Here is a 111,276-nt window from a genome sequence, read left to right on the forward strand (position 1 = left end):
AACAGGAAGTATTTAATTTGGGGCTCACAGTTCCAGAGGGGTGAGTCCATGCCCATCACAGCAGGGAGCATGGCAACAGGCAGGCAGGCATGGTGCTGGAGCAATAACTAAGAGCTTTTGTGGATCATCCTGATCCACAGCATGAGGCAGAGAGCTAACTAGAAATGGCACAGGCTTTTGAAAGCTCCACCCTTCCCCTAATCCTTCCCAAAACAGTTCCACCTACTGGGGATCCAAGCATTCAAATATATGAGCTTATGGGGGAACATTCTTCTACAAACCCCCACAGGGATATCAGTGCATCTTAAAATATTTTCACCCTCAGTGGCTTATCTGGTCTCAATGCTGTCATTCATTGCGGGCAGCAATGTCAGGCCATAGGTGCTGTGAGAGAAATGTGAGTGGGCGAGGACTGTAGATGTGACTTGGCTGCAAAGATGGCTGCAGAGATGGAACAGTCAGTAAAGTGCAGGGATGTGAATTCAGTCCCCAGCACCCATGTAAAAAGCCAGGCACTGGAGCACATGCTTGTAATCCTAGTGTTGGGGAGGCAGAGACAGGGGATCCCTGAAGCTTGCTGGCAAGATAGTCTAGCTGAATCAACAAATTCCCGCTTCAGTGACAGACCATGTCTCAATAAGTAGGACTGGAAAGCAGGTAAGGAAGTCAGAAAAGCGACCTGTAGCTACCACATGCACACATATGAACATTTGTACACAATACATGAATATGCATAGACACAGACACAGACACAGACACAGACACACACACACACACACACACACACACACACACACACACACACACACACACGGTGGCAGCAGTGATGTCGAGTCCTCTCTGGATTCTCCTGCTTGCCCTTGCACTCTTGGGAGTTTGTTTTTACGTCACTTTGTTTTGGAACCAGATGCTAGGAGAAACTGAAGCTACATGGAGTATCGCTGTGTAGGCGCTGTAGCATGAGTGTCAGCCTTGTGAAGGAGATGTCTGAGCATCCTGCAGCACAGAGAGCCTCCAAGCGACAGACGCTCTGCAATGCCTGCGATCTAGATGGAACGTCTTTGAGCCCAGGCTTTGGAGGAGGAAAAGACTTTGGGTGTTAGTAGACAGCTAGAGTGAGAGAAGCAAGCGTGGGCCAGACTAGAAGGATTGTTGAATGATTTGGGCAAAGACAAGGAACGACAGATCCTGTCTTAGAGAACCTTCTGGTATCTGAGAGGAGAATGGGTAAAGAAGGGCACAGCACCTGGTGCCAGTGGGCTTATGTTTGTGGGTGATCCTTGTGGGTTGGAGGTAAAGACTCGGTGGCTTGGGACTAAAAATCCTCAGGTCTTGATGGGTAGGATAAAGGTTGGGGGAACTTTGTAGGTTTTGGTTCTGAGTGACCGAATGGATAGCCATGTCCATTACTAAGACCAGGCAGGTCTAAGAAGGGGCAGGTTAGAAAGGAGGAGCCTTTATTGATCCATGGGAAGCCTGAGGCCCTCAGCAGCAGCCTCTCGGGGATGGGAGTAGGTAGTACATGTGCCCGTGTAGTGTTTAGTGGAGAGTTCTGGGCTAGTAAACACACAAAGCTTGAACGAAACAAGTGGAGTGAGTGATGTCAGACCAAGCAGAGGAGTGGGCTCTCAGGTGTCCTGCCATCTGGGGTCAGGAGGAGGAAGAGGAGGCGGTGTGAAGGAGACCAGGAAGAAGGGACCAATGAGCTCTGAGGAAAACAGGGAGTACTGAGCCCTAGCAGTCAAAGGAGGGGACTATTTTGAGAGAATATGGTCCATTAAATGCTGCAGGTAGGGTCCACCCCAGCAAGAGTGAGATGTGGTAGTACTTAGGGAAACATTTGATGTTAAGCCTTTCACCCCCACGATAAAAGACTGGACCACACCCCTTCCTTTAGCTAATGAACCATGAATAGAGACTGTATGGGTGCTGTATATAGGCAGTCTATAGGGTCGAAGAGATGGCCTTGTGGGTAAAGTGCTCACCGAATAAGCCCCAAGATCAGAGTTCTGACCCTGTGCACTCACTTAAAAGCCAGGCATCCCAGCATGCGCCTGTAACCCCAGCGCCTTGGGGTGAAGGTAGAGGCAGGAGGAGCCCAGGGACTTTACCACCAGTGCTCTAGCTGGACTGTCAAGGTCTGGGCTCAGTGAGAGACTCTGATTCACAAAAATCAGGTAGGGAGCAATCAAGGGTGTGGTATAAAGTGTCCCATGCTGTGTGAGCACACGGAGGAGCTGTTTCTAGAAGACGCTTGAGGTTAGTGGAAAATCCCTGTTGTGCCTGTGAAGGCGGTTCCAGAGAGAGTTAGCTAAAGAGGCAAGATAGCTGTAAATGGAGATGAGCCAAGAGCCCAGTGGCACAGACAAGCTCTCTCTGTTTCCTGGACACCTAGAGCTAAGTCCCCTGCTCACTCTGTCACCTCTGCCAAAATGGACCCAAAACCTCTGGTGCCGTAAACCACCATGAACCCTTCTCTTTAATGTTGTTCCAGTCAGATAATTTCTCACAGCATTGAAATGTTTGACTGACACACACCCACACATTTTAAATAATCATCTTCTTAGTTATAAGATGTAGGTCTCCCCTGTCTGAGTTAGTAATCCTTGCCTGCCTCTACCTAACCCTAGTCCTGGAGGCAAGTCCCACATCCTTAAAAACAACTGCCTGGCCAATCACGCTGGAAAACAGCGGTCTTCATCATTTGACCATTTTGTGTTTACTTTTTAAAAAGGGGAATTTCCATAGTGCGTGAACTGGTGAATCATTCCATGAAGGGAGGTTGATGTGAGAAAATGGACATTAAGAGTGAACCCTCCACACAGTTTTAAAGATGCCATGGATTGCTGGGCAATGGTGCCACATGCCTTTAATCCTAGCACCGGGGAGGCAAAGGCAGGCTGGATTTCTGAGTTATAGGCCAACCTGATCTATAGATCGAATCCCAGGACAGCCAGGGATATACAGAGAAACCCTGTCTCACACACTGCCCCCCCAAATAAATTAGTTAATTAAAAAACAAAGATGCCATTGTTGGTGTTGTTTGAATGTGAAATTTCCCCTGCAGGGTCACGAACTTGAACAGTTGTTTCTCAGCTTATGGTACTGTCTTGTCAGGAGGCTGTAGGACTTTTAGCAGAGGCTCATGAGTTACCAGTGGCCTGGCCTGGTTTTAGCCTGAGCACACTTCTGCTCCCTGCCCCACTCCTGAACCACTGAGATTTGAGCAAGCAGCCTCCTTGCCAGAGTGGACCCAGCAATTTCCAAAGGCTCCCGTGACTTCCTCGCTGTGATGGACTGTACCTTTTCAAACTGTGAACCAAAACGAATGCTTCCTCTTTAAACTACAGAGCACCCAGAGGGGAGAACAGTAGCTAATAGGGACGCCAGTTCCATGCTGGTCCCAGTGCTGGGCTCTGCGTACTCAGAAGGCAAGAGGATGCGGTCCTCTGTCTCCAAAAGGTCATAATAAAGCAGCAGAGGCAAGGTGAGTGCATAAATCATGTCAACTGTAATAGATGCCATCGGCTTAAGCGGTGCCCTTTAAATCACCGCTTAGCGAGTGCTGAGCCAGAGGTTTTGAGGGAAGATGTGTGCTTCTGACTGGAGTCTATTGAGGAAGTCTTTGTAATGACCTTTGACCTGGGTCTTGGAAATCAACAACTGTTGATCACTCAGAGAAACAGAAGAAGGTAGGGTCGACCTAGGCAAGACGACAGCCTGAACAAAAACTCAAGTACCTTCTTTTTTTTTCTTCCAGAGCTGAGGACCAAATTCAGGGCCTTACATTTGCTGGGCAAGTGCTCTATGACTGAGCGACCCCAATGCCTCAAAATAATTCAAGATTTTATTTTTAATCATGTGTAATCTGTGTGCTGAGTATGGGTTTGCATGACAGCAGTGCTCACAGAGGCCAGAGGCTCAGATGCTCCTGAGCTGTTGATCTGTTTGGGGACATTTCACACAAATGGAATCACACAATGTGCGGTCCGTTATGAGCAGCTTCTTCCACACGGATGTTTTCAAACCACATCCGTACTGTGCTCACATCACTACTTCTTTTTCATTGCAGAATAATATTCCGCTGTGTAGATACTCCCCATTTGCCCCCTTACCAATTAGTGCAAGTTTGGGTTGCGTCCACTCTGACCATTGTGAACGCTCATGTACAACTTTTTGTGGGGATGTGTTTTTTAATTTCTGGTTTCACTCTGGGAGGAACCAGAAGGTCAAATGTTTGCTCCATGCCTACCTGACACCTGACAGCCTGCTGTCATATGGGACTGTGTCCCCAAACAACTGCACCACAGAGTGTCTCCAGCACAGCTGTGAGAACGGCCAGGACTTTCCACATCCTGCCCTCAACTGTCATTATCTGCCTCAGGGTCATAGCCCCCATGTGGGTGCGGCATAATCTCCTTGTGGTTTGAAAGGGAAAACTCAGTGACACTAAGTATCTTTCCATGTGGTCAGTAAGCCATCTGTCCAGAACTCCTCCCTCTCCCTGACTTCGTGTGTGTGTGTGTGTGTGTGTGTGTGTGTGTGTGTGTGTGTGTGTGTGTGTGGTGTGTGGCCAAGTGTGTGGGGAGGGCGGATGTGTGTGCATTTTCTGCAGTGGAAGATTTCAATAGCATTTGAAGAGTCTGGAAAGAACAATTCATTTCAGCTGGGCACGGTGGCACACACCTTTAATCCCAGCATTTGGGAGGTAGAGACAGATGACTCTGAGTTCAAGGCCAGCCTGGCCTACTATAGAAAAACCCTATCTTGAAAAAAACAAAACGAAAATGAACAATCGGTTCCTCCTCTGGGTCACAGTGAGGGGCTGATGGTTTAAGGCCTGCACAGTGCCTCAAGCCGCTAAGAGTCAGTGCACGGTTACTGTTACTGCAGCTATTGTTAAAATCTAGCTCTGGGTCTGGGAAGGTGGCTCAGTGGTTAAGAGCTGAGTTCAGTTCTTAACTCCCCCACCAGGTGGTTCCCAATCACCTGAAGCTCCCGTCCTAGGGGATGTGACATCTTTTTTCTGACCTCTGCAGGCACCTGCATGCATGGGGAACTCATACATACACACACATAGGCACATGTACATACACATAAAATAAAATAAAAAAGTCTTAAAAGAAAAAAAACAACGTTGTATTTAAAAAAAAATAATCCAGCTCTGACTGATTTGGGGTGACTCTGGCCTCAAGTTGCTTTCCCGGGCTTCAGTTTTTTTCAAGACCATCAGGGGTCTCAGCAACGCAGATCACTGCAGCACCAAGTTCAAGAAGCCCTTCCCTACCGAAGGAATGCGCCAATGAAATAGGAGATAGAAAGGAGGCGTGGTCTCTGTGATGGATGAGAGCCAATGAAATATAGGAGATAAAAAGAAGGAGGAGGGGTCTCTGTGATGGACAAGAGACAAATATCTTGCGCTGTTAAGATTTGGCACTGCCAAGCGTGTAAACGGCTTGTCAGCCCTGATCAGGGCTGGCCAGGCCTGGGAAAGAATGGAGGGGGAGTTGGCAGGGAAATCTTTTCAGGGGGCACGGGGCCTGGTGGTGCCTGGTGGGACGTGGGCTGCCGGCACGCGTCTTTAGCCATCTCTGTAGGGCAGGACCACTTAGGTCGGGAAAGCATCAGAGACCAAGTGCCCTCCTCCTAAGTCCCCATCACGGCCCCTACATAATTCTCTCTTCCAGGCTTTGGGCCAACCTCCCAGCTTGCCTCCTGTCAGCCTCTCCTCTGCGTGTCCACCATGGGAAGCTTCTCTGCTGTCTCCCCAAGGGTCACTTGGCAGCTGTCCCTCTCAGATCTCCCCACTCTGCCCTGCCCCAACACCCCTTGCTGGACCTGGCTTTCTAGAGCAACAAGATTGCCTGCCACTGCTGTCAACCCACAGCCCTCCAGGGGGCGCCAGTTATGACATCCCAACTCGTCCGTGTGCTGAGAATAGGCTTACCTGCCACTGCAGGACAGCATTCCCATACTTGGTTGATGGGTAAATAGAAAAGGCACAATCAGCTGTCGGTGTGGGCTCCTGGCTGTAGTCCCGGAACTAGGGGTGTGAGGCAGAAGAATTACTGAGAGTTTGATGTCTGGGCTTTGTAGTGAGTGAAACCACCTCAAAAGAACGAGAGAGGATAGGAGTAGGGAAATGGGTTGGTGGGTAAAAATACTAGCTTAACAATTATGAGGACTGGTTCATATCCCCTCATGCAAAAGCCAGGCCAGCCTGGTGGTCACCTAGAATCCCAGCCCTGTGGAGGCAGGGACAAGGGATTCCCAGAGCAAGCTGCGCAGCTAAACCAGCAGGAATTGGTGAGCTCCAGGCGCAAGTGCCCTCAGCCCAACAAATAAGTGTCGGTTAATGGAGGAAGACAACCAATGTCACCTTCAGCCTTACCCCAACATGCACTAGATTCCATCCCCAGCACTGCATGCATACTAAGGAGTTGGAGGCAGGAGGATGACAAGTTTGGGGCCATCCTCTCCACCAGGGCAGTCTGAGGCAAGCCTGAGATACATGAGACCCTGTCTTAACTATGACTTTTCTGCTGTTGTGATAAAGCAGTGCAAAAGGGAAGCATTCATTTCCGCTCACAGCACCAGAGGGATACAGTCCCCATTGAGGGAAGACACAGTGACAGAACCTGGGTGCAGGCTGGTCACATTGCATCAGAACTCAGGAAACAGAGTGAATTGGCAGTAAGCTGGGCTATAAGCCTCAGATCTCACCCCCTAAAGATTCCGCATCCTTCCCCATCAGCGCCACCAGCTGGGGCCAAGTGCGTAAATATGTGAATTTATAGGGGACATTTCATATTCAAATCCTCCCCAGGAGGGGAGATGAGGGGGGAGGAGACGCACATGTTAAGTGCACAGTTGCCAGTGTGTTTTCTTAAACATCCCAGTCATGCTAACCAGCTTCCAGAGTCAGAACCCTGCCGGCCTCGCCTCCCAGATGCTTCCCGTCCCATGTTCCCCTTCTGAGCTGTTGCCCAACCCTTAAAGGCACCGCCATCCTGACTTCCATTATCGTAGATCAGCTGTGCCCAGAACAGAGCTTCCAGTGCTCGAAACCATCCCATCTGTGCTCACTGGCGGCACATGTTGGCTATTTCTTCTTCCTGAGGCATTGCCCACATGACTGGCCACTGACTCTGTATCTATGTATTTATCCTAAGAATTCTTGCTCATGGCCTTTGCCCGTCGCATCAGCTCCCATCTGCCTGCTCTATGTCCAGCAGGGCTTGCAGCCTTCAGCAGAGATGAGTATGAACCTAAGTTCATGCCTAACATCCTTCAGGGCGACGTGCCGACTCTCTCTTCCTCCAGCCTGCTCCACATGCTCAATGACACTGTGCGTGTGTGTGTGTGTGTGTATTGTGTGCTTGTGTGCACGTGTGTCAGTGTGTGAGAGTGTATGTGTGAGTATGCACATGTGTGAGTATGTGTGTTAGTGTATATTTGTATGAGTTCACTTGCGTGAGTGTGTACATGTGTGAGTGCATGTGTGTATGTGCATGTGTGTGTGTGCATATGTGAATGTGTATATATGTGTATGACAACTCACTGACAGACCAACTGATATTTGAACTTAACTGCGGAGTGACAATATCCTCACATGACTGTTTTCCACCTTTTAGACCACATTGGAAAAATCAATAATAATGGGCAGTGGTGATGCACACCTTTAATCCCAGCCCTCAGGAGGTGAAGGCAGGAGGATCTGTGTGAGTTTGAGGTTATCCTGGTCTACCTATCGAGTGAGTTCCAGGACAGTAAGGACTACACAGAGAAACCCTGTCTTGAAAAACCAAGAAATAAAAATCAATAGATAGGTAGATAGGTAGGTAGATAGATAGATAGATACATACATACATACATACATGCATACATACATACATATATACATATATAGATGATAGATAGATACATACATACATACATAGATGATAGATAGATACATACATACATACATAGATGATAGATAGATAGATAGATACATACATACATACATAGATGATAGATAGATAGATAGATAGATAGATAGATAGATAGATAAAGGAGTTGGGGATTTAGCTCCATGGTAGAGCACTTCCCTAGCAAGCGCAAGGCCCTGGGTTTGGTCCTCAGCTCCGAAAAGAAAAAAGACAAAATAACAAAAAGATAGATAGATAGATAGATAGATAGATAGATAGGTAGATAGATAGATACATACATACATACATACATACATACATAGATGATAGATACATACATACATACATACATAGATGATACATACATACATACATACATAGATGATAGATACATACATACATACATAGATATAGATACATACATACATAGATGATAGATATATACATACATAGATGATACATACATACATAGATGATAGATGCATACATACATACATATATAGATGATAAATAGATATATACATACATAGATGATAGATAGATACATGCATACATACATAGATGATAGATACATACATACATAGATATAGATACACACATACATACATAGATGATACATACATACATACATAGATGATACATACATACATACATAGATGATACATACATACATACATATATAGATGATAAATACATACATACATAGTGATACATACATACATACATAGATGATAGATACATAGATGATAGAGATAGTAGATAGATAGATAGATAGATAGATAGATAGATAGATAGATAGATAGGAAGAACAAAGAAGAGCAGGGTGTGGTGGTGAAAGAGTAACTTCAGCCGTTAGCGGTTGGAGGTAAGAGGATCAAGAGTTCAAGGTCATTCTTGGGCTATACAGTGAGTTCAAGACCAGCCTAGGCTACAGGAGAACATTCAAAACAAATGAATGAATAAATAAACAGCCCCAATCCCAAACCAAACCCAAGTAAGCTAGCCAAGCCTTTGTCATAAAGTAAAAACAAACCAGCCTTGCTGATAGTAAAGTTATCATATCAATCAGTTGTAATATACAGGTTGGGCTTTGGACCGACCTTAGGCTGCCAAGTGGCCGGAGCACCTGGGGGAGGCTGGGCAGAACAAGGGTGTTTGGCTGGTTGTGCGTAAACACATTGTTTGGAAGGCAGTGAGGAGTTTGTGGGAGCACTCACACGGAAGAGGGTGGTGCTCAAGTGGAGGCCAGAGCTGAGGTCCAGGTTCTTTCCTCAGTTCCTCCTCTGTTTTATTCTTTGAGACAGAGGTCTCACAGAACTGGAGTTTGATGTTTCATCTAGACTCCTGGCCAGGGAGTTCTGGGGGCCTCCTGTCTCTGCACTCCATTCTCTGTGTCTCGGTGTCTGTCTGTCTCTCTCTCTCCTCTCTTCTTTAAAAAAAAAGATTTATTTATTTATATACTGTATACTGTACAGTATTTATGTACAGTATACTGTACTCATTGTCGCTGTCTTCAGACACACCAGAAGAGGGCATCAGATCCCATTACAGATGGTTGTGACTCACCATGTGGTTGCTGGGAATTGAACTCAGGACCTCTGGAAGAGCAGTCAGTGCTTTTAACCACCGAACCATCTCTCCAGTCCCCTTCCCCTCTTCTTCTTCTCTTCCATCTCCTTCCTTTCCCTCTCCCTTTCCCTCTCCCTCTCCCTCTTCTTCTCCCCCCTCCCTCCCCTCCCTCTCTCTGTCTCTGTCTATCTCTGTCTCTGTCTGCCTCTGTGTCTCTGTCTCTGTCTCTCTCTGTCTCTCCCTGCCCCCCCTCTATCTGTCCCCTCCCCTCCCCTCTCCTCTCCTCCCCTTCCCTCTTCTCTCTCTCTCTCTCTCTCTCTCTCTCTCTCTCTCTCTCTGGCTCTGGGATCCAAACTTAGGTCCCCCAACTTGTTCATCAAAGCACTTTCCCTACTGAGCCATCTCCGCAGCCCATAAATACATTTTTACCATAAAGTTTTAAACTTATGTTATGACTCACTGTAATTGGACAAGTGCATTTTTTTTTAATTTCTTAATTTTATTTCCTCTGGCAAGACAACTGTAGCTTTTACTTTTTATTTTGACAGATCAGATTTAAGAAGAATACAAAGGGAAATGATGAATATCGATTCGGACACAAAAGTAAATATTTAGAAAGCGCGTGAAAAGTCTCCCCAGCAAATTGCTGGAGACTTCTAAGCTGCAGATTCCTTTCCTCTGAAGTCTCTGAGGCCGGTTCCCAGAAACATTTTCCCCTCATACACTTCCTGAGATGGCGGTGCCCTGCCTGGAACACAGCACACACAGCTTCCAAAGCTGGGCACACACAGATGTGCACGCCGGCTGAGGTAGCCTTTGCTTCCTAGAAAATGGGCTCTCCCACCCTCCTTCCTGCCTCCTCTGCCCAGTTCACAGGTTGCTGCACCTCCCAGCTCAGCTAGCACACTTCCTGCCTGTCTCTGGCTGATCCTCCTCAGGCCCCAGGCTCCACAGTACCTTCCCTGTCTTTGAGTCCAGCATATGTGTGAAATGTATATTATATTGCTAACTGTCATGTGTTGTTGGAGCTCACTGAGAGCCTCTGGAGGTGAGGTTCATTCCCCCACCCCCATTTCACACACCCTCCAACATGTATATCTCAAAATGTCCTCTAGGGCCCCTTTGTTTGAGGATGGGATGGCCACCCTAACTCTGTGAACGGAAAAGGCAAAACAGCGGGAGAGTAAAAACATTGTGTCTTTAAAAACAGCTAGAAGGTAACCATTCCCAGCAGACATTGCTACATTTATCCCATGATATAAGAACTTGAGAACCCACCTTGAGTCTGCCTCTGCCAGATGTTGTAACCATCGGTGTTATGCTTTTGGTTTGATTTTGAGACAGGGTCTCATTGTGTAGCCCTGGCTGACCTGGAACTCACTATGTAGACCAGGCTGGCCTTGAAGTCTCAGGGATCTGTCTGCTTCTGCTGGGATTAAATGTGTTTGTTCTTTTACCTGGAAGCAGTACCCGGGGGCCCCTCTGCTCTGCCTAAAACTCTCTACTGGGAACTTCAGCTGACTGCCAAGGAGTCCATTGCTGCTTAGAGGTTTTTGTTGTTGTTGTTGTTGTTGTTGTTGTTGTCGTCTTGTTCTGTTCTTTTGGTGTTTTGTTTGTTTGGTTGGTTGATTGGTTGTTCTTTTTGTTTGATTGTTTTCCCTGGAGACCGAGTTTAGTCTGTAGTCCTGGCTGGCCTGGAACTCACTCTGTTTACCAGGCTGGTTTTGAACTCAGAGACGCACCTGCCTGTTAACCTCCAGAATGCTGGGTTTAAAGGTGTGTGCCACCACAGCCCAGCTCCGCAGGATGTTTGGAACATCCAATTTGAATCTCTCTCTCTCTCTCTCTCTCTCTCTCTCTCTCTCTCTCTCTCTCTCTCGTTTTGGCTTGCTATATACTTACTAAATTCACTCATTCAAAACCCAAAATATGACTCATTCTTAGAACCACACAAATCAGTGTGACAGGTGGTGACAGCATGGGAAGTTGGGCACTGTCTGCTTGGTACTCTCGTCTACTTTGTATTTCCAAGGATGTGACCCTGAGCCTGTGCAGTAAGCTCTCTGGTCACCCTTCGATCTGCTATACCGAAGAATGAGGATGTCAGGACCCAGGACCCTTGTGTATGCAAGGCACTTGGAGGAAGCTTGCCTTTTAGACCAACGAGCCAGTGGCTCTTGGAATCCATCTGCCTCCACACCCAATGCTGGGGTTACATAGGTGCTGGGGATTCAAACTCAGGTCCTCGTGCTTACAGAGTTAAAAGCTCTTACTGCTGAGCCATTTTGCCAGCCTCAGCTTGGATCTTAGAGTTGATACCACATCCCTCTTGGCTCCTCGTGTTTCTCCCTGGAGTTTGCTCATATAGTTTATAGGTCTGTCTTGCTATGGTGACCTTGTGTCCCTAAAATCTAGTATAACACCTGGTCTATATGAACTTTGACTCATCCAGGTGTCTTCAAGCTATAGCCCCCAAGCCATTCTACACCACTGCCTCATTTAGCTGGGCTCTGAAGTCACCTCTCCAATCCCAGCTGTGAGAGATGCCTAAGTAAATGATCCCTGTCCCAGTCACCTACACTGATCCCACCATTGTCTTGTAGCCAGAGTTCCTGTTGGCCTCTGTGTCCTTGGCCCCCAGTGGTTTGTAAGCACCCCCCCCTTCTGTAGTCTTGTCCAAGGTTGGGTAATAGGCATTGTCCAGGTGCTCCATTATGATGGAGATCCAGAGAGGGCAAGTTACTTCCTCGTAGTCACACAGCCTGAGAGTGCTGGGAGATGAAACATCAATCACCCAGAACTGCTTAGTTCATCTCACCCCAGGGTCACTGCTGTCCCTTTGGGGGACCTCTGCCAGCTAACCATGTGGCCACTCAGTTCTTCCAAGAAGAGTGGAAACTGGGTGGGCTCAGCTTTTGCCCTTATTCTTTGTTATGAGTACACCCCACTCCCACCCGTGCCTCAGTTTCCCTGCCGTAAGAAGGGTGATCTTAGCAAATGAAGGAAAATCATCACTCCTGGGGGACCTTGCAGGCATTTCCCCTTAGTCTGTCTGTCTGTCTGTCTGTCCCAGAATGACTCTGGAGGAGTGGATGTAGAACCGACAAGGCTGAACCTTTGCCTCCGGTTGTCTTCACTTTTTTTTTTTTCCAGAGACAGGGCCTCTCCACATGGCATAGGCTAGCCTCAAACTCACAATCCTCCTGCCGTAGCCTCAGTGCTGAGATGACAGGTGTGTGCTAAGATGTTTGATATTTCTTGATCTAGGGCAGCGGCTGAGGACACTGTCTAGCGGCAGCTCTCTGGCCATCTGTGAAGGGTGTAGATCAAGTCTGACCTGCAGCTGGCTAGAGTGGACATGGTGCTGAGCGATCGGGGGTTTATCGAGGCCCCAGGAACCCGCTGACTTTACCCAGTGGGCAGGAGTACGCGTAATCATGGACAACTGTCTTTAAAATGTACCACACGCCCAAACTGGTGGCACCACCTCCTCTCTGCTCCCTCATTTCACAAGAGAAAGAAGCAGGAAGAGGATGAGTAAAGCCCAAGCAAATCCCTGAGACGGAACCCAGGCCACAGCTCTGGCTAAGCCTTCTCCTTCTCCTGCTCATATTAATTATTTAGACAGCTTTACTGAGATAGAACTCACATGCTGTGCAAGTTAGACAGTTCAGTGGCCTCCAGTCCAGACAACTGCGGCCATCAAGACACTTCACAGAATTCCCATAATCCCCTTGAGTTCCAGCTCCCCATCCCTCCACGTCTCAAGGTCCAGGCAGCCACCGGTCTACTTCCTCTCTATAGGTGGGATCATCCATTCTGCAGCTTTTGTTTCTGTGTCCTTCCACTTAGCTTATTTCTGTCCTTACTGTGGTGTGTATCAGGGCTTCGTTCCTTTTCACTGCCAAGTAATATTCCACGATCAATAACAGCATAGTTTATTTGTCTCGTAATTAAATTAATGAACAGTTAGGTTGTTTCCACTTCCTCTCAACTGTGAATGGTGGCACTGTGGACAGCATTGAACATCTTTGTGCCCACACATGCTCTCCTCTCTCATGGAATTTCTGGGGCATGGGTTGCTCCGTATTTATTATCATTTTGGTCTTCTGATAATCAGGCCTAACTATGGGGGAAGAATGTGCGGGTAAACTCAGGGCTTCCAATGTCCAGGGTCCAGGAAGCAAGTCTGCCCCTTTCCTGACCTCCCCATGTCCTCCCCCTCCTCTCTTTCGGCTGTTCTTCAGAGAGTGGTGGGATAGCCAGCCAGATCCCAACTCCTCTCCGTTGGCCGGGCCTTGGGTAATTCTGTGACCTGAGACTCCATGGCTGTCAATGGTGGCTGTGGACTCATAGGAACACGCACAGAGCAGTGTTTTGTGTCTGTAAATTTTCTCAACACTCACTGAGAGTCTGGTCCTGTTCTTCAAGGCTGGACATGCCTTCCATGGGCCCAGCTTCTCACTTGGATGGTTTATTTCTTCTCCTACTGGACACAGAAGCCATGGACTGCCTGGGGTTCCTAGTCCCTGAGTACCTGCTCAGACCTATGCTTAACACCCCCTGGCCTAGCTGTAGATTTCAGCTTACGCAAATTCTCTTTTTTCCCTCCTGGTGGCTTCTGAAGTGGCTTTTCCCTTTCCTTGTCCTCTGGAGAAAGCATACCTTTTGGAGCCTAATAATTAACTGTTGAATAAACTTTTGCCAGTAAAGGAACCAAAAAGACACAAGTCACACATTTCTTTAATCAGTAACTTTTCTGTAGACCTTCTGAACCCAGAATACCCAGTGGCCTGCAGATAAGGCCCCTCAGGAGAAAGGCTCACTCCACCCCCAACCGCTCACAGGGCCCTCCGTTCCCCGCCTGCATCCCAGGCACAGTGTGGTCTTGTGTGAAGACACCTCTGTCTTCTTCGGTTTGCTGGCTTTCTGATCAAACATTTTCTTTGTCCTGGCCACATGTCCTCTAGCAGCTAGCTTTTTTGACTGGGTTCCTGATTGCCCCAGCCCCGAGGTAAATGTGCATGGAGGAGGCAACTGGCTTGGGTCCACCCCAGCCTCCCTCTTGGACTCTATCAGCATTCTGAAATTCCAGGCTTGGCTGGAGGCTGAGGGGTGAGCTGGCAGGCATCCTAGGCAAACAAGAGCAACTAGAAAGGAAAGAGGCCTCTGGGGTGGGAAGATGAACCTGACCCCCTATTCCATGAGGGCTGCCAGGCATGTCTGAAGGCCTCTATCCCAGAAGTCCCAGCCCCTGGTAAGCAGGAAGAGTCAGGGCTTTCTCCACCACACTCTGTGCAGGGCATAGCTGCCTGTGTAGACCAAGGCTCAGTTTTGCAACCTATCAGCTGTGTGACTTGGGGCAAATTGCTTAACCTCTCTGACCCTCTGTTTCTGTATCTACAAATAGGTGAAATGGCATAACCTTTAGGGTTTCTAAAATCCCAGAGGAAGATTTAGGAGTGTGCCACATAAGCACATTTGAGACATTCTGCCACTGAAGACCCATTACAGGGCCATGCATCTGTCCTGTGTAGACAGCTGGATTTCTCTAGGCTTTCATTGAAACTTTTGTATTCTAAATGTATTCTAAATAGAGAATAGAATGCTCTCTTTCTCTCTCTCCTCTCTCTCCTTTCTCTCCTCTTTCTCCTCTCTTTCCTCTCTCTGTCTCTGTGTTTATATGTGCATGGTGTGCACATGTATGTGTGCACGTGCACATGGAGGCCAGAGGTCAACATCAGGTGTCTTCCTCAGTGGCTCTCCAGGTTATTTTATGAGACAGGGTCTCTCCCTGAACCCAGATATCACTGATTTAGCTAGACTGGCTGTCCCCAAGATCCATGTGCCTTACCTGCTTAGCTTCATCCTCCAGTGCTGGGACTGTGAGCTTGGGTGCCGTGTGCCCAGTTCTGTGTGTGTGTGGTAAGGAGTCAAACTCAGGTCCTCACGCTTGTGTGGCAGGCACTTTTCTAGCTGAGCCATCACCCCAAAGCTGAGGCTGTGCTCTTTGATCACATGGAGCAAGCACTAAGTACAAGTATTCATTTTGGGGGTGGGGGTAAACAAGAGAAGAGATTCAAGCCAGCTGAGCTATGTACAGCAGAGACGGCTGGGGCAGCTCGGTTCCTCCGTGTTAGTAGTGAGCAGTCAGACAGCAAGCTGGGGTTGGCAGCCTTGAGTTTTCCCAGGAGCCTCTTGCTGTGAGTCTGCCCCTGCCCCAGAGCACCCAGAACACAGGCAGGTGCAGAAACGAGTGTTCATAGCCCCAGCTGCCACCTGCATAAACATCTGCTTCAGATGCACAAAGGCCGAAGCATCTGGCAACAGCCTAGGAGAGCCTTAGAGAGGGGTCTCCTTAGAGCTGCATTTTGGAAGCCGAGAAAGGGTTCTCCATGTGGAGCTGATGGGCAGAGGCAGTGACAGTAGGTCCCACCCAGCCCCTCCTTTCCCTTGCTGACCACCTCTGTATTCAAGGGAAGTCTTCCAGAGTCCTTTGCCAGGCAGCTGGCCTCTGCAGGTTCTTTTAGCAACTAATAGTAATAGTGATAAGAAATTACCAGGGTTGGGGATTTAGCTCAGTGGTAGAGCACCTGCCTAGCAAGCGCAAGGCCCTGGGTTCGTCCTCAGCTCCAAAAAAAAAAAAAAAAAAAAAAAGAAATTACCAAGTAATAAACAACTAAAAGTAATAATAAAAGACGACAGGTGTTACATTCATCTGTCACTTATCTATCATCCAATCTATCCACCATTTATCTATCTATCATCTATCTATCATCTATCCACCATTTATTTATCTATCATAAATCTATCATCTATCCACCATTTATCTATCTATCATCTATCTATCATCCATCCACCATTTATTTATCTATCATCTATCTATCATCCATCCACCATTTATTTATCTATCATCTATCTATCATCCATCCACCATTTATTTATCTATCATCTATCGTGTGTGTATGCATGTGCATGTGAAGATCAGAAGACAACTTTCAAGAGTTGGTTCTCTCCTTCCACCACTTGTGTTCAGTCATCAGCCTTGGTGGTGGATACCGTTAGCTGCTGAGCCATCTCTCTGGCCCTGGTTCTGTCTTCGAGCACATGGCTTACTGACACAATGCCCAAGTCACCCGAGGTGTCCAGGGAACGTGAACTTGATACCCCAGAAAGGTGACATTGGGAGTTATTTTACATTTGTATGTATGTGCATGTGTGTGTAGGAGTGCATGTGTGTGTGCATGTGTGTGCATGTGCATGTGCGTGTGTGTGTGTGTGTGTGTGTGTGTATGCACCAAATGCCAACCCTCCAGTGTCATTTCTCAGGTACTGTCCATCTTGGTTTTGGAGACAGAGTCTCTAGCTGGCCTAGAGCTTACCAAGTAGGCTAAACTGTTTAGCCAATGAACTGGAATTTCATCCTCATCCGTAGAACTGGGATTATAGTTGGGCACCACCACACCATGATTTGTTACCCCAAAGTAACAAAAGGTGACTTTTGAAAGACACAGAAGGGTATTTTAGGCACAGAGAACAGCAAAACATAAGAGGCACACACACCAGGGGACACAGGAAATTCCTGGCTCAGCAAGTGGGAGAGGTTTGTGGGTAGAGCCTTGAGAACCAGGAAAGTGGGAGGGGGGTTGTTAAAGCTTGGGTGAGAAGGCAGGGGTTGGCCACAGGTGTGAGTGCTACCCAACCCCCTCAGAAGCTCCCAGAGGACAAGGCAGACCTTGTTTGAGTGTGGAAAATAGACCTTTATTTCAGTGTTCACATGTGCTTCGAAAGCACGCCTACTGCCTGAAGCTTGCACAGACCAAAAGAAACGGAACCGTGTGGGGATAGGGCAGATACAAGACTCACGGTGCGATTCTCTGCATAAAGCGGAACGTGTTAAACGCAGCAGTGTGATTCTTCCCAAGTTCTTCTCTGGGATTTCAGGGGGTCCCAGAGTCTCTGATCTCACTCCCTAGAAACCCCTCCACACTGCAGCCTTCCAGCTTGAGGGCCCAGCCACAGAGGGGTAGGAGTAGGCTAACTCAGATGATGACCCATAGGCTTCTGTGCTTTTCTAGAGACAAATGCTGTGTCTAGGCGTGCTTACCAAGGAGGAAGGGCAGGTGAAGGGGTAGCCCTGGTGGGTAGGGACCAGCATGGACATTTAAGGCTCCTTCTGTGAAATCTAGTCTAGGCACTATGTGAGTAGCTTGTGGGTTGTCCTGGAACTGTATCTGAGGAGCCCAGGCACGGGTGAGAAGCAGGACACCCCAGAACTGCCCTGGCCTTGGATGGAAGGCTTTAGAAGTACAGGACCAGGAAACCCTGGAGGTGGGCTTGTCAATCTCTGCTCTGGTGTAGGAGGATCAAGCCCAGAAGAGGAGGATAGAGTGTAGCCCTCCTTGTGGCTTAAACCCAGGCTCTGACTCCCAGCTCTCGAGCCTCCCTGCCCCTCCCTCACCTCCTCACCCTAACCGTGTCCTTCCGGACTCAACCCTAGATGGCCTCTCTGACACCCTCAGGTCAAAGCTGGTGTCACAGATAGAGTGCTAGATTCCAAGCCAGATGACACAGGTCGTGTTTCTAAGCTCACCCACTGGCCCTGCAAGTGATGGCTGGCCTGTCCTACTGGCACAGTACAGCACAGGCAGCCTCAGTTCCCACCCTGAAGTTTCTCATGGACATCCAACAGGCTGGTGTCCCTGGGAGAACTCGAGGTGCCTAGCACATACAGTTCCCCTTCAGAGGGGAGGCGGGTGGGAAACTGTTGGCGAGGCGGCTGAGTTCCTTCGTTGAGCCAGCGGGCTCACCATCCGTTTGCACTCCCTCTGAGGCTCTAGAGACAGTTCAAACAATACACAGATACAGAGCGCTGGTAATGGCTCTCCTCTTACTCTCGCCAGGGTACTGGCTGTATCGGCACAGAACATTCCTCAGCTAAGGGGACAGATGGGGAAATAGATCCAGAGGAACAGGATGGGCCAGAAGTACATTGTCTTCTGAAAAGCCCCGAGGCAGTCATGTCAGCCCGAATGGGGTGCAGTCGTCGCTCATTATCTGGGGATAAAGACCAGGTTGAGTTGAGGGCTGGCAGGTGATGGGCTGAGTCTGGGTGAAGGGGGTCCCTTAGGCCGGGCCGATGATGATATTCCGGTAACCCTTGACCGACTTCAGCTTGTCGCACTGGAAGTTCACCACCAGCTTGTGGAGGCCAATGTCAGTCGGGAACAGGTCAACCCGCACCTTGACCGCATCTCCTGCTGGCACAGGATCTGAGCTGCAGAAGGAAAGAGGGTAAGTTAGGAGACAGGCCTGGCTGCTATGGAACACCAGCGAAGACACACTAGGACTTAGGCCAGGACGTTGGCGAAGGAAGACTAAGGCCAGTGTTGATAATGGTTCCAACTCATGGCTTCTGCAAGGTTAGGCCTCCTAGAGTGTGTGTGTGTGTGTGTGTGTGTGTGTGTGTGTGTGTGTGTGTGTGTGTGTGTGTGTGTGTGCACAAGCATGCACACATGTATGCATATACACGTGTGTGCATTTGAGCATGTACACAAGTTTGAGTGTATATGAGACAGTATGTATATATGTTTATATAGCGTATATAGGTGTGAGCAAGCACGTTGCTGGTGCGGGCAGGGCAAGCATATGTGGTGAGTAGATCTGCCCATGTGTACTGGCAGCCATGCACATGCCCAGTGGCTACAGGAGAGACAATGCATTGTGTGGATTGTGTGGATTGTACATGCTCTCAATTTGTTCTGGTTATATGAATTACATGGCACTGGAAAGAAAAGCAGCGTGTGTAGATGCAAATGGCTACAGATGCCCCGTGCCTGGGCGTGCATGTACACAGAGACACATGTGGGCATCCAGACTGTTTGGAGACAGCACACGGTGACTGGTGCGTCCCAGGTCAGGTGTGTGCTGGTGGGGGATTGACCTGCAGTTAGCATGTTGTGAGAGTTGAAAGGTCACCTTGTGGGCACTCTGGCTTGGGGTTTAGGGTAGATGAGATGCAGGTGAGCAGGAGATGAGCAGATTGGGCTACAGGCTGGGCTGGGTTCAACACCCTTGCTTCCTGGCTCTAGCCTCCTCCTCCCCGAGACCCAGTACGTACACCTCCACAGACTTCTGTTCCTTGGTCAGGCCAGCCCCCTCCACAGTGAAGACACAGTCATACAGGGAATCAGAAAGTGGGTTCTTCAGGGACACCTCAGCCACCAGTTTGCGGTTCTGCTTGGGCTCCCCCAGGATCTGAAAGGGTGCAGGTGAAGGTTAGGGCAGAGAGCCAGGCTGGATGCCCACGGAGTTTCTCCCAATGTTTGCTAAAAGAAGTTATGCCCAACTCTAGGGCACGTCTTGGTGCCTCCACTTCCCATCTGCAAACCACAAATGATGGATGCGCTTCAGGGCCTTTCGTGGAACTTTGCTAAGGCTCCACATGACCCTGGGGGGGGGGGGTGAAGGGTCTCATGTGTCCCAGGGTCCGAAGCTGGTAAGTCAGGACTGGAACTAACCTGACTGATCTGAGCTGTGAGCTACTGGGGGAAGCTGAGCCTTTCTGAGCCCTGGTTTGCTGAGAAGAGAAAGCTGTCAGTTCTTCAGGACAGATAAGCTGAGGTCTGCAAGCCCTTGGCCGACTCTGGCCCATGACTGTGAGGTGCTCTACAGCAACTGCTGCTGGGGTGTAGGGGCACCCCAGAAGAGGGCTGGGGGGAAGATGGTGATGATGGTACAGTTGGCTTTCACCAAGCCTCCAAACATGCAGTATGAGGCGGTAGCCACTTCCTGTGGCCATACTTGGATTCTCACAGTATCCCCAAAGTGCCAGCACTGACCTGGTCCCACAGAGCAGTGAACTAGGGACCAGAAGGCTGAATTAGGGGTTGGGGATTTAGCTCAGTGGTAGAGCGCTTGCCTAGCAAGTGCAAGGCCCTGGGTTCAGTCCCCAGCTCCGGAAAAAAAAAATTAGCGTCTTCAGCGCCACCCAATCACAAGCCTGAGCCATCCGGATTGCCACCCTTTGACCGCAGCAGCAACACCAAGGTGGGTACTGGCCCTTTAAAGTTACCTAAGTCCCAGACCCAGACACCACACCCTCCACCCCAGGCTCTAGTCGCCCTTCCTAGAAGCTTCAAATCCTGCATTCTCTTATCTTTATGGTGCCTTCCTTCCACAAGGACCAGGAGGCACAGAAAGGTTGCAGAGAGAGAAGCAGGTGTGTATAGGTGGGAGCTCTGTCCTGAGGCCCTGTCTGCTCCTTACCCGGATCTTGATTTCGGGATTCTCCAGGTAGAGATCTCTCTCAGCCAGCAGGTAGCTGTTAGCGGCTGGCTCGACGAGGAGACCCCGCACCTTGATGAGGTTCGACTCCGTCAGGCACCCGCTGTACTTCTCGTAGAGGATGCGAAGGGGGATGCTGTTCTCTGTTATGAAGGGGAGGGAGGGAGGTGTGACGGGTGACCTGTGACGTTTGGGCTGTGAGGGCTGGATCCGACCAACTGCTGAGATTTCAGACCACCACAGCTGGATAGAACCCAGAGCCCCGCCATGCCAAGCGGGCGCTCTCGCACAGAGTCGTTGTATTCCCAGTTTGCCTCACTTCCTTCTCGGTGACCTGGCAGGTCGCCACCTACTAGAGCCTACTAGTAGTACACTGGGCAATATGGATGCTTAGGAGACTGGGGAGAGTTTCCTGAGTGGGCCAGGGAGGCACCAGTCTTCTGGAGAAGGAGGGCAGCTGACTGGCAGACAGCACGCCTCTCCCAAGGCCTTGGCTTTACTTTTGATCACCCAGCTTACAGACAAGAAGGCTGAGGCTTGGGCAATGGTGTTGCCGTGCATCATGCCCACAGCTGGACAAGCCACCCAGGCATCTGAGTCACATCAGCAGCGACACCTGCCCTCTGAGAGTGAGCTCACTCAGCACTGGGCCACACAGCCTTGACCCATTTGAAGCGTGGGCTGTATCACATTTTAATTATTTTTTTTTCTGAGAAGAAAACGGAGGCTTAAGGGCAGCAGGGGTTTGTGGGAAGCAGGACGGTTTGGAGAAAGGAGCCCAGAGCTGGGATCTACTGGCTTTTGCACCTCCCAGCCTATCTGCTCATTCACTGAGACCCTGAGCGAGTCCCCTTGCTCCTGGATTCCCTGGGAAACAGGAGCTCTGCACAGTTGTTCCCCCAAGCTCATTGGACAGAGCCAAGTTTGCAGCATTGTGACCCTGCAGAGAGCAGCCAGCACTGACAACAGACACATCCCCTTCCCTTGCTAGCATTTATATACCCGGAGTGGAATGGCTATCACAGAGCAGTAGGGTCCTCATATTTACATGGTATCTTTCTACAACCTGCTTGATGTTTTTAACATCACCACCACCACCACCACCACCTCCATCTCTACCTCCACCACCACCACCATCACTGCCTCTACCACCACCACCACCACCTCTTCCACCACCCCGCCACCACCATCTTTTGCTAAGAGAAGATTTTCATCATTATTTGTAACAAACCAACACCACAATAAACATAGATATAGATATAGACATAGATACAGATATAAATAGATATAGATAGATATAGATATAAGCTAATTGATAATGAGGTGACTCACAAGGACTGGGGTGCCAAAGGCAAATTAGTACCTCTCTGCCCCTCCACCTGGGGACTGCTGCCCAGGTTAGCTGGAGGACTGACAAAACTGGGGGATAGTGGCCTGCCTGTCGTTGACTCCAGCAGCCCGGGGCACAGCCTTTAGAAAGCTGGGCAGTGGGTGGCCTTCCAGCTGTGTCAACGCCAGGGGGACCTGCCTCTGCCCGATGATGTGTCCATGAGGACTAAAGGCTGAAATGGCCAGTGACACCCTGGGGCAAAATAGAAAGAGGAAACCCTGGACACGAGGAGGGTGTGGCCATGACTGCTGGCTTGGCCAGGCCAGGCCAGGCCCTGGAGAGCTGCTGGACGTTCACAGATCAGTCACCAGGCCTTGGCGTTGGGCCAAATGCTGGCTGGTAGGAGAAACTGAATGCGGTCAGTCTCCGTTCCCTTGGACATTATGACCTGTTCTAGAAGGGTCCCTGGCGATGGTCACTGAACAACACTGACTGCCTTCCTGATCTGGTGACTGAGGGAGGAGAGAGAGAAAGAGAGAGGGAGGAGGAGGGTGGAGAGCATCTGGACTCCATTCAGCTGTCCTGGGCCTGGCTTCCTGTCCATTAGTACATGGAAGTCCCCAGATCATATCATCAAAGAGCATAAGCACAGTAATTCTATCAGTCTCAGGTTGACCTTGGCTTTGGAAGCCCCAAGAGGCCATGTTGGACTAACTGTGCTTTCTAGTCAGAGCCCAGCACACAGAGAGCCCCTGACCTGTACTTCCTGCTTCCTATGCTGTCCCTCGTGGATTTCTGGCAGGCAGGGCCCTGTTGATTGAACTGTGGGCCTGGCTGGAGCTCCTGCAGCCCGATGCAGGTGCTCTGATGGTATCCGTGAGGCAAGGGTGACTCCACGGCTGGCAGTAAGGCACCTGGTATCTAGGGCTTGTCCCACGTTTATCTCAAAGTACACTGCTTTCCTCAGGACAGCTCATGAGTGAGTGGTATCAGCGGGCGGGACTGGCCTTTGTGCAAATTAGGGTCTGTGGCCTGCGTGGGAAACTACAGCTGTGTTTCCAGGGCAACAGCAGCAGGCAACTGGGATACGGACGCCCGGGCTACCCCATGTACCCATGGTGAGAACCCTTGCCTCTTATTCTTGGACCCACACACAGGGGATCAGTTGGGTCCTTCCATCAGGTGGTGGAGATACCCTGAGCTGACACTGCCACCTGTCACCCACCACAGTGGTGAAGAAAGGCCCAGCCTTCATCTCCCTGGATCTCACACGGATGCAGACAGCCCAGGCACAGTGACTCCACATCTGCCCTGAGTCCTCAGCGCTGTCCATCCGGTGACCAGGTTGCTGCCTCATAGGATGGGTATGGTCATCTTGCTAGCCTGTGACATTGCCCTGTGAAGGCCGTGGAGGCAAAAGCCACGTGAGTCTAACTGGCTTCAGAATGTATCTTACAATAGTGTCAGTGCTGGGACCCAAGGCCTGGGGCTAAGAGAATTTGCCAGGCCTGTGAGAGAAGAGTCAAGAAGTCCTAGACACAGGTCTGTCTACTCAGAAAATCTGGGCTATGCCAGAGCTGTGTGGAGGTCCTGGGAGTGGGAGTAGGGAGAGCAATGGCTTAGGCCTTCTCCTCGTCCAGGAAGGTCACACTGGCTCTCCAGTACTGAGTGTTGACAGTACAGAAGCACACACAGTCCACACTGGCCGAAGCTCACCCTCCTGAGCCCAGGGGACAGGGTCTCGGAGGGGGTGGGGTGGCTTCACCCAGCGGCCAGGATGAGTGGTACTCCCACCAGGTCCCAGTCCCTTTGCCTTCCCCAAAAGGGAGACATGGATGGCCTATGGGGCTGGACTGTGTCCCGGCTCTGTGTTATCCCAACGTGTGACCTCAGGGACAAGAACAACTATAGGAGAACACTGAGGAGAGAATTGGAGGTGACAGAGAGCCAGCGGACTCATGGGAAGATGCCATGAAACAAGGCAGGCTCAAACCCATCCCCTCGCTAGCTGCACAACTCCGACGGGAGAGTGACTTGACCACTCTGCGCCTCTGTCTCCAAATCTGGAAAATGGGTTGCAGTGATGGAATCTACACCTCACCTCCAACACACACCTTTTTCTTTTTGAGACAGGGTCTTACTATATCACCTAAGCTGGCCTCCAACTCTCAGTCTTCATGCCTCAGGGGTCCCCCTCCCCTGGCATGACAGGTGTGGTCTATTATGCCAGCTCCCAGTTCTCTCTTAGCTTTTAGAATTAAGCATGCTGGGAGGCTGGAGACAGCTCAGCCAGTAAAGGGCCAGCCTTATAAACCCAAAAATGCCAATTCCACAGAACACAAAAAGAACAGGCTTTGTAATGGTGGTGCTGGGAGGTGGGGGCAGGCAGGTCCCTGGGACTAGCTGTTCAGGCTGTCTGAAGAATTCCAGCCCAGCAAGAGACCCAGTCATATGCAAAATAATAATGATAATAATAATAATAATAATAATAATAATAATAATAATAAAATGGTGCATTGTACCTGAAGGATGACACTTATAGTTGCCTCTCTCTCTCTCTCTCTCTCTCTCTCTCTCTCTCTCTCTCTCTCTCACACACACACACACACACACACACACACACACACACACACACACACACTCTAAACACCATGATACTAAGAAAGTACATTTGGCCCTGGTGATGCCAGGCAAGAGTCTGGAAGGTGAGATGCACCTGGAAACCCTGGGTGCTCCAGGCAGGCACAGGCAGAGCCTTACCAGAGTAGGGATCCAGGGTCAGGTTGATGTCCTCAGTGCCACACTCGGGCCCCAGCACCCCGTTGTAGCTGACAGTGCGGGCGCAGAGCAGGAGGCGGCACTCACGGCTCTCCGAGGTGTCGTTGCCGATGTGGGCAAACACGTCAAAGTCATTGCCCAGGCTCATACCATCCCCCACTCGGATCCGCATGGCCACCCCTGTCTCCTCTTTCTCTGCCAGTTTGTTCAGGTGGTTGGCTCTGGTGAAGACTGCCCTCTCCTCCGGGGACCCTGCACAACAGAGATGAGAACTCTGATCATGCCTTTGACAAGGATCAACGGGCGAGGGTCTGGACAGAGCAAGCTGCCTTTTCAGAGTCCTGGTGACACAGAGCAGCCCCAAGGGAACCCCTTCTCCACACCTCTGTGCTAGGACGAGGAAGGTGTATGCTACTCCCACAGATGAACTCCTGTAGAACCCTCAAGATCCAGCCTTAAATGACCCTTGCTCCAAGAAAACCTTTCCTACCTGTCCCACCTCGGTGGGTTTCTCTTTACGTGTTTACCTCCAACCCCAGAAGCTCAAGGTTCCATTTTATTTACCTCTGTGACACACTCAGACCCTGCATATGAAGCAGGGACATGATAATTTGTTTGCACAGGGACAACTCTGCCTGACTGCCCTTCCCTCGGCTGCCTAATGTTGAGGTTTTCCATGAAAACAGTCTTTTCTTTCTGGGTTCCATCTACCTCTCTCCTGTGAACCTTCTCCTTTTTCTCCAAGTGTTATTAAGTTCATATCTGGTTTTTAAAAGGTCTATTTATTTTATGTGTGTGTGTTACCTGCACATATGTATGTGCCCTGGGCGTGTGCTCTGTGCCCACAAAGGCCAGAAGAGGGAGTCAGATTCCATGAAACTGGAGTTACCAGTGGTTCGTGAGCCACAGCGGGTGCCAGGAACCAAACCACGGTTCTCTGTAAGAGCAGCGAGCACTCTTACTTGCTGTGACATCCCTTCAGCCCTGCTAGAGCGTGTTCAGACAGTTCTAGCTCCCAGGCAGCCTTGGAGTTGTTGGGGGCCAGGCCAGGGCAAGGACAGCAATCTCTCGGTCACCTCCATAAGAGTAATAGAGACTGCCACACAGTGAGACTTGAGAAACTTCATACTGAGTGGGCTGGTGGATGTGCCCAGTCAGTCTCCCAGTCTTTTTCTTTACTGATCCACCGTTGTGAGAGAAAGAATATGGCCTCTGGGTGAGACTGATCCTGTTACTATCCGGTTTCCAGGATGCTCCCCGTGGTCTCTTTAGCATATACACACTGTAACAAAGGTCCATCCGTGTGTAGTTACAGGTCCTGCCTGACACTCCCCATCAGTAATGTGACATACGGCATGGACATTATCACCATTCCTCTCGAGATGCACATCTCTCCTATACAGTGGCCATGTGCTCTCCTACAGTGACCATGTGCTCTCCAGGTTGACTGAGAATCAAATCAATGAAAAAAGCAAGGCTTACAAACAGGGTGACAAGGACAGGGGCATGGCTCCATCAGTGCCTGATCTGCAAGTACAAGGGCCCAACTTCAGAGTTGGAGCACCCATGTAAAAGCCAGGTGTGATAGTGTTTGTCTGTAACAGAGCTAGCCGGCCGGTTTAGCCCACTGGTGAGCTCTGGGCTCAGTGAGAGAGCCTCTGACTCAAAGAATAAGGTGGGGAAGAGGGGAGATACTTAGAGGTTAAGAGGACTTCCTGTTCTTCCAGGGGACTTAGTTCAGTTCCCAGCACCCACATCAGTCACCCTATAACTGTCTATAACTCAGTTCCAGGGGCTCTAGCACTCTCTTCTGGACTCCTTGGGTACACACACATGCACACGAATAAAAAAATAAGTCTTTTTAAAGAACGGACAGCAATAGAGTAAGAGACTAACATCACCTCTGGCCTCTAAATGCACACACATGTCCAAATGGGCACACATACACACACTCTCTCTCTCTCTCTCTCTCTCTCTCTCTCTCTCTCTCTCTCTCTCTCTCTAGATATATAGATATAGATATATGATATATATATAGAAATCAAATAACATGTATAAATAGAGATAGATATATGATATAGATAGATAGATAGATAGATAGATAGATAGATAGATAGATAGATAGATAGAAAATTAGATAGACAGACAGACAGACAGATATTAAGGACCTCACTGTGTTAGTCTTAAACACATGATGATTCTCCATGTCTTAGCTCTCCAAGTAGGTGAGATTACAGGCATGTACCCTGGTGTCCAGCTCAGACAGTTTGTTGAACCATATTCTAAATAAATCACCCCAATGTCTGCACCTGCTTTTGAGGACTCCCTTAAACTGCAACATAGCCCATGGGTCACTGACACACATACGTTGTCAAATGTGATACATAGACAGCCAAGCCTGTTGGGCTGGTAAAGCCAGGTGCTTATCTGCTCTGAGGGTGCAGACACCTACCCTCTGGGTACTTGTAGGTATAGGTGATGTCCTCCCGGTCATCACGGCCCACGCTCTTAGTGCTGATCTTCTGCCCCACGACCAGGGAATTGTTGATGGATTTGAGCACAGACCCATCTGACTGCCGAATCCAGTCCACCACATCAGCGTTGACCTCGGCAAACACGAAGGACGCATCATACTTGGTGCTCAGGTCCCCCTCCTTGATGGCCCGCACTGAGACTGGGCCACAACAGTATGTTCCTGTTCGGGGTGAAAGGGAGAGATGAGTGGAGCTACACAGCAGGTGATACCAGACCCCTCCAGGATTGGACCACATGCATAAAGCTCTCAGACCAGATCACTCTTTAACCAGAGGAGCCATTCCTGAAGAAGGCACGTGGAATGAGGATTTGGGGGGCAGATTCCAGAACCAGATATTGGCATTCAAGTCCAAGCTCAGTGTTGAGCAGACACCAGTGCCTGCCACAGCCTGGCCTCAGCCAGTTCTGAGTGTGAGATCTGGGTTTGCAAAGGTAAAACCGCCCGACCCTGTCCACACCTACAGTGTTGGGGGCTGGGGATGGGCAGAGATATTCTGGTACATCGTGAGATGGGACATGGAAACTGAAGTCACAGGAATGTCACCCTGGGATATGGACAAGTCTACAAAGAGGCCGCCTAACGCTAACACTCATCACCAACCCTGCCCAGCTTCCAATAAAAGGACTGGCAACTTTAGAAGAATGTAGATGACATCTTTAACTTACAGTGTTCTAGCAGCTTGTCCTCTGATGACAAGGTGACAAGGCATAGGAGCACTTACAGTTGCCACCAGTAAGAACCAGAGACATTTTCATCTCTGTAGCTGTCCCAGATAGGAAGGGCTGTCACATAGACTGTCCCCAACACTAGAACTTGCTCCACAAAGGAACAAGTGTTATTATGCCATAAAGGTTTTTTTTTCTAGAACTTTCTATAACTCCTTGTATCCCTATCTGTGCACTTTTTATTTTTTTGAGAGGATGTCCAAGTGCTTTCTCAGACCTTGCCTCGACACTGTCTGTCTGTCTGTCTGACACATACAAGCATCACATTTGGAATTGCTGGAAGCAGTGGGTAGGTGACGATGCTATTTTGGGAGAAGGTGAAGAGATTCTTTTTCTTTGGGCTTGCTCACACCTTCCCTAAAGGAGTACACTACGAACACACAGACCAAGGACAGCCACTCCATTGCTGGCCTCAGCTTGGCATCTCGGCCCCACCCTGCTGCAGCTTCTCGACCCCTAGGGAGTGCAGTCCCCACCCACCTTCGCTCTTCTCCTGCGGTGTGGGGTCAATGGCCTGCCACCCCTCATAGCCTGGCTGTAGGTCTGGCCTGGTCATCCAGGACTCCACCCAGCAGTGGAAATTCCTAGTAGGGGACAGAGGCAAAACACAGACAATTGTTTCTGTCATCTTCCACAAATCCCACTCACCATAGGAGACTAGGAAATCCACCTCTCTGGCCTCCCTTGGAGCAGTCTCAGTAGCAGCCTCCTTAGTGGGGACTCATTCCTGTCTTCTGATTTTTCCGCCATCTCTGAGCCCTTTCAGCACCTCCAGGTCTCGCTGACTAACCTCTCAATTGCTTGGTTCTGGCTACTTTGCTGCCTTCAGCCCCTGCCTTGTCCAGGGCCCCTCTCTACTCACCTGAACCCTCCCAACCCCAGCTCCCTGATCCAGCCCTGGCCTACGGGGTTGGCTCGGTCCTTTCTGACTCTGAAGTTGAGAGTAGTTCCAAAAGCCAGCCAGCACCCCAGCTCACATTCCAGACTCCCACTCGGTCCCGGTTCCTCCTACCATCCCCTCTAGGGCTGTTTGTGGCGGGCTTCCTACCTCTCTGCCTCCACCCAGCTTTCTCCAGCCCAGTTCCTCTGCCTGTTCCCGCTCAGCAGTCAAGGCCCAGTTCAACCATGGCTTCCGGTTTCCCATCCCTCCCAGCGTCCCATCCGGCCCCTCACCAGATCATCTCGCTCTTGTTGCTCTCCAGCTCCCCGTACTCGTTTCGGAAGTACTCGATGAGCAGGTTGCTGTTCTGGTCGTGGGCGGAGTTGTAGTTGGTCACCACTCTGGTGGGGATGCCAAGGCACCGCAGCACTGGGGGGTAGGGTGAGAGGGATGAAGAAGGCTCCACATTGTTACTGAGGCTCTGCCCTGCCCAGGCCCTCATAGGCCTATCTACACCCCAGGGGACGATGGGCCCACTAACCTGGTGGTGACGTTATTATGTAGCTGCCACTCTTGGTCTGCAATGGTGCCTACCTGTGCCCACTATGCTCCTTCTCTGTCACGTCATCACAATAAACTCTTCAGTGGCCTCCCATAGCACTATGGCCCCCATGGACATCAAAGGGAGACTCTGTTGTGGCCCCTGATTCCTGATCACCTCTTTGCACACTTCACTCCAGTCACACTGACCTCCACCACCCCTCTAGCCTGCAAGCCCTAGGAATAACGGGCAGGAGCATAGCAGGCGCTGAGCACCCTCCCGAAGACCACAAGCAATAGAAAGAGTGGGGTGGGATCATGAGTGCCTCCACCCCCCCTTTAATTTGGTTTTGAGGCAGGGTCTGATGTAACCCCGTTGGTCTAGCTATGTAGTCAAGGATAAGCTGGAATGCTTGATTTTTGAGCTTCTGTTCTTGATCCCCATACCTCTGAGATCGCAAGTGGTGGGGCTCAAACCCAGGACCATGTATATGCTAGATGAGTACTGTACAAACGGAGCTGCAGCCCCAGCTCTTTTGTTTCTTTGTTTCTTTGCAAGGGCCTTGGGCCCACTCAACAAACTGGGTAACACTCAGCCCTTACGATAAATGGGATAGACTCTTAGGGTGGGGAAAAAGAAACTAAGTATCTAAAAGATGAAAGTCTACAGTATGTCCAACCCTGGGACTCCAGCTTTTTCCTTTTCCTTTTGATAGACTTTGAATCTTTGAAGGGGAAGAGGGATGTGGCCTTTGCCCTTTACCCTACATTGGCCTGTGAAAGAGCTTTCCAGATGGCCCCGGCTTCTGGCCAGGAGATTCAGGAGGTGCTTGGAGGGGGAGGGGGAGCAGTGACCTGCTACCTCTTGCCTGATTCCTGTAGCCACAGCTGAAGCTGGTATAAGTCCTACTCCTTGTTCCACGTGAGGCATGCCTCCGGGTACAGATAGGAGGCTCTGTGTTGTCTGTCTGCTGTCCCCAGGACAGTGCCCTGAGAAATCTTATCACCACAGTCTAAGGATATGCGGCTTCCCCAGAGCCATACATACCTGGTTCAGGGCCAGACTGTGCCCTGAACCAGCTGTTTGACCTTGGGCAAGTCACTTCCCCTCTTGGAGCTTCCATTTACCAAGAGAAGCCAATAATAGCAGCTTGCTGGGATGTAGTGATTCAGACAAAGGCATGGGTGGGGGCAGGCTCATCTGCCTAGGGCCCAGAACAGCGCTTGGAGTTACTTTGCGGCAGCCCGTAGGTCACATGCCCTCCAAGGCAAACCTCAGTGTGGTTGGTGCTGCTGAGTGCCAGGCACTGAGGAAATGCCCATGGTGCCATCCAGATGCCCTGGAACCCTGGATGCCCTAAGACGCCAGCCCAAGCCATTCTTAGCCAGAGACTATGCTCAGTGGTTTTGTCCCAGGCCTCAGGGCTCTTTGTGATCAGTTTATCACTGCTGCCCCTATTTCTCAGATGGAGAAACTGAGGCATGAAGACACTGTCCCAAGCCCACCTAGAGACTGGAAGCAGCCTGAACATTTATTGTTCCCTGGGTCTCTGAGCCACGGACTTGGCTAAGGTTCCCTTGAATCCTCACATATCAGCCTAGAAGGTGGTCACAGTCAAAAACAAAGGCACCCGGGTAGGAGGTTAGGGTTTGGGATATCTCCAGGAGAATTCAGGAGGCCCCATGGAGAAAAGGTGTCTCAGACCCTAGAGAAAAGGATCAGGGTATGGAAGGATCAGGGTATGGAACTCATGGGAAGAAACGAGGCAGGAAATGGACTAACTAGTCTCCAGGATACACGGTATCCTAATGGCAGAAGTGGTATTGAAACCAGGTCTCCCTGTGTCCCCATGGGCCTACTGGGCACTGAGACTGGTGCCAGACTGCCCAGCGGCAGCTCACCTGTGCAGGCGACCGCCGCAAACACCCAGCACTGGCCATACTTCACTTGCTGACAGCCGTGTTCCTTCCAGCGCCGCAGAATGTCCACGCTGCCGATCCAGGCCATGGGACTGATACCGTCCCCATAATTGTTGTCCCAGCGACCCAGAAGCACACCCTGGTCATCATTGCAGTTGACCTGAAACCAACAGAGGATCATGGGAAACTAAGCCTGCCATGTGGATCAGGAGGAGAACATACAGCAAGGGATCAAAGTGGGGCTGTGGGGCAGAGCAACAGATGGAATGTCAGGGGTAACTGGGGTGCAGCCAAGGGCTCAGGAGACAGAGGAAGGCCATATCCTAGCAGAGTCAACCTCTCAGAATTCGATTCAGGGGATGAAACTGCCATGTGAATCCAGGGTCAGCCCCAAGTGGCATGGTGCGATTTGAGTTTCACAAACACCCTCACTGGTCCCACACATCTCTGAAACACCCACTGCCTCCAGAATAGAATTCAAATACATCCCATAAGGCCTTGTGTGCTCCAGCCCTGTCTGCCCACTCCTCTGGCTCACTCTACTCCAGCTTCTCTCCAAGGCCTTAGCACAGGCTATCTCTTCTTCCCAGTCATCTCTGGGGACCACCCCCGAGGGAGGATCCTCAGCCCCTCCCTGTGGTGGGACCCTGTGCTCAGACACTCACAAACCTTGTTCCCACAGCACGCGCATCTTGATTGACGGTTGAACGCTCATTCCTCATGTTTATTTCCACTAGTGTCTCTTTCCTTTCACCCACCCACTAGAATAGGGCTATATGAGTTTTGGGACCACATGGTGTTTAGACCCAGCTCTACCCTAGCATTCAGGTCATCAGTGGCCATTGGTCAATATTTGCTGGGTGAAAGGCTGAGCGAATTGCCCTAGGAACCTCATCTGTGTAGAGCTTTTTAAACAGCTTTTGCTGAGGCCAAGTCCTCATCATCCCCAACACAGGGCACAGTGGCCTCATCTTCTGAGAAGGGAGCAGCCTGTCAGCTCCCCCAGCCATCCCCCCCATACTCACCATGCCGCTCACCACGCGGCCCACATAGATGGGACTGCTGCGGCGTGAGCAGTCCCGGCTACGGTCCTTCAGGAACTTGGGGTTCACATCCAAGAGCATCAGGCAGGCATCCAGGATCCCATCCTCAAACTGTATCCAAGCAAACAAACAGAAGAGGAAGCTGGAGTGCCAGCCTCTTCAGGAAGCTGTGCTACACCCCCACAGCTGAAGGAACCCCACTCCATCTCGCTAGTAAATGGGAATCCAGCTGGTTTGGACACCCCCAGGATGCCAGCTGCTGAAGGCCTAGCAGGGAGCAGTGTGACATCTGGGGGACCTAAGTATGAAGAGAGGGAGGGTCATGCCCATCTGGCACCTCGGGAGTCTCCTTTCTGCCTTTGCACTTCTTCATCTTGTGATGCTATTCCTGACAAAGCCTTGTCCCAACCGTCCTTTCATGCTGCAGAAAAGCCCTCTGGGACTTGCTGGGGCTTCCCATTGCCACCAGCCTGATGCTCAGAGAGATTTACAGCTGGGATGTTTCCCAACTTACCCTTCAGGGTTCCTTTACCCACAGATCCCTTCTCAGGCAGGATATAGACGTGCCCACCTCTGAGTTCTTCCCACAGAGCTAGCGTCTCCTATGAGAAGCGCTTACTCGCTCTACAAAGCCCAGCTCAAATGCTTCCAACTTCCAGAAGCCTTTCTGACCACTGTGGACAGCGAGGTTTCCTCTTTCTTAAGTCTCTGCAAAGGACAACCCCGAAGGTCCCAATGGCAGGTCTGCAACCCTGTTTCTCAGAAGAGAATGAAAAGCCCTGGGAGCTGAGGTTGACTTGTGGCGAGGCTTAAACGTCACGTCACGGAGACATGACTCATTTCACTCCCACAGCCAGACCGCCTGTGCCGGGTAGAGATCTTTGCTGCTACGATCCCTCAGGAGGAAGCTGTGGTCAGCATGACACTGAGACATACAGGAGGACTTCCCTACACCCAAGAAGGATTTTCCCGGCCTGAACATCAGTCACTGATCCAGAGGCTGCAGGAAGACGGCTTACAATGGGCTCCACCCCCAAGAGACCCTGACGCACCAGAGAAGCTGGTGCCATGGTTTCTCTACAGGATCAAGAGGTCTCCTGGGAGGGAGGCTAATGGAGAAAATGAAACCTGGAGTTTTCAGAGCCAGCCCTGGCTGGGAGCCAGAAATGACAGGACAGTAGTAGCCAGTCATCTCTGTCCAGCCCAGCCCAGACTCAACAGCCTTGCTCTGACTGGTCTCCATTTGTAAGGAGCCGTGTCCTGGTGACGGTTGTTACTTTCAGCCATGTGTGTGTTAGGCTTGTATGTTCCTGAGCAGTGGCTGATACAAACAGATGCTCTATGAACAGCAACATCAGCACCCCTGGTACACCCCACCCCTGGCCACATCTGCCTCTCAAAAGCTAGGAGTAAGGCCCTGCCACTTGTGCTTTGGGGAGGCTCTCATTAGGAACTAATGACCCAACAAGATCCTCACCCACTTACTGACTGACACGGGCTGAGCTCACACTGCACATCCCCTGAGGGTCATCACTGGGTCAAAGGGCCTTCACTGTCTCCTTCCTGAGAACCGCAGCAGGCTTCATTGCTTCACAAGCTCTCCTCATCTCTTCACCCTGGGCCCAGGAGTGCTGCCTCAGCTGTGTGACCTTAGGCAAGCCGTACACCTCTCTGGGCCTGCAGCTACATGGATACCCTGCATTCCTAACAATGGAATGGGCAACTCTGCCACCCACTCGGGCTCCCAGTCACAGGCTAGCCTGCGCTCACCATGAGGGGCAGGCACCTCATGTCCTACCTGCCCAAAGTTCCAAGGCACACTCTTGATGAACTTGACAGAGCCCTGGTAGATGAAGCCCTGCTGTGTGAGGACGTATTCCCGGCGCTCCGCCTCTGAATCGAGGTACACGTCATCCGCTGGAGACAGAAGAAAGGGGTCTCAGCTTGAGCCTCAGGAGAGCCCTGCAAGGTGGCAGCTGGGAGCTAACTCCCTAGTCCAAGTCTCTCTCAATTAGCAAAACGAATTACAGGTCACACCACTTAGAGACAAGGCTGTCATATATACACTTTCCCAACATGCCCAGGGCTGAGCTGAGGCAGAACACACATGAATCTATGTGTTAAAGAGAAGGAAACTGAGGCTCATGAATACTTCCAAATTGACAAAGCAGACATCCAAATAGATGATGGGGAAGGGGAGTCCTTGGTGCTAACATTCACTAGTTGTTTTGGTTTTGGTTTTTCAAGATAGAGTTTCACTGTGTAGAAACAGGCTGACCTGGGACTCACAGAGATCCACCTGCCTCTGCTTCCTGAGTACAGGGAATTAAAGGTTATGGGCCACCACCACCCGGTTCTGACGTTTATTTTCAGTGTGATCTGGGCCTTGGTGCCCCTCTTAACACCTCTTGGAGTTGCCTAAAAGTGAAAGGTGTGGCAGGCAGGAGGTGCTGGGAACAGAACTCTTAAGACAGCTAGGACGGAGCACGACTCCCTAGGGAGAAGGCACCAGAGTCAGAGGGTCACCAAGGAAGGGTCACCATAGTCCTAAGGAGGTCAGGGAGGCTCCCTGAGCCATGACAGAGGAGGCTGGAGGATGGCAGCATGAGCTGAGAACACAGGTGGCAAAGCTTTGTCCCAGAGAAAACGTGGGTTACAGGATTCCCTGTGCCTAACGGGGGAGGGTACAGAGCCAAGGAGGCTGAGGCTGGCTTTATGGTGCCTGCTTCATAGACAGGGAAACTGAGGCTGGGAGGGGAAACCCAGAGCCTCATGGTGACTCTGGCAAGCCCCTTGGCCTGGGTGTCTGTTCTCTATGAATTCCTCTCTCCATCCCAGAGCAAATTCAACTATGGTTGGTGTCTTAGTATCACACAATGGCATGTTTACTTTAAAAACATTTTTTAAGGACAGGGTCTCATGGATCCCAGGCTGGCTTCAAACTCCCCATGTATCTAAGGGTGACCTGGCATTTCGGATCCTCCTGCCTTTACCTCTTGAGTGCTGGGATTACAAGTGTGCGATACCTAGGGATCAAACCCGGGGTTTCACATAAGCTAGGTTAGTACCCCACCAACCTAGGGACATCCAGCGCCCCTTTTTTCTTTAAAAGAAATGAAAATATCTTCATGGTGCCTAAAAGAATGGCAAACTCCAGTCCCTGCTGGATCTGCTGGAGAAAGAGTCCTATGGGTCTTCTATGAGGCAAGGTTAGACCTTCAGAGACCTGTGTGGTGTCCAGCACCTCTGCATTGTATTGAGGAAGGCAAGTGCAATGGCACTCTGGGCACACTGCTCTCTAGCTCCAGGGCTGGGGCAGGGGTCAGGACTGGAGGTGTGGGGGAGGAGTGGGGGAGGTGGGTGGGAGGGGTGTGGGGAGGAGTGGGGGAGGGGTGGGGAGGAGTGGGGAGGGGTGGGGGAGGGGTGTGGGATTAACTTACAGTACTGAGCTCTTGGACACTGAAGGAAGGAGAGAGAAAGAGAAAGTAAAGCTCAGGATTACCACATGAAGTGTGGTTAGCACGTGTCGTATTAGGACAGCGGCTCTGACTTCTGGGAAAACTAAATACACAGGGGACCTGAAGCCATACCCACACTGATGCTATCCTGTGGCCTTGGATCCAGGGCAGGGGCTCCCATTTCCAGGCAGAACCAGCCTTTCCCATCCATCCTGAAAATTCCCCCAACACCAGCTGTCCCCGCCCGAGCCCAAGTTCCTGCCTCCCCCAGGCCTTGCAATGTGGGTCATCTTAGTCATTCATTGTACTGCTTACTGGGACCCACTCCAATCCTCAGGGCAGGCAGGGTAAGACTGAGCCAAAGGAAGGGTAGGGGAACATCCCCGGGAGCTGCCCTCTCTCTGTCCTGAACTCTAAAACCCTGTGGGTTGGCAAGGGTTCTTGCTTCACCCAAATAAATTTGTCTCAGCTGAACCACCTCTGTTTCAAACAATCCCTGCATCATGTGATCTTCGAGACACCCCACAGGTCACTGGGGATGACCCCAGGGCCATTAGCGGGGTCACTGCACAGGTGCAGCCCATATGGGCCACGTACAATACATTTGGATTCTTGGAAAGACTGGGCAGCTGTGTTCAGAGCATTGCTCACAGATCTGAAGATGACTGCAGGAGAAGCCAGACATCAGCCAATTGGACTATGGCCGTCTGTGGTTTTGTTGGTTTCAGTGCTGGTGATTGAACTAAGGCCTTCAAGCAGCTAAGCAAACACTAACCACCGAGCTCCATCCCCAAGCCTTCTCTTTACTTTTCTTTCTTTCTTTTTTTTTTGAGACAGGGTTGCCCAGTTGCCTAGTCTGGCATTGAATGCACAATCCTTCAGCCTCGGCCTTCAAGTATTAGGCTTATAGGCCTGGCCTTTCATGTTTGCTAGCAACCATCTTGGAAATAGCAATTTTCAAGAGCGATGGTTTCTCCAGGTGTATACAGATAGAGCTGAGATTAACCCAAGACTGCAGATAATAGAGTTCCCAGAGTAGAGTCCATGTTCAGATTAAAAAAAAAGGAGTGTGTGTGTGTGTGTGTGTGTATGTGTGTGTGTGTGAATGAGTGTGTGTGTGAATGAGTGTGTATGTGTATGAGGGTGTGTGTGTGTGTGAGTGTGTGTGAGTGAATGAGTGTGTGTGTATGTGTGTGTGAGTGTGTGTGTGAATGAGTGTGTAGTGTGAGGGTGTGTGTGAGTGTGTGTGTGTGAGTGTGTGTGTGTGTGAGTGTGTGTGTGTGTGTGTGTGTGTGTGTGTGTGTGAGTGTGTGTGTGTGTGTGTGTGTGTGTGTGTGTGTGTGTGTGTGTGTGTGTGAGTGAGTGTGTGTGTATGTGGGTGTGTGTGAGTGTGTGTGTGAATGAGTGTGTGTGAATGAGTGTGTATGTGTATGAGTGTGTGTGTGTGAATGAGTGTGTATGAGGGTATGTGTGAGTGTGTGTGTGAATGAGTGTGTATGTGTATGAGGGTATGTGTGAGTGTGTGAGTGAGTGTATGTGAGTGTGTGTGAGTGTGTGTGTGAGTGAGTGTGTGTGTGAGTGTGTGTATGTGTGTGTGTGTGAGTGTGTCTGTGTGTGAGTGTGTGTGTGTTTTGCTGGCATGTGTGTATGTGCACCACCAAGGAAGTCAGATCAGAAGAGGGCATTAGATCATCTGGAAATGGAGGTACAGATGGTTGTTATCGACCACGAGGGTGCGGGGAATCAACCCTGTTCTTTTGGACAAGTAGCCAGTGCTTTTAACCACTGAGCCATCTCTCCAGCCCCACAAAACGGGGTGAGGGGTATAGTTTTAGCTTCATGTGGAGTCGGGAGGATCAGAAGCTCAAGTTCATCCTCACCTCCACGGTGAGTTGGCAGCCAGCCTGAATTAGATGAGACCCTGCCTCAAAAATAAACACATAAAATAAGATAAAAAAAAAAGGGTCTTCCGGCATCTGTTAGAATTAGAAATAAAAACCAAAGTAGGCACACCAGAAGAATTTTAAAAGCCTCTCTAACAAGTATGTCATAAAATGTCCCCAAATAGAGAAGAAAAGAAAACAAGCCACGATCCAGGAAAGGGTTTGCCTGAAAGCAGAGAGGCCGGACTCAGGGCTAGCCTGAAAGGCCGCTGAATTCCCAGGCTGGACAGCCCCAGGGTCCTCTCCTGCTTCACCGTGTCAGAGGAAGACTGAGTGTGTGTGGAGGAGATGGAGAAACTGAGTCCGGGAAGTGCACCCCAGCTTCGCCTCCTCCCCCTAAAACTCAAGCTGGCCTGAGCTTTCTCCATCTGTCCCCTCTCGCTCTGCCACTGTCCCCTAGATGACTGGAGGAGCTTCCAAGAGCCTCTTAACCTCTGAGTCTCAATTTCCTGTCTGAGCATCACAGATGCTGACACGTCCCCACCAGCTGTGTAAGGAGGTAGCTATGAGTCAGACTCTGGGCCCTGTTGTACCTCACTCAGTTTCCTGTCCTTAAGCCAACCTGCATGAGTTTAAATCAAAGCCTTGTGTCAAGAATGAACACAGTGGCCCAGGCCATAAGCTGGGTACCTCTCCCCTAACGGGGACTCCTGACGCACAACACCTCCTTGTGCCCACAGTGTTCTTGCATTGTAAGGGTGTTCGGAGGAGGGACCGGATGAATGGACGGACTCCTGTTCTAACTGAGCACTGGGTACTTAACTAGAGGTTGGGGGGGCTATAGAAGGGTTTGGCCCTCTTGCCCTCTCTCGCCACATGATGCATCTCCCCATGTTGGGTCACAACAAGAAGATCCTCACAAGGTGTGACCTCTTTGGTCTTGATCTTGAACCTCCAAACCCCCAGAATTGTCAGCCATGTTTTTAACCAGTCTATGGGATACCAGCCAAGTGGACTTAGACACCTGGTGCCATAGGAACTCACAGGCCCCAGGCCAGGAGTGCATCCTTTGGTACCAGATGAGTCACCTGGCTTCCTTGTCTATAAACTGGGATGTCAACAGAATCTTTATTTTGAGGGTGCCCCATCCAATGCTTGTTTATACCCCCACTATTGGTTCCTGATGCTCCCCACCCCCCATAGATAGATAGAAAACAGCTCACCTGGGCACCAGGCATTGAAGAGCAGGATGAAGTGGCCCAGCATGAAGCTGGAGCCTTGGTAGCCAGTAGAAGTCTCCAGGCTGAGGCGGTACTGGCCAACAGGAGCATTGGCTGGGGTGCAGAGCTGCAGCGAGAGGACATTGTCCTGTTGGTCCAGCACAGAGGCTGACCAGGATCCCTCCTCCACATCGTCAGACAGTGAGAAGCGGGCCTTGGTCCCTGCCTCTTCACTGGGATCTGGGCCTGCAGGGGAGAGATGGCACAGCTGTGAGTGAGATCGAGGCCTAGTTCCGCCTCTGAGCACTGGAGGAGCTCGGCCAAGAGGCTCCATCTCCCTAAACCTGTTTCCTTATTGGTGAAGTAGCCACAGGCTCCTGGTGAAGTCCCTAGAAAGAGGACTGTACAGCTCGGAAGAGCCTCAGTCGTCTGCCTCAGATCTGAGGTGACATTACTTTGGATAGGCTCAGCATACCTGTCTATGACACCGGCAAGATGAAAGGCAGACATTGCCAGGGACCCTCAGTTCTATCTGAAGCCCTCACTTACATATCGCTGCCCCTCGCCATAGCTACACCCTCAGAGTAGGAGGGACCTGGACATCTGAGATCCTGGCTATAGGCTGGTGGGGGGCATTGGTTTACCAGGGACCCTCTGGCTATGGGTTCTAATCCCACGGACGACACATGACAGCAATCATTTCCCTACAGCCCATACACCTTACAGAGGGCTCTGACTCTTGGACTTCCCTTTAACTGCCGGGGAGTAGAAAGATGAGGCCTAGAGAGGAAGGCTCACAGGACACTCTGGGTCTCTGCGTTCTCAAGACCCAGGGGCCTCTACACTGCTCCATTTCAAAAGATGCTGCTTCTTGGTGGGTGACATCCTATGTCATGGTCTGCACAGACCTCTTCCAGGTCAGGGGTGGCCTGGCCCAAGCAGGCAGGCCTGAGTCACAGGAGGGCAGGGCTGGTTGCTTTGGCTTTGAGCAGAGAGCAAAAAACACAGAGGAGCATTCTGGCTAGCTGGGAGGCAGTTTATTTTTATTTCTTCACGCCCTCCCTGTGGCTCTGCCATCCGCTGCTGACAATACTGGGGCCTGCTCACTGAGGGACTCCCTCCCAGTCCCCACCCCTCCTCCCTGTCGGCCAGCCCCACTGCACCCGGGGCCCAAATATAACCGTGAGCTAATAAGCATGACATAGGCCTCAAGAGCCTGTCTGGGTGCCAGGCCCTGAGTTGGAGGCATTCAAACCCTCCCCGACTTCCAGAGCTGACATTTGGAAAGGAGCTAGCCAGCTCTGGAAGTCAAGAGAGTGGCGCACCTAAGCCAAGACTCTAGGCCTCTCTGACACACAGTATCTTCCTCAAAGAAACAGGCTTGAACCACAGGCCCTAGAAAGTTCATTCCCAAGTTTGAAACCTTATAACAAGAAACTTTGTTTCTCTAAGCCTGCATTCGTCTGTAGAATGAAGTCATTTTGTTTAAAGTTGTCAAGAAGCTTTGAGAAGCTTTAAGAAGGCAAGCCTGTTGCACACCAAGTGTTCAATAAGTAGTTACCATGACCTATTATTCTCACCACTGCCTTCTGGCACAACTGGGGAGGTTCACTGAGGGCCTGTGGAAATCATTTATAGTAGGGACTAGCCTCTGACATGCCCCCTCTAAGGGTCATGAGACATCTGAGTTCTTAGGCCAGATAGCAGGCTTTGAGGGCTGCGACACAGACGGATACTTTTATGGCAATGAAATAACTTCACAAATGTGGAAACTGAGGCAAAGGGAATAAGGCTGGTGAGGGGTGGGTGAGGCAGGTCAGTCATAATTATGCCTGCAGCCCCAGCACAGTTGTAACCATTGCTCTTCCCTTCTCAGAAGTGTCCCTGTTTGGATGATCAATGATCTGGTCACTCGATCACCTGCCTCGGCCAGGTCCCATGCCACTGTCTGTTGATGGTAATCCCTAGGGCTGATCAGAAAACGCATGCCCCCACCTTTCCATCTGGGAGCACATGTATTCATGTTCACACATGCCCACGGGGACACACACACACACACACACACACACATTCCTTTTTTCCAAGAGGGCTTATTAGGGGACAGGCAAGGACACACTATCCGTGTGCTGGTCCCACCGCTGCTTGTGTGGTTGGTTTTGCAAAGTTCCTGGCTGTGGTTCTTCAAGGTAGCTTTGGTAAAGCCTAAGGCACCCCATGGTGGTCACTTTAGACCCATGTAACTCCAGAGGCCCAAGGGGTCTTGGCACTGTCCAGACCATGGTGACAGGCTGGGCTGGGATAAGGGAAGCTTCCAGGGGAACACCCTCAATTAGTCTCACAGCGGCTCCCTTCACCCCCTCGGGCTGGCTTCATCTCATGCCTCTCCACCCTCCAACAGGGGAGAGGCCTTCATTCTTAACAAGGGCTGTTTGTCCACTGTGCCTGAGCCTGCTGTGGAGTCCACCAGACCCCAAACTGCCTACGGAAAAATAAACAGCCAGGGTGGGACCACAAAGCCATTCACTGAGTGGCTTGACCAACTCTCTCCCTTCTCTGGGCCTCAGTTTCCCTGAAGTGGTAGAGGACAGGCTGAGCATAAAGGAGAGAGTTCTAAAGGAGGAGGTCCCCAGCCAGGCTTGGGCTGGGAACCGACTCAAGCTTGGCCTGGTGGGAGCCTGGCTTCCTGGTATTGTCCCTCAGGCTTCCCCGGAACCTGGGAGGGTCTTGGATAGCGGACAGGGAAACCACGACTGCCTACAGATGGAAGTGACCCATGGGGACTGGTGAGCAGAGATTAACTTTGTGGTTCAGGAGGTCAACATCCCTCCCAGCACTGAGCTCCGGATGCTAAGAACCTTGGCTATACTGCCCAGACCGTGTACAAGAAGGAAGAAGAGGCTGTGTCAGGGAGGAGAGAGAATGTGGGTGCCCACAGGCTGCTCAGGCTGCCATCTCACCTGTCACCTTGTCACAGGACGGTACACCGAGGCCAGGTAGGCACTCAGGTAGATATGGGGTTAAGTGACAGAGAGCCTCAACTCACAGCTGGGTCAGGAACTGAAGCCGGCTGTGCCTCTAGCCACCCGTATGACCCACTGAGTGTGTGACTTTACCATCTGAGCAACCTTACCTCAGTCTCCCTGTCTGAAAAATGGGAGCCCACCTGCTTCCCCACTGAGGCATCAGGGTGGGTATGTGGACTGCTCCACCTTTCCAAGCATGATCCAGCCCTGCACAATCAAACACTAGCAGCCTTCCACTCCACAGAGGCTGGAAGGCCAGACACTGGCGAGGACTTTTGGAGTGATAGAAAGGGGCCTACAGGTGAGGGTGTGGGGTGTCCCTGGGTAGTGCCTGCCTTTGTGGATGAGGAGGGAGGAGGAGAGGATGGAGGGGACATTCTGGCAGCCTGTGGGCTCCAAGATAAGCTTATCAATGTCCCTCAGATAGAAAGGGCCTCAGCTGGGCTGGGGCGGCAACTCCTGCTTATCAGTCTTTCTACCCCTGAAGACCAAAGAAAGCTGGCCTTTTACACCCCTGGGCCAGAATCCCAGCCAGGTGGCCCCTTGCTGACCCTGAGGGAGTGGTTCCTACCAGAAGCTAGACAACTGATTTGGCTTTCAAGGCCACTTCCTAGAACAGTAAACCAAAGGGATTGGGAATAGGGTGGACAGGGTCCAACACCCCTTCACCCATCTCTGGAGCCCCTGGAGTGATATCACAAGCAACAGCCACCAATACCTACAGGACATTTCCAGGGCCTTCTTACTGAAGCCTCCAGTGTGAATTGCTGATGAAACTCAGGCTCAGAGAGGCTAAGTGACTAACTCAATGTCACACAGTAGGTCAGCAGTCCACCTCACCTCCAGTCAACTGTACTTTCCCAAACCACCCAGAGCTGGTTGAGGTCAGATCCCAGCGGCCTGGTGGGCTCTTGGGAGCCCTGGTTAGAAGAGATGGGAAAGTTGTTTGTCATGGGAAAGATTAGGGAAGATCTTGATGAAACTCCAAGGCAGGAAGTTGTGGGAAGCAGCAACCCAGTACACATGGGCTTGCAGAGCCTCAAGTGGCCCCTCCCTCTTTGGTTCTGAGTCTCAGTTTCTCATCTGTGAAATGGGGCTAATGACAGCTGAGATTCCCACAGGATGAGGGGAGTCACTCAGGGAAGTGGGAACTCATCTGTCCTGTTCCTATCGGGAGTAGGACACAGAGGGAATCAAAGGTACCCACCGGTCACGGCACCAAATGTAAGTCTGTCCACGCTGGCCTCATAGCCACGGCCCTCGAAGTACAGTGTCAGCCGGAAGCGCTGGCCACGCCGCAGCACCAGTTTCTCTTGGCACAGGTCGGCCGTGTGGTGATCACGGCCATTGGCCTGTATCTCCAAATCGCACCTCTCCAGGTTCAGCTCTACGGAGACAGAGACAGAGGCAGGCATAAGCCATTGTGGCATCTCTCTCAGCGGACGGTGATCTTGGGTGATACAATCCTACTTGCTGCAGGCGGGGCTCTGTACCCTCTGTGACATTCTTTAGACCCTGGTGACACTTTCTCCCCTCTAGAAGCACAGCCCTCACCGTTTCAACCCACAGCTTCCCAGGCTTGCAGGGGTCTGGCAAGGCTAAATATTGACAGGGCTTTTGTTTGTTTGTTTGTTTGTTTTTTCAGAGCTGGGGACCGAACCCAGGGCCTTTCACTTGCTAGGCAAGCGCTCTACCACTGAGCTAAATCTCCAACTTGACAGGGCTTTTAATCATAAGCTCCTGCTTGCGGGGTTGGGGATTTAGCTCAGTGGCAGAGCACTTGCCTAGGAAGCTAAGGCCTGGGTTATTCCCCTAGCTCAAAAAAAGAACCAAAAAAAAAAAAAAAAAAAAAAAAAAAAAAAAAGCTCCTGCTTGCAATGGGAGAGACCTCTGCCATGACCCAGTCATGTGATCCCCAGCGATTCAAGTTTCTTGGGCCTCAGTTTCCAGAACCCACCTTAGAGGGCCATGACAAGCCTTAAATAAATTGCTGTGTGTGAAGCATGGCAGGGCACTTAATGCCCATACTCCTGGTCTGCACAGACCACACAGGGTCACAGCCATCAAGAGCGTTTGACTTTGATTTACACAGGGCTGGCATCTGCTGAAGGCACTCAGCGCTTGCTACCAGAACCAAATAACTTTCCCCTCCCCTCGCCTCCCTTCCCCCCTCTCCCGCTCCTCCCTCCCCTACTCTCCTCTTCTCCCCTCTCCTCTCCTCCTCTGCCCTCCTCTTCTCTTCCCTCCTATTCCCTTCCCTTCCTTTCCCCTCCTTCCCCCTTTCCATGCAGGATCTTACTATGTAGCCCAGCCTGGCTTTAAACTCCATTTTCTCCAGCCTGAAGACAGCCACCATCCTGGAAATACCATAGACTAAGGATCAGGCTAAAGGACGGAACCAGGCACAGCTAACAAAATTCAGTCTGGGAGGCCTTCAGGAAAATCTGGTTTCCTTCACATATCAAATGCAAGAGGGAAAAAGCCCTAGAAGTTTGAAAGGAGACCCTGTGATGGGAAGCGGAGGGTGTTCTGCCCATTGTGATGTATGGCTGTTTTTAAGACCCATCTCACAAGATGATTTTTAAACGTGTACAGTGAGCAGGGGACAGGCAGCTTGCTGGGAATTGAACTGGTGACAGAGAGGAGAGCTGGGGGATTCTGCTGACTTGTCTCCGAGGAGGATCCTTATTTTTGATGCATGTGTTGATAGGCTCACAGCTGGTAGGACATGAGATTTTCTTCCCAAGAACAGCACAGGGTGGGAGGCAAAAGTAAGTGGATAGCGAGGGCAGAGGAGTTTATCACGCTCTCCCTCCCTAGTTTACGGTCGCCCAATATTCTCCAAAATAAAAGATTTTAAAACGACAGTTTGGGAGTATTTTGACCTATGTTTTCATCCTATGTTGCTTTTGTGATCCTAGGCAAGTGTTCCTACCCTCGAACCTCAGAGAGTGCTATGAAGTCAAGACGGGCCCCAGCCCAGGAGAGAGCCTTGTGCTGTGGAAATTCTATTTTCAGTTCCAGGAAGAGCTGAGGACCTGGGCAAGCACTGGGTGACAGGTGGGGGTGGCGTGGGGTCCGGGTCTGAAGAGGCTCATGGTCAGAACTAGGGAGTCCTTCTGTGGAGAGTAGGCACAACACTCTCAGAGATGTGGCCAGTGCAGGACATGTGGTCCGACTGAGGCCCAGGGCGGGGACTGGGGCCCAAAGTCATCCAGCCTAGATGCTGGGCCTCCTGCTGTGCAAGGTTTCCAAATCGTGGGAAACCATCCTGGAGGTGCAGAAGGCTTCTCCAGAAACCACCTCGAATGAAATGTCTGTGATCCTGGTCCCATAGCAGGTGCCTCCCAAGACTCAGTAGGTTGCCCTGGTAATGACCAGTGACATCTCAGCAAAGAGGTTGATAGCACGGCAGTGGAGGCCAGACAGACCCACAAAATCTTCAATGTCAGAAGGCTCAGGCAGGAAAGAGGCCATTTTTCTAGAAACCCTGGCATCAACCATCCCCTGGCCTGGGGAGGCAGGATGCAGTGCCCCACCCACAGGCTGAAGGGTGCATTAACCAGGGTTCAGAATCACAGAACTCAACAGCCTTTGCTGGAGGAAACCCCAACACAGTAAGCAGCCTGGTATCTCCGAGATCCCTCAGATTTTGGAGATAGGGAAGGGAAACCGCCTTGGGGATAAGCAGACCCTTGGCTGACATATCACACGGCCTGTTGAGATTTCAGATAAAGGAGTGACCCAAGGTCTCACAGCAGGGCTAACTCTGGAATTTCCCTATTTGCTTCTGGTCCCTTGTCACATCCCTTCTCTTGCCCCAAGTTCCTTCCCTGAGGTCACAGTGCAGGCAAATGCCATCCCTGAATGGACTTGACCTAATAGCTAGCTGGGATTCTGGTCTGGCAGTGATAGGAACCTCCTCCATTGTAGAAGTCCTGGCCCATGTGATTCCATGTGCTGCCCATGCACGGATGCACACATGTGAGCACACCCTCCAGGAGGGAAGCAGGCAGGAAATGAACAGGACCCTGGACCCTTTCCACTCTGCTCAGCCCTGTGCTTGTACCAAGGCTGGAGCAATTGTCCCTAACTTAGAGCAGGGAACTCCGAACTTCAACAAGTGGTCAAGATCTGGACTTGGAGAACACCAGGGCTCAAGAGGACCTGAAAGAACAGGCAGGCCTGGCTCCCGCGGTGCTCCACCAGATGCTGGAATGTCACTTCGATTTGAGACCACAGAATCAGCCAGGAAAGTCGTACTTCTTTCCAGGCTCTGAGGAAAGCCAAGTGCCCGTTCCGGTCAGCATCCCTGAGTGGCTCCTCTGTACCTGGCACGCAGCACGGACCCAGCTAACTAAGTATTGGGAGAACGAAGACAGTACCTCACCCTTCCCAGTAAACCTTCGGGATAGCATTTTCACCTTATCCAGGGCAGAATTAACAGCTATGCCTTGAAGTGGGGGCAAACTGAGGCCAACAACTCAGGGCCAGCAAGGTGCCTTCCAATGGCCCACCTGTCGCTCTGCTCTGGGGACTTGGAGATAGCCCAGCCTGCTCCCGACTCTACCTCCCCGCGGCCCGGGCACTCACCCTCGGCCATGGCCAAGCTAGCGGCGACAGCTCAGACGCAGCGGGAGACTCGGGCGCAGATCACCAGTGCGGTGCTGCGGGACAGCCTCGCGGCGCGAACTTATAGCCCAGGGCGACCGGGCGGGCCCGGGCGGGGCGGGGCGGACTCCAGGGTTGTCGGTCCGGGAACTAAGGTTGCCGGGAGCGCCCCCTGCTGGACACAGGGCAACCTCGGAACAGACATCTGGAGCGCCCGATGAACACCCAGATCAGACCAAGACCACCGAACAGGAGACACGTAGATAAGATCCACAGACCAAATCAGTAGCCAAGAACACACACCTCTCCACACACATCCATGAATGTACCTTACACAGATACACATGGAATACATACCACAGTCATAAATACACACGTATACCATATCTATACATACTGCATGCACACACACCATACACACATGCACATGGAACGAACACACACACACACACACACACACACACACACACACACACACACACAAAACCAAGCAGAAAGACATAGAGATCCACCCACAGTCTCATGGAATCAACTGACAATTTTGGATACACGATAATTAAATCAACATCCCTCATTAAGTCACATTGCAAGCCTGGAGAGCCAGGAGTTAGACATAGCCAGACATGGGGCTGGGTTCCTACTAAGCCCCATATAACCCTCAAATATGTAGGTATCTGGATGTGGGAGCTTATAGACTCTTGCAGACAGGGGCACAGGTACTGGCATGCAGACACCCACAGATACCCACCCAGCCTTCCTGTACCACCCAGCTACTCATTCTGATAATCCCCCACCCATCCATTGTGCTCGCATCCACTCACCTATCCCTTTTCCCACCCCCCTCCCCACGCTCCCCTTCTTTGTAGTTAGCTCACTGTGGATACAGCAGGAAGAGCCCAGGGACCACGCCCCCCACCCTTCCCACGGACCAACTCTCATCCTGGCTTCTCTGATGGCAACTCGATCTGCTTCTATACCACCATGTAGACTGCATGGGGGACTTCCTGAAAGGGCATAGGCCTGCAGATTCCCTTAGCCCTTTCTCTGGGATACTTTGCATGACTGGCCGCCTTGACCTGAGAGGACACCCTGAGGCTCTATTTGAGTGTGACTCAGGGTGCCAGGACAAGCCCATTCAGTCCTTGGGGACCGTGGGGTCCCTGATAGCTAGCGACTCAGGGAGGTACTGGGGGCCTCCATTCCATCCTGCCAGGAACAAGGACAAGAACTCATTCCTCACAAGTTTGAGTCGGGCATAGTCAAAGTGGTTAACACCTAGGGACTCTTGAGCCCAGGCTGGCCTAAGGGTGTCAGCTCTGTCAGAGAAGGTTAGAGATGACTCTGCTGACCTTTCCCATCTGAGGAGGATGCATTCTTTCCACCTTTGTCTTCACCCTGAGTGCTTCAGAGCACAGGTATGCTATGAAGTTGTCTGGCCCCTTGCTACGACTACCATAGGGCCCACAGCCAGCCCCTTTAGGGCTGATGTGGAGGCCTGCCACTCTTGCTACCACTGTGTCCCTATTTTTATGATGGCAGGACTCCTTAGAGGCCTGTCTGGGTTCCCCAACAATGGTGTGCCTTGGGCCTCCCTTAACCGTATAGTGGAGGCATGCACTGGGTCACTGTGCATGAGTTGAGAGGTCCTGGTGCAGTCAGACCTTGATGGAACCAGCACAGGCGTTAGCAAGCTGTGATTCACTGAGCAGATGGTGGGGGTGTCCCACCAGTTATTTGGGGTTCCTGTGAGGGACTCAGCATGAAACTCAGACTTGCCCACCTCACCCAGTGGTCAGCCCTGTATCCTTTTTCTGTCTCTTTCTACAGAACCGTAGCCAGCTGGGCGGTGGCTTGGGGCCTTAAGCAATACTAGGCTGGGTCTGTTGACTTAAGTAAGGTGGCAGACTTGGTTCCCAGTCCTGTGACTTGGGTCCCTTGCCTGACTCTGACTTCAGTTTTCAGTTTTCTATTGAGGAAGTCTGTGAGGCCCTGCTGTGTTATACCTCACAGGGGCAGATAAGACACAGAATGGGGGCTGGAGAGATGGCTTAGTGGTTGGGGGGACTGGTTGCTCTTCCAGAGGACCAGGGTTCAATTCCCAGTCCCCCCATGGAATCTCACATGTTGTGAGCCAACACCCAGATCCCACATGGAGGGTCACAACTGTAACGAGAGAGAGAGAGAGAGAGAGAGAGAGAGAGAGAGAGAGAGAGAGAGAGAGCTACATGCAAGCAAAATACCAATGCACATAAAAATAAATTATTTTTAAAATTAAAAAAGAAAGTCTCAGAAGTGCTTTGGCGGCAGAGAAGGTGGTCAAGGGTTGCAGGTCCCTGGAGAGCACTGTGTGGAGAGCCTTTTGCCATACTTTCTGGGAACGGACTGTGCAGCTGTTGGATCAGGAAGAGTACGGAGCTCACTATTGTTGTGGGAGCACCCTCAAGCCGTTAGACCTCTCTGAGCTCTGGTTCTCCCCTCTGTAGAATGGATACATCTTCAGCTGAGGGAATTAGCTATTGTTTACCCGGTGTTGGTTACATAGTAAAACATCACCAGAAACTTCCTTATGAAGATGTCTGCAAAGGGTCTGGTATCTCCTCACAAAGTGGGGCTCCCCAGGGATTGGAAGAAGGTCCCAAATGCTGAACACTGTTTACTGGGAGCTCCAAAGGGCTCGCTGTCTCCCAAGGACTCTGTATGCCTGAGCCAAGGCGTTGAATCCTATAGCCTCAGTACTGGGTCTCATGAATCCTATAGCCTCAGTATTGGGTCTCATCCAACAGGAGGCTTGTGTCTCAGTAGCGACAAAGGTGAGCCTTGGACACTCGAATACTCCATTTATGGCCTGAATTCCATTGACGCTTCACTACATGAGTTTTGTCATGTGTTCAGTGATGTAAGAGAGGCAAGAGGTAAAGTGACGGCCTAATGTTACATAGAAGTGCGTCAGATAAAAGGTTTGTGTTGACTCAGGTCAGGTCTGCCTCTACCAGCCATAGGGGAGCCCCTCAGGGGCCTGTGTCAGTCCAGTCTACTCTCAGCAAGGGAGGTCCTCTGGGCTGTGGCTGATGTATCTGACCTGTGATCTGTCATAGACTTTGGGCGCCCAAAATGTCTTTGACATTATAGAAAAAAATAAAATAAAAAGGGGTGAGTTAGAAAGGGAAAAATAACAAGGAGGGAAAGGAAGAAGGGGAAGATTAGACTCAGAGGTTGAGCAAACTAGAGTCACACAGCATGACTGGGCTCCCAGACATTGTCCATTCCCATAGGGCAAAGGTCCCTGGGCCAGAGCTGACTCTGAGTTGCATGAAAGGGAGGGGAGAGGAGCCAAGGGTGGGACAGGGCTGGGGTATTAGGCCTTCCCTCTTCTACTGATTGTGACTAACAGGGATGAGCAGTATCTGGTGTGAGGGACCCAAGATAGCTGGGCCACTCCCCTGGGCTGAGATGATGGGTGGGGTGGGGCCATTAGCACAGGGGACGGGTGGAAATGTCAAGGGGTAGTCTAGACCCTGCTCATCTTTGGGGAGGATGGCATATCCAGGCTGCAGGGGAGCTGAAGGGTGGAGAACGGTGGTGCTCTGACTGGAAGGCCAGCAGCACTCCATCCAGAGGTCAATGTCGAACGTACTCTGCTTGTCCAGCCAACCAGCACTGGAGTTGCATACAGGTGTGTACTGTGGTACCCGGCTTTTGTGTGGATTCTGGTATCAACGTTCGGTTCCTCACGCTTGCTACAGTAACAGCTGAGATGTCTTTCTAGCCTTCCTGTCTTAGCTTTTCTTCTGTCCCTGTGATAAAATCACCTGACAAGAGCAACTTAAAAGGGAAGGGGTTACTTCAGCTCACAGTTCAAGATTATGGTCCTTCATTTTGGAGAAGTATGGGGATCAGTGGTTTGAAGCCGCTGACCACACTGCATCTACAATTGAGAAAAAAAAAGGAAGGAGAGGCAGAAGGAGGAGGGGGGAGGAGGAGGAGGAGGAGGAGGAGGAGGAGGAGGAGGAGGAGGAGGAGGAGGAGGAGGAGGAGGAGGAGGAGGAGGAGAAGCAACCCTGCTCCATCCACTACAGAGTCCTAACTAAGGAATGGTGCTGCCCACAGTGGGCAGATCTTCCCATATCAATAGATAATGATGACTTTCAAGGTAATACCACACAGGCATGCCCAGAGGTCCATCTCCCAGGTGATTTCAGATTTCAAATGACAATTATCAGTAATAGGCTACAGACCCTTTTAAGCCTACTGTTAGCAGTGTCACAGCCCAATGACAGGACATAGGCCAAAGACTTGACAGACCTAGGTTCAAGTTGAGCTTTGCCAGCTACTTTCTGTTGTGATCTTGGGTGTCTTGTTGTGATGTGTCACAGGAGGCAACACAATACTGCCAGCAGGATTTCCTCCCAGGAAGTCTACTCAGGTGCTGCTTGGATCTTGGCTTACACAGCAAAGAATTCCCAGGACCAACCAGGATGAGACTGAGTTGGGGTTTATTAAGAAAAGGACTGGGGAGCTAGAGAGATGCCTCAGCGAGTAAGGGAGCTTACTGCTCTTACAAAGGTCCTGAGTTCAGTTCCCAGCACCCACAAAGCCACTCAGCATCTGTAACTCCACTTCCAGGGGCCCCAGCCCCCTCTTGTGGCTTCCACAGGTACTGCATACATATGGTACATATACACGCAGGCAAACCACCCAAACACATAAAATAAAAATATCCTTTAAGATAGAGAAGCATCACAGGGCATGATGGCACATGCCTTTAATCTCGGCACTCAGGAGGCAGAGGGAGATGGATTTCTGTGAGTTTGAACCCAGCCTCTAAAAAAATAAGTTCTGGGACAGCCAGGTTCTAGTTCAAGACAGGAACCCTGTCTTGAAAAACAAAAAACAAACACACAAAAGCATTTGTATGTATCTGAATATCTTAAGTATACCTGCATGAAGAAACTGATGACTAGCCTGGGCTACATAAAAACCTGTCTCAAAAAAAAAAAAAAAAAAAAAACAAGCAAGAAAAGATACTTTAAAATTACCAACAGAGTTATCACCATGCCTGTGAGAATCATAGAAGCACGTGGCCTTGCAGAAAGCAGTGTGGTAAGGTCACTGTGCATCTTGGATCGTTCATGAGGTATTTTAATAACCATGCCTGAGGTATCACCAGAAAGGGGAATGTCTCCTTTATCTCTTATGGAGGTCACCTTCACAGCTGTTAGCTTTGAAGACATACTGTTTCCAGCCAGTGACAGACTAAAATCATCCCTCCTCATGGCCTCACAACTTGCATCTGATCTCAACAATACTACTCCCAGTCTTGGTTTCCTCCTCTGCGAAGTGGGCAGCTACGACAAGACAGAACTCTCTGTGAGTCTAACATCACACTTGGTAGGCCTTGAACTCTCGCAGAAGGAGGTTGTTTACTAGGGGGGAAACGGATACTGATTCACCCTAGGAGCTTCAGGATTGCATGTGGGCGTCAAGAACCAGCCACCCCTGCCCAAGCTGGTGCCACAGAGCTTTGCTTCTGTGATGCCAGGATAGGCAGATCCTTGGAGACGGAGTGGATCTTGGCCACCAAAAGCCACGGAATGGGTGGTAATGACGAGGGATTTCTTTGGGCATGTAAAGAAAGTATTATAAAAATTAGAGCGTCGTGGTGGCTGCCCAAACCCGCGAATCTGCCAAAACCACTTTAAACGGATGACAGTTTTCTGGCGTGTGATTTGTAGCTAATGATATATATGTAATGACAGGACGTGAAGGGATAGTGTGGGCGCTTTAAAAACAAAAGAAGAAAGCAGGGCTAAGTTCAGAAGCCTCTACAAACACGGACCCGCAGGCAGAGGAAGCACAACATCTAACCAGCAGCAAGTGGCCGATCTCACACCTGAAATGTGCAGTTCCCCTGACAGCACATTTATTTCTTTATTTGTGTATGTGTGAGGACACGCCAGGGCCACAGCACTCACGAGAGCACACACACACACACACACACACACACACACACACACACACACGGAGGTCAGGGGACAACTTGTGGGAGTCAGTTCTCTTCTTCACACTATAGGTTCTGAGGACTGAACTCAGGTTGTGAGTCTTGGGTGCAAGGGCCTTTATCTCTGTTGATGTCCTAAAACTGCTCCTGTATCACCCACCCTACCTCCCCAGACCCAGACCTGGGAAAGAGCTTGAAACTCACTTTGCACAGCATTGAATGCTATGTAAAACACTAGTCACGCCCTAAACGCCTGAGAGGGCTTTGATAAATTAGCCATGCCCGAGAAACTTTGTCAACTAAAAGAAGGGGGAGGGGAGTGGCAAGGAGATAGCTTAGTCAGTAAAGTTTTACCAACCTAGGTTGAGGACCTCCGTTCGGATCCCCAGAACCTGTATAAAACTGAGCACAGCGGTGTGCCTATAATCCCAACACTCAGGTTGGGATGGAACTGAAAGTTGAACCCTGAAGCTCATTGGTCAGTCAGTCTAGCCATACACTTCAGGTTCAGTGAGAGACCCTGTCTCAAAATACAAAGGCAGACATTGCATCATGTAGGAGGGAGGAGCTGAATAAGACCCGACTAGGGACAAGGGACAGGACTTGGTTGGGGATGGGGTTGTTGTTTTCCCAAGTCGCCATCATTCCAGCTTCCCACTCATGGTCATGAGGGAAACCCAATGAAATTAAGAGGATCAAGGGGGGAGTACTTGTTAAGAAAGCAAGGGTTTTATGAGGAGAAAGAGCTGGTGAGAGAGAGAAAGAGTGAGAAAGGGGGCGGAAAAACTCAGGATGGGTTTGTATGACATTTTCAAAAAGATGTATTTATGGGGTTGGGGATTTAGCTCAGTGGTAGAGCGCTTGCCTAGGAAGCGCAAGGCCCTGGGTTCGGTCCCCAGCTCCGAAAAAAAGAACCAAAAAAAAAAAAAAGTATTTATCTTTGTTTTCTGTTTTCAGATGTTTTGCTTGTGTGCATATATGTACCATGTATGAGTCTGGTGCCTTTGGAGGTCAGAAGAGGGCTTCAGATCCCCCTGGAACTGGAGTTAGATGCAGTTGTGAGCTGCTCCAGATCCTCTGCAAGAGCAGCCAGTGCTCTTGACTACAGAGCCATCTCTCCAGTATCTAGACAGACAGACAGACAGACAGGGAGGTGGAGAGCAAGCAATTTCATGTAGACCTTGTGTGAACTTGCATTTGCACACATTCAGACTAATAAGAACATGCACGGGCACACACACGCATGCATGCATGCACACACAAACACACTTTTTTTTAAGATTTTTTTTTTTTTTTAAAGCAGAAACAGAGCTAGGAGTGTGTCTCAGTGGCAGAGCACAAGGCTAGCTTGGTCCCGAATTAAATCCCTCCTTGGTTTTTAAAAAAAAAAGGCAGGAGTAGCTCGTTCTCTGTGTTGAGCCCAAAGGAATTCTGAGTCTTAGTGTTGAGCAAAGAGAGCAATTTGCAGGGCGGGGGTGGGGGCTCTACGGACCAGCCCTGTCGAGTGGGGACAGACAGTAAACATGTGCTCACTGTGTTGAATGTAAACACGAAGAGGAGGGGTTGGAAAAATCCAGCCTGAGCTGCCCGCAGTCCTGGGAGGGGCGCCGGTCCCAGCTGGGGGTGGGTTGGTGCGCTTAAAGGTTTCAGTGTTCCCTGGGAGGAGGCAACATTTTTAAGTGGAGAAACTATCTTCCGCCTCACTTAGGAGAAGGTTAATTTAGGGATGAATGACCTGCGCTGGCAGAATGGAGCTTTCACGGAAACGCAAGGATTCTCCAGAAGAGAGGAGTGCTGGTAACGCGGGTGGACAAAGTACAGAGAAAAGAGAAGGGACATGCCCCCACACACACCCACAGTCAACCAGAAAATACTTCTGTGAATATTGACATCATATCCCCACCAAAACCACAAACGGGACTGGGAAGAAAGAAGATTCAGGGGCCTCCACATCTGAAGCCTGCGGTTTCCTGACTGCACGCTGTACACCTCACATCCCTGTTTATTGTGTCTTAAAAAAAAAAAAAAATAGAGTCTCGCTGTGCTGGCCTAGAACTCATTATGTAGAGCAGGTTGGCCCCTGCACTCTGAGAGATCTGCCTTCCTCTGCCTTCCGGGGTGGGGGTGATGGTGTGGGTGGGGGTGTGGGGGTGGGTGGGGGTGGGGGTAGGGACTGGAATTAAAGATGCTTGCTGCTGAACAACTTCTCCTCCTCAGTCTCAAGTCCCAAAAGAGCTTGAAAAAGGTCGCTTTCTATAAAGCAAGGTTCAGAGGGGGAAAGCGAACGGGCCAAGGTCACAGAGCACAGAAAAGACGAGGGACCGCAGTCAACACTGCTGGGATATAACAGACGGTCAGCTGAGTAAGGGCATAGGTGACTACCCAAGCTCCCAAGGCCCAGAGGGTCTGTCTGTGATGCTGGGGTCCTCCGCCCGCGTTCTGCAAGGTTGCTCAGTTCCTCATCCTTCCCTCTGACTCAGGGCTGTGTCTGCAAGACACACCCAGTTCCGTCATTCGGAGCCAAGAGCTCTTTCTTTCATGGAAACAAATGAGCCTCTAGGGCCCCAGCTGAGGTTGTCCATCTAATTCAAACACAGTCACTGCACTGTCCCCCGCCTGTATCCTGAGCTTCCTGAGGACTTGTGGCAGCCATCCGTGAGACACACCGAGACTGGATGTCATCCCGGGGTTGGGAGATCCGGTTAACACCTGGGTGTTAACCTCCATCGGCTGGATCAGAGCTCCCCAGCAAGTATGAGCTTCTAAATTGATAGCACCCTCTATAGACACAGCGGGCCCAGTGTCTAGCGGCTGGATAATGGTCTCTTCCTACAAGCTCTTGAGACTGTCAATCAAGGGGTCTTATCCAATCCTGGCTAAGAGCGGGCCTGAAGGGCAAACGCAGCCAATCGGATACTCTCCTGGGACTTTGGGACTTTACACCCAGAGCCACCACTAAGGGTTGGAGGTTGCTGGTCCATTCCTAGTGGCTTCAGTTCCGGCCTTTCCTCAAGCTTGGCCTTTCTAGCTTTGTCTGATTCTGAATTATATTATAATTATAATTCACACGCAGCCCACCCATCCTGATTCCATATAGCACAGTTCACTCAGGTCAGATATGACTCCCTCATAGTGCTAATTCGCAGTCATGATCTAGATTTTAAACAGTTTCTGGTGCCCTCCAATTTGCCCCAGGTTCTTTGACAAGCTACTTCCTCTCTGTGCCCGGCAACCCCTGATGGGGGGAATCGGGGACCTCTGTCATGCTAGGCCAGGGCTACCCCTGAGCTTCAGCCCTACTATTAATTAAAAAAAAAAAAAATCCTTTTAAGACAGGGCCTCACCAAGGAGTCCAAGCTGGCCTTGAACTCACGCTTTATCCCAGACATGCCTTAAGTTTGCAGTCCTCCTGTCTTAGCTCCTCCTGAGTCCTCGATGTGACAAGCCTGAGCTTGCAGGCCCAACTTGGCTATTGGATCTCTTGTTTCACTGTTTCTGTAATGCCATATGGGTGGAATCCTGGGTAAATTACTTAGACTAGCATGGTGGATTCTTCCATGCTGCTGCAGACCTCACCTGTTCCTTTTTACTACCAAGTAGTATTCCGTGTCAGGAACGTCCCATAATTTATTTCAGCGTGAACCTGTGACTGGTGTCAGATTGTCATTGCCCTAGGCAATGCTGTAAGCCTCCAGGTACTGCTCTGCAAGGACCCGTGTCTTCACTCTCTAGTAAATGTCTGAAGCTGTCCTTATGTTCCTCCATCTGCCTCGGGGGCTGTCACCCAGTTAAAAACTGCATGGACACTCTCAGATGTCTCCTTGTCTAGTGTGGTGGTGACTTCCATGAACCCCTTTCCCCTTTAATGATCCTGTCGCCAGGACTCAGGAACTCCACACAGTATGCTCCTGGACCCACACGGAACCTGAGGACTTCCTTGCAAGGTAAAGTGTCAGGAACCCAGGCCTTGGCGGTAGGCCAGCCCCTCACTAATGGAGGAGGCACGGAATGTCCTGGGACTTCCCATTGGCTGAAGGGAATTTTGCGCATCCTTTCTCGGGACCTCTGTTTCCCATTTGTGACAAGATTAAATGGGAACAAACAATGCATTTCTGATGGTTCCACGTCCGGCCATGTTTGCTGTTTGCTGTGACAGGGGTGCGGGTTACAGTGGGGGTGTCATCATCTGCCTCTTTACTGATTCTAGGGGGTTGGAGCTGCAGGGCGCCCTACTGAGTTAGCGTCCCAGGCCATCAATCCCAAAAGAGCAATTTGCACTGTCTGCCTTTTTGGTTTAAAAAGAGAGATACTGCTGTCATCTTGGATTAGCATCATTCCGTTAGAGGATTCTTCCAGTGGGCACAGCCCCCTCTCTTGGCCAACGTTTTCAGAATGTTAGAGTTTCTAAATGAGACCTGACAGGCTTTTCCCCCCAACCTTTTAAAATAAAGCGAATGTCTCTGCACAATCTGGAAACTGATTCGATTAACCCTGTCACTTCCCAGGGTCAGTTTGTCGCACAGTAGATATGGCTGGACGAGGAGGTGGGCATACTAATGCCTGGGTGGCCACCCCTATGCAGGCTCTCCCCTCCTCCTAGTCCATCACTAGTTCTTGCTTCTTTCCACCTTCACCTGATCCCACACGGTTATTATCAGGAAAGTTCTCTGCATAATGGCACCATTGCCCTGGGTTCATAGAGGAGACTGAGGGTGAGGAGAGCACGGCACCTCCCTGTGGCTTCTGGTGGGGTTTGATGGCCTGGACTGATTCACACTCATGCTGGGTCCTGAATCTGTAGACTGGGTTCACACTTGTGCTGGGTCCTGGATCTGTGGTCTGGTTCACACTTGCGCTGAGTCCTGGATCTGTGGGCTGGATTCACACATGTGCTGGTTCCTGGATTTGTGGTCTGGTTCACACCTGTGCTGGGTCCTAGATCTGTGGTCTGTTCACACTTGTGCTGGATCCTGGATCTGTGGGCTGGATTCACACTTGTGCTGGGTCCTGGATCTGTGGTCTGGTTCACACTTGTGCTGGGTCCTGGACCTGTGGTCTGGTTCACACTTGTGCTGGGTCCTGGATCTGTGGTCTGTTCACACCTGTACTGGGTCCTGGATCTGTGGTCTGGTTCAGACTGTCCTGGATCCTGGATCTGTGGGCTGGGTTCACACCTGTGCTGGGTCCTGGATCTGTGGGCTGAGTTCACACCTGTGCTGGGTCCTGGATCTGTGGTCTGGTTCACACTTGTCCTGGATCCTGGATCTGTGGGCTGGGTTCACACCTGTGCTGGGTCCTGGACCTGTGGTCTGGTTCACACTTGTGCTGGGTCCTGGACCTGTGGTCTGGTTCACACTTGTGCTGGGTCCTGGATCTGTGGGCTGGTTCACACTTGTCCTGGATCCTGGATCTGTGGGCTGGGTTCACACCTGTGCTGGGTCCTGGATCTGTGTGCCGAGTTCACACCTGTGCTAGCTCCATCCCTGTGGATCCCACACATCCTGCATCAGCTACACCTCTCTGCCCATCTCCAAGTGAACACAAAGTGTCACCTCTCATCCCTGTCCATTCTTTCCAGAGTACCCAAGGCCAGCCATCCCCCATTCTTGGAGAACCTTTCTGGCTCAGCTGAGACTGTCCCTAAGACTGTCCCTCATGATTTTAATTGTCATCAGCCCTCCTCACCAAGCCCACAGGAGGCCTGGAACAGCAGCTTAATGACTACCATGGTCCACCCTCTTACACATGGAACAACTGAGGCATTTGCTCAGGACTAGGGTTCCCTGGTTTCCATACTCTTGCTTCTTATATAAGGCCAACCCCAGTCCTAGTACCTTCCACCTGGACTGGATCTCTCCTCCTCCCTTGTCCCCTATCCCTAGTCTGTGTTCCTTCCACATAGTAGTCAGAAAGACCTCTTGCCTGTTAGATTTAAACATTAACTCAACACAGCCTAGATTTCCTGAGAAGTGTTCTCACTGAGGAATTGCTCAGGTCATATTGACATTTGAGCACCTCTTTAGACGATTGTTTTGATAGTTAATTGATGTTGGAGGGCCCAGCCCACTGTGGGTGACACCATTCCCTAGGCAGGGGGTCCTTGGCTGTATAAGAAAGCAAGTTAAGCATGAGCCTTTGAAGGAACCAGCATGCCTCCAGGTTTCTCCCGGGCTTCCTTAACTGTGAGTTCCCCACTCATAGATAATGCTCCATGCATGGCATAGCAAACATGCCTGCCTTCAGGTTCATGCCTTGACTCCCTCAAAGATGAACTGCGGCCTAGAATTGTAAGATAAACGAAAACCTTCCCTGCCCCAAGTTGCCTTTGATCAGAATGTTTCATCAGCACCAAAGCAAACTAGAACAATGCTTTAAAACCTAAGTCAGTTTACACAGTGCCCCTGCTCCAGAGCTGGCAATGGCTCCTCTCCATTTCACTTAAGCTGAAGTGTTCATGTGTCTCTTTTTACATGGCGCCTTTTCCTCTGGCCATGACAAGATGCCATTCTTGGACTTTGCCCAGTAGCCATGGCAACTAGAACAGAACAACGCAGTGGTGGCCAGGTCTGTGGTAATGGGGCTAGAGCTGGTGACTTGGGTAGGGGTGGGACTTGGCGGCGATGCAATTGTTTGGGGTTACCCATCCTTCTGTAAGCAATTCCTCACCTATGTTCTGTAAGAAAGCCAATAAACTCACTTGTCTCACAATATTGGACTTTATGACATCACACTTTGGCCTGTCACTGATGCCACTCGGGCTGGTTAGATATCCGCTTTTGGCTACCTCACACTATAGGACCTGCCCGTCATGGTCATTGTCCTTGGACTTCCTCTCCCAGGGCTGTCCCTGCTCCCTTAGCTCTGGCAGAGTTGTCTCATAACTTTTACATTGGCTCTTCCCTCTGTCTAGACAGGACAGACAGACACACTTCTCCAACTTTGTGCCTTATCTGCAGGAAGCTTGGAGAGAGGGGACTCCACAGTGGAGATCTGGCCCCATGTGTGAGGTGCTGTGTGGCCTTTGAGTCAGTTTCACTTTTTCTGTTTCCTCTTTAGTCGAAGTAGCTGACAGCTTGGCTGGGCCGGGCTGGTCACAGCCGTGGGAAGACAGACAGAAGACAAATGTCATAAGGTCATGACCTCAGAAGTAGCTAGTTCAGTCCCCTTCCCCTCCCACTCGCCCTGGCCTGTTCCTTCTCCTCCTCCCTCCTCCCCTTCCTCTTCCCCCTCCTCTTCATTCTTTTCTGGTGCTAAGGATAGAACTCTGGCGAACTATGCTGCTGGGCAAGCTCTCTACTCCTGTGTCACACCCCAGGCTAGCCAGTGATAGCTCCCATCGTCAGAGACCCCTAAACATGTAGAGGCAGAGCTGTGGGTTGTTCTGGAGATGGACTTACTGACAGAATAATTTCCAGACACTCCCTGAGCCCCTCGTATATCCTGATCTGGAAACAGAGTTTTGTTGAGGAACTCTTGTCTCTGTGGGGTAAACAGGCAGATTCCAGGGTGCTCACCGTGCTGGTGGTTCACAACCTGTGCTCAGAGTTCTGGAGGGGAAAGTTTGAGACTCGAGGGGCTGTCCGGAAGATCAGGATGGGCTCCCCGAAGGAGGCGACAGTCTGAACGTTGCAGTGTGAGTTGGGCAGATATGGCAAAGCGTGGCGTTTCCAACCAAGAGACCTGGGTGTGCACCCGGGACCAAGTCAGAGGGGTGAGGAGGTGTGGAGAAACACGTGACGGGAGTTTCAGGGCCCATGGAGGGAATGAATGAATGAATGAATGAATGAATGAATGAACGAATGAGACAGAGATAGCCAAGTACACCAGGCTTGGGGTTGACCTACAAAGAGCCAATTATTTCGGAGACAGGAGTGGTGTGTTTGGAGATAATGACAATGGACTCATTAGCTTCGGGCTTTTAGAATTGGATTTTGTGATGCCAACAGCCCTGGGCCCTTTCATTGAATGCACTGAGGCAGCAGTGGTACCCACAGGACAGCAGCCCCCTCACCTGTCAGGGGAGGGGGACAGAGGTTGAGGATGAGGCTAACCTGGGCCTTTGGTAACACCGTTCCCATCTCTTCCATTTGGTCCTGCCCTGGATTCTCAGAAGACACTGGTGGGGACAGGGATCCACTTTGTAGACATTTCTTTCCCAGTGTGTGCTCCTGGCTGTGTTGTTGTCCCTCTGGAGCCTCAGTTTCCTGCCTTCCTGATGGGTGTGAGAGACGCCACAGGACTGAAGACAACAGTTGGACACTCTTGACCTCCTCCCAACTTACGAGGGCACCAAGAAGGAAGAGGGCAGCTGCCACTAGAAGTCCTGTCTACCCAGCTGGCTGTTGGCAAAGGTGGGGAAACTGAGGCACATAAGTTGCCCCATCACATCTAGACCTCCCCCTCCTCTAGCCCATAATAAGCTCACCTCCCTGAAGGTCTCCAAGGTGATATGCAAGACAGCCCTGAGGAACGATAGGCTTTCCCCCTGCCCTTCCATCTCCAGAAAACCTCTGTCCCTAACTACAACTGAGAGCTTTAATGTCAGTTCTGATTTGGGAGCTGGTACAGAGGCCCAGGGCCCTGATGGGTATCCGGGTTGTTGTATAAATGGATGGAGTCATTGATTCTGTACTCACAGAGCATGAGTGTAACCTGAGCCAGCCTCAGCAGTATTGAATGACCCTGTCGAAGGGTCTCCAGGCTCTGGTGCTCAGAGAACTGTGGGTGCCAGAAGAGTTAGGCTCACTCCGGAAGCTCAGTTCCCCTCAGGCTCTCAGAGAGAGACACAGGAACCTCTCCTCCTCCCACCAAGGCTGACTGAGACTCACACTGTTGCTTAGCAAGCCCGGAGCAGTACCCACTGTGGGCCCAGCTTGGCCAGCCCTACGAGAGACAGAGCAGTGAGCTCAGCGTGTTTTCCCTCTGAGGCTCTTCCAGAACATCTGTGCTCTCTCTAATTGATATTGATGCCTGCTCACTGTTTGACATTTACAAAGTTCAAAGAGCCAAAAAAGGAGAGGGAAAGTCACTGAAAATCACCAGCGGAGAGCAACTGTTGACATTTGTTGTATCTCTCTGGCCTTGCTCTATTACAGCCAAACAGTCGTAGACTTGCATAGCTATGCATTGCATTCCTAAAAACAGAATCACACCATCATTCAAGATCTGGGTCTTGAGAGCCTCCTCTGTGCCAAGGATGTGTTGGGTGGTGGACAAGAAGGACACAGTGACTACTCTTGTGAAGGTTGCCACGCCAATGTGGTTGCCACCTGCCTCCTTTTGATCAGTCTAATGCTGCTCAAGCCACTTGGGTTTCTGCAGGGTGTGTATTGGTGGCCTAGAATCTTACTGGATAAATGCACTCATTTTTATCCGTCCTCTTCTACTGTGCACTCAAGCTGTTTCCCTCTGTTTTCATTACTGGAAATAAAGGCATCCTGCCACTGTGGGCTCAAACGGTAGGGCGACTCTTCATTCAGTGTCCATTTCAACCTCTTTCTGTGTGCTTTCTGGTATGCAGAGTCTGGAAGGAGAAAGGTGGCATTTCCCAGACTCCTTTGCAGCTAGGGGTGGGAGATCGACTAGGTTGCCTATTAAAATACACTTGTGGGAACCTGAAAGGAGATAGAGACAGAGATGGATACATACATACATACATACATACATACATACAGACAGACAGACAGACACACACACACATACACACACATAAAGAGAGACAGAGAGAGAGAGACAGAGAGACAGAGAGAGACATAGAGACAGGGAGACAAAGAGACAGAGACAAACAGAGACAGAAACAGAGACAGAGATAGACACAGACAGAGAGACAGACAGACAGAGAGATGGGTCTACATACACATAAATTAAATCTTAAAATAGATTTGTCTGGGATGGTCATATAAATCCCAGCAACTGGGAGGCAGAATCATGGTGATTGTTGCCCCACGGGTGAGTGCAGTTAGAGCTCATACTAAGACCCTGTCTCAGGAAACAAGCAGGTGAGTGCTTGGCTGACATGTAAAGACAAAGGAAGACAGACGTAACCTCCTCATGCTTCACCTTTTCATAGCCGGGTCCTAACTTGAAATGGTTTTGGGGTTCCAGCAGTATCTCCAATCCCCAGACTAAAACCAAGACACACATTCCTGAACATTCTGGGTTGTCAACAGGGATGATGTCTTCTCTAGAAAGTCAATCCTAAAGGCTCAGGGACTTCTCCAGGTCTTTCCATGATTCCGCAAGAACCCAGTTTCCTGGATTAAATTACTTTCTGTTTAGAACTGTAAATGTGGTTTTCTGGACTCCGGGTGTGAACCCTGAGTAACAAATTATCCTGGAGTCTCTCAGCCACTCTCTCTTCAGAATGAGTTTCTGCCTGTGTAAACCAGGTCGGCCTTCCTCATTCCCTCAGCTGTTTTGTGAGGTGCGAGGTTCTGGCCTTAAATGTGGGCCACCACAAAGCTTCGAGGATGACAGGGCTTAGGATATTTGTCGCCTTACTTCCGGAATAGACTTCAGGGAGCAGTGGCAGCGTGGATCTTTCAACCCAGCCCTTGGGAGGCACAGGTGCCTGGTATTGATACTAAGGCTATAGAGTGTACTTAAAAAAAATCTCAAATCATCCCCAAACACTTCCTATGGTCTGTGTCACTCCCATCAACCTCCCAACATCGTAGACAGCAAGGGACCAGCTTTCTGTTCCTCTAGGTTTGTCTGTTCTGGGTATTTCATATAAACAGAATTAAGCACTTTGCCTTCTTTGTAACTGCCACCTGTCTCTTAGCACAATGTGCCCAGGGCCCAGGGGTGTAAGATACGTGTTAGAATATCATTCCTCAAATTCTCTTTTTTCATTGAGATGTATAGACTTCAGTTCTGATTAATTTTGCTGTGTGATTTTGTTAATTTGGAAGTTTTTTTTTCTTTTTCTTTTTTTTTCTTTCTTTTTTCTATTTTTCGGAGCTGGGGACTGAACCCAGGCCTTGCGTTTGCTAGGCAAGCGCTCTACCACTGAGCTAAATCCCCAACCCTTTTTTTTTTCTTTCTTTCTTTTTTTTTTTTTTTTCCGGAGCTGGGAACCGAACCCAGGGCCTTGCGTTTGCTAGGCAAGTGCTCTACCACTGAGCTAAATCCCCAACCCTTTTTTTTTCTTCCTTTCTTTTTCTTTTTTTTTTCTTTTCTTCCTTTTTTTTTTTTCTGGAGCCGAACCCAGGGCCTTGTGCTTGCTAGGCAAGCGCTCTACCACTGAGCTAAATCCCCAAACCCAGAAGTTTTTAAAGAATAAATCTTGCCAAAAATAAAAAAAAAAAAATAAGCAAGCAAAACAAAACCAGAAACCAAAACACACACATACTTTTATTTCCTTTATTCATTTGTGTGTGTGTGCGTGCGCGCGCATGCGTGCATGTGCTCATGAGGCATGCCACACGTATAGAAGACAGAGCACAACTTACTGGAGTCAGTTCTTTCTCTCCATCATGGGGTCTTGTGTATAGAAAGGGGCCAGAGATCAACCAATTCATCAGGACCCATCGATTTTGTTTTCTGGGACAGAGAATTTTGTTGACTGACTTGGAGTTGATTAGCCTAGGTTAGCCCCAGGAATCCACCTGTCTTCTTCCTTCCCAGGACTGGGATTAAACATATAAGCTACTGTGCCCAGAATTATATATATAATTCATTAGCTATTTATTTAGATAGATAGTGCATAGGGAGGTAGGACACTCATGTGCCTTGGCAGTGACATGGAGACCAGAGGAAAACTTCCAAGAGTGAGTTCTTCCTTACCCCCATATTGGTCTCAGGGGCATTGAATTCGGGACGTCATGCTTGCATGGTAGGCACTTCATGGACTTCTCTATGTCCCCAGATATATTTTGTCTTCATCTTCTTCTCTTTATTTTAAATTAATTTTTAGGCTCCCACTCAGAGTAATGGGTTTCACCACAGCATTTTGGCGTCTGCGCCTTTATGTTTATTCTAACCTGTCTCCCTCCCCCTGGTGATCCGCAGAGCTTGTGCTGACTTTAGATGGCTGTGGAGCGCGCCGCCATCTTGCTGGTGAGCATTCCGACTTCCGGTCCCTTTCCAGGGCTTGCTCTGCATTCCGACTTCCGGTCCCTCTCCAGGGCTCGCTCTGCTTTCAGTGATGCTCTATGGTTTTTATTATACAAACCGTAGACTTTCATCAAATTTGTTCCTGCATTTTATTCTTCTGGCTGCTACTGGAACTGAAATTGCTTCCTTAATTTCATTACAGGTCGCTCACCGCCGGGGTGTGGAAACCTCATTGATTTTGTACATTGATCTTGTGTCCCTCAACCTTACCGAAGTGGCTCATTAGTTCTAATATTATGTCCTGTTGATCCCTTACCGCTTCCCTACATAAACTTATGGCATCTGCAAACAGTGATATTTTTGTTATCTTTGTGTTTTGCTTTTTGAGACTTGGTGTGTAGCTCAGGCTGACCTTGAGCTAGCAATCTTCCTGCCTTAGCCTCCCAAGTGCTGGAATTCCCAGGATGCCCCTTCACCCTTGCCTAGGTCACTATGAAAATGTACCTTTTCTAAATGTCACACGGCTGGAAGAAATAAAGATATTCTAAAGAGACACTCTAAAAAGACAAATTATTAAAGCAGTAGACCCTAAAGAAATGCGATTTTCCCCAAGACTCTCCCATTGGGAAAAGGAGAAGTGCCAGCCAGAGGGGGAACTTGTCTCTGAAAGAGATTTCATGAGGCTCTACCAACTTGTCAGACTTCCTTGCAGGATGAGACTGAATCCCAGACATGGTGAGCAGGACCATACCCTGACTAGGATTATTTAACGTGTACATATCGTTGGCTCTCTGTTCATAAATTTTACCTCTACTTCAGGACGCCCAAAGTAAAAGTCTCTGGGGGGAGAGCGTTCCCTAGATCTCTTCTCAGTGTGGACATACGAAGTGAACCTCCCTTTCTTGCTTCCCACTCGAAGCTTGATTCTTTTAAAACTTTTTAGATTTATTTATTGTTTTACATAGGTTGAGTGTTTTATCCGTCTGTATGTCTGCATGTTCACGGTGTCCTCGGAGATCAGAAGAGGGTGTCAGATCCCTTGGGGCTGGAGTTACAGATGGTAGTGAGCTGGCATATGGAGGCCGAGAATCAAACTCAGGGCCTTTGCAAAAACAAGAGCTCTTAACTGCCGAGCCATCATCCCAGCCAAACTTGGGGCATAGGCCGTGATTCCCAAGTTTGATAACAAAAGTAGCCAAATTTCTCCCAGGTTACACTGGCAAGCAGAAGATAGGGGCTCGTGGGAATGGTCTCTCCTTTGATCTGGTTCTGACAGTTCTGCTTGTGGGGTGGACCTGGCTCTGCAACCACCAGAACTATAATAAGGCCTCTTGGGAGCACTGTTCATGTTACTATTCTCATGCTCGTTAGTAGGAAGCTCCCCACCCCTTAATGACTGTTTCATTGAAGAGTAACATTGTGCCATTTTAAGTGTCCAGTTAACTAGGTCATGCTGCTCTGTTATTTGATCCGGTAAGATCCTAGCTGTTTCTGTAGAAATCTTCTGTTTTGTTGTTGTTGTTGTTTCAGACAAGGCAAACAAACATCTAACATTTAAATCAAGAAACTTTGTGTTTAGCCGATGAGCCTCCATTCAATTACTCGGGAGGGAGGTCCTTGCCTACAGATTGACTTGTGATTCAAGCAACCATGTCACCTCCTTCCTGACTCTAGCCTATTGGTCTATCCTGGGGAGCAAGCCTGTTTCAGTAGTCTATCTGTAAATCTATCTATCTATCTATCTATCTATCTATCTATCTATCTATCTATCTATCTATCTATCTATCTATCTATGTCTGTCTGCCTGTCTATCATTAGTCATCACATGCACATACTGTTTTGTTTTGTACTTCTCTGAAAAGCTTTGGTACTGGCATATACACAAGGAAGTGCTCACAAGGGAGCAGCCTGGTGAGTTTTCACACTGACAAATCAGATCAGGAAGTGGGGCACCACACACCTTCCTGTAAGTAAGTCTCCTTTCTCTTTCACCGGGTCACTGACCACAAAGGCAGGCGGGCCCTTCCCTGCTGTCTGGCAGTACAGAATTAACTAGGTACCTCAAGAGCTCCGTGTCCGTGGATTTAGCTTCCTGCCTGGATCTTCCCCTCTCTTGCATGCTTGAGTGTGATCCTTCTCTCTGTGTCGCCGTGAACATGCCTGGCTCCTCTTCCTTGCTGTAGTGTGCCTCACCTCACGGAACACATCCCTTCAGCTCTGATGGGTGTGGCAATGTTTCCCACTTGGAGCTGTTACGAGCGGTTCGAACTCAAACATTCTTGCATATGTGAACGCTTTCTAGTTGAGACTTTACTTCTGGTTTTGTTTTGGTTTTGAGACAGGGTCTCATATAGCCCAAGATGGCCTCAAATTTACTATGTCCTGAGGATGACCTTGAATTCCTGATCTTCCTGCTTTCAGCTCCCAAGCCTGAACCCACAAGTGTAATTACCCAAGTCTTTTATTTATATAAAGTGCTTGATCTTACCTTTTTTTAAAGAATTATTTATTTATTATTTTATGTTTATTGAGTACACTGTAGCTGTCTTCAGACACATCAGACGAGGGCATCGGATCCCATTACAGTTGGTCGTGAGTCACCATGTGGTTGCTGGGATTTGAACTCAGGACCTCTGGGAGAGCAGTCAGTGCTCTAACCACTGAGCCATCTCTCCAGCCCGATCTTACTTTTTATTTGAAATTTTGAAATGGAATTCATGGTTAATAATACACACACACACACACACACACACACACACACACGCAATGACTAGTCTATCATATAAGGAAGGAATAGAAAAGAAGTTATCTATAATAAAATAATGTGTTCCAATATAGTTTTGGGAACAACCACCCAGGAAGGATAAGAAAATATCAGACTCCTCAGGGTCACACGTAGTGAGGAAATTCAGATTCCGAGGAGGTGAGCAGCCCAGCGACCCTTAGGCCCGGGAAGCCCGGGAAGATGAAAAAGCGGGGGGTTCCGCTGGAAAGGAAAAGAAAGCCTGCTGTCAGGGCAGGCATGATGGCCAGTGGTCACTTGCATGTGACCAGAGGAGGGGAAACAACTGTAGGTGAGAAAGACCATCATGCAGGAACACACATGGCACTTGTCACTTGGAGAGAGTCAGCAAGGGCCCCCAGAGACGAGGGATACGCAGTTCCCAACAGATATCACGATTAGAAAGTGCACCGTCAGCTCAGAGATGCCTCCTGCCTGCCGCATAGTCTAGCTAACGTCATCCCTTATTTGGAAGAGGGGACGAATCCAAGAATCCACCTTCCGTCCAGTGATACGGGGAAGCCAGAGGCTGGAACTCAATGCCAAGCCTTTAGAGGCTTCATCCCTCCGTCCCACCATCACAGTTGGTTTTGCTATGTTGGCAGGAAGTATAGCCACGCACAGAACTCTTTTCCTATAACTTTGCAACTGGAGATGGTTCGACTCTCTGACCAGGCGGGACGTGTGGAATGAGAAAATGATTCAGAAACTGAGTCACCGTTCTTGTCCCAGGTCTGCGTCTCCGTCAGAAACAACCTGTTCCTGAGCCAGAGTCCTCTCTGACTTCCTGCAAAGTCTTATGGCTCTGTTGTGGATGAAAACCTGGCCTGTTTAGATTTGCAGTGGTTTTTTTTATTTTATTTTTGTTTTTATTTTCTATTTTTGTTAGTGGTGAAGGTAGTCAGGTGATGATCTTTTGGAGACGGTTCTGGACATTTTGGCGAGATCCAGGATCCCTGATTCTTGGATACAAAATATCACTACGGCTTTTAATTCCTTAATCGTGATGACATCCAAAATAACATTATAAATTGTCAAATGCCCCCCAGAGACCTGCTGACTTAAACTCACACTGCCTCAGTGACCGAGTCTGGCTGGTGTCTGAGTCCAGGCACGGCACAGGCTGTCGGAAAGTTCCCCTTGTGTTCTGTCTCCTCACGCTTAGCCGATTGGTCCTGCTGTTCCAGGTCTTTGGACACTGTGGTTCTGATATCCTATGACAGAGTGCCTCCTGAGTCATCTTTCTATTTTAAAGCGACCTGCAGGCAACAGACCTCACGGCGTGAGCCTGTGCTTCAATCCACTCATTCTGAAGAAAGCTTAGATGTTAGAGTTCATCCGTGGAAACGGTGCGGCTCTGAGGGGAGAAGTGACTTGCCCAGGATCACTCAGTGAGTCAGTGGAACCAGGACCCAGCAGTCGACCTGTTCCAGCCCCGGGGGTTTTAATTCCTCTCATATCAACTCAGCAGCCTGGAGGAGGACCACACACTGCTCAGATTTGGCCTAAAAAGGGGTGGAATCCAGGGACCTGCTCCAGCCAAGTGCACAGTGTCCACAGTCTTATTTCAACACCTGGCTAGACGCCACGGAGGGGCAGTGAGCCAGCACTTGGTGGAGAGAACCATGTGCACAGCTTTGTCTGATTAGAGACACTAGGAGATGCCGTTCAGGCATCAGTGTCAGAGTGGTGGATAGGGCAAGACTGGCAGGTGAACTCCGCGGTGCCTTGGACTCGGTTTTCCCATCAGTAAAATGGAGCAACCCCTCCATGGTGGTTAATTTTCGTTGACAGTCAACTTACCGGGAACTTTAATTACCTAGCAGACAAACCTTAGGCTAAGTTAACTGAGGTGGGAAAAAGGATCAGCCTTCGTGTGGGCGGCATCACCCCAGGCATTGGAATCTCAAGAAACTTAGTTCGTTATTTTCCAGTCCCTGATTTGGGTGCAACATCACACACCACCTCCAGCTCCTGTCCCCACGTCCTCCCCGCTGTGAAGGACCTCACGCTCCGTGAGCCAAGCGAACCCTCCCTTCCTTCTACTGCTTCAGTCACAGATCCTGTTATAGTGACCAGGAACATAATCATCACACCCTCCCCCAACCCCTGTTGGCCTCCAAGAAGGTATTGTAAAAATCCCAGGCAGCCTGAGCTATTTAGACTCTCCAGAGCATTCCAAAGATGCTGACTTGTTCTGACACGGGAGCCATGAACAAACTGGAGCTGTGAGAAGTAATCCGCCTTGGGTGGGTTTTAGCAGGAGGCTCTCGATGCTGGGGGAGGGGCTGATAGCACTGAGGGGAACCTTGAAACAGATGGGCCAGTGAGGGAAACCTTGAAACAGATGGGCCAGTGAGGGGCTACTGCCATAATCCAGACGTGGGATGATAGTGGGAGCACATGTTAAAGGGTCAAAGGTCAGATTCTGGGTACCTTTGCCAGCTGCCCAAACTGAGTGGGAGGGCTCTGACCCCAGCGGAAGACAGTTGTCACTGACTGGGATGGGAGATACTGAAAGAGATGACGGCTTAGCCCCGGACATGGGAAGTGTGACTTGCCTCAGACACCCAAGTGGGAATATCAAGTCTATCGTGACAGAACAAATAAGCATGCGGTCCCTCCCTGGTTAGCCAGTGACCTCAACGCGTTGTCCTTGACGTTCTGAGGAAGGGCAATGTGGTTGTACATGAATGCCTTTCCTGGGAGCACCTATCCTGTGGCTACTAGTATTTCTCTCTGCTGGGCTACGTTGTGGCTTCCCTTCCATCGGTCTTTCCTTATGCCCCAGCTCTAGTCAGCTCATGTGGCTATATTTCCTCTGAGATACCCTAGGGAGAGAACACTGAGTGCTCAAGCAACTTGGTATTTAAAATCAGACTGTCTGGGGCTAGAGAGATGGCTCAGTGGTTAAGAACACTGGGTGATCTTCCAGTGGACCTGGGTTTGATCCCCAACATCCATAGAATGGACCGTAACTCCACCCTGGGGAATCTAACACCCTCTTCTGCCTTCTGTAGGCACTGGGCGTGCATGTAGTACACAGACATACATGCAGATAAAACACCCGTACATATACATCAAGCCCCCTCTTCCATGCATGTGACGGGCCACAAGCCAGAGTGCTTTCCTTGGTGATTATTCATGCAGAAGGCATCAGAACCACCCTGCTGTGGTTTCAAGCCTGTGTCCTCTTCTTTAGATTGTCACTGGCTCCCCCAGACAGCAGACAAGCAATCAGAGAGAAGCTCTAGCTAAATCTTGCTGCCTCTGAGTCAGGGATTGACTGCTCCAGCCGCCTGGCTCTGAAATCACCGACTAGGGGCAAGAGGATTCTGAGTCCTGGCCTTGTGCAGGAGTGGGAAATCTAGGCCCGCTGTGGCTGTGGCTTTTCCGTGTCACTCGGCCATGCAAGGGCTCAGCTAGGGCTGGGACCCAGGCTCTCCTGACCTTGGTCTAGGATGTGCACACACTTCCAAGTTCCCTTAAAGAACACCCCCCCCCGCCCCGCTTAAAGATTTTTATTTATTTTATGTAAGTACACTGCTGCTGTCTTCAGACACACCAGAAGAGGGCATCAGACCCCATTATAGATGGTTGTGAGCCACCATGTGGTTGCTGGGATTTGAACTCAGGACCTCTGGAAGAGCTGTCAGTGCTCCTAACCACTGAGCCATCCCTCCAGCCCAAGTAGCCCCTTTTTAACGGAAGAAAAGCTCTTCCTACTATTCTGTCGCCCAGAGTCTTCCCTCCCTCCATGGTCCTGGTCTGTCCTTCTGTCCACCTTCCTGGTTTTATTCAGCCTCACTGACTTTACAGGCCAGTCTGCCCTTCTAGTCTTTGCAGGACCAAAGGATAACCTCTGTGGTGCTCTGCTACGTGAACTCTGGTCATGAGCAGCTAAGTGTGTCTACAGAGCTACGTGTACCCTTCAGACGACTTCCAGTCCATTCCACCGGCAAGTGCACCGAAGCCCAGAAAGACTTAAAACAGCAGCCTGGGTCTCTTCCCACACTGGGAAACCTTGTCCTGAGGCAATCGGTCCCTTGCAAACCCAAGCTGGAGTCACTGCATTCCTGTGGACCAGGGGAGCCAGGCCTCTTGGAGTGGCCTCCAAGGAAGACAAAACCAGGCCAAAAGCTGAGGAAGCCAAAGTGAAACTGGTGAGGTAGGTATCTGAAAGTGTGGCTGGGATCAGGCCAGCTGAGGCTTGGCTGGGTCAAGGAGGGGTCACTAAGGAAGTTAGGCTTGGAGAACAGGCCCCCTTCCCCAGCAGCACAGCCTACCAGCCCTCCAGGGGCCTTAGTGGCAAAGCCGTGTCCCCCGCAGGGCCATCTAGTCCTACCCCAAATTCCGGCCCCTCTCACCGACCATATAATTTGGCCCTTTACTGTTTCCAGATGTAAGGAACAGGAGAAAGAGCCCCAGAATGCCTGCCAGGGCTTCTGGGCTGTTCATTCACTAAGTGGGGAAACTGAGGCAGAGAAGTGGTTTACTCAAGGCCAGCCAGCTAGCACAGTGGTAGGTGTGGGAATTGAACTCCCAGCTGCCTCACTCTGGACTCCAGCTCACCATAGCCCTACAGGTCTGCCAGAGAATTGGGGACTGGTTGAAGAGAGGACAGAGGAGCTACAGTCTCCAGAGGGAATGTTCAGGAACATCCTGTCAGACGTTTTCACGATGCCAGGGACCACGCTTCACTTGGTAGAATGAGAGGGTTAGCACTGGGCACTTCAGGGTTGACATCGGCTTTTCTAGAAAAGAGAAAAAGGAAGTGAAACTTTAAAAAGGCTGGCAGTGGGCAGTCGGCTTCCACTCAATGCTGCGCCACACGGCTTGGATGGAAAAACAGGAGGTGGCTGGATGTCAGCATCATTCCTTCCCTCATGGGCTTTTGTCACTGTATTCCCAGCCTGAGTCTAGGCCATTGGACCAGCAAGACCCAGTTGAACAGGAGCCAGTGCCAAGGCTCCAGAGAGTCATGACAAGAGGCTGGGGATACACCTAACGATCAGAGTGTTTGCCTAGCAAACCAATGGCCTGGGTCTGATCTCAGGCACTTGGAGCTTAGGTTATGTTGCAAACATGCACAGATGTGACCACTTCTATGCTGGGCAAGGGATGCATTGCAGCCTGAAGAGGTGGAGAGAGAGAGAGAGAGAGAGAGAGAGAGAGAGAGAGAGAGAGAGAGAGCGAGCTTCCAGATGGTGCTGGTGTGCTCTGGAGGGAGATAAGTACCAGCTGGGCAGACAACTGGGATTGGCAGGTGCTAAGACCCAGCCGGACAAGCAAAAGATGGCTGGGCTTTCTTAGGGAACTAAAGGTGGCTTGGTATGCAGAGAGAGGAGGCATGACCCCTGAGCCCAGACACTCGGGCCACATGAAGCTGGGCACTGGGCTGAATAATACCCTTGACAGAGGAGGAAGTGAAAACCAGGAATTTTCCACGGTACTTCTTGGACCAGACACGCGACATATCGGAGGTTCAGGGACCGGGCATCTTTCCTGACTTGGTGTTATATACAAGCATCTCAGCATGCCTTAATGGAGGGCATGTAGAGTCAGAATCTAATGATCGTGGTGGTGAGGCAGTGTACCCGTGGTGGACAAAGCAGGACCAAATACCTCCAGTTCTTGCTATAGCCTCTGCAGTACCCAAGGATGCTGAGGTGACATTTGGTTCCTGGCCAGTCTTCATGTCACCTCACTGAGAAGTGCTTCTGATATGTCACACACACCCCAACCCTTTAGTGCACACCACACTGCATCTGTCCGACCAGTGGGCCTCACTGTATCCAGTATGCCCTGGGCTTGGGAACAGAAGTGAACACCACAGCCAGGCACGTATTGCACGGTAGAGCGTATGACACAATTGGGTGACAGACGTCGGAACGTCACTGAGGAACTCTGGCCAATGAAGGCCAACTGTGTGGTTTCCTGAGAACAGAGAATATTGGCCTGAGTGCTTCAAAGAGGGCTTCCTAGAAGTCACCCCCAATCTGAGAGTTGCAGGAAGAAAAGTTACACACAGGCAGAGAGGAGCGGTCAGCACCCTGTACTTACTTCCTCCTGGCCTCCCAGCCCTGGCGCCTCCACTTCACGAGGCTTGTTCGGGTCCATTCACTGCGCCTCAGTTTGCTGTGTGCTCAGGGGTGCAGGGAGACTTAAGGGTTACCTTAGTTCACATGTCTATTGAACAATGACAACAGCCACCTTCCCAGCTTCCTGTTTTGAGGTCTGCTCCACTGACCTCAAAGCCTTTCTCTCCGTGCATCTGTGGTCACCTTTTCCCCCCAGTCTTTCCCAAGGGCCCCACTTATCTGCCTGGGTTGCAAAACCACCGCCCAATTCCTGAAATGCCACCACCTCACTCAGGCTCCCCTGAGGCCAATGGTCATCCCCTATGCTTGGGAAATGTCAGCTATGGGACATGCTGACCTGGGGTCAAAGCTTTCGGAGGAAAGCATTCGGTTTCCACAGAAAGGCTGACTTTAGTGACATCAGGCCTGGGCAGCCGTCATCAACATTACACTGTCACGTCTTAATCTTATCTGGCTTGTAAGTGCGCGTTCAGCTGACAAATCTTTGCGCAGTACCTGTCAACATCCCCAGAGAGACATAGCGGTCACAGGTCAAGCAGAAGATGCAAATCACAAGGTGGCCCTGTCCTGGTGGAGCTTGCATTCCATTCCAGCAAGCACTGTGGGTAGCTAAGCAGGTAGGCCCTATCACTGACCGCTCACAAACTGTAGAAGGATGGAAGGCAGATGTTAGGTGAGGGGGCCAGCCAAGTGCTTGCTGTGTAAGTTGGAGGATGGGAGTTCGGGTCCCCAGAACTCCCACGAAAACCAAGGATGGAAGGTCACATCTCTGCTCTTAGTCGGGAAGATAGAAACAGGCAGCGGCCTGGAGATCACTGGCCAGCGAGCCTAGCTGATTTTGATACAGGAATGTGGGGGCGTCTCTGAGATCGGCAGGGTCTTTTTAAGGAACAAATGTCCCAGAAACATTAAAACTGCCTAAACTGGCTTGAGCAAATGGCTTTAGGGTTTTGTCTCAGGATTAAAAAACAAAAACAAAAAACAAAGAAAACAAAATTCATGGGCCATAGAGGAGGAATTTGAGAGGGATGTTTCTTATAGATTCATAGGTGGGGGCATAGGGGAGAGGAAGTGGAGTTCCTGGATAGCAGGAGGGGGGGTCTTAGCAAATAGTGTACTGTACTGTGCTGGCTGGGTTTGTGTGTCAACGTGACACAAGCTAGAGTCATCAGCGAGGAAGGAGCCTCAGGTGAGGAGATGCCTCCTTGAGAGCCAGCTGTAAGGCATTTTCTCAATTAATGGTCAACCAGGGAGAGCGGTGAGCTGTCAGCCCAGCTGACCTACCAAGCATCCGCTGTCTGTTCTGTTTCAGTCACCCTGTGAAGTCACTTTGCAACCTCAGGCAGAAGTGCTTATCTAGGAGCTGGCAAGGGGACAGGAACCAGAACCTTGCTGGCCTTCTTGCTTTCGGCAAGGATGTTCTGGTAACTGCTACCTCAGAGTCCTCACCCTACCTGACCCACCATTCCTATCACCTGCTCATCGATCCCATGAGCCCCGGGATTCAGTGAGAGGCCCTGTTTCAAAACTGAGGTGGGCTAGGTCAACCCCTGGCTTCCACACTGGCGAGTCCACACCATCGTCTAGTACCGCTTCCTACACACAGGGCTAAGTGAGACGTCACAGACATCTTCCTGAAGAGGTGATGTCAGGACTGGAGAGATGGCTCAGAGGGTGGCTCTTGGAGAGGACCCAGGTTCACTTCCCAGCACCCACATGATGGCACTCAGCTATCTGTAACTCCAGTTCCTGGTGATCCAATACCCTCTTCTGGTCTCCACAGGTACCGGGCATGCACATAGGGCACACACGCACATGTATAGCTAAGCATTCAAACATAAAATATTTTGAAGAGGTGACATCTTCTGAGGAAAGAAACAAAGGAAACAAGAAGTAATCTGGGGGAACGGGTGAGGCATGAGGGCGGGGATGGAAGAATTTAAACATGGAAGACTAAGGTGGACATGCGCTGTGAGTGTGCTCAGTCTGTCTGTCTTGAGTTAGACATCCTCGGGGTTGCAAACCACAGTGTAGTCTTTGAGACAAAGCCTTCCTATGTAGCCCAGGCTACCCTAGCCAAACAGTCATGCTCCTGCTATCTCAGTGCCTTAAAGTTTTGGGACCAAGAACATTTTTGTCATGCATTCTCTCTGCATGTGTGTGTGTGTGTGTGTGTGTGTGTGTGTGTGTGTGTGTGTGAGAGAGAGAGAGAGACAGAGACAGAGACAGAGACAGAGAGACAGACAGACAGAGACAGAGACAGACAGAGACAGACAGAGACAGAGAGACAGAGAGAGAGAGGCAGAGACAGAGAGACAGAGACAGAGACAGAGAGAGAGACAGACAGAGAGACAGAGAGAGACAGAGACAGAGAGACAGAGAGAGGCAGAGAGAGACAGAGACAGAGAGAGACAGAGATACAGAGACAGAGAGACAGAGACAGAGACCCAGAAAGACTCTAGCTCCCTTTTCCTCCCCCACCCTCCCTTCCTGGCATCATCAAGATAAAGAAGGAAAAATCACAGATGATTAGATGATTCTAATGTGCAAGTAAAATACCAGCTCAGTGAGTGCATTATGCAAATCTATGCAATTAACATCACAAATGAGGTGAAGCCTGGGGCCAAGGAGCTAACTTCTTGGGTGGGTGGGGGGGCTCGGCTCTACACTTCCTGGTCTCCCAGTGCCAGAACTGCTGTGGATGGAGGGGACCGTGTAGAGTGGTCAGGGTTTAGGTGTGCCTCAGATGTACACTTTATTCTATGGAGAAGACTTGGGCATTGCTGCGTTTTCTGGGCAAGCATGTGGTGTGCCTGGCCACTTGTGCTCAGCTCTGGGTGGGACTCCCTTCCTTTAAATAACTGCTTTTTGTCCCTTAGCAGGGTACGATGACCTGTGGAAGAGGTGCAGGGTCAGCTCTAAGTCAGGTGTGCGGTGAGGTGACAGGTCTTAAGGGATCTGGGAGTCCTAGGTCTGTTCTGCTGCACACTTGTCCTGTGAAAGGCCATTGTCACCTGTCTTTCAGTTTGTCTGTCTCCACAGTGTCAGCTGGGGCCACTTGAAGGGTGATTCAGTCACTGGGGGCAGGGGTCTCATCACTGGCAAGGCTGGTGATGGATGCTGGCTGTCAGCTGGGAGCTTGGCACCGGACCACAGGCCATGACTTCCTCGTGGCCCTCAGGGTGAACTTTCTGTGTGGGGATTAGAACGAGCTTCCTTACAGCTTGTTGGCCAGGCTCCAAGATGGCCAAACAAAAATGCATTTTTATGACCCTGCTTTGAAGTCACACTGCTGTCACACTATTCTCAAAGGGAAGGAGACACAGACCTCCACCTGCACAGTCAAGGAGCCAAGGTCAATCTGTAGCAAGGCTTCCTGGATGAGAGATGCCCACTGTTATGGGCAGCTTTGGATAATGTCATCCACCCTACCTAGAACGTGAGGACCCTGAAGTGGGGTCTGGGTCAGAGTCTTGCTTCCGAGACTCCAGGATCTGTCAGCCATTGCCCCAGCTCCTCGAAGACCTGTGAGACCTTTTTCTGAGCCAAGTCAGTCCCCCCACAATCCTGGGCTTTCTTGCGTAGAGAACTTAGAGCTGTACAGTAGCCTGGTCTTGGCCGCTGGCCTTGTGGAGCCTTTCCTTATAAACAGTGAAGTAAAAGCCCCCACCTACACATCTCCCCATGACCCAGCAGTGGGCGCAGCGTTGGTCAAGGAGATGTGGAAACCCTGAGACAGACAACTGGGAAAAGCCTGACGGGCCAGAGTGTGTGACTTCGATGAGGGTTAGAGAGTGGAACGGGGACCCTTGGAGTACAACTAGTGGAAAGTGAGAGATGCTGGGCCGCGCAGGGTCACTGCGGAATCCTGAGATCCCAGCTGTTGGACCTCCAGGAAGATGAGAACCACCGCCTCGGCTGGAGCGTGGTAAGTGGATGGAGGTTTCTCTGATGCAGCTTGTTCCACAGCTCTGGCTGCTGCTTGGGAAGGCCTTCGATCTGAATGACCCTGAACTCAGGGGGTTTTTGGGAAGAGGGAGGACGTAGAGAGTGGTGGTGGTGAGGGGTTTGCTGGCGTGGTGGGCGGGGCTGGCGTGGTGGGCGGGGCTGGCCTTGGTTCTCACAGGAAGCAGGTGGCCGAGCAGTACACAACCCACAACCCCACTGCACTAATTCAGTAGAGGACTCGTAGGGTTCCAAATGCTTCGGACATGGCTCGGTTGTTCTACCCGCCTCTCCGAAAATCCTCCATGTTGCCCCATCCAAGCCCAAGGCCACGATTTATAGTCCCTGTTTTTAGAGAAAGAAGTGTGATGTTCAGAGACGGGAATGGCAAAGTTTGGCTGTCCCCCTCAGGAGCGTGTTTATGGGAGACCCTCCCGCAGGATACTGGAGTGCTGGGATGTTCCCAATCTTTGTTCAGCTTACTGGAGTTTCCAGGCCATTGGAAACTAGTGATCCCAAGAGACCCTCTGCTTGTAGTTTCCTCTGCAGGGGATCTTGGGACATTGGAGATTTCTGCAGGAGGTTCTGGGGCATTCAAAGCAAAGGTTTGTGCTGACGCCCCACCCCCAGCTATCCTGGCCCAAGTAACAGCCCCTTTAACAGACGAATAAACCAAGGTGGACAGGAAATCAGTTCCCCCATAAGGGTTGGGGGGAGCTGCAGCTGGGCTGGGCTGACTTCCTGCCTACAGCTCCTCCGCCATAGTGGTAGGTTGCCTGGGAACCTAGAAATGGGGGGGTGTCGGGGAGGGGAGGGGGGCTCATCTCATGTCCCAGCGGCCCTGGCCTCAGCTCCCTACCCATCCAAGTTCCTCAGGAGTGAGAATGGCACCGGAACTGTTCCCCTACTTCTCGCAGGAGCCCTGGGAGATACAGCAGATTGGATGGGCATCCATGCAATTTACCCGCCAAATCGGAGTACTTGAGGGAGTCGCTGAAATTACACAGGGATTGTGCACGGCAAACAGCGGCGCATCCCACCGGATAGTCATTGCTTAACTCACGTATCTTAGACCTCAGTCATGGAGTAAAGCCAAAAAGCACAGGGCAGGGGGAGGGGAGAAGGGGTGTGTGTGGAGATATGGGTTTGAGAACTCCATACCCTGAGGGGAATTCGAGTGCGTAAGAGACCACGGAGGGAGGGGTGAGATGAGTCTGCCTGGGTTCACATCCTGCTTCTGCCACTTGTGGGCTGTGTGAGCTCAGCATGTTGTTTCACCTCTCTGACCCTCAGTTTTCCATTCATAAAAATACAAGACAGTGGGAAGAGCTCTGAGATGGAATAATATCGATACACTGGGAACAGTGGCTCACACTTAGGTAAAGAAGAGGCCATCGTTAACTGTGTGAGTTTTAGATTATCGGCTTTGGCAGGTGTCCAGGTTAAACATCAGAATCGCAGCCACAGCCCCGATCTGCACAGACCCGTAGGAATGAAGGCCAGGTGAAGGGAGTTGTTCATGAGGGGACATTCTCACAGGGTGAGGACATCAGAGCTGTGTTCCAGGACACAACCGGGCAGGGACAGCCCAACCTTTCTGAGATTTTAAGCCGAATGTCAGTAGGGCCACCATGTCATAACCCGCAGAAAGGCTTTCTGCATTCTGTTTCTTGTACAGGCTTGCTCTGTAGACCAGGCTGGCTTTGAGCTTGTGACCCTCTTGCCACATCCTCCAGAGTGCTTGAATTACACACAAGCACGGCCATGTTCTGTTGATGATTTGCTTTTTTTTTTTAACCTCCTGTTTAAAAAAAAAAAAAAAATCCTCAGTGCTTGGTGATCTTGCAGGGGGTTGGGGGTTAGGTTTCCCAGAACTCAGGTGATGGCTCCCAAATGCCGGTACTGCCAATCCTTACGCCCTCTTCTGGTTTCTGTGGGTACTGCACACACATAGTGCCCTTAACCCAGTGACCCAGGCCTCAGTTCCCTACCTAGTTCTATTCTCAGGAATGTGAATGCACCAGGACGTACCACCAAAACACTCAATAAAATACGAATAAATAAACCTTAAGAGAAGAACTTTTTGAGAGCCTTTTGGGCTCTTTCCCTCCACAGGTTTTCCTCGATGCCCTTGGGCTTACTTGTCACCTGCACAGTGTTTAGTCCGGGTGGGAGAAGAGTGGGAGTGTCTGTTCAGAGCAGGGTGGGGGCATGGTGGAGCCTGGCCTAGGGAGGCAGGAGGGTCTGTTGCCTCCAGCTCTCCCAAATCTACCTCGGAGCCTATCGGTGAGGCCTGTTCTGATTTCTGAGAACACATGGCCCTCTGACTTGGTTCGCAAGTCGCCTAACATCTTTGCCCTCCAAATTAAAATCCTGAGCTAGTTTCTCTGGCTGCTTGATATCTCTCTCTCTCTCTCTCTCTCTCTCTCTCTCTCTCTCTCTCTCTCTCTCTCTCTGTCTCTCTCTCTCTCTCTGCATCCATCTATGATGATGAGGTGATGAGGTATAGGCACAGGCTAGGCCAAGGACTAACCACGAATAGAGGTTGGTAAGAAAGAAGTCTGTGATCAATTAATAATGTCTGATGATGACTGCCGCAAGCGCCGGCTGGAATAGGTAATGTGTGTGCTTCAAAGTTGAGAACATAGAACTAGATAGGGCCATGCCTCAGGGTCCCCTGAGGGCCACAGGCATGCTGGGTGCTGCCAACTGTGCCCAGTGACAGATACTATCGTGCCAGGAGAGAGAGGACGCTTTTGAGGGCACAGCCAGGGCAGAAGCTTAGGTGTGGGAATCTGTCCTCAGTGTGCAGAACGCTGGGTGGGTAAGCTTGCATCAACCCTTCAGTGACTGCTTGAAGGGCAGCTACCCGGCCACATCCCTGTCCCTGTACCTGATGTCACAGTCCTCGCCTGGGGGAAGTCCTAAGTGGGTCTGCAGCTGAGCCCAAGCTCAAACAAACCCCATTTCCTTTGCCAGCCCATCCTCTATGCTGTGTCAGAGGAGGGGGTGGGAGCGTGGGAGCGGGAGACGAGATCAGGAAATAACAGGCTTCAAGGGAGCAGTAATGACATTTTAACTTGAAAATTGCAAGAAGACAGGGCTGTGGAGGCATATGCAAATTTCACATAAACGAGATGCAAATGAACCTGCTCTGCCTGCCTCGTGCACCTGGATGTGGCTCAATGACAAATCCTAATGGGCACACAGCGTGGCTGTGTGATTGATTATGGAGGCCAGCTGGGATGACAACTGTGCTCTTTTTCTGGGAGCTGGGGGGAGAGATGTGACTGTTCCTAGGTAGCCCTGAGCTCTCGCTGGCAGGGGACCCCAAGGCATTGAGCTCAAGGTTAGTGAATTTAGGGCATATCCACTACCTGTATTCCTGCCAGCACCCACGGCAGACATCATTAATCAACCGTAGAGTTCTTACTGAGCTCTGGGCAGTCCTTATTAATAGAAACGAGTTACTGTCCATTCACGTATACATTCACGCACTTGACCACCCTGAAGTCCAAAGGACACAGAACAGGCAGGCTCAGTTCTCGTTCTCACAAAAGAGTTGAGGACAAGACACAAGCATTAATAAAATATTGCAAAATGGCAATTTAAATACATGATATCAAGGTAAAGTATAGGTTTATGTAAGGTGTGTGTGTGTGTGTGTGTGTGTGTGTGTGTGTGTGTGTGTAAAACCATGTGAACAGGTATGTGTTACATTAGGGATTGAATCCAGGGCCTCCCTCTGCTGCTGAGTTACACCCTTAGCCCTAAACGGAGTCTCACACCTTTAAGGTGGCCAGGAAAGGCTGACCCTGCCAATCAGAAGGCTATGGAAATCTTGAGAGTTTAAAGGAGGCGGGCAGACTTCTTTAAGTCCTAGAAAAAGAAAGCCTGCATGGGGCCCAATCCTTACTGTCTAGATTCCCCGGTCATTTTCTCTCTCTTTCTTTTTTCTGTGCTTCCCTCTTTTTTGGCTTCTGTCTGTCTGTGTTTTGTGTGTATGTTTTAAATAGCTATATAGAGATAAAGCTCACATACCTCAAAATCCGCTCATTTAAGACATACGACACAGTGATTTCTAATATAATCTCACAATTGTATCCTGCCATCACCACAGTTACTTTTAGAACACTTTCATCTCACAAGGAGGAGGAGATGAGGGTGAGGATGACAACGATGGTGGTGGTGGTGATGATGATGATATCTGGGGTCAGAGAGATCACTCCGAAGTTTAGGAGCTCTTGCGAAGGACTCAGGTTCCATTCCCAGCACCTATATGGTTCAACCATCCCTAATTACAGTTCCCTTTCTGACCTCCAAGGCAAGAAGCATGCGAGCGGTGCTTATATATTCTTGCAGGCGAAACACTCACCTGTAAAATAAAATGAATAAATTTAACAAAAGAGCCACCTGGGGAAAGAGAGCCAATGGTGTGCTGTGTTCTATAAGCATCACCGCTAGACCCCATAATTCTGTCTGCGGTCTTAGGCACCACCAACTCTTCTTGAGTTCTGTGTAAATGTAGTCACTGTAACTGCAGCCTCCCAGGACTTCTTCCACATAGCATGAAGTCTGTAAGGTCATTCATGTTGCCGCATGAATCACTATTTCTCTCCAAGAATTTTCACTATGGGAAAATACCCGCACTGCGTAAGTTAGGCCACTTTAATTTCTTTCAGATGCTCAGTTCACTGGTGGTCATCTCCGAAATGTGTGGGCACCAGCACTGGCTATTTCCAAATATCTTTCATATGTCCAAACAAAAAACCCCCCACCCACTAACAATTCCCACCCTCTTCCCATCCCGGCCCCAAATAACTCCTCCCCCACTTAACGCCTCTGTGAACATCTGGTCATTTCACAGGACGGAACCACAGACAGCCTTCCTTCCGTGTCTGGTTCACTGCATTTAGCATAAGGTTTGCCCGAGTTGCAGCATGTGTCGGAACTTGGCTCCCATTTAAGTGAAGTGTATCTCAGTGGGCAGAGCGTTTGTTGAACATGTACTTAAGCTCTGGGGGTGGGGAGTGTTGTCTATCGAGTGCCTGTCCCAGAGAGGTGAGATTAGAAATTCAAAGTCGTCCTTGGCTACATATTAAATTCAAGGCTCGCTTGTGATCCGTGAGACCCAGCCTCAAACAAACAAGGACATCATTCCTCTCTATATATACTGATGGGGCGTGTGTGTGTGTGTGTGTGTGTGTGTGTGTGTGTGTGTGTGTGTGTATGATTATCTATTCATATTTTCTGGATATTTGTGTTGTTTCTGCCTTTAGAAATTGTGGATAATGCTACACAGTTTGCACAAAATATTTTTTCCTGTTTATTTTCAGTTCCTGGACTGTGATTGTTGGGTTATCTAAGCCATAGCAATTACACCATCATGTGTCTAAAGGTTCAGTTTCATGACCTCCCCACACATTGTATCTTCTGCATTTGTTATTGTAACCATCCTGTTAGGAGGTGAGAGGCAGGTAGCGGTGGTTGTCATCTGGATTCCCTCCTGGCAAAGGGCGGGTCTTTCCATGTGCTTCTTGGTCACTGCTGTGTTCTCTCTCACGATGTTCTCTCATGATGTGGACTCAAACAGAAGACTGTCTTCTGTTGAGTTTTATCAGTTCTTTATGTACCCTGGCAAAAGAAGTCTTCAAAGACTTTTGTATTTGTGTGTGTGTGTGTGTGTGTGTGTGTGTGTGTGTGTGTGTGTGTGTTCCACCTTTACAGTCAGGCTTGTGTGGTCTGCACTTTGCTCTCTGCGTGGGTGCTAGACAGTTGACTCATTCCATGTGCTGTCTGCAAATATTGTGTCCTATTGTACAAACTGTCTTTTCACCTTCATTTTTTAAAATTTTTTTCTTTTAAAGATTTATTTTAAATACGTATATGAGTACAATGTCTCTGTCTTCAGATACACCAAAAGAGAGCATCAGATCTCATTACAGATGGTTGTGAACCACCATGTGGTTGCTGGGAACTGAACTCAGGACCTCTAGGAAGAGCAGTCAGTGTTCTTAACCACTGAGCCATCTTTTCAGCCCAACCTTTAAATGTGTGTATGTGTGTGTGTGTGTGTGTGTGTGTGTGTTTTGCCTGCATGTATATGTCTGATATTCACGGAGGTCAGAAGAAGGCAGCAAGTAGAGTTACAGATAGTAGTGAGCCATGATGTGGGAGGGAATTGAACCTGGATCCTGTGCAAGAGCAACAGGTGTTCTTAACAGTCCAACCATCCCTCTCTTTGCTTTCTTGATAAGGTCCTTCAATGTACAGAGTAATTTAAACATTTCCCCTTTTTGATTTAGGGGTCATGTCTGAGAATCCGCTGTCAAGTCCAGGCTCACACTTTCTCCTAGGCCTTCTTGAGTTTCCTTCTTTTAGGTCTGTGATTCATACACTTTGGTATATGGAGCCCCAAATAGGGGTCTGACCTCATTCTTTTTAATATGCGAAAATCCGATAGCCTCCAAGCTACTTGCTGAAGAGACAATTTTATCTCTCAAAGGTTTCTTTTGTTTACTATTGTCGTGTGTATTCGATGTGCTAGGTGCTTGTGTGCACCACAAGCATGTGGGGGGTCAGAGGACAAGGTTTCCAGAGTCCGTTACAGCCTGCTAGAACTCGGGTCATTGGGCTTGTGCGGCAAGCACCTTTACTCACTGAGCCATCTTGCTGGCCCTGAGGAGACAACGCTTTCTTCACTGATAGACTTGGCATCTTGGTCAAATAGACTGGTCATGGACACCTGGTTTCCTTTCCGCCTCCCACACTGCCCCACTTAGCCGTCTTTATCCTGGCACTGCTTTGATCAGTGCCGATCTTAGGAGGCCTTTAAACCAGGAACTTTGAGTTCTCCAGCTTTGTCACGGTTTGGGGCTTTTTGAAGTTCCGATATAAATGTGAAGATTTGGTTTATTATCTGTGCAATAGAGCCTGCAGGGATTGTGCGAGGCTTGCCCTGAATCTGCAGATTGCTTCTGCTGGATGTCCAGTTAGTGTCAGGTCACCATGGTGATAACTTTTCCTCTCTGGCCTAGGAACCAGGGCAGACGCACACAGCTTCTTTCTGCTGTTGTTTTGAGATGGGCGTCTCCCTAGGTAGCCCAGGCTGGCCTTCAGCTCATGATCCTCCCGCTACCACATTGGAGGGCAGTGGTAAATGTCAGATGTCAAAGAGTTGGTGCAAATAAACCCTTTATGGCACCATTTAAGCAATGGAGGGGGTATAGAATGAATAACTCTTAGATCAGGCCCCACTGGAGTCTGTTCTTGAATTTGTTCTAATTTTCGAGAACTTCATAACTGAGTGCGCTATATTGACATCATGTCTATCCCTCTTTCTCCCCGTTCTCCCCCGTCCATGCTGTTGTGTCAGCTGGTGTGGTCTTCCTCAGACAGCCATGTCATTCAGAGTCCATGAAGACTGCTTCCCTGTCCGCCCAGCAGACACGCTCTTGAAGCCACCGTCTCCGTCCTCTGGCTCTAACATTTCTGCCCTCTCTTTCGCTTTCCCTGAGCCTTAGGTGTAGCGATAACGCTGTACAGGTTCCACGTGGGATCGCACACCCCAAGTCACTTGCTCCGTGCATCGTGACCAGCTAAGCGGAATCTCGGCTTCCATCTGCTGTAGCAGGCAGCTTCTCTGACGAGAGGGTGAACGCGGCATTTATCTATGGGCACAAGGATACGTATCTAGAAGACAGTTGGGAACTATATTAATTTAGCTAAATGGTAGTTGTAGATTCTAGGGTCTGTGGCTCTCCAGCCGCGGGTTCCTGGCTTGGTTTATAGTATCAGACATGAGTTCTGCCCTGTTTAGGAGACCGTAAGTCCAATCACACAGCGGTTGGTTGCGCCCAGGATATACCCACCACCATTGCGCTGCTGAGGCTGTCTTGGTGGGCCAGTCGTTGTGGCTGTTCAAAGGCTTTGCAGCAAGACAGAATTGTTGATAAATGTTCTCTCTTGGCAGTGTGCATAGCTCCCTCTGCCACCGTGAGAACTAGCTTCAGGGGTGAGGCTGCCAGGAAAGTACTGTCCTGATTTCCGCAAGCCCTGTAACCAGAGTGGGCAGTGTCTTCAGCAACAGGGTCCTCTGTCAGGTTCTGGCGGTCAACCAAGAGAATTAATTCTGTCAGTTTTATGGATGATGTGTTAGAGTCAGAAAACAACCCCACCCCACCCCCACACACACATACAAATACTGTTTATGTAGTAAAAACTGCATCTGCGATTCTGCAGACTGTTACCAGACGACAGTTATACAGTTTTACCAAAACACAACCAACAGGAGCAAATATTTAAGGAGAACTAGCCTGCAGTTTACACATGTTTACAGACAAATTCCCTAAGTGACTAGTGTCTAATACCTCTTAATTATTAGGAAATGCTGCTTGGAGAACACAATGCCCGGGCCTGGCTAATTAGCCTTGCTTCAAGAGAACAGTCAAGATACAATTAGGAACACAGCGAGAAGGGCCTGGGAGAGGCAAACAGTTCCATTCTGGAACAGACCGGCTTGGTAAAGGGTTCTCTCACGTTTCGGATTGTAGAAAGCTGAGTTGTGAAGAGGAGCATTCGACTGAACGGGTAGAAGAGCCACGGTCGCTGTACAGACAAACATCCACGCCTTAGACCTCTTACACACGCAAGGGCCAGCACCAGTGACAACAGACAGACCTGTTCTCTGGTGTGCAAATTACACCCGTAGACACCACGGCAGAAGGTCTTTAGACAAGGGAAATAGACGTGGACCAGGGTTTAAACAGCAGGCCTGCCTACACGGTGAGCCCATAGTCTAAACAGCACTGATTTAATAATGGCAGAAACTCCCGGGGGTGGGGGGGGATTTCCTTGGCCCTTTTAATGTGTTAAAAATCCAGCTATAAAACATATCAACTAAAAGAGAGCACTTACTAGTCACTTTGCCCACATCAAATTTACATGCTTTTTTTTTTAAACCTCTGTGAGCTGTTGTATAACATATAGATCAAGGGTTGCTGATGTGGCTCAGAAAACGAAGGTGACTGCCGCCCGCCAAGGCTGGTGACCTGAGTTGGGTTCCTGGAAGCCACGTGGTGAAAGGAGAGACGTGACTCCTGTAAGCTGTCCTCTGGCGCATGGGTTGCGGCCCTGCTCACATGCACACCACTGCACCTAGGCACAAACCCACACCTAATAAATGCAGGGACGGTCGGACTCAGCACCCCATGTGTTTCTAACCATGGGTATATAGAGGTAAACGCACTGATCTCACTTTAAAATAGTTGTGTATAAGGCAGTTAATTTAAAAGACTTCAACACAGCACTTCCACAAACCTTGACTTTGTTCAAACTCAGTTTACCGAGTAGTGAAAGGCCTGGCAAAATCCCCAGAAACCATAAGCAACTCTTAAAAAAACATGAAATCTTGATTAGTTAAAATTGTACATGCATATGAAGTTAGGTATTAAAATGCCCACTCTCCCAGCACCATGTATAACAAAATGCAGGATCTACTCAGCAGCCAATTAGTGCTGAGTGCTAACTTTATTATCCCAACTGCAAAATTAGCCCACATCAACACTGACACAAATATATGTCCTTCCGTATGGAACAAAACCCCGAAAAACTCTAGATGTAGGTCGGTGTGAAAAACGCTTCTTTTAAATTTACATTTTTAACTTTGCCCGGCAAAATCGGCTTAGAAAACTTCTGAGCGCTTAACAAAAGCATACATTAACACTCTCGCGCCGCCTTTAAACGCTAGATTTCAGCTCGCTCCTTTTGATAAGACTTAATCGTAAGCCTCTTTCCTATTGCATTCAGGGCAAGCCTACCGAGTCTTGAAAGCTGTCCTTTTTAAGGACTGAATTCTCCTGGAAATTCCATTATGAGAAGGGCATTTAACAGTAAAGATATACATCTATATTTCCATATCTGTAATAGCCTTAATAAAAACTGACACTGGACCCGGAGAGAGCTTATGTTTATCAATCGCATATTAGGAACATCTGGCCAGTGAGATGGCTCAGTGAATGGGAGCGTCTGCCCCAGAAGTCTGACCACCTGAGCTCGATCCCAGGAACCCTCAGTGGAAGGAAGTGACCTCTGACCTCCACCAGGCCACACGTGCACCGGCCACACACATCTTATACATACATACACAATAATAATAGATTGATTCCACAATAAGAATGTTTCTGGAAACCCATATAATAAGAGAAAGGACCCCCCTCCAGCTTTAGTTTCAATTAATTAATTAAAAATTAATATTTGAAAGTTATAGACCCAAACCATCCCACAAGTTATCACCTAGAGCAGCGGTCCTCAACCGTCCCAAGGCTGTGACCCTTTAACAGAGTCCCTCGTGTTGTGGTGACCCCCGATCGTAAAATTACTCCATTGCTACTTTATAACTGTAACTCTGCTACCTTTGCTAATCGTAATGTAAATACCTGATCTGCAGGATATATGATGTGGGACCCCCAAAGGGGTTGCGAACCCACCCATTGAGAACCACTGTCTTGAGGTATCAGACACCTGCTGTTTCCCGAGTAAACTCAAAATTAACCTTTCGTTTAATAAACATTTGGTTAGGCCTAAGATCGAGTCTTTGTGTAACCAGACTTTTCCTTCAGCCTCAAACTCTCCAGTAACAAATTCATGTGCTTTAGCTATTGGGGAGATGTGTGTTTGGACGGCTCCCAGTCGGTATTTCAGAGAAAGTCACTTTGTATGATTAATTACAAGGCTGTGGGAAGCTTTGTAGGGGTTGGGAATAGGTTCAGGGACTTGTGACTGGCAGGAGGTAAGACTGCAGAACACAGCCATCCAGCACAAGGCTGGTAACGTCCGGTCACAGCAGGTGATGCTCGGGTTTTAACCGGCACAGTCTAGAGTCCCCTGAGAAGAGAATCTCACTGAGGGCTGCTCAGGGGGCTTTTAGGTTGGCTGGAGGGCAAGTTTGTTGGGGGTGGGGGTGTCTTAATAGGATTAATTGAGGGTGGAGGACCCACCCTTACTGGGCTGAGTCCTGGACTTGGTGAAGAGGAAAGGGTACTAATAAACCTTATCAATTCATTCTCTCTCTGCTCTCGACTCTCAGTGGACGTGACCAGCTGCCTTGATTCCCATTGTTGTCAATGGGATTGTACCCTAAGATCGTGAGCTTAAGTAAGCCCTCCTCCTTCTCAGGTGGCTTTGGCTGGGGCATTAACATCACAGCAACAGCAATGATGCTGAAATGGTCCCACAGGCTAGATGTTTGACGGCTGCTTCTCCTGCTGACGGTACCGTTTTAGAAGGTTCTGGAAAATTTGAAAGTTGACCTAGCTGAAGACGTAAGTCACTGGGGTTGCATGCTTGGGGGTGCATCTTCCCCAGCCACACCCACTCTCATGCTTCTGCTTTTCCTGGGTCCCGGGATGTCAACTGCTTTGCTCCGACGTGCCCTCCCGCCATGATGAACCGAACCCTCAGAAACCTTAGCCAAGACAACTCCATCTTCTTTGCAATTTGTTCTGCCAAGTGCTTTATACGGCAATGCCTATGTGGCTAATACAGGGCTGAGGACGAGGCTTTCAGGTAGAGTGCTTACCTAGCACTCACGTAGCCCTGGATTTGATCCCCAGAACTGCATGAAACTGGGCATGGTGGCGAGTGCCTATAGTATGGTACTCAGGATGTGGACACAGTTGGGTCGGACGTGAGTTAGAGGCTGGCCTACACGAGACTATGTATAATAATGATGATGATAATAATAATTATTAATAATAATAATTAGCATGTGCACCTCCCATTATGCACTCCAGTCTCTGGGCACGGTGCAATGTCCTGTCCCTGCGGCTAGCAGTCAGAAGCAGCCAGAGCCACTCAGCAGCAGCTGGGTTCATGCCTAAGTCCTGCTCCTGGACGGGTCGGCGCCATCTTTAAAAGGTTCTTTAATGATGTTTCCATGTAAGTTTTCTTTCTATTTTTACAGTGTGTTTAGGGTTCTGGAGAGTTCAAGGGCATGCTGTTCCTCTCCTCGGTGCCAGGATGGGCTGTTAGTGTGTGGAGAGGGAGGCAGGGTGGGAAGGGCAGACGGGAGTTTCAAGTGACAATACTGACAATACCCAGAGGCCATCCTGTCATCCTGCCACCACCCCCTCAGAAGGTCTTCACCACAGGCCACTACATCTCTCTTAAAAAGCTAAAGCCACGAGGTTCTTCCAAGAACCACCCGTTCTCAGATGGACCCTGGGTGGGCCTTCTTCAACTCAGGTCAGAATGGTTGGCACTGCCTCCCTGGGGTCAGAGTCGGACGGCATAGGCCACCAGCTTGGGTCCACAGGACTGTTCCAACTTTGGATGCCAGTCACATGCCTGGAGCTGTGACTTGTGCTTCTGAACAAACAGCTATGAGATGGGGGCCCCGCGGCCCTCCTTGGGCATCATCTCTTTGCTGAGACAGATCACAGAACTTAGGAACACACTCGTACATCTGGGCCACCTACAAAGGTAAAGAGGAATGTGATGGGAGCTACAGAAAGAACAAGGCGAGTGAAGAAGCAAATAGCCTTCTGCCCGAGCTGGGCTCTCCTTCCCCCCCTATTCCCTAGGGTCCAGCCTGTGGCAGCTTCCCTGACCCAGGCCTTGGACTCTTTACAAAAAACATATAAGGCAGCTCTCGCTGGTGAGTCAAAGGCTGTGGGTGACCAGTGTGACTTTCAGCCCCTCAGTCTTCCTTGGGTCCACAGACAGAATTTTTGAGGGTTGGTGATCCTATTCCTCCTTCACAATCAGAGACCCTCTCACCCCTCTGGAGACTGTCGGGGTTCAAGAGCTGTGGGCCAGGAGCCAGGCGTGGAGACCAACTCGGCACTTCTGAGTCTATCTCGGCATCACACCCCCATCTCGTGGATGGGGACAGTGAGGCCTGAGGAGGTCAGTGTTCACCCTTCAGAGCCACCCACACCCCCGGGGTGCTGCTGTCCTCAGGGTTCCTCCTCAGGGTCCTGCTGGCTCACATGTATCGTGCTGTTTGTCAGCTGGGTGAGGGTGGGGTTCTGGGCCGGACAGTTTGTCCTGGGCAGGGAGCCAGCTTAAAGCCCCTGGGAACAGCGCAGCCCTATTTCTTGAGGGCAGACTGTGCCTTGACCCGGACCAGCTGTCCCCTGTCTACATCTGGAGTGAGTAGTTAGAGGGCACAGAGCGTGTATTGACTACCTCAGAGTGGATGGCCTCTCTGGTCAGGCTCCATGTTGTCCCAAATGCCGCACTGATCAGACAAGTCTGGGTCTGAGCTCTCTCCCCTCCATTCCTTTCCCAGATAGTTGGCCTTGAACAAGTCGCCCCATTTAGGCATCCGTCGTCAGGTCTGGGAAGTGGGAGCGTCTCAGAAGATGGCTGCAATACCATCAGATAAGGAAATGGCCAGATGGGAAGCACTGTGCAGGGCCTCAGTTTCCCTTTGGGCTCAGTGCTGCCTCTGCCCCCACCTCTGTCAAGATCACGCTCAAAGCTTTGCCCCTTCACAAGTCTGATGGCTCGGGAAGGAAAGGTGCTGAGGTTTACAATGCTAAACACTGGCCCGCAAGGTCTGGTTGCCCCCCAGGGGCCAGGAGATCCTCACATACACCAAAGGATGCTCTGTAACCTTGCTCCTTGTTGGTTGAATAAAGATGTCTACAGCCTATAGCTGGGCAGAAGAGAGGTAGGCGGGGCTTCCGTTTCCTGGCTTGGGGTCTGAGGGTCTGAGGCAGAGACCCATGAGGAGAGAAGAAGAGGAGAGAGAAGATGCCATGGGGTAAGGGGTCGTGAGAACTGGCCACAAGGGCTGGGTAGTCTGAGTAAGAGCGGCCCAGTGGGAGCTGGCAAGTCATAACTTGGGGTTATTGACAGGGAAGTGGACAAAATAGCTCAGAGGGTTGATATCTGCCCAGCTCTAGTGCTGACTAAGGCTTATTAGATAAGGCTTGTGTGTCTTTTGTTTGGGATCTAAATGATCTAAGGTGGGGTAGAAACCCCCGATTAACTTTTGCTACCACAGAAAAGCTTAGTGCTGAGCTCAGGGGATCCAGACACCCAATTCTTTCTTTTTTTTTTTTTTTCTTTTCTTTTTTTTTTTTTTTTTTTTTTTTTTTTTTTTTTTTTGGTTCTTTTTTTTTTTTTCGAGCTGGGGACCAACCCAGGGCCTTGCGCTTCCCAGGCAAGCGCTCTACCACTGAGCTAAATCCCCAACCCACTCAGACACCCAATTTCTTGACCCAGAAGGTTTGTTCCCATTTGACAGATGGGGAAGTGAAGAGTAGCCCTCTACTGAGAACACCAGGCTGGTAAGCCTGGGCTCAAGGCCAGGGCTTTGTGTTTCCCAAGGTAGAAGGGTTTCCATCCACCCATTTGATAAACGAGGGAGTCTGGCCATCAGAGAGTAGGTTGTCTGACATCTCAGGCTATGTTCCTTCAACTGTCCCTAGCCTCCCATTTTCTCAGACCAGAAAGGGGTCCTGAGAGAGTGGGATAATTGGTCACATCACTGCCTACCTATGGGTCTCTGTGAACTCTCCTTTTCTTCCCCCACAGCAAGTTACAAACCTTGGCCTAAAGTCCCATGGAGGGACACAGCAGCATCAAAAGAGCATCTGGGACAAGGCTTTGCTATTCAAAGCTATGGCTGTGGGGCCATTTCCCACACATGGGAACTCCTTGCCATGTCTCCACCTTGCCAATAAATCAAGTCCCTGTGGCCTTTAAGACTCAACTGGGGATTCAGAAAACACAGGAAGCCATATGACTTGGAGTGACAGAGTTGGGGAGTCAGTAGAGGGTTTTACTGGGGCCCTGGAGAGATAGCTTCCTGGGTATTCCAGGCCACAACAACAGGGGCTGGCAGGGCTGGTGCCAAAGTTATGTATCTAACTACCATTCAGTGAGCAGTTACTATGTTCCAGCATCTATCTGAGAAATCCCCACAGGCCAACTCAGACAATGCTTCCCAAGGCCCTGCAGTTTTCAGTTTACAGAAACCAAGGAATCCAAGAATCAGAGAGGTACTCCATTTGTCTAAGGACACACAGCCTGTGACTGATGCAGCTTGGGCAGTCAACTCCAGGTCCTCATCATTAACCTCTCTCTAGGTTGTGGCGTAAGTACCACCCAGAGAACCATGACTCCCAGCACATGCTAATGGCCAAGGACAACAGGAACACAGAGGAGACAAAACTATAGCCATCAGCACCCAGCAATCAGCTGCACCTTGCCTGCAGTGGCCAAGGTATCGGTGTCATATGTAAGGTCCACATCCGTCACTTGCTGTCACATCAGACAAGACATCCCCAAGCCACTAGAAGTCTGGGATCCCTCCTCCAGAAAACGATAGGAAATGAATGCCAACCCTACAGGGCTGTGGGCATGCAGTCCGCTGAGCCTTCCAGAGGTTTTGGGGATCTCAGCACGAAGCTGGGCGCAACTGAAACACCAGCTGTTTTTGATTTTTTTTTAATTCGTGCGTGGATGTGTTCATGCACTTGGGAGTCATCGCTGGTACACGTGGAGGCCAGGCACAGACAACTGTGTCCTTTCTCTTGCTTTGTGATACAGTCTCTCACTGAACTTGGAGCTCACCGATTCAGCGAGGCTGGCTGGCCCATGAGCCAGGGGATCTGTCTGTCTCCTCCATCCCACTGCTCAGGGTTATAGGCATGTACTGCCACACCACACTGGGACATCACACTGGGGCTCTGAGCTCAGGTCCCCATGCTTACACAGTAAGCACTCACAAGCACCTCACCCACTGAGCCACCCACCCAGCCCCTCCTCATTTTTGAATGTCATTCACCCATATTCTGTGTCTGCACCCCTTCTCCCTAGGAGCTGCTCTGAGCAGGTCAATCGTTGAGGTTCGATTCCTTTTGGAAACAGGAGAATGTGCAAGACCTTAGGGCCCCCTCCTACCCAGTGATCCTTGGCTCACCCATCATCCTTCCCCTCCCCCACACCCCCTACCCCCATCCCTCACCCCACCCCTCCTGTCCTCATTCCCAGCAGTGGTTGTGGGTCTCACTAAAGGCAGCTTGCATCCTTACTCCCCAGGTTTCCTGCTCCAAGCCTGTGGTCGCCACTGGCTGGATGCTGTTGCTATGGTAACAACAGTTTAAGAGCCTTAGCTTCCCACCCCCCCTCCGGGGTGACAGGCTTGGATGGAGATGGCTGATCAAATTCCAGAAGCATCCTCAGCCTTCTGGATGCAAGGCCTGGGAGAAGAATGCCAAGTCTGAGCTGCCTGAGGCCTGGATTCCCAAGAACTCCCCGAGGGAGCCACCCTAGGTTTCAAGAGTCCCCTGAAATTCGCGTGTTGGAAACTGGAGAGATGGAGGTGGAAAGGTCAAACGTGTGCTCGCTGCCCTCCTTCAAGATTAATGTGGGGGTGGCCTTCTCATAAGGATGGGTTTGGCCCTCCCCACCACCCCTCACATAAGCTCCATCTGCAGGTGACCCTTGCACTGAAGAAGGTCCTCACAGGGGGCAGCCCCTTGACCTTGGACTCCCCAGTCTCTAGAACTGTAAATCCAAAGGACTTCCATTGTTTGTAAGTCCCACAGCCTGTGGTCATCTGTGATGGCAGCAGAATAGACTACAACCACCTGGAAGACACCAAGCAGGTGGCCTCGGTACAGCCTCCAGCCTTCCCCAGGCCCAGAGCCTGGTTTTAGGCAGAGGGGCTGTCAGTCCCTGGGCATCCCCCAGGCCCGGAGCCTGGTTTTAGTGTGTCTACAGAGGGGATGTCAGTCCCTGGGCATCCCCCAGGCCCGGAGCCTGGTTTTAGTGTGTCTACAGAGGGGATGTCAGTCCCTGGGCATCCCCCAGGCCCGGAGCCTGGTTTTAGTGTGTCTACAGAGGGGGTGTCAGTCCCTGGGCATCCCCCAGGCCCAGAGCCTGGTTTTAGTGTGTCTACAGAGGGGATGTCGGTCCCTGGGCATCCTTCCTTACAATCACCTTCACTGGTGGGTCTGAAACAGGCAGACCTCAGGCTATGCTTAGAGAAATCCAGAGTCTTAGAGAAGAGTCTTGAAGCTGTTTGGGGCTGAGATGTCTCCTGAGGCACCTCGTCCTCCCGAACATGACTCAGGCTTTCTCTCTCCCTGTCTCATTCTCCCTGATGGGAGAATAGCCGTCCTGCTCTTCTCCCAGGGCCTGGAAAGCTCAGCAGGGGCTCCCAGGAGGCCATCTTGGTGATTCAGAGCCCTGTGAATACTTCCAACATGTCTGTGCTTAAAGGTGACACTAGGGGGCGCCATGCAGCCCTGTAAAAAGCCAGGTGCTGTAGATCGAATGGTCTTTGTCTGTTGCACCCACCCTCACAGCTTTTAAAGACTGCACCCAGCTTCCCCCCTACACACACACCTGACACCACCGTTGCCCCTGATGATTCAGCACAGCTGGTACTGAATGTGGGACTTGGAGATGAGGTAACACTCCCTGGGAACCGGGGGTGTCTATGGATTGCACTTACAAGATTCCGTGTGGTGCTTTGGGTCTGAGCTGGGGACCCTGGTCCCTGGGGAGAACTCCGCACCAACCAGCTTCTTCCCCTCCATGTTGCGGCCTGTGCGCACCAAAGCCAGCTCCTGGGAGTAGGAGTGCTGGGCCACCTCCACCTCAGATGGCCTCTCAAGTCCTGCTGCTGTCCTTTCTGTCTCCTGACAGGCCTCAGCTAGATGGAACTTGCCTGACAAATGCCTTTTATTCCCACCCCCAATTCCTGCTTACCTTCCTCCCAGTGGCTCCTGGGGGACACTGTCAAATGCAAAGCCCTTGTCTTGGGGTCTGTTAATCTGGGTCTGGAGACAAGAGCCCCCCCCCCCCACTACTTTGTTACCCATGTGAACCCAGGGTGGCAGTTTGGGCTTCCTAAGGACAATTCTTTGACAAGGAGCCCCCGGCCACCCTTGCCATATGAGACTCTGCGGTCACAACCCTCAATAAAAATGTCCTTTTATTGAGTCTGGATTCTAACTCCCACAAGCCCTATTCTGTGTGGCTAATCACCCATCGTCTTGGAGTTTTCTGGAGCTGGAAGATGGTCCTAACGTTGTTCCACGGCCATATTTGATGGAGTGGCATGGGCTCTGTGGATCCTATCACAGCCCTGGGAGCTGACGTGGTGGTTCAGATCCAGTTAGAGGGACGCAGGAGGGCTTGTGTGGGGCGAGTCCTCCAGGGATGTCTGTGAGTCCGTTCCTTCCGAGGAAAAGCTGCCCCCAGTCGGACGGGAGGCCTTTCTCTGCTTGGGAAGGTGTGGCCAGGAGAAGAGGGAGGCAAGGAGCCGTTCCAGGGTGGGATCCGGGAGCTTGGGGGCACCTCTGCCTTCCTCAGGCTCCACAGACTGGCCAGGTTCTGGGGATAGCAGACCTGCCCACATGTTTCTGTTCTGCTCCCCTTGAGGGGCCCGGGGAGACCGCTGGGATTTTAACACTCGATCCACAGCAAGAATGTCCTGTGGAGACCTGTCCCATTTGGAACCCACTTCTCTAGGCTGACCCTGACCCTTAGCCGCTGGCCTGCTTTGATCGATGTGCGCCGAGTAGGCAGCAGGGACCTCTGGGCACGGGCAGTAGGCTAGCGCCTTCCTCAGCAAGTTCTGGATCTTCTGGTGTCGCTCCCAGGACTCTTCCCACAACTCCTGGCCCAGGCCCGGCTGGCTCAGGGAAGCCACCTGCAGCTTCATGGCCAGGAGTTTCTCCGTCTGGAACTCGGAAGCCAGGCGCTTCAGGTAACAGTGGAGGCGGAGGTGGATCTGGTCCCCAGGGCTGGCCTTCACAGCCTTGCCCAGACTGAGCTGGGTTAGCAGGTCCTTGCAGTCCGTGTGGAACCGAGACATCTAAGGACAGGAAGAGAAAGGGTAAACACGATGAATGTTTGAGCAGGGACTTTTGAGATAGTGTGGCTGAGTGGGCTAGCATACGCAGCCTGCTGACAATCATCTGCTCGCTGACGACCATTATCCCCTTCCTTTTGGGCTCCGCGTGACTGCCCCTGCGAGTAGCCTTTAGCACCCCCGGGTTCTTCAGGCACCTTCTAACCGATCCACGGGCCAGCAGAGCATACAGAGCTACAGAAAGTACCAGGAAAACCCTCTTTAGAAGTAAGAGCCGGGATGGGGAGAGGGCTCAGTGGGTAAAGTGTTTGCGACACAAGTATGAGGACCTGAGTTCAAATCCCCAGAACCCATGTAAGGCTGCCAGGTGGAGCTTACAACTGGAATTCCAGTGCCCGTGATGTGGGATGGGAGGCTGAGGCAGGGCAGTCCCCGCCAGCTCGAGGGCCAGCTAGCCCAGCATGCTCAGTGGAAAATGACAAGAGGCTGTTTCAAAAAATGCGGCAGTCAAGAACAAATACCTGAGGTTGTCCTCTGGCCTCCAGAGAGAGGCACATGTGTGGTGCACATACAACATACAAACTGAGTATAGAGAGGCCTGGTGATATAAGACTGTCCTGGCCACTCAGAAAGTCAAGGCTAGAGGATGGTGCATTCAAGCCTTCCTGAGCCATAGAGAGTTCAAATCTAGCCTGGGCAACTTAAGAACAGCCTGTCTACAAATGAAAAGTAAAAAGGTTAAGGATGTGACCTTGGTGGTAGAACGTCTCCCTACCTGGTTTGAGGCCTCAGGTTTCATTCCCAGCCTGGGGGTGGGGGCGGGGAGGGGAGCTGAGACACTGAGGGAGGAGCGTCACTAATACATCCTGAGTGTCAGCCGTTTGCCTGGTTCCAAGAGTGTCCTCTGGTTTGCAACCCATTTCACAAAGCGGGAAACTGAGACTCAAAGCGCTGAAGTCACTTGTCCCAAGTCACACGGTGTAGCAAGGAGGAGCTGGAATCCCATCCCAGATCTGGTCTGCCCCCTATAGTTCTGTTCTTTGCACCACAGAAAAGCTGGCTCAGGCAAGGGTGAGCGGGTGGTCAGCCCAGCAGGCGTCACAGCCCATGCACCAGCTGGCCCTCTGCCCATCGTGTGATTCTGCTTCTTCCTGACACCCTCCCCATGCCACCTCCACAACCCCCCCCCCGGCTTGCTACAGTAGCTCACGCAAAGGATAATCTCTCTCCCCATTAATTTAGGGCCGACAGGAAGCCACTGGCCAGGGGACAGGAGAGCCATTTGCTGCGAGGAGGCATCTTTCTGTGGATCAAGGGAGCTTGTCTTGAGATAAATGGCTTCATATTCACGGTAGCACTCAAAACTCATGGCACCATAAATCTCCCTTAGCGGTGAATCAAGTTAGGATTATTTAGGGCAGAAGGACCAGCGCCTGGGCGCCCCACCTGGGCAGAGCCCTGTCTGTGGCTCCATCCTCCCAGCCAAGCCTGACACCATCTCTAACTCCTCAGTTACACAGGGAAGCAGCCAGAGCCATCAGTGTCCAGCCTTGATCAAATGTCCAGAGGTGGACAGGGGACGGTCAGGCCTGCCCCCTTCTATGATGCTCTTCCAACCTAGGATGAGTGCTACCTGCTTGCAGGTCCAGCCTGTCTTCTTTTCTTTCCCTCCTTTTTTACCCATCCCAGGCTGACCCCTCTATGAACACCAAGTATGGTCTGCAGCCTCAGGGAGCTCAAAACCCACAGGGCACATCAGAGAGGAGCAGTGGCACGCCACAGGGTTATTTCGGGTCCTTGGGAGCACTGTGAAGCTATAGCATGGGACGTGTAGCAATCTGGACAGGCCTCAGCGCCACTAGCCAAGGGAAAGCTTGCCGGGTGGTGGGACCCGCAGGCCCAAAGGCTTCAATGCTAGGGAGTTTGGTTGATTTGGGAAGATCTCAGGGAGGAAGTGGGCAGCAATCACTGGGCAAAGAGAGGCTTCCAGATGCCCTGGACTCTAGATGCATTGCCCTAGGGGTTCCTCACATGTAGTCCGTTTTTTCTATCTTAAAAAAAATCATTTCACTTTTCACGAGTGGGTGTCTTGCCTGCATGACGGGTGTCTATGCACCACGTGAATACCTGGTGCCCAGGGAAGCCAGAAGAGTGTGTTGTGTTCCCTGGAACGGGAGTTATGGCCCATTATGCACCATCATACGGATGCTGGGAATCAAGCCTGAGTTCTGGAAGAGCAGCCAGTGCTCACAACCACTGAGCCTTCTCTCCAGCTCAAATTTGCTTCTTCCACCACACGGCCAGGAATACATTCAAACCCAACCTCTGTTTTCAGCATAGGGTGGGTGTGACAAAGATTGGCACAGAGCCTGGCACTGGGGACCCAACATCAGCACTAGCTATTTTAATTATCAACAGAAGCAGAAGCTCAGAGCAGTGAGGACAGCTGTGCAGGTCCCACAGCCTACGTGGCCACAGGTGGCCCACGTCTCTAAGTCCTGGACTATGCCGTCCCATGCTCTCCATGGAGGGGGAGGGGGAGGGGTGTCCCTTCACTGCCACTGTTGACATCTGCCTGCCTTGTCCCTAACCCGAGGAGACAGAGAAGCCCTGTCCTCCGGGTCCCCAGGCATGCGTGAGCTGTCTGGGTCCCTCCTACTGTCCCTTGAAGCATCCCCATGTTCCAATCTGTCCCTTCATGCCTAGCCAGCCAACAGCTGGGGGGTGGGGTCAAGCTCCTCCCACGCTCTGTCCCTCTTGGCAAGTTCAAGGGGCAGCTGAGGGCACAAGGCAGCCATGTGGCTTCCTGTCCAGCTGGGTCCCAGCCCTCCCAGACTGCTTTCTTTTTTATAGACCTCAGTTTTTCCATGAGAAAAATGGGGGTGGGAGTGGGGGTTCTGTGGATCTAGGAGGTGAAACTTGGAAGTCAAATCCTACTCAGCCACTGTTTAATCCTGAGTAGCTGACTTCTTCTGGGCCTCAGTTTCCTCTCCTGTAAACTGGGCGCAATGCAGGTGGCCCAGACTCACACAAGTGTGAAGTACTCCCTCACAGGGTGTGCACTCCGGTGGCTGTCCTTTCTAACCTAACCACTTCTGCCTTCACCCTGCCTGCTTGGGTGAGGGAAGCCACTGCCATTCTGCCTTTCCTGGAGAAGGACCCAGGCTCATCTCACGCCTGCCTCCAACTCAGCTTCCCTTCCCCTCTCCCCACTGTGGGAATGACTCTCACAAGGCCTGCTGTGTTGTGTCTAGGCCGCCCCAGCCCTGTGCCACCCCAGTGGGAGGACGGAGCTTGGTGCCGATGGCCCAGGAGGCTCACTCACCTTCCTTCTGAAGCGGTGGAGATGGAGCAGGGTCTCCAGGTCAGTGCGCTGCCTCTCGGCCGCCATGTAGAAGTGTGTCAGCCTGGCTTGGAAGGCCTGCTGGGTGGAGGCGAAGGCTACCAGGTCTGGGAGCTCTGTCTCTCCTGCCCCTTCCTCCGCAGTGCCCAGCTGGGCCGCCTGCTTGGATAGTTCCAGGCCCTGGCGATACTGGGCCTGAGAAGGAAAAGAACGCTCAACTCCCACCTGAGCATCCACCCAGCAGTGAGGAGCCTTCCTGAACCACGAGCCAGTTTCCCCATCTGCAAAGCTCAGCCCATGGCCAAAGGTTAGCACAGGAGTTGTCATACGTCCCACAGTCCAAGCCTTTGCCTGGAAGTTCACAGTCTTCTGGAAGTTTCTGTGACATTCAAGCCTGGGTCAGAGGCTTTGGTCCCCAGCAGCCCTCTCTGCTGTGTCCAAGCTAGTTCCATCCTCCAGTGCCCAGAGTTTCCTGAGAGTGGTGACAGGCCAAGGCCTCCCGTGTTATCACAAGTGTGATACCCCTGACTGGCTTTTCTCTGCTGACCCAGCAGGTCTGGGTCCTGGAACCTGCATTTTAAGAACTTCCAGGGGTTCTGACTTCTTGGTACTTGGTCTTGGAGGACTTCCTGGAGGAGGCAGAACTTAAGGTGATGATGGCTCTGTGTGGTCCAGGTTGCTCCCACTGCCCCTGGAAGCTCCCTCGTGTTTTCCCACCCCTGCATCCAGGACCTAGCTGACCCCCACCCCAATGCCCTCTCGGCGGCTTGGGTCTGAGAACATACCGCAACCTGCAGGAAGAAATCCTCAAAGTCGGCATGGACTTTCTCCACTGTCCCTGCACATACATTAACAGGAGCAAGCGCCTGCAGACATCGGCTGCCTTCTCCCCGCATCCAGTCACTGACCTGGGCAGAAGGCAATGGTTTAAGTGTGATGCGGTGTTAAGGGGCCACGCCAGGCTGACTGCCTACTTCCTTGTGTGTGTACAGATGCATGGGTGTGTGCATGCATGTGTGTGTATGTGTGTGTGCGGGTATGCATATGTGAGTGCACTTCTATACAGAGGTCAGGCGTCAACCTAAGTGCTGCTCCCTTAGGAGCCTCCCACCATTAATTCATTAATTAACTAATTAATTAACTAATTAACTAATTAATTATGATAAGGGTCTCTCACTGGGCTCTGGGGTTCACCAATTAGGCAGTGAGCCCCGAGGGTCTCGGCCTCTGCTGCCTCTGTGCTGAGGTTACCAAGGTTACTGGTATACCCAGCATTTTACGTAGGTTATGAAGATCAAACTCAGGATCCTGGACTTGCATGGTAAAGCACTTCAGACTGAACCATCTCCCTGACCCCTTGACTTCTTGAGGGGGGCCACGTCTTCTTGTCCTCGGTCAGTCACGGACCTGGATGGAAACCCTCGAAAGGCCAGGCAGGAGAATCAGGGGGGGAAGCATGTGGTTGCGTTCTGCAAATGTAGGAGGGCAATGGCCTCACTCAATTCAACCCAGAAGGCAATATGGTTCTGTGAGTACCATACCCCTAGGAGACCCTCTGTCTGTATGGTTATGAGAGGAAACCAAGATGGCGTGAGGTCACGGGAAGACAGAACTTGTGTCAGCCTGACCACTTCCAGTCACCTGGTCATAAAAGCTTGGTCTCTTGGGGGAGGGTGAGCTCCCTGTCTTAGGGGCATGTAACTGAGTCTGGAGAAACATCTGCCAGTGGCAGAGTCTCCCAAGAACTCACTGTGTCCCTGCTGTCCCCAGCTTCATTTAATGGGTGGTAATGGGGTAGCTATGAGCAGTCGGATGGTTAAAAAGGTCCTCTGTCCCTGTGATGGTGAGTGCTAGCTTTAAAAGTGACAGAGCATAGGATCAGCTAGGAGACTAGGCCCTGGGGCTTCTCTTGATTTTGGTGATTGCAGTGGGAGAAACACCAGCTGTGGGTGGCACCATTCCCTGGCTGGGATCCTGGACTGTGTACTCCTGGTTATAGATGTGATATGACCTGCTGTTTCAAGAGCCTTGTCTACTCCACCATGATGCACCCTTGAACTGTGAGGCAGAATAAACCACCTCGGGTTGCTTGTCAGAGTATTCCATGAGAGAAAATGAGGCGTTCTTGCTCTGGGGACACTGACAAACTCCTATGAACCTCCATTGTCTTCAGAAAACTCAAGGCTAGGGGCTGGAGAGATGGCTCGGTGGTTAAGAGCACCGCCTGCTCTTCCAGAGGTCCTGAGTTCAAATCCCAGCAACCACACGGTGGCTCACAACCATCTGTAATGGGATCTGATGTCCTCTCCTGGTGTGTGTTGGAAAACAGCTACAGTGTACTCATATACATAAAATAAATTTCTTAAAAAAAAAAAACAAACAAAAAACCCTCAAGGCTGGAAATGAGTGTGCAGAAGCTTGAGCAGTCACGTGACCTGGGGGACACCAGAGTCAAGACTAAGCGCCCAGCAGGGATGACCTGGCCTGAGGCAGAGAGGGCTGTGCTGACTTAGGTACTGCAGTCAGCCAAGTGAAGGGTTAACAACAGCTCCAGGCTCAGACTTCAGATGGGCAACCACAGTGGGCAGCATATGTCGCCTCCCTCCCCCGTTTCCCCATGTGTAGTGGGGAATCCCCATAGTGCCTTTGTCCCTCCTAAGGGACCCTGCTGAAAGACAAGGACATTCACAAATACTCTAGTCTGGGGCTTGTACACAGCAGTGTTCAATAAACACAGCCTTAGGGGCTGGAGAGATGGCTCAGTGGTTGAGAGCACTGACTGCTCTTCCAGAGGTTCTGAGTTCAAATCCTAGTAACCACATGGTGGCTCACAACCATCTGTAATGAGATCTGATGCCCTCTTCTGGTGTGTCTGAGGACAGCTGCAGTGTCTTAAGTAAATCTTTAAAAAAAATAATAAATGCAGATTATACCTTAATCACAGGTTCAATGCTTGCTTGCTGCCTTGCCCCAAACACCAAAGCCAGCCTACCAACTTGATAGGTTAACTCCAGAACTTAGTGACCCCTGTAAAACGCCGTGTACCCTGTAGCCTCCCCTTCACCTGGTGGATGGCAGTTTCCAGGTGGCCCAGGCGGACACGGAGCTCCAGCCTTCGGAGGAGCTGATTGGACGCAGTGACCAAGACATGAAGCTGATCGTCCACAAGGTTGTACAGGGCAGCAGCCTCCGTCAGATGGTCCCTGGGAGGGGGAAGAGGGTGAGAAGATGCTCCTCTCTGTGTTCTCATCAGGCAAGGCCCTGCCTTCTTAATCTGTGGTCCCAGCTGGTTGCCAGTCACTGACTTTCTGTGTGACCTAGAGCATGTCCCTTGCCTTCTCTGGGCCTCAATGGCAAACCTGAGGGTGCTACAGGAACTAAAATGATTCCCTTCTTTTTCAGCAGAGTATTAAGCCAGCTGGGTAGATCTGCATCCGAATCTCAGCGCTGCTACCTGCTAGCGTGGGTCCTTGCACAACATCACCACTTTGGGGGGGTCTCTGGTTCCCCATCCGAAAGGTGGGCATAGTAACAGAACCCACTTCTTGGAGTGGCTGTGAGCAGAAAGTGATCTGAGCAGGACCTTCCAAGAGCTCAATATCAACATTCCAGCCCAGGCTGGCAGAAGGTCCGGGCCATGGAACTTTCTAGTGCTGCTCAGGAGGTTCTGGTCAGCCCGAGGGACCTTCCCTCTTTCATGAGAAACATTCAGTGGAGTGTCAGACACAAGAAGCTGGGCAGTGCTCACACATTTGCAACATCCTATCTTCCCAGCCTCTGCAGGGGACAGGTGCAGACAGGGTGGCAACTGTAGCCGGTGATGGACTTTTGTCTCCCAAAGAGACTCAGGGAAGATCAAAGGCCGGCTTCGAATTCCTGTGTAGCCAAGGATGGCGTTGAACCTGGGGCCCATCTGCCCTGCAAGGCATTTTTAAAATGGCCAAAACCAGAGGACTTAAAGCAGCTAGGGAGGGGACTTCTCCCGTGTCGATGCATGGTGAAGGGAGAAACCTGGAGTCTCCCACCCCTTCCTGGGGAGCCGGTTCTCAGACAAAGATGATGGAAGGACAGACTGTCTTTTCAAGGGTTCCTCGTTAATGGTCCTACGTCAGAAGAAAGTCCAAAACTCCTGAAGGAAGGGCGAGCCACGAGGGCTGAAGGGATGGGCACAGAACAGTGAGGCGCCGCGGTGAGCGTGAGCCCACAGCGCCCCCTGGTGGAACTCCAGGTCAAAGGTCTGGAGGGACCTCAGGTAGTCAAGAGGGGCTGTGGGCCAAACAGGTGAGGCAGGGGCATGATGGATGGGTAACAACAACAGGGCATTGTGAGGGGCGGGTGATGGCTCACTGTTGGTACCAGAGTCCATTGTTATTCCCGCTCCACCTGCATGAACTTGGCGTCTGGGGGCGCAGCTGAGGGTGATCTGTTCTACCAGCTTCTATCCGATTTCTGGCCCCACCACATTCCAGATGTAGCATCCTAAGACAGTCAACCTTTTTAAAGTCTCAGGTTCCTCTGCTGTAACTAAAGGATCCACCTCACAAGTAGGAGGTAAATGAGTTAATATTTGCAATTATTTAGAACAGTGCACACATATGTTTCAAATGTTAGCTCACTGTGTAAGTTGTTCTTGGTTGTGTGCATAAACTTAAGGCAAACCCGTGGGGTTAGCTTCCCAGCCGTCCCAGCCTTGGCTCATTTGGGCCTTACTACTTCCCAGTGCTCAGCCTCCGTTTCTTCCAGCCAAATAAAGGTGGCATGAGCAGATCAGGACCAAATGAGACAGACCTTGAAGGAAGTTCTTCAATGCCTGCCCCTGGCTACAGATGGTCAGCCAAGATGAAGGAGGGGCTGATGAGGTTACCCCAAGGCTCAGAGGGTAGGGAGCTGGCTTCCCTAGACTCACCCTAAGTATTCCCTTCACAGGGCGGCCCCACTTCTGAACTCTGACTGGGAGTGAAGGAGGGGTGTCTATACCTGACATCAGGGTTAGCATTTAGCCCGCTGGCCTCCTGCTGCAAGCTGGCCAGAGTAGTTCCGCCTTCCCTCTGGAGGGCCAGCAGGCCCGGGTCCCTCAGCACAGCCTCCATCAGTTCCTTGGACTTGCTCAGACACCTGGTAGCCTCCTGCCAACAGAGCGAGGTGTCCTTAGGCCCAATCCCCTCTCCCCAGCTTCCAAGGATCCCCACAGGGAGAGCGCCTGACTTTCCCAGCTGCGTCCAAGCATCTCCAGCAAGTCTGTCTTCAGTCTCTACTAGCATGTCTCCTGAAGCTATGACCTTCCTGTCACCATGGTAACCTCACTGGTTCTAGCTCCCTCTTCTCTCTGCAACACCAACCCCGGACTCTTGGTTGAACTCTCTGATGCCCTCTGGTTTTCCCTGTAGTCACAAAAAAAGGGACATCAAAGGGCGTACCTTATAATCCTGTTTCAAACTCCCCTGGGCTCTGTTGGGCCCACCTCTCAGAGAAAAGGTTCTTATCTTTCCCCCTTACTCTGCACCACAGACAAGCAGCTACACTCCGCCTCAGGGCATATGCTTGCTCTCTGCCTGGAGTTCATTTCCCCTCAAAGACATACTCTTTCAGGCCTCTGTTAAACACCATCTTCTTCTCACTCAGTCTCATGTTAACGGCTCTGGCACAGTTTGTACTAGCTTGTTTGGTTAATTAATTAATTAATTAATTTTGCTTTTTTTCAGCATAGGGTCTATGCATGCTAGGCAATTGCTCGCCAATGATCTGCATCCCCAATCCCGCATAACTATCTCTTAAATGGACACCCTGCCACTGCCCCATGACCCTTACCAGGACACAGGCCAGCCAATTCCTCAGGCTGGGGTCCCTAGTACAGCGTGCATGGTGGATGCCCAAGAACTATTAGCTAAAAACTAATTAGTGAAAACCAGAGGGGCCCCCACCCTGACCCCCAAGCATCCCCTCCCGGTGCTCTTGGTACCTAGAGCCTGAGGTGTGCTTGTGGCTTCCCCACCCGGTATTCCAGGTTTACCTCCACCCCACCAGGGGGTTCACCCTTCTCAAACTCTTGGATGGAAGCCTGAAGCAGGGCTGAGGCCTGGTGAAGCTCGGTGAGGAACGGGTCCAGCTTCTGCAAGGACAGGGGCCACAGCAGGGCTCAGCCTGAGGGAACCGAGAGGAGAGAAGCCTTTCCCCAGGGGATGCAGAAAGGGACCAGGCAGTGTTTCTAGAACTTACACTACATCAGAACCATCAGGAGAGCTGGTGAAAGTACGGCTCTGAACCATGCACCCCCTCCCCCATGCCCCAGTCTTCCTCCCACCTCCACCCCACCCCGCCCCACCGCTGTGTCGATGCTCTGGGGCAGTCTGAGAACATCTACCAAGTCCCCAAGCCACAGTGCTGCCACTGCAAGCCAGTGCTGTCTGGAGTCGGGGGACAGGGGCCAGAGGAGAAAGAGGACAGGCCTGAGCTGTTCGCAGATCCTGTGGGCCCTTACTGAAGGGGTAGGATGGAAATGGGAGGGTGGGCTAGAGAAGCACCCTTGGCCTGTGAGCCATCAGCTAGCTGTGAGACCACAGGTGAGTTACTTAACCTCTCTGGGCTTCCCTGTACTTCTGAGAGGTGGACTCTACAGTGCATGTTTTACAGCCGGATGAAAGGTTGATGGACTGATTTGTGTACAGGATTTAGTATAGAACCCAGAATCATGATCACCATCTAGATCACCCAGTAAGATTTCCCTTTAAGGGACAGCCTGAAAGTTGAAGTTCAAAGGTCACAGTTAATGGAGCCCGGGAGCAGGACATGCCGCTGAAATATGAATACATGCTTCTCCTCCCCTCTACATGTTAAGTGGGTGACTCCAGGTCCCCCCAGGACACCAAGGCCAGGATGCCTAAGACCCGTGTGCTAAGCATCGTGTGGAACCATGCGCACTTCCTGGGGACTAAAAACTGGCTGGCGACGACTCAGGTACCTGATGCCAGATAGAAGCTTCCCTGAAAACTATACTGGTTTGTTTCCAGACTAGTAACACAGGAAAGTCTATAGAGGGTCCTAGGCATCATCGATGCCTCCCTCCCTCCACCTCCACAGATGAACTCAGGTCTCCAGGCTTACATGACAAGTGCTTTAACCACTGAGCCAGCTCACTGGTTACTTCCTCTGCGTTTGTTTGTCTAGTTCCTTGCAACAGGGTCTCATGTAGCCAAGGATGACCTTAAACTCTTTGTCCTCATGTCTCAGGTGCTGGGGTGGATGGCAAGCCTCTGCCACTGTGCCCAGCTAAGTACTTTTGGCCCAATGGTGGTTGAATCCACAGTTATGCCTCACGCAGCAGGAAATGAGGGTGCAGTCCTGTTACCCCAATACTTGGGACTGAGGAGGGAGCAGCTCTTGAGTTTAAGGCCAATTGGACCACAGAGTAAGTAAGTCAAGAATATATGACTGCATGGCCTGACCTATGTATCTAGACCCTGTCTCAGACAAACAAGGGCTGGGCCTGGAAGCTCAGAGCACAGCACTTGCCCAGCTCGCCTGGGTTCTTCACCCCAGGGCCACTGACAAACAAAACAATTGGAACAAGATCACCTACACAAACAGCAGAAAACCAGCCACCTGTCAGACTGTCCAAGGAGACAGGGGTTCTCTGTGGAGAGGTGACTTTGCCCCCAACCCTGGCTGGAACCTTGTGGGGAGAGGCAGGGGGCTGCTGGTCATGCCACAGTGCAAAAGGGAACCCTAGACCTTAGCTGAGCGGTCCAGACTAGGCAGTGGGTGGAGGGGCCATGGGTGGGCCTTCAAAATAGAGTATTCCATAGGCTGCTGCCTCACTCCTCGTGGCCTCCCAAGTTAAACAGGACACCAAACCTGTGGGAGGAGGTCAAGGAGCCAGGAGCAGTTTCCTCCCTGCCCTGTAGGCAGCAGTGCATACTAACCCACCGTGTGTGGCCTGTCTGTGGCTCCATGGAGCCGATGCCCATTAATCCGCTTGCCGCTGACAACAGCCAAAGCTTCTAAGTGTGCCGGAGACCCTTCCAAGCTCTTCCCTCACATTAATCCAATCCTCATAAAAATCCCATAGAAAGGCGACTTCATTGCCCTCCCCATTCCCCACTTCGCTAACGAGGAAAGCATGGCTCAGAGAAGGTGAGTAATTCACTCAATGTCACAGAGCAGAGCTGCACTGGATCCAGCAAACTGGCCTCAAGAGCCTAATGCCTTACTGGGACTACTCTGGGCCTTCCTTGTAAATGTTTGTTGAATGACTGTCTGTTCTTGAACCTTGTTTTTGACAGGGTTGAGAGACCCATAGGGCAGGGCAGGGAAGGGGAGAGGAGAAGGGTTGGAGAGCGAAGGCTCTGAGGGTAGACACCTGGAAGAACTGCACCCATTCGCTGTGGTGGTAGGGAAAGGGGCCCTCCAGAGCCTCCGGCAGCTGGTTAGGGTCCACGTGGTTTCTGAGGGCCTTCAATGAGGTCAGTACCTCCACCTGCAGAGAAAAAGAGAGTCAGGAGGGACAGAGGACTCTCCCCAGAGATGTCGTAGCAGGTCCTGCTTAGATCTCTGTGCAGGCTCCACATCTCCCCTTTAGAAGGCCCAGAGTGGTGCTCTGAGAAGTGAGTCTTCTCTGGAAGCTTTAATAAATCACTTGGCCTGGACCCTGATTCTGGAATGGAACATATGTACGAGTCACACATACTGCTACTCCCAAGTCTCTGTTCAAGGCAGACATTATCAATCGACTGCAGCACTCATTCATCCAGAGCTCTTTCTCAGCACTGCTGCCCCTGAGATGAAATGTATGTAGTTCTCATGCTGCTCTCAAATGACCCATAACAGTGTTGTTCCCTCCTAGGGGCTGATGGTTACCAAATCATAAGTGTCCCTTGAGACATAGAGAAGGTACTTGCCAGGGAGCAAGGTTTAAGGTTTGGACTGGAACAGCTCCCAACATGTAGGCTCCACAGTGGGGCGAACTGTGCAGGGATGGACTCATTTGCTATCCCAGATGTTCCAGGGGTCATTCATAGTCAGCAGCCCTGCCATCCCCTCCGAGCAAAGAATTGCAGGATCCCAGCCCCCATAGGAAGTCCTAAGTCAGAGCCTACACCTGGATAGGATCCCCCAAGAGGTGTGCACACTCAAGTCCTACCACAGCACCCACCTACTACCCCAGGGCAGGCTGGCCCTTGGATTTAAGAGTTATTGTCCAGGCAACCAATCTGGATATTGGAGGCAGGTTCAAGCTTGAGAGGCAATTCCCAACTCTCCCCGCATCTCTTTTCTGTTTTAATCAATGTTTTTTTGTTTTGTTTTGTTTTTGTTTTTTGTTGTTTTTTTTTTTTTTTTTTTATCGTGTGCGCATCCAGTTGCCACAGAGCACATGTGAAGGTAAGAGGACAACGTTCAGAGTTCACCTGTGTTGAACTCAGGTGGTCAGGCTTGGCTGCAAGTGCCTTTACCAGTTGAGTCATCTCGCTGGTCCCCACGCCTGTTTTCTTTTCTAACCTAGAGGAAGGCAGCCTCCAGAATCACTTCCTGCAGCAGGCAGAGTTAGTGCTCACACCCACTCTTGTCAGACGGAATGCTCTCTCACAGTCCACACACAGTCTGCTGTGTCTGAATCAATCAGGGGGAGAAATGCAGGGAGAGCGGGTCCCGGAGCATCAGACTCCAGTTCTCTGATGACTGTTGGATGATCTTATACCTAACCTATCTGTAAAGGAGAGGACTGCTTAGATGGAGTCTTTCAAGTTGATCTTTGCCCTGTGGGAGTGACCACCAGAACTGCTGGGATTCCAGAGAGGACAAGTGACAATGTCTCCTGCAGAGGGTGGGATGGCTTCCCTGGCGATTCTTAGGCTGGGGTAGATGCTTTCAAAGCTGGGATTGACCATACAGTTCTTCACCCCTTTGCCCGGCTCTACTCCAGCCCAGCCCCTGCCCCTGCAGGTCTCTCCTCACCTGGACAGATCGTACAGGTAACTGGAGAATGGACGCCTTCTCCCCCAGGAGGAGCACTTTACTGATGGAGGTCGGAGGCAGAGCCTGTGAAGAGAGAGCCTCCTCAGGACCGCTTTGTTTGCCCCTCCCTCTGTTGCTTCCTCCTCCCCAGGGACACGAAGAGGCTTGGGGTGGTCCCCAGGTGGGACTTATCTGGCATGTTTAGAGTGTCCAGACTGGCTAGTCGGGATTTATTTGACCTAAGGCTGAACCAATCAGAGCCCGTATTCTCCCAGAACATCTGAGCCAATCAGGACTAATGATACACTAAGAAACTTTTGCTGGGACTTCTCTCTCTCACTGTGTCCTGCTGGGATCAAATGACTGACTGTGTGTGTGGCTTGCAAGCTACTGGGAGCCATGCTGCCACCTAGTGGAAACGGGGCCTGGAGAAAATGGCGCCCTTCTAGGAGGAACTGCACAGAAATAGGGGTGGGGGAACTCTCTGAGCCCTTGGATGGGGCCCTACCCGCAGCTAGATTGGGCTCTTGGCTATTAGAACATGGGCCTGCCCTTAAGGCAGTGGACACTCCTGAGAGGCGAGATTCCCATAGCCAGAAGAGACCAGGCCATACCTTCCTGCAGCTTTCTGTGGGACAGAGAGTTAAGAGACCTGATTTTCATTTGCGGTGCCCGGTTCTTCTTGCTCTCTGTCGTGCACAGTATATTGAGCTAAATCTCATGATGTAAAACTTCCCACCAGCTCTTCAAACTTATAAAGCTCTGGTGTTTCTCTTGTTCCTGAGATTACTAGAGGGATTTGCTCTGGGGACTTCTCTAAAGAGACTCCTCTGCCCATCCCTCTCATGGTGGTTCTCTCTCTCTCTCTCTCTCTCTCTCTCTCTCTCTCTCTCTCTCTCTCTCTCTCTCTCTCTCTCTGTGTGTGTGTGTGTGTGTTCGTTTCTATCTCTCTCTCTCCGTGTGTGTGTGCATGTCTGTCTCTCTCTCTCTATGTCTGTCTGTCTGTCTGTCTGTCTGTCTGTCTGTCTCTCTCTCTCTCTCTCTCTCTTCCTCACTCCTAATGAAGCTCCTCTCTGGATTTTTATGAGAAGCCCCTTTCTTTAAGGTCCCTGTTGTGTGTGTCTCTACATCTTGCCCATCTCTCTCTCTCTCTAAACTTCTGCCTCTCTCCGTGCCCTGAGCCCTTTTCAGCCCAATGCAATGCACTTTCTGAAGGAGCCATTCTTCAGCAGCTGTTCCCAGGATGCACGGCGTGCCACTTAACCTCTTTGTTGATATTTTTTTGAACCAGCCAGCAGCCTTCGCCTAGAAGCCTGACTGTGGGGCTTTTTCAGTTGCCACTGAAAGACTCTGCCTGGGTTTTGGGATGCCAACCTTGCCCACCAGGCTCGGGGCATGTCAGAGTCCCCTGGGGACTCCCAAGACTAAGCTAGACTAAGGCGCTCTACCTGACACTCACCTGTATGTTCTGCAGGGCGTGACCAGACCAGGTCTCTGGGGTCCCTTTCCTGGCATCAATCACCACCAGCAGCCCCTTGGCTTTATCTTCCAA

The 111,276-nt window shown here is 50.7% G+C and overlaps 2 protein-coding genes across 2 annotated transcripts in view; both read right to left on the bottom strand.

Annotated features, from left to right (window-relative positions):
* Nucleotides 1-17,218: 17,218 nt before the first annotated feature.
* Tgm2 (transglutaminase 2) lies at nucleotides 17,219-46,811 on the bottom strand. The gene is made up of 13 exons (XM_032904644.1): nucleotides 46,695-46,811; nucleotides 43,309-43,488; nucleotides 39,082-39,324; nucleotides 34,316-34,434; nucleotides 32,500-32,628; nucleotides 31,457-31,634; nucleotides 29,308-29,443; nucleotides 28,615-28,718; nucleotides 27,326-27,568; nucleotides 24,856-25,125; nucleotides 20,748-20,908; nucleotides 19,600-19,736; nucleotides 17,219-18,756 (listed from the first exon to the last, which is right to left on the bottom strand). The coding sequence occupies exons 1-13, from the start codon at nucleotides 46,702-46,704 to the stop codon at nucleotides 18,606-18,608; spliced, it is 2,061 nt and encodes a 686-aa protein (XP_032760535.1). The 5' UTR covers nucleotides 46,705-46,811; the 3' UTR covers nucleotides 17,219-18,605.
* A 48,723-nt stretch (nucleotides 46,812-95,534) lies between these two features.
* Nucleotides 95,535-111,276, bottom strand: part of Kiaa1755 (KIAA1755 ortholog) — a 33,200-nt gene continuing 17,458 nt past the window's right edge. Inside the window, 9 exon segments of the mRNA XM_032902436.1 lie at nucleotides 95,535-96,436; nucleotides 99,759-99,971; nucleotides 100,562-100,684; nucleotides 102,841-102,979; nucleotides 104,754-104,902; nucleotides 105,787-105,885; nucleotides 108,133-108,249; nucleotides 109,725-109,808; nucleotides 111,184-111,269. Of these exon segments, the coding sequence (XP_032758327.1) occupies nucleotides 95,735-96,436; nucleotides 99,759-99,971; nucleotides 100,562-100,684; nucleotides 102,841-102,979; nucleotides 104,754-104,902; nucleotides 105,787-105,885; nucleotides 108,133-108,249; nucleotides 109,725-109,808; nucleotides 111,184-111,269 (1,712 nt within the window). The 3' untranslated portion in view covers nucleotides 95,535-95,734.

Source organism: Rattus rattus, chromosome 5, assembly GCF_011064425.1.
Source record: "Rattus rattus isolate New Zealand chromosome 5, Rrattus_CSIRO_v1, whole genome shotgun sequence".
Classification (NCBI taxonomy): domain Eukaryota; kingdom Metazoa; phylum Chordata; class Mammalia; order Rodentia; family Muridae; genus Rattus; species Rattus rattus.

Coding starts and splice junctions, on each gene's coding strand:
- Tgm2 (XM_032904644.1), bottom strand. Junction 25,126..27,325: donor TACCTACAAGTACCCAGAGG/GTAGGTGTCTGC, acceptor TCTGTTGTGCAG/GGTCCCCGGAGGAGAGGGCA. Junction 19,737..20,747: donor ATCCCGAAATCAAGATCCGG/GTAAGGAGCAGA, acceptor GCACCCTTTCAG/ATCCTGGGGGAGCCCAAGCA.